The sequence below is a fragment of the Accipiter gentilis genome, chromosome 8, assembly GCF_929443795.1.
Source record: "Accipiter gentilis chromosome 8, bAccGen1.1, whole genome shotgun sequence".
Classification (NCBI taxonomy): domain Eukaryota; kingdom Metazoa; phylum Chordata; class Aves; order Accipitriformes; family Accipitridae; genus Astur; species Astur gentilis.
In genome coordinates, this window is record NC_064887.1 from 38046672 (window position 1) to 38164119 (window position 117448).

At 45.1% G+C, this 117448-nt stretch overlaps 6 protein-coding genes across 15 annotated transcripts; 4 read left to right on the forward strand and 2 right to left on the reverse strand.

Annotated features, from left to right (window-relative positions):
* The first annotated feature begins 17831 nt into the window (after nucleotides 1–17831).
* On the forward strand, nucleotides 17832–75360 carry RANBP3 (RAN binding protein 3). 2 transcript variants are annotated; one of them, XM_049807570.1, is made up of 18 exons: nucleotides 17832–17918; nucleotides 28276–28331; nucleotides 41183–41386; nucleotides 47032–47068; nucleotides 47156–47242; nucleotides 49956–50027; nucleotides 51254–51319; nucleotides 52886–52978; nucleotides 54106–54209; nucleotides 60488–60607; nucleotides 61257–61360; nucleotides 63689–63767; nucleotides 64686–64788; nucleotides 65686–65810; nucleotides 67744–67864; nucleotides 68526–68668; nucleotides 70556–70736; nucleotides 71677–75360. In XM_049807570.1, exons 1-18 carry the CDS (start codon nucleotides 17897–17899, stop codon nucleotides 71718–71720), a joined length of 1761 nt encoding a protein of 586 aa, XP_049663527.1. In that variant the 5' UTR covers nucleotides 17832–17896; the 3' UTR covers nucleotides 71721–75360. The 2 variants fall into 2 exon arrangements, with proteins under 2 accessions (XP_049663527.1, XP_049663528.1); XM_049807571.1 differs by lacking the exon at nucleotides 41183–41386.
* Nucleotides 75361–78262: 2902 nt separating this feature from the next.
* NDUFA11 (NADH:ubiquinone oxidoreductase subunit A11) lies at nucleotides 78263–82277 on the forward strand. The gene is made up of 4 exons (XM_049808858.1): nucleotides 78263–78398; nucleotides 78591–78683; nucleotides 81088–81210; nucleotides 82084–82277. The coding sequence occupies exons 1-4, from the start codon at nucleotides 78317–78319 to the stop codon at nucleotides 82194–82196; spliced, it is 411 nt and encodes a 136-aa protein (XP_049664815.1). The 5' UTR covers nucleotides 78263–78316; the 3' UTR covers nucleotides 82197–82277.
* Nucleotides 82278–84620: 2343 nt separating this feature from the next.
* Nucleotides 84621–88448, forward strand: KLHL33 (kelch like family member 33). The gene is given in 5 exon segments (XM_049808168.1): nucleotides 84621–84752; nucleotides 84754–85288; nucleotides 85554–86487; nucleotides 86901–87071; nucleotides 87655–88448. Coding segments are annotated over 5 exon segments (2295 nt in total). The 5' UTR covers nucleotides 84621–84674; the 3' UTR covers nucleotides 88232–88448.
* A 305-nt stretch (nucleotides 88449–88753) lies between these two features.
* GP1BA (glycoprotein Ib platelet subunit alpha) lies at nucleotides 88754–97169 on the reverse strand. Of its 6 annotated transcripts, none has more exons than XM_049809090.1 (4): nucleotides 97080–97169; nucleotides 95667–96212; nucleotides 94689–94977; nucleotides 88754–93600 (listed from the first exon to the last, which is right to left on the reverse strand). In XM_049809090.1, exon 4 carries the CDS (start codon nucleotides 93596–93598, stop codon nucleotides 91460–91462), a length of 2139 nt encoding a protein of 712 aa, XP_049665047.1. In that variant the 5' UTR covers nucleotides 93599–93600; nucleotides 94689–94977; nucleotides 95667–96212; nucleotides 97080–97169; the 3' UTR covers nucleotides 88754–91459. The 6 variants fall into 6 exon arrangements, with proteins under 6 accessions (XP_049665047.1, XP_049665045.1, XP_049665048.1 ...); XM_049809088.1 differs by lacking the exon at nucleotides 97080–97169 and having other exon boundaries at nucleotides 95667–95908; nucleotides 96025–96460; XM_049809091.1 differs by lacking the exon at nucleotides 97080–97169 and having other exon boundaries at nucleotides 95667–95911; nucleotides 96025–96460.
* A 141-nt stretch (nucleotides 97170–97310) lies between these two features.
* LOC126042249 (butyrophilin subfamily 1 member A1-like) lies at nucleotides 97311–106090 on the reverse strand. 3 transcript variants are annotated; one of them, XM_049809093.1, is made up of 11 exons: nucleotides 105832–106090; nucleotides 105022–105126; nucleotides 103618–103965; nucleotides 102787–103068; nucleotides 101612–101716; nucleotides 100991–101011; nucleotides 100315–100335; nucleotides 99646–99666; nucleotides 99156–99176; nucleotides 98642–98674; nucleotides 97311–98239 (listed from the first exon to the last, which is right to left on the reverse strand). In XM_049809093.1, exons 1-11 carry the CDS (start codon nucleotides 105848–105850, stop codon nucleotides 97722–97724), a joined length of 1494 nt encoding a protein of 497 aa, XP_049665050.1. In that variant the 5' UTR covers nucleotides 105851–106090; the 3' UTR covers nucleotides 97311–97721. The 3 variants fall into 3 exon arrangements, with proteins under 3 accessions (XP_049665050.1, XP_049665049.1, XP_049665051.1); XM_049809092.1 differs by having other exon boundaries at nucleotides 99087–99176; XM_049809094.1 differs by lacking the exon at nucleotides 105022–105126 and having other exon boundaries at nucleotides 99087–99176.
* Nucleotides 106091–106459: 369 nt separating this feature from the next.
* LOC126042254 (thaicobrin-like) lies at nucleotides 106460–110739 on the forward strand. 2 transcript variants are annotated; one of them, XM_049809101.1, is made up of 4 exons: nucleotides 106460–106591; nucleotides 107513–108337; nucleotides 108451–108560; nucleotides 109229–110737. In XM_049809101.1, the coding sequence occupies exons 3-4, from the start codon at nucleotides 108503–108505 to the stop codon at nucleotides 109747–109749; spliced, it is 579 nt and encodes a 192-aa protein (XP_049665058.1). In that variant the 5' UTR covers nucleotides 106460–106591; nucleotides 107513–108337; nucleotides 108451–108502; the 3' UTR covers nucleotides 109750–110737. The 2 variants fall into 2 exon arrangements, with proteins under 2 accessions (XP_049665058.1, XP_049665059.1); XM_049809102.1 differs by lacking the exon at nucleotides 106460–106591 and having other exon boundaries at nucleotides 106969–108337; nucleotides 108486–108560; nucleotides 109229–110739.
* Nucleotides 110740–117448: the final 6709 nt, after the last annotated feature.

Consider the following 117448-nt stretch of genomic DNA (forward strand, 5'->3'; position numbering starts at 1 on the left):
GTGCGTCTAAGTGGTGTAGCAGGTTGCTAACCATTTCCCCTTGGATTACGGTGGTTTTATTCTACTCCCTGTCCCTGTCTTCCAGCTCTGGGGGCTGCGTACCTGCAGAACAACTGGTCTTACTATTAAAGACCGAGGCAAAGAAGGCATTAAGTACCTCAGCCTTTTCCTCATCCTTTGTCACTATGATTGCCCCGCATCCAATAAAGTATGGAGATTCTCCTTAGCCCTCCTTTTGTTGCTAATGTATTTATAGAAATATTTTTTATTGCCTTTTACAGCAGTAGCCAGATTAAGTTCTAGTTGGGCTTTGGCACGTCTAATTTTCTCCCTGCATAACCTCGTGACATCCTTGTAGTCCTCCTGAGTTGTTTGCCCCTTCTTCCAAAGGTCATAAACTCCTTTTTTTCCTGAGTTCCAGCCAAAGCTCTCTGTTCAGCCAGGCTGGTCTTCCCCGCTAGCTCGTCTTTCAGCACATGGGGACGGCCTGCTGCTGTGCCTTTAAGATTTTCTTCTTGAAGAATGTCCAGCCTTCCTGGACTCCTTTGCTCTTCAGGACTGCCTCCCAAGGGACTCTGACAACCAGGCCCCTCAACAGGCCAAAGTCTGTCCTCCAGAAGTCCAGGGTGGCAGTTCTGCTGACCCCACTCCTTACTTCTCAGAGAATCAAAACCTCTACCATTTCCTGATCACTATGCCCAAGATGGGCTCCAACCATCCCATCATCCACAAGTCCTTCTCTGTTCACAAACAACAGGTCCAGTGGGGAACCTTCCCTAGTGGGCTCACTCACCAGCTGTGTCAGGAAGTCATCTTCCACACACTCCAGAAACCTCCTAGACTGTTTCTTCTGTGCTGTATTGTATTTCCAGCAGACATCCAGTAAGTTGAAGTCCCCCCGGAGAACAAGGGCTAGTGATTCTGAAACTTCTCCCAGCCGCTTAAAGAATGTTTTATCTGCCTCTTCATCCTGGTTGGGTGGTCTATAACAGATTCCCACTATGATACCTGCCTTCCCCTGATTCTTACCCATAAACGCTCAACCATATCATCACCATCATTAAACTCTAGACAATCAAAACACTCCCTAACATACAGGGCTACCCCACTGCCTCTCCTTCCTTGCCTATCCCTTCTGAAGAGTTTAAAACCATCCATTGCAGCACTCCAGTTGTGCAAGTCATCCCACCATGTTTCCATGATGGCAACTATATCATCGTTTTCCTGCTGCACAATGGCTTCCAGCTCCTCCTGTTTGTTGCCCACGCTGTGTGCATTGGTGTAGATGCACTTCAGTTGGTTTATTGGTCCCGCCACCTTTTTGCGGGGAGAAGCCCTAATTCCTATGTGACTGTTCTCAGGCGCTTCCATGGTTTCTAACACATCAATAACCCTTGCATCTTTGCTGCCACATGGATCTCCATCCCTTGCCTCCACTGAGAGAGCAGACTGAAGCATTTTGCTAGCACACTGTCCCTCAAACATTGCCATGCTGCCCCCAGGCTTACCTCTAGTGAGCCTGGGATATTCACCTTTACCGAGTTTTTCTCATTTTGCTCTTTCTCTGCTCTGTTCCCTCCACAGCAGCTCTTTCCTGCTGCTCTTCCCCAGCTCCCCGGTCTCCCTGCCACCACAGCTGAGTGATGATGGGGCAACCAAGAATGGTTGGGGAGAAGGGAGTCCCATCAAATTTCAGAATAAGAGTTGGGCTCTCAGGAAACACAGGTTATTAGGTTGGAGACAATCACTGTGGAACAGTCTCTGGCTTGAGTGATGTTAGCAGGTCCCTGGGAAGCCATGGAGGGGAAAATTTAATCTTCAGTGCAGGGTAATGGCATCCCACAGGACAGCCGTGGTAGCAGGAAGGCCAAAACTGAAAGAGCAGCTGTGTTGAGAGGAAGCTGCAGAGCTGCATGGAGGGTATACCATATTGTTTGACTGCCATTTTTATGTAGTTAAGCAATACAAAAATATTAAACAATACTTCTTGGCAGCAGCAGCAGTTCTGTAAACACTAGTGGACACAATTATTATTTGTTATGAGTGTGGTTTGTTTTGGCGAACGAGACACTGCGATACAGCGCCTTCATGTACACCCTGCTTCATATTAATAATCTGAAATGTCTGAACTGGCAATTAATTACTTCAGGGGAATGGCTTGCATGGCTTTCTAACACCAGCATGCGACTTTCTTTTGGGCATCCTGTATTAGCAAGTTGTACAAACTGGAGAAAGTTGAAAAGCCCTACTCTTGCTTCAATTAGCTTGCTCTGATACTACTGTGGGCTAAGTCTGCCTTCTCTGAGCTGGGAAAACAGGATGGAAATGCTTTACTTCTGCTGCTCTGATGATATATTTGTCCAAATTTAACTTGGCCCATTTTCTCTGGCATTCTCTGCCTGGTATTACCATTAGCGTTGTGCTCTTCTCCAACGCTCCCAACGCTGTATGTGTGTATATGTATTACAAGGACAAAAGGGACCAATTGTGATCATCTAGTCTGACCTCCTTTTTCAGGACAGGAATAGCCCTGTGTTAATTAATTTTCTTTTAAGTAGAATATACTATTTAGAAAAAATTCTGAACCTGCATTACTCTCTTCTGGTGGCGATGAATTCACCACAATTCCAGGCAAATTATATAAGCCTGGGTCTACCTGACCCTGGAAATTATGCATGATAATTAGGAAGAAGCAGTCAGCTGCTGCTGTAGAGGAGCTGAAATGAACTTACCATTAATGTTAATGGTAATACTGTCATTGACACACCAAGAGGCTGTAGCTTAATCAATGTGGATATGCAAACACTCATGCATACAGCACCTGCAGACACAGTCTTAGAGGCTAAAATGCAAATGAGATCTGGCATATGAAAAGCTTAGTCAAGGTGGATGACCCTGCAGCAGTCACTGGGACAGCAGCACCTCCAAGTTTCTTCCAGATGCCCCCTCAAATCATCGCTTCCCTCAGTGTAGGTTCATGTGGTTTCTCCTCCCAAGTGAGATCTTAAGACTACAGACCCAAGTGCTATGTTGACTTCTGGGGTCTGACTTTGCAATTTGCTTTCCATTGGGAGTCTATCCAGTTATTCAGTGGCTTTCTGGAAGGAGAAGCATTCAAAAATTACAGGACTTCAGAGAAAGCAGAGCTCTAGAGGAAATCTACACCCTTGGCTTTCCTTCACTGAATTGCAGAATCCTCTAAAACCAGCTGCTTTCAGCCACTCTTGATGGACTTTGTCTTTCATTCTCTCAAGTTCTCTCTAGGAAAAGCACACTCTACCTCTCTCTTCTGGAGCGACTTTATTTCACTCTTTTTATGACACCCTTCTGTCATGTTTCTTAGGCTCCTAATTTGACAAAACATCTGTTCACCTTGGGATAGAGCCTTGCCGTAAGACCCCCAGGTGGAGAACTCAAAGGTTCCCAGATCCAGCAGGAATATTCTCATCTTCCCCACCGTGGAGCATTGCCTGGAAGCTGTATCAGAAAGATACAGAATCTCCTCTTAAGGACTGCAGGTGATATTAAATGCATCTCTTTGCCTATCTGCCTTTGTAGTCAGAGAGTGGTATCTTATATCAAAGTTGTATTTAGCTATCTGCCTATCTTTGGATCTTGTCCAGTCAGCAAGATCTCTGCCAGATCACTCTTTGATAGGTGTAAATACATTAATGAAGTCTTAAGTCAATAAATCATCTTTCAGATTAACAGCTGAATAGGTTGAGCTTCATAAGCTTTTCCCCTCCTGTTACATCTTTGATCACTTTGAACCATTTCAGGGACGAGTATGGCCTTCCCTTCAAACAGTTCTCCAGAGCTGGTGTCTCAGTGATAGTTTTGCCCCATTTGGTGCTACAGTAGGATCTGCTGGGCATCCTTCACCCACTGAGACTGCACGGATTTGATGCCTGGGTCTCCCTGGCACACGCAGGCAGCGTGCACACACAGTACCGGGCTGTGATTCGGAAGGTCTACGTACGTGTGGAGGGTGCTCTGAGCTGGCTGTCCCCTGCCAGCACGCAGCATAGCCATGTAAGGGATCCCTTCTGCCTCTAACTCAGTGTCCTTGCCGAGTTCCCAGACAGGGACTTTTCTCCCCATCCCCTACCATGGATCATAAAGCAGACGGGTGAAGCGGCGGCCCCACATGCCTGTGGGTGTCAGGCTGAGCTCAGGCAGGCACGCAGGGCCCAAGTCCTTGCACAGAGAAGCTTGGAGTGGTGCTGGCTGCACGCTGTCAACAGAGGCAACGCAAACTGTCTCACAGCTCATTACAGAAACTGAGCCAAAGGGAAGGCACGTTCCCAGCTTATCAGGCCACCTCCTCTGTGAGCTCTCTGATCTACTTTTCCAGTGATTGTTCCTGACCTAGGAGAAGCCCCTGAGAAATCTCACAGTTCATAGCCTGCAGCTAAACGGGCATCCGCAAGCAGCCACGGTGGGGAGCCAGGAGCATGGCACATGCAGCCTGACTAATCAGTTGGAAAATTCCACTCCTCTTCGTCGCAGCAGACCATGCTGAAGTGCTTGGGAAGCAAACCTTGCCAGCGGTGTGTTTATCTCCTCACCAGGCTGCTGCTCTGCTTTGCTCCCATGAATTGTGTCACATTTGCCAGGATACCTGCGCTATCTGCTCAGCCCTCTTTTAGCAGTGCGATAAGAAGTAGCCCTGGAACGGCGTCCTGCCTACTTTTCTCTGCTTTATAACATATTTTTTTTAGCACTGACAGTCAATACAGAGTGACATGAAGAGTGAGGCTCCAGAATGGGGACGGCAGCAGACCTGACCTCTCCTCCAGCTCTGGCTAAGCTGAGCACCAGCAATGAGTTCCTCTGATGCTTTTACTCCTTGCACCCCTGCTGAGCGATCAGCTCTAGACAACCTCTCCTTGCCCCAGATAAACTAAAAACTTGCTAACTTGTGTAAAATTGGTCAAACAATTTACAATGGTCTCTTCTTGCTTGAAGACTGTGAAAGATAAGGTAATGCCGATAAAGGCTAGCCTTTCAACACTGAAGGAATCCCAACTGGCTGAGGATCTGAAAGCTTTCATGTGCTCCCAGCCCCCATCTCTCCCTCTGCCTTATTTGTGCACATTTTCCCTCTTCTTGGTGCATTCACACGCACGCACATGCTCTTACCTTCTGAATTTGCGGCTACGCTCTTACCTTCTGAATTTGTGGCTGTGCTCGCTGTAGGTTTGTTTAATCCCCTGTTAGGAGGTGAGAAAATCCTGCGAGTGTCTGGGCAGAAAGCCGCATGCTACAATGTCGCTCAGGTCACCAGCATACAGCCAGTGCTAACCAATGGGAATAAATCTCATGGGAATTACACAGCTGTAAATCCTGGAAACTATGCTTCACACTTTGAATGTACTGTTGCTGGTTTTCTTGCAGTACTATGCAATGAAATAATACAGAAACCTATGGATTTAAGCAGCAAATAAAGGAATAAACTTTATTCAGACTTTTCCCCCTAACATTCCTAAAACATGGTGTGTCTCACTTGCTAATGGTCACAAGGCACCCTGCTGCTTTTGATCACGGGAGGCACAAGGAAATGCAGAGCAAGCGGGTCCACAATTATCCAAGGGACCAAACGTCCACCTTGCAGCAGTAACATGCTCTTGACGCTGAAGGGGAGCGAGGCACAGGCAAGAAGCGCTCTCTGAAGGATTTTACTTAGGTACTCGGTAACAAGGTTATTTAATAAGGCTTCAATTCCATGATATGCTTCCCCTTAGACAGGTTTTTAGATGCATATATAAGTTTCATCCACATGTTCAAAACATTACCTCAAAAAAGAGTTGATGGGGGAGATCTGTTAGCACTTTCCAGGTCAGCTAATTTAAAATACGGTATCAGAAGAGAGACTGAAATTTAAAGAAGTGATGCTTGCTCAGTCTAACCAACATTTCCAGGCATCTAGCACAAAAATTAATTCTTGAGTTCTGGTTAAAATGCATATCTTGCATAGCTGTGGTAGAAAATGTGGAAGACTAGACTGACTGAAGCGACACAGTCAATATCCTGCCTTTATTTACATGATGCCCCAAAGCAAAGCTGCTTCTTGGTTAGAAGTGTGTGAGGTTCTGTTCACAAAACCTGGATTGGTGTAAACTTTGTAAGAACAAATTATATTAGAGATATCCCACACCCACATCACCTATTCCTGTGACAACAGGAAATCGCACAAAATCTCTGAAAACCAGAAATAAGAAGGAGTATTTCCTGGTCTTTGCAAGTCCCTTAGGACCTTTAATGCTTCCCTGGATCAGGAGTCCTGCCCACATTTGGGATCTCCTGTATGAATAACAAAGTCTTCATGCAAGATTGAGCAGCAATCTGAGTATTACCTTTTCAGGGTTCTCACCATACCTTCACGCTGTAGATGTAGAGTAAAGCCTGGGGAGGGTTCAGGAGGCAGGGGAGAGCCCAAATTGGCTCAGGAACCAACGTCTGCCTGCTCAGGTTGAATGACAGCATCTGCAAACTCCCAACTGCAGAGTAAAGCCAGGCACCAAGCTTTTGAAGATGGAAAGAAATCCTTTGGAGAGGAGCAGTTAGCCACAAGCGTCACATCCACAGCTTGCTCCTTATTCCTTCTGGTGCCTGTGACTTCTGCTGGCCCCCGTGTGCGAGGCCCTCTGCCACCCCTCCAGCACCCGGCCGCTGCCCAGGGCCAGGCTGGGAGCCAGGGCCAGGACAAGCTGTGGTGGTGAATGGATATCTCCCGGCTGAGCGATATGCACAGATAGCAGCACAGCGAGAGCAGATGGCTGGCAGGGCTCAGATCCCGCTCCCTTGCTGCTGGGAGATGTTGGGCAACGGTGGCTGACGGCAGCAGGACTGGCTGGAGGGGAGAAGCAGAAAGGAGCCAGGAGGCCTGAAGTCAGGTCTTGCAATGCTGAGAGCCGAGGGAGACGGAACTTGTCCTGAGGATAAAATTGACTACAGCTGATAATAATGCTCTCTGCTATTAATAATGAACCATTTGCAAAGTCAAAACACAGGACGATCTTCTCAGAGTGCACAGGGGTCCCTGGGAAAGGCCAAATGAACTCCGTCCAGGGCCCTGAACACTACAGTCGTGACTTGCAGCATGGGGATGGCACCGACGCCATTCTTGCTACCATGTCTGCTGGCCCAGGCTGATCCAGCTGCATTGCTGCTCACCATGTGCGTGCTCTTGCATGGTGCTGTGTGGCACCTTGCAGATGCACACTGCCTTACTGTGAATGCAATCCCGGACAGCTTAGGTGATGCTACATTGTGTGGTGCTTATATATCCCACATACCAATGTATGAGAGTGTTGCTTATTTTTCTTTCAAGAGATTGACCGCTTCCCTTAACGCAGGCTGCCTTGGCACCACAAGGTCCTCACTGAAGGCTATGGTGGGGTCCTTCTAGAAAGGTCTTGCTGTGCAGCAGGTCATCAGTGGAGACAGACAGTATATCTGACCTCCAGCAGAGTGACCTGTACAACTGTGTAAACATAGGCTCTGCAGCCAGCAGCCACAGCACAAACTCCCACACGCAGTATCACAGGGTGCTATATGTATAAATGTTTTTCAGCAAATGTTCCTTTTCTCCTTGGGTCAGAATGATCATTTCCATATCTACAGTGAATGATCATCTTAGAAAAATGCAAGAATAGTCTAAGACGCCAGCACTGTTTCAACAGAGAAATTACCTTTATTGTAATATGCCTTTGAGAAACAGCTTTATAGATAAATGGTTTTTCTTTTTTTTCCCTGCCAAAATAATAAATACCTTACTGAAGGACCCATTTGTGCCTCACCATCCTTATCAGCAGAATGGCAACAATGATCTGAATACCCTTTGTAAAAGATGCTCACTTCAAGTGGTTTAAAGCAAGAAAAGTTTAGCTAGTGGAGACTGATACTGGATTTGGACAGAGTATTGCTGTGAAACTTGGTGTAAGGTTGCTTTGCAAAACTGAGGAAGGAGGCTGATAGTATATTTTGGTCATATTTATACTGAACTTTAAAAGTTCTGAAAGCTTTTTGTTAAAAAAGATCAGCAAAAGTGTGTTCTTTTGGGCCTTGTTTACATCAAAATCCATGTTTTTGTCTTTCAGGAAACTCTTTTTGTTGTACAGACACAGTTGTCTCCTCCGCATAAAACTCGCAACTGAAAACTTGTGTCATCCACCCTGGCACTTCATCAGTGCGAGTCTCCATGCTAGTACTTAGCTTGGAAAAAGGGTGACTGACCTTCCTTTAATCCAAGATGGAACCCAGCAGACGTGATGCAGAAGAAAACAGACTCAGATAAACAGGTAAGATAGTTCAACTCCAGCCTGTGAAGTGACACCCATCTGCATATGTGGCTTTGGGATGAAGGAGTGCTGCAGCTATGGGCATTGTTATGTAAAGCGTGTCACTTTAATAATGTGGATAACTGTGATATTTACTGAACTGCTGAGATAAGGGCATCTTTGCTCCAGAGTTATTCTCTGTAGTTACAAACACTGTCCTCACTCTGGGTCCCAGACAGGAGTGCAAAACCCTGTGCTTGCTGCACAGCTTGCAAGCAGCTGCTGGGGTCTAACCCTGCTATCCTCTAGGGAAGCCTCTTCCATATTTTAAAGCCTTTTACAAAGCTCTGGTAGAGCTGTGGGGCTCTTTGGTGCTCAGGGGTCTCTCTGCAAAGACCCCTATACTTACAGCTGCAGAACCCTCCTCGCAGGGGCAGGTTGCAAAGGGTTGTCCAGTTCAGCTCCCTGAATGGTGCCGTTTTCTGGCAGAGGTGGCAAATGCAGTGTCACTGGTTTCTTAAGTTTCCACTGCCCAGTCCAGGAGTACAGGGTGTGTTTTGGCCAGGAATATTTGGTGTCATCTACCCTGGTCAATAGGAGATGCCTGCATTATCCCAGTTGGTATATTGCTGCTGCCCCTGATTGGCCCCAAAGTAAAATTTTAGGTGTGGGTGATAGAGATAGTCCCAACTTGTCAGTGAGGCAGGAGTTTGTTGCTCGTCTCGAGTCACTGCAGGAATCTATCATTATTGACTATATCCTTTTCCTGTACAGCTCTGGTAGGCTGATGTTTCCCCATAGCTTCTCCAGTGTGATGTTTCTTGGGCAGTGCCTCCTATAATCTTCCTGGAGATAAGATGTGCTGGTGTAAGCGGTGGCAGAAGCAGTGTCAGGAGAGACTTCTGACAAATTGCCTGGCCTCTCTGCTCCTGCCCTCTCCTGTGGCCATAAAGAACACTGATTTGAGAAATGAGGGCAGGCGTGCTGGCCATCCCGGCACCTTGGGATCTTCCCTCACGCCCTGACCTAAGCATCTCCAGTGCCCTGACACTTCATGCTAGCTGGTGTGAGACCATGTGCCCAGCTCATCCACTTCGGCCGAACAGAAAGTTGCTGTGTCCATACCTAATGCCTCCCAGGGGCTAAACTGCATAGGGCTGTTAACCAGGAAGGAATGTGCTTGGGTTAATGCTGGGAAGGCAGAAACACATCTGCAGCCTGTGCTGACTTGCGGCTGCCCAGGGTGGGTCCTGAGAGGGGTCAGTGTTGCTGCAGTTGGTGGTTAACATAGGTATAGTGTCCTGGCTGACAAAGGTATAGTGCCCTGCTCAGCATGGCTAGGGGACCAAATACTTACTTACCCTGAGCTGGAGTCAGAGCTGATCATGCAGGGCCCCTCTGAGAGGTCTTTAGCCGGATGCCTTTGTCTGTGCACCTCATGCTCTGCTTACTTCAGGTTTTTCTCTGACATTTCAAGTCTAGGACGGTGCCATTTAGAATAAAAATTGGAATCCACATAATCAGTGATTTCCCAAGAAAGCATTCTAACCACCTAATCACAAAATTGTTGTGGGAAAGGTCATGATAGCTGACAATCCCAACTACTGACATCCTTAGGGACAGACACTGATTATGAGACACATTGGCACCACATCCCAAAGCTTTTATTTTGTCCTTAATATACACCACAGTTTTGAATGTCTACAGTCTATATTTCTAATTTTCCCAATTGTTTTTTATGATATTTTTTTCAGTGCTAGATTTTGAAGCCAAGACAGGCCTCAACTGCTTTTATTACAGGCAAAAATGTTCCAGATGGATGGACGCTCTTTAAAAACATAATGGACGTAAAGAAGACAGAAGAGACCAAAGGTATGGACTGTTTGCAGGTGTATCCGCAAATTTGTTTGTTAAATAATTGCCCTGGAAGAGCCACCCTCCTGCTATACAGCCTTTGCAGACTTGCACTATATGCCTCCGGATATATGGCCTTTCTTTTGTCGTCTAGTACAGCACCTCTAAACTAAGATAGGCTGAAATCCTGTGATCCGGTGCTACAGCACTGGGTACTAGAGCAGGTAGCCATTTAGAGATGCTGAACAGAGAGGCAAGAACACAGTGAAGTGTATGAGCATAGCCAAGACCAAAGAAATGAAATTTTTCAGTAAGAAATTGTGAAAAATCAAGTGCTTGCTTCCCCATCTAGTGGTTATGTTCAGAAGGAAGAACGCTCCAGCAAAAATCGGCTGCTGGCCTCTGGAGGCTGGGGCTGTGTGCATGCACCTTTGGGAGAGAACTCTAGGATCAAACACCACAAATGTGGTCTTACATGTTTTTGCATGTTGATCCTATTCAGATGGACAGGCAGTTGCAGTTATAACTGTCCACGTCCTCTTCCCCTTCTATTTGCACATCTCATTTCAGACAGTCTTTTAAGAATGGAAAAGATCAAATATATCACAGAATCATAGAAAGGTATAGGTAGGGCAGGACATTTTGTACTTTAACTTGCTGCTTGAAACAAGGCTGGCTTCAAAGTTTGATCAGGTTACTCAGTTGAATTTGGTCCAGTTGAATTTGAAACTCTCCAAGGATGGTGATTCACCACCTCACTGGTCTGTATGCCAGTACTGCTCCACCACCTTGGGAAAGCACTTCAAGAAAACAAAGTCCTAGGAAAAAAATGCTCTCCAGTCCTGTCAGAGAATGGGTGTAAAACTTCCCTTTTTGCTTGCATGCTGTGCTGGCTGCAGAGGAAAATGCTGTTTGCACTTCAGCTCTTAGGTTTTGCCAAGCACAGGCTCAAACTGCCAGGGTCTCCCAGCAATGCAGGGAAGTGAGTGAGATTTCTCAGCCTTTTAGTTCAGCCCCCGAATAGCCCCAAGTACTGAAAGCCTTGCTCACACTTTCAGGCTCTATCGTCATGCAGAACCTACACAGAGCTATGAGGACCATGAGCACATTGATTCGAGTCCTGGACCAGTGTGCCTGCAGGGTCAAAGCTCAGGAGCAGCATTCATGTTGCAAGTGAATTAGACATGAACTACAGCCTGTGAACCCTTCTAAGGCATTTCTTTGTGAGTGGGCTTAGTTGCCCTTGCACACATGCACTTTGCTGGAAGCGAGCCACAACTTGGAGCAACCCAGCTTGCTTCCTCCGAGAGAAAACATCAGCTTTTCCCAGGAAGGCAGCTTCAGTGATCCCCCCATGGCATTTTAGGACGGTGCCCACAGGTCCGGTGTTTTGACATCCCTCGTGGCAAGCAACACCTGGCCCTCTGATCGCAGGGCCCAGGAAGCCTCCTTGTTATTATCCTAGACCACCATCTAGTGGGTGCTGGTGATCACAGCCACAGGAGAGGACTTCCACGATGGCCCGTGGAGACCAAGTTGCTCTTCTGAGCTGACCCATAAGCAATGCCTGGATGAGCAGGGCTGTGTGCCACCAGGAAGCCATTTAAATTGTAGAGTTTTGCTCAGCTGGGCTATTTGTTACATGCAAAGCAATTAATGCAAAAACATTCCCCTTCATGTCAGTGGTGCACTGCCCTATGCTGTTACAGGGTCTGCAGTTGAACCTGCATACAGTTCCTCAAAATTCTGTGTAAGCCCCTCAATATTCCCTTTTTTTTATAAGCCAGGTGCAGTTCTACAGTGCATTGAGCATGTGAGTAGCTTCACTCATGAATCAATCCACTGATAGGACCTATTGATCCTTTCACTGTAGCAAGTATTTTACCTTGTAGATTTTCACTCTGAAATCATTGTGAATCCTTGCAGACAAGGCTGTTAGAAGGAACTGAATTTAATAACAGCCTGAAAGCCTTCTGAAACTATACCAGATGCCAGAAAAAAGACAAGGTGTAGGCTGTATAGGTGGTTGGTTCTTCACATGGGCTTCCTCAAAACTGCCAGAAATTGACCTCTTTCCTTACAGCTGGAGAAAGATTGATGGCTTTCCTTCCTCGGCAAAAAAAACTTATGGCTCAATCCTCCCTAAGGGGGAAATAAATGTTTCATAAGAAATCAACCTGCTGAGTTAGAACCTCTGAAAATATTAATCGTGGTAACCAACATCTGTCACATTGTTAAAGACCCTCACAACAGCTTATGCACAACTATTAGTTTCCAATAACGAACCACTGCCTTCATAGTTGCAGGTGCCTTGAAATCAGGCCAACAGATGTGTTTTCTTTATTGTTGTAATTTCCAGCAAGCAAATGTTTGTAAATCTGTGGCTTGGCAGATGTTCAATAACCCAATGTCATTAACACAGCAGTTTCTGGCTGAGCGTCATGATACCACAGGACATCTCAGCCGTTACAAGAGGGATCAGGATTCTAACAAAACTTTCTGAAGTAGGTCTAGAAGACCCACAGAAATTGCCTGGGTGGTGGTAAAGACTGTGACACTGGTCAACTGAGTTTGACATAAAGCCATGCTGCTGTTGAAAAAGGAAGCCGTATCCTTCTTGAGGTTGCTTGTCCCTGCCAGATCTCTCGTGCCATAAGGAATAAGTCCTCTGAGAAATAACCCCATCAGTGCAGAGACAAGTTTAAAAAAACAGGTTTACAACTGGATCGGTTCCAGCAGAACCTGACTTACACAGAGTCCTGGATATGCTTCCCAATTAATAATGGTCACTGTATCACTGAAAATCATACAGAAGTGCTGGTAGAAGGGATCTCTGGAGGCCTCTAGTACAACTTTCTGCTTGAGCCAGGTCTACTACCAACAGCAGACAAGGTAGTATATCTACTGACCTACATGGTCTGAATATTTAGTGACTACCTTCTTGTCCAAGGCACTGGTAGAGCAATAGAGTTGGAAATGAGATCATGATTACCTGTGGTGCTGTCTTCACTCTAGAGTCTCTGTTTCTTTCCCTGGTGATGAATGCTTACAGCTATGGATTAAAATGCCAAGTGATGTTATTACTGTCATGCTATGGAATACAACACTGTGTAAATCTTTCAGGGTCTCAGCTCATCCAGATTACAAAGTCTCAGAAGTAGAAAGCCTTCAAACAGTGTGAGTTGAGCTTTTTTTTTTTTTTTTTTTTTTTTTTTTTTGAGAGAGAGAGCTCTACCATGGAAAAATATTTAATTTGTCAAAGTCATAGTGACTTTTAGGCCATGTCCCTTTAGAAATGCTGACCTAACAATAGTACTAATCAGAAAGTATGGCATTTATAGTATCTTAATGGCATGCACCCAAAATAGATTCTAGTTATATCAGCAAGTTGACAAGCTCACAGGGTACAGATAACTCTTGTAATTAATTTCTAAAAGTCACAGGAACTGTAAAGTTGGTGTGGGTGGAATTTACTTTTTATTGAAATAGTAAAGTGCCAGGATCACATTTACCCTGGTATTATTATAGACATACTTGAAGGCAAATTAAATCAGAATCTGGCCTCCAAACTCTGTTAGAATAAAACTGTTAATTTTCCTCTCTTATGTTAATGATGCTGGAGAAGTATGGGCTCTAATTAGAACATGAATAGAGAACACACTGTGACCTGCTGGCTCTTGAGGTCTAGTGAGTGTAACTTTCTGAGGTAGGTTCTTGCTAAATCACTTCCCTTAACTAGGTCACACCACCCACTATGCTAGTACCACGGTAGCACAGTACAGTAATTCCTATAATTAAAGTTGCCCGACATTTCCATGACAAAAGCATGTTCACAGTTTTTTATAGGTTTAACAGGCTTTAATGCTCTGAAGTGAAATTTTCTGTAATGAATATCTGTATCAGAATAAGGGCTTAAATTAAAAAAGTAATTATTGTTTTTTAGATAATCACATAATGGGTAATTACTCTCACACCTTTTCAATATTAGTGTTTGGCTCAGTTTGTAGGACATGTCTGCTTTGGGACAGGAACTTAATTCCGTAAAAACTGGAGCTAAGTCAGCCACATTGTGTATCCCTGAAAATTATGGTTCCCGCGTGATTAGAGACATGCTAATGTTTTTGACTAAATTCTCTGCACCAAATGTGATCCCGTTCTCCAGGGAAGAGGCACAGACAAGGTCTAGACCCACACATAGACTCAGGCTGCCATTTGGACACCACACAGCTGTCAGCACTGGTCTCTAGCCCTGCAAGCTGCCAGTGGACATGCACAAAAGGAAAAAATCTTACAAAGCTGTTCAAAGTCTAAGGCAATGATCAGAGGAGATGATAAAGTCAGCTTTAAGTCAGCTGGGATCAAATAAAAAATGCTGCAGCCTAATGACCAGAGTTTCAGTAGTATTGCCTGGGGCTAATTCTGATTTAGCAGCGTTGATGTTCTCCATTGGCTCACTATGACAACAGGTATTCAAAGACCTGACCTAAAGGCCTGTCTGCCAGCTACTTTCTCCTTGCTTTCTGCCCTGCCCACTCTCAGATTCCAGTACTTGCACTGTTGGGTAGGTGATCTGAGACCTCAGACCTCTTATTCTCTTAGGTGCTTGCTGGATATTTTCTTGGCTATTGTTAGTTGTCAAAAGTTGCATTTAGTCTCTGAAAAGTTATCTTTAGTCTCTCAGTGCAGCTGCAGCTTTACCCATCATGATGAAAATCCTGTTCATGCGTATAAGACTAACACTTAAAATCTTACACGAAGAGGGCATTAAGGTTGCTCAGCTTTTCATAGTTGCCTTGTGAATAGGATGTTTGATAGACAGTAACGATAGCCCAGTTCTTTCGAAGTTTTTTCCTCTTCAGGGAGCAGATGCAATGGTGTTCACTGAAGAGTTAACTGTCCAACCTCCCTTTTTAGCCTCCTTACAGAGATTATGCAGCTGGCTTTGCATTCAAATACTTTGTATTCAGACTCTGCTCCAAACACAGAATAATTAATTAATATTAATTATTAATTAATTTCCTTGAACGATTTTCTCTGCCATGTCCCTTTTCAGTCTTGGATCCTCTCCAGAATTTAGATGCTTAATCCCCACGGGAATCAATGTGTTCAGCAGCCTTGAAAATCCAGGACTTTTTCTAGACAAACAATAATTTTCCAAATCTCTTTCCCATTCTTAGCTCCAGAAAGGAAAATTTTCTGCTCAGGCCTAACCCAAATGTTTCTGAAGCTTTGCTATATGTCCTCCAGGTATCTGCGGATACCATGGCCAAATCCGTGCTTTCAGAAACCCTGAGGATGACTTGCTCAGGACCACGTAACACATCAAATAGTGGCAAGTTTATTTAAGCCAGGGAAGGATGGCAGGACCCATCTCTGGTGAAAAGCAACACTTTTAATAGTATTTTTTTCTGCCTTGGTAGTCTGCTGAATGCGAGATTAAAGAGAGTCTTCTGTTGCTTAAACTGCCCCCCTGAATGCAGATGTGGCCTTCTCTCATCTCCACAACCTTCTGAAGATGATAGAGCATGTCTGCTCAGAGACATCCACCAGCTTTCAGACCCCTCCGACACAGCCCACTGGTTCCATGGACTTGTGTGGGCTGAGAGTTCTCAAGAGATTCTTGACTTGATCCTGTCTCTGTTTGAACCCTGTCTCTAAGCACAGAGGCCTGGGAGACTTCCTTGGTGGATGGAGGGTGAGACAAAGCAAGCATTTGATGTCCCTTGCAAGTTTCAACTCTACTTGAGCTTTGGCTTTCCTAACACCATCCCTGCATGCTGAAGAAGTATTTCTATATTCCTCTTTAGTAGTTTGTCCTTGCTTCCGTCTCCTCTACACATATTCTTTTATTCATTCACAAGTTCTATGTTTAGCCATGTTTGTCTCCCCACACATCTACTTAATTCCCTGACTGCTGGGACAGACTGCTCTTGTGCTTGGAGGAAGAGGTCCTTAATGAGCTGACAGCTCTCTTGAGCTCCTTTGTCTTTCAAAGCTGCCTCCCACAGAATCTCACCTCACCTATTCTGAATCACCCAAAGTCAATTCTCTTGAAGGGTCTGTAGTCTGCCATTTGCCCTTCTCACTCCCCTCAGGATCCTGAATGCCGCAATTTCATGGTTGCTACAGCCAACGCTACCATTGATTATCACATCCCCAAACAGTCCTTCCTTGGTTATGAGTACCAGATCTAGGAGGGCGTCCAGCTGAACTAGATGGCCTGTCCAGCAAGCGTGCTAGTATTTGTCCCTAACACTGTTTAGAAACCACCTGGGTTTCTTATGCACACTGTGTTGCTGATTCAACAGATAATGCAGCTTGCACTAATAATCATACAACTCCAAATAGTATTGTTTGATCTACAGAAAAGTTCGACCAAATGCTGACAACAGATACTGATTTAAAGATAGGTATCCTGTATTTTTTTAAGTCAGTGCCATTCATTTTTAACTTTTGCCAGTTCTACTGTTGTATTCCTGATGGAAAATTCTCCTAGCAGCTAAACCAGATGGTTTAGATACATGGTACTTGCAAAAGGGATCAGGACCTGGGCCCTCAGATTCTGCTCTGCGCTAGCATTATAGCTTGAGGGATGCATTCAAATGATCAGGTACCATGCATGCTGTTCTTACACTGTGCCACCACCTTGAAGCAATCATGAGGGGTAAGACTAAAGTCTGCCTCTCAGCTAGCTGCTGTTGACTCCCTTACTAATGAGTAAAGACCTAGTCAATGCAGTCAGGGGAGCTTAGGTGCACTGACCAAAGAAGCCAGCAACACATGGGGCACCATCAAGAGAACAAGAGCACCAGAGTGTGGCTATATACTGCACTGTACTGTATACAACATACAGCATCATTTTGTGGCCATATAAAGCCTTGGTTCACCTACATTTCGAGCAGAGTGTGCAGTTCTGGAAACAGTAGAGTTGGAAGTGACAGAGAATAGCAAATATTAATCTTTGGGATGGAGCAGCAGCCTTCCATAAACTGAAAGTGTTCAAATTCTTCTGCCTGGAGAAAAGGCTAGGAAAGGTATGGTCAAGGCCTATCCAGTCACAGAATAGTTAGCTGAATGGAGAATTACTGTCCAGTAAACCCCACAGGACTGTAACTGCGAGGCACTAATGAAAGCAGTAAACAGGAATCGAGGATCCATTTAACTCATGGAGTGAAATTCTAGGTCCTGCAGCCATGGGAGGCTAGAGAGGCAGGTAAGAGGGCAGGGCCAAGCAGGGAACAGAAAGATCCGTGGGCAGCCGGTCTCAAAGGCCCCAGTCCGATGAGTCCGGCTGCTAGGGGCCTGCACGGGGAGCGGACCGCAGAGAGCGATCGATCAGGCTCACGAGGGTCCCCGTAACCTGCCGCCGCAGGCGGACCGGAGCCAGGCTACCCGCTCGAGCCCGGCCCAGCCGGCACCGCGGAGACCTCGGGCTCAGCCGGTCCACCCTGCCGAGCCGGAGACGACACCCGAGGGACGCCCGCACCGCCGCACCCCGGCCAGCCTGGGACAACCCGGCCCCACCACCTCAGCCGCCTGAGGAGCCCCAGCCCGCGCACTACGCTGCGCCCCGCCCCGCCCCACCCCACCCCCGCGCATGCACAGCGGCCCGCCCCGCCCGCCGCCCAGCCTTGCCACCCGCGCATGCGCGATGCCGCCACGGAGCGGCGTAATTGCCGCATGCGCTGCCCGGCGGGGCCCGCTGTAAGTGGAAGCCGTCCGGCCGCGCGATGCATTGTGGGCGCGATTGAGGAAGTAAAATGGCGGACCTAGCGAACGAAGGTAGGCGGGCGCTGGCGGTGCGCAGCGGTGCCGGCCGCGGGCCTGCCGCCGGTCCGGCCCGGCGCCGCCGCGGTCCCGGCTCCGGCTCCGACTCGGCCCCGCGATCGGCTCTCGGAGGCGCGCCCGGGCGCGGGCACCCCCTCGGAAGCGCCCCCTCCCCGCGGCCTCTCCGTGCCCCGGCCCCTCTGGGGCGAGCGGCCGGACAAAGGGAGCGCCCGGGCCGCCGCGCTCCCCGCCGGCCCCGCTCTGCCCTGCGGGGCCAGCTGCGGGGCGGGCGTCCGCGCTGCCGCGGGGGTCGGCGGCGGCGGGGGGCAGCGCCGGGCGGCGGTCTTGGCGCTGCGCTGGCAGGTGCCTCCCGCCGGGCGGTGGCACCGGGTTGGCGGCGCGGCGGCTCCCGGGGGCGGCGGCTCCGGCGGGTCCGTCCTTCCGCGCTCCCTGCGTGGGGAAAGCGTGCCCTGCCGCCCCCGGGCGCCGGGGAAGGGAGCCCCGCCGCTGCCGGAGCGTGGCGGTGAGCGCCGCGCTTCTCCCCTGGGGGAGTTCTGAGCCGCTTTGTGGCTCTTCTTGTCCGGGTGCTTTTTGGGGTCGTTCTCCGCAACTTTAGGGCTGTTGCAAATCTTTCCTTAACTTCCACTCGCGTTAATCCTTCCTCTAGCTAAGGGAATAGTCGAGGCTGTTATGTAAGCCTAGGTGAAGTATAGCACGTAAGTTACTTTTTAGCTGAAAACTTCTGAAGTAAAGAAATAGTGGTTTTGCTCTTCTCTGAAGAGGGTCAGGAAGACATGGGCTGCACTACTGCAGGATTTGGGTATTCTGCTTCAAGGTGTGTGGAATGTTGTTTAAGCAACAGTGGGCATCAGCAGTTTGCCTTTGAGAATTCCTAACTTTCCTCAAAGTCTCTGCAAAATGAAGTTAGCCCCAGCTGTCTCTGTTGTTTCTCATCGTTCTTCTTGGCTAACAAAAGAGGAGGGGAAATCCCCAGAAGGAGAGGAATGAAAGTGTGTGAGGCCCCTTCTTTCAAGAGTGTTTCTTACATATGAACTCTGTACCAGTGGCAATTACAGTTTTGATGTTAAACAGCAGGAAGCAAATGTCTATTGTAGGTGTAGCTTTTGAAGGTGAATTCTACAAGCACTAACCACATAATTACACTTAAGTTATTTGACAAATCCTGTGATGCAGCATGTCTTGGGCTGTTGGCTCCCAAACTCAAGATGAGCTGTCGGTGCCAAAGAGGCATGGTAAGTGGTCTCAAGAATGGCAGTAAGTAGTCGGATGTGTAATGACTATTCATGAGAAACTTAATGACAGTATTTACATACTGTCATTATAATGACCTTATAATAAATCTTGAGGATTTATTGTGGTTTTTTTAGAACCAGAATTTTGGGAATGGCTATCTTAAGTCGTGCAAGCCCCTGACTTTACCTCCCCATTCTAGTGGGAAATGTTAAGCTCAACCGTGAATTGCAAGTTATTTATGTTTATTACATCTTTTGGTGCTGACTTGTCACATGTTTCTACTACTACCTCTATATTTCTGCAGAATTGTGTAGACTGTCTTGGGGGGGGCTGGGGGCGTGTGTGGTGCCTTCCTTACTTTTTCATCTGATGGTCCTTTTTCTCTCTTCTCTTCAGACCCTTTCCTGACTCCAGTGACTTCCCTCACCTGCTGATCTCTTTAGTTTGTGCTCACATCTCCTTCCAGAGTTGTCATCTTCATCCTTTGCTGTTCTGTTTCTTCTTGCAATAAGAATGTGATATAATCTTTTGTAAGATTAAACAAGATCAGCTTGCTTCTGAACTGTTGTCTCTTCTGCTCATTCTATTATCATTGGCTGCATTGTCTGGTGTTAGTTTTCTTTCCTCTGGTTCCATTTTTGACGTGTCTGTTCTTTGTATATCAGTGCAAATACACATACTTTCTGGAATTAGCATTCTTCTGTTGAAAGTCAGTGGATTCCCTAGTCGTTGTTTGCCTTGTTTGCTGTCTGACATGGCAATGATGTTCTCAGGTGACTTTGATTGTTTTCTCCTCATTCTTAAACACATCAGTCTGTTAATTTTTCCAGTACTGTAGGTGAATGTTTTATTTTCTTGTACCCAGGTATTTTCATTTGAATATACAAAGTGACTATTTTGGTACTGATAATTCTTTGATCTTCTGTTTCATATCAGTTGTCTTTTGTTTGAAGTATTTGATAGCTAAATGTTCATGTTCACAAACTAAGCGTGGTTAAAACAAAGCTCTTAATATTCCTTAATCTTGGTTGATCTCTACAACAGTGCTGTCTCAATCACACTTCACTGTGAGGTGTGAAGCTAATTATTCTTTGACACTTAGTAGACACAAGTACCTAGAAAGAGGTTTCAGTCATTCTTGCAGATTGGTTTTGCTTAGGGTGTTTGAACAATAGCTTTTCTTGTCTGTTCATGCAAGTGAAACTTGCTTAAACTCTTTACCTGTTTGATTACTGCAACGAACCTTCTCCTGGCCTTGAAAAGTGCTTTTGTTCTGCCCGTGTCCTTTCATCTTACTAATGCAAAGCTCTTTGAACCTGTTGCTTTTACCATGTCACCCCTTTGTTTCAATTAATTAATTGTTTTTTCCCTTTCCAACAGTGTATTAGTTATCTTTACCTTCTAGATTCTAAATCACCACTGAGATGTCAATACTGCCTCCAAGTAACCATTCTACCAATGTCCTTTAAGCCTTCAAAATATTTTAATGGATGATCTGTCTGTGATGCGTTTCTTCAAAACTACAAGCATTCCCTCTAATGTTCTCATAACTACTTAATTTTCTTCATTCTAATTGTTCCATGATTTTTTTCCATTCACTTGTCTTTCCTTTTTCTCTAGTGAGTTGGTGAAACTGTATACCTACCTCTTTGTAGTGGTTTGATGGCAAGCTGTATCTTGGCAGAAGGTGGTTGGATTAAGGGGGTCCTCTGCTGCAGAGAAGGGGGGTGAAGGATGAGGTGGTCCAAGTGCCACTTTCGAAAGAAGTTTGTACTGTGAAGTTTCCTAGGAAAAGGTCCTGGTCTTGGCATTGCCCCTCATCTTGAGAGATTAGCTGGTAAGTGTGGAGCTAATGAAGAGGAGGAGAGAGTACTTTCTCCCGACTGTGTGAAGTTTGATTGATTTTTGTCACAAAGATTTAGTGACGTTGTGATAAAGGCTTTGGGGACTGGTATTTTGAGAAGTTTGATTATTGAAAACCTGGATTTTGGAATAGTAGGCACAATTGTTATTGTTACTGTTGTATAAAGTAGTTACTGAATGGTATTAGAAATTTTACCTGAAATCTTTGGTATTATGTTCTTCGTTGGTATGCTAGCTGGATCATGTCTTAAAACTGATACCTCACACATGTGGCAGTGAAGTATCATGGAGAACTGGACAACTTCCTGTCAGGCATATATTCACATAAATCTGCATGCTTTTCTCAATTTGCTGTTAATATACAACTAGTAATTTGTTTGTATATAACTTGCTGCTGAAGCTGCTCCTTAGATGACAGGATCTCCTTGTGTTGAGAATGAATTACTTTACCTTTTGACTGAAAAATGATACAACTTTTTCTCAGCTAAAATTTATGGCTTTCTTCACATTTCCCTTTCAGGAGGTGCGTGCACAGCCTGTGTTGGCAAACTCTCTCCGTAGACACCAAACACAGTCTATTTTACTTTTTGAAATTGCTAAGCATACAGTTTGTGATCGTAACAAGCTTACTGTGTGTAACTGCCTTAAATGTACAGAAGATGAGAGAATCGAAGCAGTTCCTCAAAAAGTATCATTCCTTTGCCAGACTTGTATGATGCTGACACTGCTTTTGTGCTGTTTCTCGTTTTTTGTTTGGTTGGTTGGTTTTTTGTTTTGTTTTTTTTCTCTCCCCCTGACTCTATAATTCAGTATAATTGCCTTATGGTAACTTTCGGAGAGAGGAAGGTTTGTTGTTACTTTGAGGGGAAAAGCTGGCATGGACCAATGTCCCTGACATTTGTAGACCCTATAAACAAGATTTTTTTTCCGATGGTGATTTACTTCAGATAAACTAGTGGACGCAAAGTTAGACTGAATGATTTGGTTTGTTTTTTGATTTTTTTTGAGATGTCCTAATAATTCACACCCAAATGCCATAAAGTACTACTTAATTTACAAGAGAGAGCTAAATACTTTAACAATTTTTTTCAACAATTTTTGGAGTTCTTTATAAATATTTTATCTACATTGCAAAGTAGTTGGGCTGCCTCTTCCTGTCATGTGAAAATAAGCTACTTTTTCCATTTCTGACTTGTAACATTTGCTTTATGTGAAGTACCTGAGCTGAAGTAGTAAAATTACCTAATACAGAGGGCAGTTTATTTCTATTAATGCCACAGGGGCTTGGGAAATGAAAACATGTGCTCTGCAAATGTAAAAGGTTTGTGCTTTAAATATGGTGTATGGAATTTTTATTTCATCTTAAATTTGTAAAAGGCATTCTACCTTCCCATGCCAGCTGTGGAAGTACTGTCTGGAAGTAACCTGCTTACTCATACTCTTAGAGGCAAAAAAATAAAGGGTTTGAAGGTGAATGAGTACATCAGATGTTTTGTCATAAAAAGCAACTTATCAAAGTTTTGAAATGGAAGTATCTTTTTTCCAATGTAATTTATAGTCACCATGACACCACTTGTGAAGTCTGGCTATAAATGAGCCAGTTATACTTCATGTCAGAAAGTACAAGAAACACGATTGGACTTTGCTTGTTGGATCTTTTTGGAGATTAGCTGTTGGTATGGTAGCTTGCTCATTGCTTTCGGTCTATTCATAGCTATTGGAAGAGAAGAGTCTTACTTTATTATCAACACCTTTAGAATTGTATAATGCCGCAAATTGCCCGTATCTCTTAATATGTTTTTTAAGCATGATTATTCTGCTTTTTATAACTTAAACAGTATAAAGGTGAAAAAAACATTTTTGCAGCTTGAGCTGTTCAAATAAGCATAATTAAACTTAACTTTGAACTTAAATTTTTCTTGACCCTCAGATAAACCTTTCACAGGCAATAAATTACCACTGAATATTTTTGGTGAGTTAACAGCCTAATTGCTGTTCTCCTTTTTAAGGCTCTTTCATTGTTCACAGTTATGATCTACTTTTTTCTCTCAGGTGATGTATTATAACAAGTTAAAGTCAGAGCAGTTGTTCTCAACTTGTATGCCTTTAGTGTTGAAGGTTGCTTCTTCAGATCTAAGCAAGGACTTGCTTGCCTGGAAGTTTGTCAGTCGTTTTTTTTCTGCCTCTCATAGGTTTCCATGTAGTCAGGCACTATTGCACTTTAAATGTAATTTGGAGTAAATTTTAAAAGAAAATATTTGAAATGGTGTAGTTCTTGGCTATAAAAATAGATTCACTGTGTAGTAAACTTGCTACAGTGGTCTGGTGAGGGCTTGAGAGTTGTTTTCATGACATGGGGCCTGGGTTTCTTCTAAAATCTAAAAATTACTTGAGTTGCCAGGATGGCTGGTGATCTGGGTTGCCTGACCTGTAAGGAAAGGCTGAAGGAACTGAGCTTGTTCAGCCTAGAGAAGAGGAAGCTCGAGAGGCACATTTGGAACTTTCCAGGGTCTATGAGGAGGTTATTAAAAAGGCAGAGCCAGGCTCATCACAGTGGTGTATGTTGGAAGGACAAAAGATAAAAGGTGAGAGGTGGAACAAGATGTTCAGACTGCATATAGGGAAAAAATTGGGGGTTGGTTATTTTTTTCACTATAAGAACAGTCAAGGAGTAGAGATTATCCTAGGAGGCTGCTCAGCCTCCATCCTTCGAAGTTAAGACCAGACTGGATAACCTGATTAACCTGGTCTGACTTCATAGCTGACCTTACTTGGAGCAGGAGGTTGGACTAGAGACCTCCTGTGGTCCCTTCTAACCTCAATTATCCTGTACTCTTAGGGTCGAGACACAATGGTCTTGGTGGCAGAGGAGAATGCTTTCTTGGCCTTTGTCACTGCTTTGCCATGGGATTTACTCTGAGCCTGGTAACTATACAGGGAAACACACCTCTACAGTATACCAGGGTTGGGGTTTTCCCCCATTTTGTGCAGTATTACCTTGTCTTCATTTATGTGGCCTTCAAATGTGGATTCAAAAGGGACATGTTTTTTGCATCTCTGCACTGAAAATACCGGTTGGATTTTTCAATAATGGGTCATTTCATGCTGTGGTGAAGGTTTAAAACTGTGTTGCAAAAATAACTATTGTGGCCGCCAGAGGTGCCACCAACTGCTATGGTTACATTGGTGTGAAGGGGTGGAGAGGTAAAACAAAGCCGTGTTTTGTCCAGTTGCAGAAGACATGGTTGACATCACAGAAGTTGGTACAGCTACAAATGGTCATGTATCTGAGTTAAAAATCTCACATTACAGTATGACTTGAAGACTATACCTCTCCCTGAGCCATTGAGGTAATATTTTCTGTTTCTGTGGTTTGGTTTCCAAGGCTTGTGAAGCAAGCTGAGTAGGTTTAATAGTACATACATTTTTCTGACAGCAGGTAGGGCATATATAGATAGTTAATGACTCAACAGTGAAATATGCTAAAGGAATTTAGCCTGTGAAAGCCAGCTCTTGAGGTTTTTGTAATTATTTACGCAGGTTGAAATGTCTGAGACTTATGAATAAACTGCAGGAAGATTAGGGACTTACTGTCTCAGTATGTATGACAGTAATTACTGAAGGTCTGCTTTCCTTACACGCGTGGGCTTTCCCAAACACCTTTACTGAGACTGACTTGGTTAGAAAATTGACACTGTTTCTGCATCTGCAGCTCCTTGTTTTGCCTTGTTTCTGTCTGTTTATCTGGAGAAAAAACAAGTCTGTTTCACAATTTTTAAGAACTATATACTGTGTCTATTCATCTCTCAGGTGAAGGAGAAGATGTATTCTTCTACATTTATTGTATCTGAAGTTTGAAGGTTGGAGTGTTTTTTTGTTGTTGTTGTTTTCTTTCCTTTATCCTGCTTTATTTTCCCTTTAATTTGATGACAGTTCTGTGGACCTAATGGATCTGTTTTTCTGTAGGTCATCCTTCAGACACCTAGGATGGTGGGATGGAAACATGCTTGCTAAGTGAGAACATGACTGTCTACCTCTGATCTTGGCTAGTACAAATGACAGTGTAATTCTCATTTTCATGTAGCACTTAATGGACTGCCATGTTCACCATGTGGGAAAAAACCCCAATAACTATGTAACTATGCATTTCTGTTCCACAAAAGAAAGAACCACCACAACAGGTTTTCAGTTAATAGGAAAACATGGTTTGTGTAAATGCTTTCATAGGAGAAACTTTAGATTTTAGAGAGCTTTTTATCTAGTACATCAATGCATTTGAAAAACAACTAGGAATCAGAACTGAAAGCTGAAGCCAGACATTTGAATGGGAAATTTGGCACTGGAGTTTTTTTTATGAGGTAATGGATGATCAAGGGCAATAATACTTGGCTTTTAATGTCTTCAATAATTGATGTCTTTGAAAATGTTTCCCCAAAACAATAAGGCTCAGAAAAATATGCAGTGTTTAGTGAAGGTGGTCAGATTCGGTGATCTAGTGATCCCTTCTTGCCTTGGGCTAGAATTAGGGGCACGTTTCCAGCATTGTGGTCTTGTTGCAGACTTTAGAGAAGACATGGTGAACAAATGTTTCCCTGTAAAGAACGTGCCTGACTAAGCACTGGTATAGTTGGTAGCCATGGGTGTCTGCTGTCTTGTTGTTGTTCCTGCCAGATGCCATCATGTTGGTTGGTCTCACAGCCAGCAAGAGTAGTAGGAGATTCCTAAATCTTGAGTACTGGAGGCCTGTGTTCCTTCAGTGGATAGAAACTCTCATATGTTGCACAGGAGTGTTTTCTTTTCCACCTTGACTAACAAGACTGGTCATAGTTTGTTTTACTAGCTTTTCCCAGTCTCATTTGCCACAGCTGGACGCAATCTCAAATATTTTATTTCTTTCACTCAGTTTTCTTCTTTGGTTCTTCCATAGAACAATTTATTTTTTTTTCTGTGAGTTTTCTGCTGTTCCTGGCATCCCTGTTCTTTTTTTTTTCTGCTGAATACTCAGTTTTCCATCACAAGATTCCATCTCCTATTTTGTCCTGTTCCTTTGCATCAACTTCTTTGGCTCCCCATTCTAGTCTTTTGCCAGCCATCCCATGTTTCCTCTGCACTTTGCATTGTTCTTGGATCTTTTTTTTAATTGTTTGCTTTCTACTCTCTCAGTACTTCAGTCCTTTCTTAAGCACTAAATAGACAAGTAGTTCTTTTCTGTTTGGTCCTCTTTGGTAACTTTAACTGTGGGATTTGGTGCAGGGGTCTCTTGTATGTTGTGCATTACACAATGAAGTCCCGCTTTTGAACAGATCTCCAAAAGGGAAGAAGACTAATGCAGCATTTTATTGAGGTTTGGCAGTCTTGGATAAAAGTAGTTTGGTAGAATGCATGCTACTTTTTGCTGTAATTACAGCATTAGTGAATACTAAAGTGTACCAAACATGGTATAAAGAAATTAACATCACTTTGAAGTAAAGGGTTAAAAGCCTGGACCTTACATGAGCGGAGCCTCTGACAAGCAGGTTATATCGAGGCCAAGGGAATCAAAAGGGATCCCTGGCTTGTTTCAATAAACTGGTTTTTGGGACATGTATAGCACTTAAGTCTTTGTTGATGACCTTTGTTAGTTAGTAGATTATTTTTCATTTTTGAAATAGATTGTCTCCATTGTTCTCATTAATGAGCATTTCTAAGATTCAGCAGTATTTGATGGATAGAAGAACTTAGAAAAAGGGAAAGAAGAGTAGGAAAAATGCTGAACTAAGGAGCTTTATTTCATGATTATTTTACCTTTTGTAGAATAAGTTACGCTAGTCTTGCAAAATCAGTCTTGCAGTGGTCTTGCAGGGTTATCCCTCTGAGTTAGACCCACAGAAGAGTGGAAAGAGGCTTTTCCACCCTCACAAATAAGTGCACAGAGCTCTTGGAATAATTTTAATAATTTTTACATATTTGTCAGGCAAAGTTTCACTTTTTCAGCTAAACTGATCTAATAGCTAGCAATTCCCAAATGGACAATCTCATCCCCTTTTCCTTACGTGCTGACCCAAGTGCTTTACTGATGCTGCAACTGACTTATGGAGGATTTTGTGATACTGTCTTTTTTTTGGTGCAATATAATTCTTGATGACTTTATATTTCTTTTTTGTGGTAGCCTTTCAAGTTCTAAAAGTTATAACATTTTCATTTTATTAAATGTCTAGTCTTGTTTGTAAGATTGAATAATTGCAAAGGTAGAACTTTTGCAAAGAAATTAGCCAAAATGCAGCTCTCCCTGAATCCCATTGTTTCACAGCAGTCTCGCTCTCAAGACAGACTTAAATGTTGTACTCGTCTTTAGCCCTATAAACATATAGGAGGGTTTCTGACTGCATAGTCTTTGTGTAGTTTCTCTTCAAATATAACTCGTGCGCAAGGTGTATCAGTTTAAACTCTCAGGAAAGCTCACTTCTGCTTTATTCCCCCTCCCCCTATTTTTTTTGGCCATTAAGGACATTGAGGTAGTTTTGAGGTCATTAAGGACAATGGAAAGCATACATTCATTCTAGAAATTCATTCTGTTCTTGATGACTAAATGTTGATGTGCTTATTTAGAAAATAGTGTCCTGCTAATACTTGAATCGGAACTTCAAGTAGAAAGCAGATCTGCTCTTAAATTATGCAGAAAGACTGGTCCCTCTGTAATAATATGCATGGAATATTTGGTTTAAATTGTAGACCTGCAAATGTTGAAGATTTAGGACTTCTCTAAAGGTTTCAATGATAATGATATAGAAGTATAATCAAGTATCAGAGTTAGGTGACCTTCAAGAAAGGGGTATGTGGGCATGTACAGCAAAACTCCCTTTACATTAATGCATTACTATGGGGAAGGAAAAGCCTTTGCCAGCAAAACTTATATTCATGTGTTATTATGAACTTATGAACATGTGTTCATAAAGTAAATTACTGCAGCAAAGGGCCTTTTTCTCCTGATATTTCTAAGTACAGTAAAAGTACTGGTTTGAAATAAAGAGATATGGAGGGAAAAGACAAATAGCTTTCAGATATCAGTTGTTTTGTTGTTCTTAAAACACTCCTTTTTACTTTTGAAGATCAAGTTCTTTATAATGTTGCCATGAACCAGTGGAAACAATTTGTGTAACTGAGATTTAACTGATTTAGAGATTCATTTTGGTAAAAGCATCATGGAACATAACATTTTCATATTAGTCAATAATGAATGCGGTTGGAAAAAAACCAATGATTTCTTCTTTTACAGAAAAGCCTGCCATTGCTCCACCTGTCTTTGTATTTCAGAAGGATAAAGCACAGAAGGTAAGGAGATGTTGACTTGTTTTTTGTTTGTTTTTGTTCTGTAGCCCTGAATCATTCCATGGTGAGCAACTGTTTATATTGTTTTGAAGTTGAAGATGGATAATAGAGCATTAACATAATTAATGGGCAGAGAGTGAAGAGGTACTGGAGGGCTAACAGTGGGAAGATGTATGATGGTGGCCTGCAATGGGTAGCTCTTCAGACAGAAGATGGACCAAGTCTGGCAGGAAAAGTATCTTCAGAACTGTATCTTGAAAGGGACAGGTGGCAAAGGAGTGCTGACAGTTGCAGTTGCATGAGAAAACTCTGTTATCAGAAAAAGAAATGTTACAGTTAAGACAAAGCAAAGAAAAGCATGGTCTAGATTATTGCTTTTCACCTTAGTATATTTAAATGTATCTCATTTCTTTAGTTAGTAAGCTGTGTAGTGTCTAATTACCTTGGAAAAAGGTAATCCTGTTCCCTCACCTGTCCCTCTACCCCTGCCATGTGTTCCTGTCCCCTGCCTTTGGGTCTGTGGTAGCGGTTATACAGTGTTGAGGTAAGTTGGAGCTGTGCTGTAATCTGCTGGAAGGTGTTCCATGGGTGAGCTTGTGTTGTACCAAGAGGTTGATAGAACTCATCCTGTGGCTGCAGAAGGAGTAGAGCTCAGGAGAGAAATGAGAGCTGAAGGAAGGAGCAGGACCTTCCCTTTAATAGAAATTGCTATTAAATTGAAAGAGATTTAATGGAAAACTATGGGCATGTAGACCAAGTGCAGTATAGTTTGCATTCCTTTTCACTCTGAAAATGATATACAAAATATTATGGTGTAATGCTAGGGTGTAGTTTTCCTTACTTTTTTTTTTCCAAACAGTAAGCCTTCCAGTTTCTTATATCGTAAAAAATTTTTGGTAAAAGAAATTTATAAGAATCCCAATATATTGTGGTATTTAATTCTGCCTGATTAATAGTAAAAGCTGTTAACATTTGGAAAACAAAAATCATGGTTACCCTTGTTTCAGCTGAAGCTGGTGGGAATCAAGAGAAGTGTACTCATGTACACATAATTAAGTTTTTGTTGAATCACTGGATTGTTATATTTGTGCAATCAGAAAATCTTTTCAAATGTTTGAATAGAAATACTGAACCATTTTGCAGTTGGTAGCTTGCTTTGGTTTGGAACAAGTATGACTTGAACTTTCTCATGGATTTTGTAGGCATATTCCTCAGCAGGAGCTTGAAATCTTTTGCAGCTTGGAAAGGATTTAAATCTGCCATTCTTCTAATATTAGCTAGTCAAATATATCTTGGAGTAAGTACTTTTGAGATGTTCCTTCCAACATATTTTATAGTGACCATTTACATGTACTTTGGAACAAAGGGAGGGCTAGTATTTGTGCTATCAGTTTGGATCACAGTTTCCTTCTAGGAAACAGCTCCCAATCACCTGCTGTTGCTTAGACTGTTCCTGAAGTCCCTTCTGAGTTGCACTATGGTGAGTTTTCTCCCTAGGTGTCCTTTAACCTGGCAGTGCTTCCACAGTTAGTCTGGAAGCAGTGATCATAGCGATGTGCAACCCAGGCAGAGCAACATGGTCCTGTGTCCTTTCTTTGCTGGCCTGGTCCTTCAGTGCTAAGCTGGCAGGTCTCAAGTTCCTTCGTGTTGTACCTTCTGCTTTTGCACAGAGTGCATACCTGCAGTGGCCTGCATACAGTGCATGCCTTCAGTGTTAGGCTGTGCAAGCTCCTTTGTTGGGCTGTGGGACAAATCTGTTGCACTCTGGTATGTCTCAAGAAAATATTTGTAAAAAATCTTAACTAAAGGCTTAATGGTTTTTTTTGGCTGGCAGAGAGGATCCAGAGTTCTAGGAAGAGGGATCTGTGATTTAGTCTTCCCAACTGCTTCTGATGCTGAGGACTATGGTGATGTTGAGTAGTTATCTGTGTGCAGGACAGCCTCTGCCAAGGCACAGCCAGAAAGCCTGATGGGGTGGAGGGGCTGTGTGTATCGAGGCCTGTGGGTGAGCCAAGCATCTTAAAGGCACAGGGGTTATAACTGAGTTAGAAATTGATCTAAATGCTAAGTGGTATTGGTGCTCAAGAGGGGGCTAGCCATGGTCAGTATGGGCATGGAATAGGTGTAGCTTGGCTGGGCAACAGGGCTTGTTCCTTGAAGCAGATCATGAGGAGTCTACCAGTGGCATCTGGCATTTGGTTGCAAGTTTCCAAAGTGTAATACATCTATTAACAAACAAATGCTTATGTTAAACTGTGTAATGTGTGGAGATGTACAACTTTCTTGTGGGGGGTGGTTAATAATCATTTTAGTAGCTTATATTGTGTGTATTTGAAACTAGAGAAAAAGAGTGAGAGAAGCATTAGTGCTGTGCTTCTTGCCATTTTATTAAAGGGCCAAAGCTTGCTTGTTGCTTGTGCCAGTAGCTGGTTTTGGTAGTGTTGACACAATAGTAATAGAGTCAGAATAGGGTGCTGTCAGCCGAAAGTAACAGCTATTTAATATACACTGTATATATCAGAACCTAGCATTCAGACCAGCTGAGTGTCCCTTTAATCAACTTAATCAAGAAAAGGTCACTGATCGAGTCCTTTCACTGTATTTTTGGAAAGACTAACAGCTAACTCTTACCTTTAATGGTTAACTCCATTACTGTTTCCGTACAAGGTGCCTGGTTAAGTGCATTGCCTGCCACAAAAGATTATCCTTATTAAAGTTAACAGGGAAAATCTATTAACAGAGGAGTTCTTCCTAGAGCAATGTTTTGAAGAAAATGCAAAAGTAACTTCAAAATAGCTGACAAACAACACACTTCTCAAATATGTATTTTTTCTATGTACATTACAATTTTTAACTTAGCAAAATGTCTGTCTAGTCAAGTTGGCTTTCTTCTGGAGCTGTAAGCCAAGTGTTCATGGAGGCTTTTCGGTGCCAACACAGCAATCTGACAGTAAGCTAAGAGTGAGGAGAAGGCATTGCATTGTGTATTCAATTAACTGTCTGTGATGATTGTTTAGATGTTTGCCTAGTGGTCTTCTGCATCAAACAGGACATCCCAAGCGGAATTATTTTGCTGCAGCGTCTACAGGCCCTCTCAGTATTAGGACCTGTTCAGTGGTCTTAACTGACTTTTCTGGAGCTAACATTGTCTACTATTAAGTTAAACAACATTATTTTTTCTAGAAATCTCTACTGAAGTTTGTGCTTGTAAGGTGTCAGACATCTATTTCTCCATTAGAAGTTGGAAAATACTCAGCATGTTGTAGGACAAAATGCATACTGGTCTGGAAACTAATTTTTTAGCTGGCTGTTCCAGCTAAGGTTGTACACAGTTTAGTAAACTTAGTGTAACTAAGAAAAGGTGATTGTCTTCTGAGAGGTATGGAGGGTGCTGCTTACCAGGGTCTTGTATCAGGGATGTAACTGAGAGACTACCAAGCTTCGTACAGTCCACTGACTGTTATCCACTGCTGTTTTTTCATGTGGGCACTGGTGATATAGCTGGGAGCAGTCTGAGGAATATCAAAAAGGATTACAGAGCCCTGGGAGTGACGGTGAGGGACTCTGGAGTGCAGGTAGTTTTTTTTCATCAATCCTCTTGGTCAAGGGAAGGGGTTTGAAAGGGGCAGTTGAATCTGGTGAACCAACAAATAGTTACGGGACTGGTGCCACAGCCATGGGTTCAGCTACTTAGACCACGGGACTTGCTTTGAGAAACCTGGTCTACTGGAGGCTGAAAGGGTCCATATGTCAGAGAAGGGGAAGAGCATCTGCAGTCATAGACTTGCCAAGCTGGTGAAGAGGGCTTTAAAGTTGCCAGGGGAGGGGAATGTCAATCCATCCCACTCCTACCAGTTTAATGCCAGTGCCATTAATAGATGCCCAGAGACTGAAGAGGGATCACAGGTCAGCAGGAGAGCACCTGAAGAGCAGCACAAAGGAACGTCAGCCAGTAAGTCAGCTTCTTCAGGGGCCCAACTTAAATGCGTCTAGCCAAATACATGTAGCATGGGGAATAAACAAGAGGAGTTAGAGACATGCACATGCTTGCAGGGCTATGATCTTATTTGCATCATGGACATGTGGCGAGATGGCTCCTATGACTGGAGTGTTGGAATGGAAGGATACAGGCTTTTTAGGAAGGACAGGCAGGTGAGATGAGAAGGGGGTGTTGCCCTCTATGACCAGCTGGAGTGCATGGACCTCTGCCTGGGAATGGCTGAGGAGCTGACTGAGAGCCTATGGGTCAGGATTAAAGGGAGGGCAGGGACAGGTGACATTATAGTGGGGGTCTGCTACAGCCCACCCGACCAGGAAGACTGAGAGGATAAGGCCTTCTATAGACAAATAGGAGCAGACTCACATTCACAAGCCCTGGTCCTTATGGGAGACTTCAACCACCTTGATATCTGTTGGAGGGGCAGCATGGCAGGGCATAAGTAATCCAGGAGGTTCCTGGAATGTGTTGATGACAGCTTCCTTCTCCAAGTGATAGAGGAGCCAATGAGGAGAGGTGCTATGGTGGACCTTGTTCTCACCAGCAAGGAGGGGCTGGTGGGGAGTGTGAAGCTCAAGGGCAGCCTTGGCTGCAGTGCCCATGAAATGGTGGATTTCAAGATCCTTAGGGAGGAGGGCGCACAGCAGGCTTGCTACCCTGGGCTTCAGGAGAGCAGACCTTGGACCCTTCAGGGATCTGCTTGGTAGGGTACCATGGGATACAGCCCTGGATGGAAGAGGGGCCCAAGAAAGCTGGTTAATATTCAAAGATCACCTCCTCCAAGCTTAGGAGCAGTGCATCCCAACAAAGAGGAAGTCAGGCAAAAACACCATGAGGCCTGCGTGAATGAACAAGGAGCTCCTGGACAAACTCAAAACACAAAAAGGAAGCCTCCAGAGGGTGGAAGCAAGGACAGGTAGCCTGGGAGGAGTACAGAGAAATTGTCTGAGCACCCAGGGATGAAGTTAGGAAAGCTAAAGCCCTGATAGAATTAAATCTGGCCAGGGAAGTTAAGGGCAACAAGAAAAGCTTCTATAGGTATGTTAGTGATAAAAGGAAGACTAGGGAAAATGTGGGCCCTCTCCAGGAGGAAACAGGAGACCTGGTTACCTGGGATATGGAGAAGGCTGAAGTACTCAACTTTTTTTGCCTCAGTCTTCACTGGCAAGCGCTCCAGCCACGCCACCCACGTCACAGAAGGCAAAGGCAGGAACTGGGAGAATGTAGAACCATCCACTGTAGGAGAAGACCAGGTTCAAGTCCATGTGAAGGTGCACAAATCCATGAGACCTGATGAGATGCATCTGTAGGTCCTGAGGGAACTGGCGGTGAAGTGGCTAAGCCACTGTCGACCATGTTTGAGAAGTCGTGGCAGTCTGGGGAAGTTCCCACTGACTGGAAAAAGGGAAACATAACCCCCATTTTTAAAAATGGGAAAAAAAGGAAGACCTGGGGAGCTACAGGCCAGTCTTACCTCTGTGCCCAGCAAGATCATGGAGCAGATCCTCCTGGAAACCATGCTAGGGCACATGGAAAATAAGGATGTGATTGGTGGCAGCCAACATGGCTTCACTAAGGGCAAATTGTGCCTGACAAATTTGGTGGCCTTCTACAAGGGCTTACAGCATTGCTGGATAAGGGAAGAGCAACGGGCTGCATCTGCCTGGATTTGTGCAGAGCATTTGACACTGTCCTGCATGACATCCTTGTCTCTAAATTGGAGAGACATGGATTTGACAGAGGGTCCACTGGGTGGGTAAGGAATTGGCTGGATGGTTGCACTCAGAGTTGCGGTCAATGGCTCAATGTCCAGGTGGAGAGCAGTGATGAGTGGTGTTCCTCAGGGGTCAGTATTGGGACAGGAGCTGTTTAACATCTTTGCTAGAGACATGGACAGTGGGATTGAGTGCACCCTCAGGAGGTTTGCCAACAACACCAAGCTGTGTGGTGTGGTCAACATGCTGGAGGGAAGCGATGCCATCCAGACAAATCCTGACAGGCTTGAGAGGTGGGCCCGTGGGAACCTCATGAAGGTCAACAAGGCCAAGTGCAAGATTCTGCAGATGGGTCGGGGCAATCCCAAGCACAAATACAAGCTGGGTGATGAGTGGATTCAGAGCAGCCCTGTGGAGAAGGACTTGGGGGTATTAGTGGCTGAAAAACTGAGTATCAGCCAGCAACGTGTGCTCACAACCCAGAATGCCAATCGCATTCTGGGCTGCACCAAAAGAAGTGTGGCTAGCAGGTCGAGGGAGGGGATTCTCCCCCTCTACTCCACTCTTGTGAGACCCCACCTGCAGTACTGTGTTCAGCTCTGGGACCCCCAGCATAAGAAAGACACAGATCTGCTCAAGGAGGTCCAGAGGAGGGACATGAAGGTGATCAGAGGGCTGGAGAACCTCTCCTGTGAGGACAGGCTGAGAGAGTTGGGGTTGTTGAGCCTGGAGAAGAGAAGGCTCTGGGGGCAACCTTATAGTGGCCTTCCAGTACTTAAAGGGGGCCTACAGGAAAGGTGGGGAGGGATTCTTTATCGGGGAGTATAGTGATAGGATGAGGGGTAACAGTTTTAAACTGAAAGAGGGTAGATTTAGATTGGACATAAGGAAGAAGTGTTTTACTGTGAGGGTGGTGAGGCACTGGAACAGGTTGCCTGGAGAACTTGTGGATGCCCCATCCCTGGAAGTGTGCAAGGCCAGGCTGGATGGGGCTTTGAGCAACCTGGTCTAGTGGAAGGTGTCCTCGCTCATGGCAAGGGGGTTGGAACTAGATGATCTTGAAGGTCGCTTCCAACCTAAAACATTATGATTCTATGATCAGAACCTGCAGTTTGTCATATTTATTTAGAGGGGACAAAAAGCACATTGTGTTTAGAATGATGCCTCTTAATTTTACTTTCAGTAAGGAGGTTCTGGCTGTCTTTCACAGGTAAAAAGATAGGATTACTCCATCTTTTCTGATTTTCATTATAGATATCAATTAATGGTGGTTGTAAAGTTGGCTGTTTCCACATTTGTCCAGTGAGTCTCCATTTTCATATTTTTATTCTCCTTAACTCTTTGAGAACTATTTTTATGATGTATGAAATAGAATTCTTGCAAATATCTGAATGATAGCATCCAAATATCGTCCTTGTTTATACACTGGTATTCATTTTTCTGACAAGCAGAGCTTCTAGTGCTGATACTGGTTGGAAAATTGCATCGGCTTAGGAAGACTCATAGCTGTTAAGATCTGAAAGCAACATAAAGTCCTAACCTTGCTATGTTAACCATAGAATGTTACTGTTACTCCATTACCTATCCTGATAACTTGTACAGGAACTATACTGTGCTTTTCATAGCACTTTTTGAATTAAAGTTTTCAATTGATAGATACAACTTTTTCTATGATTAATTTTTGTCTCTTGTTAGACTTGTGTTTCTCCTCTGAAACTAACTTTAACTTCTGCCATAAAACCATTTCATGACAGTTTCTGGCTGTAGGTTACTTGAAGTCATTTTATGAAGTTAACTTTTAACTTGATTTCTGAGGTCAAAGTATGCTGAAGTCTTTCTTGCATTTACATATTAAGTAGGTATAATAGCTCAAACAAATTTAACCAGTAGTGTTGTAAAGAAACAATTTGTCAAAAAATGTTTTTAAAGTAGTGTCCTTTGTTCTGTAAGTGTGAGGTGTGGTATTCTTCCAGTTGTTGATTGCTGCAATACGAGGATCATCATGACTCCCTAGTCATGAGTACTACAAAAGGTACTCAACTCAGCTTTAAAAAATGTTTTTGCATTTTAAAACAAGACATTGTCTAATATGTAGCTTGCACTGTGTCCTCTTCCCTCCACCAGCTTGGGTTGGAGGTAATGGTAGAATATAGAAAAGAAGACTTTATTTCTAGCTTGTTATGTAACTAGTTTTGGTCAGTGTACTGCTTTCTATAGGTGAGTTAGTAGTGATGAGCTTTTAAGGATGGCTCTGAAGGAAGATAAGTTACGCGAAATTTTGGTCATGTCCCATGCCTAAGTGGTGCTGCAAAATTAAGGTATAACTGGCAGCTGGGTGGTAAAGGGGTAGTTCTTGGAGCGAACAAGGATTTATATCCTTAAGTTGTTAGATCTGTCATCATGGTTTTAACTGTGGAGCTTTAAAAAATAGATGTGGAGTTGTAAAAGTGATTTAAGTGATTAGAAAGATGGCATTCCCATGTAGTCTGGAGAGCAAGATCATGAATTTAGAAAAGAGGAAGTTGTATTGGACAATACATAAAGTAGGGATTGGTTGAAGTCCTGGTTTGATGTAGTATGATTTGGAAATGCCTGCGTTTTGGTGGTTTGAGGAGATGGATGATTAGAAAATGTTGTTTGTGCTATGGGCATGACTTGTAGGTTTAGGATGGTGGCAGAGCGAGAGCTGTGGAGGAAGTCACTTGATTAGGGAGAGGCAACAATATTTCGTTTTCCAGGCTCTTACCATTGTTAGCACAGCTGCCAAGAGGTTTTGTTAGGAAGACCTAGTTGAACTGTGTTGTAAGTCAATAGTATACTTAAGGAATTAAAATTAATGCTTAAGACTTCATGATTGTGAATATATTGCTACACTGCTGCACTTAGAAGAGCAGTCATAAACATATTTGGAGAGGACAGTTGTACAAGGCAAAGCTTAGAGGCATATAGAGAGGCTGATAATGTCAAAGGCTACTGAGAATACCAGCAAGAGTTGTCCTCAGCTCTAAGCAGGTGAAGATTGTGAAAAGATATACCAAGGGTAGTCTTTTGGGGCCATTGGATATGGGTGCTAGTTTGGGGAAAATGAGGAAAGGAGGCATAAATAGCTCAGCTTAGAATTGGGAGGAAAAACTGACCCAAGGGTTTGTGCCAGTCCTTGTAAAAAAGGAATATTATTTCCTTGCCTATATTTGGTGGTTTTAGCATCACGTTAATCTTGGCTCTTATGTATTTCTTCATGTCTCTCCTTATTTCCTGCAATGCAGAGGAAGCCGAATCTCCAAGTAGACTCTTACGTATTTAGTCTAGGTGTGTTATTTTTGTGTTTTAATAAAATAGATGTTGTTCGATCTGGCTGAGCAAGGTGAGTTTGTGTAGCTGGCTTTCTAACATTTTTAATCTCTCCATTGATCTTTGCCTTAGTATTTAAGAGACAGGAACAGATTTCTGCCAAGTTCTTCCTAGAGCTGTACTTACAAGGAATGATTCCTCTAGAGAAGAGGAGGCTCAAAAAGACACACAAATCATCATAGACATAAAACATGACAGCAAAAAGGAAGAGAATGAACTGTTTTTCACCAGCTCCAAAGAACTTCAAACAAGAACTTAGATCAGAATTTATGAAGTTAAGAGATTAGAAAACACTTCCAATAGTAAACATGACTGAAGACTAAAATGAATTTGAAGAGCTTGCAGTTTGCCTTGGACGTGCTTTTTTGAGAACAGCTGTACAAACTTCTGTCTGGAGCAGTTTTGGTTTGACAAATCCGTGAGGTCTTTGTTGGTTTTGTCTTCCATGTCTTAAATCACATACTATTCACAAAATTCTGAAACTTGCAGTAGTTTTTGATCCACCTACTATATACATTTTTCTTAAACATAATTTTATGTATTGACCTGGCCAAGAAATTCTCATCTTGGCATCAGATTTTTCTGCATAAAAGTGGTGATTGGCAATAATTGTTATTTTTGGTTTGTTTCTTTTCTGAGTCTTGAAGCACATATTCCAGTTTTGCTTAAGGTAGAATTCAGATTTATGCTGGAAGCTTACCTTGTTTATTTCACTTCTTAAAATACTCACCATGTATTAAAAAAATTACTAAAATCTGATGCAAGTTTACTTAGTGTACTTTGAGATGTTCTAGACTGTATTGATATGAATTACTTGCAAAATAATTTGTCATTTTCACTTCTAAGTATATAGCACAAGTGTGCATTGAATGTTCTTGCCTCTTCTTGCATTATTAGCAATTTTATGATCTGTAGCTAGAAGTCAGCATAAACTGCTGGTAAGGCTTTTTTTTCCTTTGAATTTTTCCTATTGCTTGCTGAACCCAAGCATGTGAGCTACTTACCATCCACATGATCCTCTGACAAGGGGTTCAGCAGGATGGGTTTTTGTCTCCTTTAGTTTTGTTGGGGTTTTTTTGAACCTGTTATAGCCTGGTTTAATTTGATGCCTTCCAGCTCTTGCTCTGTGGGAGTCACTGCATTGCCATCCTATATGCCACTCCTGTTTTCATAGCTATATTCCTGCTCCTTTTCCCTCCAAATTATGTGTGTTATGGCTGAAGAACAAGGTCTTTAGCTATTTTTATGTGGAAACACTTCCATACCCTCTTCCTATGCATCATTTTGCTTCTTATGGGCACTGAATCTTAGTCATCTTCAACCCCAGAGTCTGTCAGTTTCCTAATCGTTCCCTGTTGCCTCCAGATCCCTGGTGATGGTTAGCTCATCCTGAGGTTCATTCTGGCTGTTGACAAGGATGGTCTCCCCCATCCCCATTTCCTAGTACCCTTCTGGTTATAGCTTTCAGATTTTCCACATTGTGGTTTTCAGGGTGTCCGTTGTCATCCTGCCTGCCCCCCTTCCCCCCCCCCCCCCCCCCCCCCCCCAGGTTCTTCAAAGGCTGTGTGAATACTGGCAGGGTTGTCTTCATCACCTGTACGGTTGGACTACGGCTGTGGTCTGTTTAGTCCTACTGCGGTCTTCTCTTCTGTAGTGGTCTGGCACTCTCGACCACGGGAGAAGTGAGGAGTCTTTCAGCTCGGAAGCCAAGTGAAGTTGGTTATGCTGCCAGCTCTCTTCTGATCCTCAGGCTGAAAGCTTGCAGATTCCAGTAACTATAGACAAGGCGATACAGGTTTAGATGTTTAAACTGTTCTACATGTACCTGAAAACTAGAAACCTGACTGGATAAGCGAGACCCCAATTACCTCCCTTGCAGAGGGAGAGCTGCTGTTGTATGCGTGGCCCTGCTATCTCTGCTTAGTGCGGATGAACTGCCTCTGGCCCTGTGGATGGCCAGAGAATCTGTTTTGGTGAAATTGAAGAGATATGGGCGAGAGGTTTGTGTTGTGAGGTTCATGGGGAGGATTTGGTGTAGCAGAGTGAGAGGACCAGAGGACACATGCAATGTAAGCTGAGAGAAAAATCCCATCTTGAGTGCTGCTGCTTGCAAAATTGCTGTTGTGGTTAGTGTGATGCAGGTAACTTGTGACTTAGTTCTTGTACTTTTTTTATGGCTGTCTCCCCTTGAAGGGGAAGAAAACAGTTCGAGTGACATTTGGAATAGTGTTAAGTTTGAAAGTGAGAGTTAGCATAAAAAAGGGACTAGGAGTAATGGGTCTACCCCTTGTCTTTATGTATGAATAACATACATATGTTGTAAGTGCTGTGGCCAGTTCCAGAGAGCCTTTTCATGCTCTTCTGAGCCAAAGAGGTAAGAATAGCAGAATGCTAGACTTGTCACCAAAAATGAAACCAAAACATTTCTTTAACTCCCTTATTCTGTGGGATTTTGAGTTAGTGTTTGGGTCTGTTAGTAACAGCTTTATATTAAAACCAGAAAATTTTGAAAATACAAAAATCCAGCATCCTCAGCTTTACTTGACATAATGTTATTCCCATTAAATATATTTTGAGTATTTTGAGCCTAAATGATAGTAATTTCTTGCAATATTTAAAACTTGAGTAACTTCACTGAACTGAAATGAACCTGCATGTTTTGCTGTCTTTTAATAATTGCTTCTGTTTGAGGACAGGCCAAGGCATAGCTGAAGAACTTTGGGCCCTTAAAATTTAAAAGCTGCTGTTTATTTTTAAGGTTGCTGTTTACTCTGGTTTGCATGGACCTGGGCAATGATGAGCATTTTTAGTCTCTCTTCATTCTACTGAATGCTTTCTGAGAGCAAGCAAAGGTTACGTGCTTCTGAGTGACTTCTTTGCCTAACCGCTTGAATCTCCAGATACTTCACCATAAGACACCGGAGGCTTGGCCCACACATTGCAGCTGGGAGAATGTCTTTGGCCTGCTTGTTATCCATGGACTATAACTTAGTCCTTTATCACAATACAGTTGTTCAGGCTCAAAACCTTTAACTTTTTCATTCTTCAAATGTGTGCAGAATATGGTAATGCTTAACTTCTGTTCTACAAGTGGAGACCTGCAGTATTAAACGATCTGAGGAAATGTAAAGAGTCTGTGGCAGAAGTTCAGCAAATATAAAATCCCATTAGAGTGCACTAGTTATCCTATCACCACCCTCCTTGAAATAGATACGCAAACTTTTTAATTTACAAAAGAAAACATTGGTGTTGCTTTTCAGATAATTTACTGTCACATGAATATGAAAGGATTGTGTGTCTTGTGAATGTTATAATAATGAATTTCTGTGGAGAATTTTATAATCAACCCCACCTCCCTCAAACATGGTCTGAAGAAGCAGTGAAGGACAGTTACTTACAGTAATTGTCTGTTTAATTCTTATGTCTGAATCTGAGGGTAAAAACAATTAGCTGTCCTTTAGGCCTTGAGAGAAGGAGGAGTTAAACCCCAACAACCCCATGGCTGGCTAAATGCTCTTTTGCCAGGGACACTGACATTTTTAGCTAACTTTCAAAAAAGTGCATTTGCTCCAACTGGTGCTTTTTGTGGGGAGGGGAAGCTAATTCAGTCAGCAGGTTCTGTTACCTGGTTTGTGTGTATTTTAATTGGTGTCTCAGCAGCAAGCAATTCCTTCCGCCATACTGTGAACACAGTGGAATTTAAAAAGGGATTAGCAGATCCTCTCACTAGGACGACTGCTCTCTCATGTTGCAGCCTTGCATTGAAGGGACGTTGTCTTTTCTGCTCCCAGTCCCCTGCAGAGCAAAAAGGTTTGTCGGATTCAGGCGAGGACCCCCAGGGAGAGGTTGAGCCCCCCCACCATGGTCTGGGTCACAAAGAATCAGCTGGTGAGTGCGACTCTGAGCACCCTGCTCCCGCTGTTGCCTCAGTCAGTGCTACCCCGAGTCCCACTTCTGAAGCCCAGCTTGCTCCTATTCAACAAGAACTGGCAGGGGTAAGTGTGAACCTACCAAGTACTTCTGCTGCTGAGGGGATTAAAGAAAAAAAGTCCCTTTAACTAGGAGGAAACTGTTACTGTTAACTTCAGGTAGTGCAGCTCTCTGTCTAGTTCTTTGATCTCAAGTGTTAGTCTGCTCTAAGCTGTTGTTTCAATTAGTAGAAATGAAATTTGTTTGGGACTCCCTAGTGGGTATAATTATAGAAGATGCATCAAGTATTAATTTTAAAATTTAGGGTGTAAACTGTGTGTTTGTTAAGGAAAAGAGCTCTTCTAAATGAGTGAGAAAATGGGTATATGTGAGGGATTTGCTTCAAGCAGTTAGAGAAGGATTGTTCATTCCCTCTGAGCTGTAATGCTGCAGCTTGATAAAATGAGCAGCTAATGCTGTGTTTCCATTAGATATAAACAGGAGCTTGTTATGCCAGTCTGTAATGTATTTAACGGATTAAAAGCAGCAAGAAAGATGCTAAAGCAAAATTTTTCAGTTTAGGTACTTGGGGTGGCGGGGGGGCGGGGGGAACCAATCAGTACCTTGAGGTAGGAAAAGCTGTCAGTGTTGTTAATTTAAGATTTTTCTACTGATGGTACAGCAAAATATTTTTTTGAAAGATTAGATGACTAAATGACTGCTACCATACAGTTTTTTGGAGTGATTTTACAAGTGTTCCTATCTTTCTGGTTGGTGGAGCGTGTTGTCTTGGTGCAGTTGAATGTCGCTGCTCATTGTGACCACACACTAGGCATGTACTCTTTCATAGATCTTTCCCTGTTAAGGCTGCTCCACACAATACCTGCACCCTTTTCTTGCATTAGGGTTTTGGGATTTTGGGGCGGGGGGTGTGTGTTTGTTTTTTTTTCCTAAGAATGGGCCATTTCAAGTAAACCCAGTGCCGAATGGATTGTCACAACAAGGTACAAACAGCTGTAGGTTAAGCACCTTTCAGTGTCCGGACTGCTGCTTGATGACCTGCTGCAGAAATTTTTTTATTTCAATTTTCTTTTGAAGGTTAAAGTTTTCAGGGTTGATATTTTACAATATAGCTGGTAAATGTAGTCACAGACTTTTACTTCAGTTTTCTATCATTTGAAATTGCCAGTGTTACTAGAATTGGCCGAGAGAACTGTATTAACCAGACTTTCAGGAAAACTGCAGCAAGTGGTCATTATCTTAGACTTGTTCTTAAAGAGCAGAAAATCTTACCCCAGTTAACCCAGGTCTGAAAGAAATTTAAGAACCAAAAATGCTGTTGGGGAATGTATGCAGTAATTCTTGGCTGCATCCTTGAACTTTACTCCATTCACTTAAATTTATGGAATAGTACAGTGCTCAGTATAGGCACGTAGCTGGCCTTCATATGCACTGGCAAATGTTCTTCAAATTACCCTTCTTAGGGTAAAACTGTCTCTTGCATCAACCTTCTGTATAATTCAAGGTATCTTCAGAGTGCTCATACTGGTTTGCTGGAGCACAAAGCTTCATGTAATCTTCCCAGGATCTCAGGAAGATAGATGAATTAAAACTGAGTTCTGAAGAAGAGACACTGCATATTTCTTGTTTACTTGGTATTTTCTGTACACAGGCAGATATTTTTGCTAAGACATTAATACAGTGTGGCTAGAGATGTGGCCTTTTGCAGAGCCAATTATGATGTCTTGACTTCCAGCTGACCCAAGTGAGCCTAAAGCAACATGTAGCTGGGCCAGCAGGACTCCATTGTTTAAGAGATTCTGGAACAGCTTTTAAGAAACAGCCATGCCAGTTCAATAATGTTTATATACGTGCAGAGTATCTGGATTGCAGACTTGCTGTACCATGCTCTGAAATCCTTGTATATATGACTTTTTGCATCTTAAGTGTATTTTTCAAAGATAAATGCTGTAAGTGTACTCCTACACATTTCACCTAATTCTGTTGACTTTTTTTGCTTTACCTGAATTCTCCCTTGCCTGTTTCTGCTCATTATTGTGAGTAAACAAAAAGTGACAGATTTGTTGATGTTTGTGTAAGTTCTTCTCTGTTACTTTGTTGTAAAGGCTGTGTGAGGAAGTAATGGGTATAAAGACACAGTGTTTATACTTCAGTATGGGATGGTTAATTACCTTAATCTGCACTTTTAAAAAGCAGTTGGTAGCCTTTAAAAAGGTAATTTGGTTAATCAGAAATGTGTCAGAATTCTAGGAGCCTCTATTTAGAAATAATTGTAACTTTTCTGTGGCTGGATTTCGAAAAGTAGGGGGAGAAGGGAATAAGTGAAAGGTGGCTTCTGTTAAATGAGGAGTAAATTGTAGGTTGGATTTTGATGTTACTGGTTTAAGTGTCTCTTCAGTTTCTAATTCCAAAGAACTGAATGCAGAGAAGTTGAGTCACCGTAATGGTTCCTTATAGGATGAGATGGTCCTGGCTTTCATTTCTGGTGTATGGTATACTTGTGTAAAACATGTATTGCTGTAAAGTACAGATTGAGTAACCTGGAAAGAGAGGCCTGAAATGGAAGGCTGGACTGCTCTTTATAATCACTGGTTGTAATCTGATGGTTTTGCAGTCTGTCAGGTAAACTGTTTGTCATGCCTATATTCTCCCTATTTTTGTTTTGCCTCCCCAGCTTCTCCCGAATAAGCAATGCTGGTAAGCAACTTCTGGCTGTAGCAGTAACTTACTTTATAGTATGGCTTCATAAGAAAATGAAGCTTGTGCCAATACAGTATATCTATGTACCCCCCCACCCCAATGCCATTTACCTTTAACTCTCTGTCAGGGCTGTCCAAAGGTGCTGAGAGGTATGGAGAGCTTGGCTCTAGATTCCTCTACAGTCTGTGGGTAGAGGCAGATGAGAGAGGAGAGAAAACATCTCACTGCCTCAAGCATTTGACTTGTCATTGCAGGTTATCCCACATTGTTTGCCATCTAGGTAGGATATGTGGGAAATAAGGCTTCATTAGGTCATGTGCATACAGCTTTATATTCTTGAAAGCCTTTCTTCAAGGATGAAGGATTTAGGAATATTTTTCAAGATCTGTAAGAGCAAATTGGTCATTGGTGAAAGCATTATTATAGTGAAAAAACATGAGATTTATCCAAGGCTGAGACAACCTGATAGGTGAATGACCAAGTAACAGGGAGTGAATGTTGACAGCAAGTTTTTTAATAAAAGCAAGGAAACAGTGGTGTGTGTCTCTTACTGGATGCTGAGTATAACAAAATTAAAAAATAGTTCCCAGTAGTGTTGGTGACTGCAGTGGGGTAACTTGTGTGTATTCTCATTCATTTGAAAACAGAAAATTGAACCTGGATATCTTAAATGCTCAGGTAGGAGTTTCAGTACTGAGGTAGACATAAATGAGGTTCTTTGGCCTGTCTGTGCTTGGGGACCAACCTAAGGGATTATGACTTTTTCTTCCCTGGGCTTTAAATTCCTGAATCCATAAAAAAATTAAATCTGTTGTTGCATTTTTCTGGTGGGAGTTATTTGCAAGGTCTGTCCCAACTTCCCCAAGCAATAATTGACAGTGTGAGCTGTGTGTGAATGGGTAAGGATGGGAGGTAGCATACCGAATGATCTAGATACTTAGATGCCCATGTAAGAAAAAATACATTTGGGAGAACGGGAAGTCCTTTTTTAATTCTGTGCAGCATCTACTTTGACTAGGGTTGGCAATGTCAGTAACAGCTGTAACACTTGTAATGTGGACTCTTGCACAGCTTTAATCTCCTAAAACTCTTGAACTAGGAAGCATGGAAATAATTCAGAGAGAGTAGATACTTAGCTCTGCTTTGTCTTCAGTAGGATACAGAGTTCCTTTTGGATATTGATGCTCCTTGCCCACTAAATGTAGTGATGGTATATTTAGTTGTACTTGATCAGTTAATGAAATTATAATGATGTGATAATTTGAAGCTTGTGCTATACAGGCTTGACTTTTGTCTGTGTTACTTGAGTATTGAGAATACAATATGTATTAGTAACAGCTTAAGAAGTTTTTTTAAGTTCAAGGGGAAATCATCTGTTGATTTTTTTAAGGATTTTTGCACATAGAGATCTGCAGTTCCATTCATGCAAATTTTTTACCAAATGGTTTCCTTTTGCTTTCAGGATTTTTGCTAAAAATTGAAACAAATTGCTGGTGTATGTGACAACCCTTTCTGTGCAAAATAGAATTTTTTTCCAACTTCAGATGCTGATTGCTGAAACAGATGACATCATGGTTTTCCACTTTAGCCTTATCTTTTGAGAAAGTAGTGTATGTTGGCAAGGGAGATGCCTATTAAGATCATCTTCCAATAGTGTGGAGTACTTCAATTATCTAGGAAGAACATGGATCATCAAATACAGTATTAATGTGATTCGCCTGATAGATATGTGTGGAGGCTGTGTTCCAAAACTGTCAGTAGCTTTTCATTCCCCATGCTGGAGGTTTCAAAAGTACTTGACTAGGATGCTAGTGAGGTAGCTATTACTTTTTCTGTTAATGTAAAACAGAACAGAAAACCCCTTAAACTTAATTGCATAGGCAAAATGCAGTGTAAATGGGTTTTTATTAGCATTGAGTGAAATACTGATAGTATGGTAATATCTAGGTTCTAAATATATGCAGTGCTAAATAGAAAGTTTTGTACTTTCTGGTGTTCTTACATCCAAGGTATGTCTTTCAGATTATAGTCCTGTGCAGCCTTAACCAGTCCTGTTGTGTGTTGCCTGATCCTTCTGTGTCTGCCTGTTCTCCATGCCGAAGTACGACTAGTTGCAGTGGGGAAGGACGAGCTCTGGGGCTGCAGCAGGCTCTGTCTGTGTGGCCTGGATGTGGGATGAAAGGGTAGCGTTGGACTGGGGAGTAGGTCCAGTATGTTAAGAGGCTTTGTAATGACATGACGATGGCAGTGCTGCCCTAGTCACCTTCCATAGGAATCCATCATGGGATTATGTTTTGCAGGAACAAGGGAAATTATATCAGCTGAGGAGCTGGCAGAGCAAGTAGGAGGAGAGAGGAGACCTAGAAATCCTCAGGAAAGATGTGAAACCTTTGTTCAAAGACTTCTTGAATATTGTGATAGATGGTAGCCTGTGATGTTTCCTGTTCTGTTCCTGGTACCGTGGAAGATGTTAGGAGCCTATCCATTGCTAATTTCTATCAACATATCATAGTACTGGCTTAGAGAGCCCTTTGAAAGACATTCCTCCAGTCCTGTCCTTTTGTTGAAGGAACTGATGTCAGTTACGTTAGTTAAGAAGAGTGCTTTGGAATGAACTCTCAAATAATAGATATGTTCATGACAAGCTTGGAACTTCTATGATATTTTTCAAAATCAAACCAAATTTGAAAATTGTCATTTTCAGATTTTCAATATATAGAAAATGTGACTGTAATAATCATTGCATACTCTCTAAGGATATTAGTGCTTGGATATGAATTTTCAGGTATCTTATTTGTAAATGAAATATTTTGAATTTATATTATTTAATAGTGTCTTGTTAAAACTCAATATGCCTACATGTAAGTCATTAAAAAATGCTTTGCCTTGAGTGTGTATCACTGACAGTAAAGAAAATCTCTAAACTGGTGATTAAAACACTTAGATGTGTCTAAAGAGATGGAAATGTTCAGTATGTGATTTTTGTTTTATCACTGTCATCTGATTTCAGAGATCAGCAGATGGATCAAGTCCAGAAGATGGAGATGGTAAGAGATTTGATTGTCAGATTAAAACCCACAAGTATATGTGTCTCCAGGATTTTGTGCATTTTCTCTAATTGCTTTTTTCTACAGAATCTGATCGAGAGGATGGGAGCTACTGTCCACCTGTAAAGCGTGAGAGGACTTCATCCTTAACTCAGTTCCCTCCTTCTCAGTCAGGTAAATGTTGCTACACTATTATATATGAGGTGGGTTTCCTTCTTACACTTTTTTTCCCCCCAGTCATGTCAGCAGTCTTACTACTGTATGCTGTGCTTTGGCTGAAGACCACAGCAGCTGTGTACTCTGACTTTTTCTATGGCCTCTGTTAGCAAATTCAGTGAAGCCCAAAGGAGTTGATAGAAAATATTTTAAGACATATCTATCTGTAAGTTTATATCTATTTGTAGTTTCAGCTTTAAATCTTACACTGTTAAATTGAAGAATTTACCAGAAATCTTTTTGATTTGTTGTGATCAGGTTGCTTCTTAACAAATTTATATAAATGCTACCTTTTTCTTAGTTACTTTGCTGCCAGGCAAATCTTCAAGTCTCAGGTCATGCCTAAGTTGTTTTAGTCCTTTTTTTTTTTTTTCCTCCCATTCCTTTAAAGTGGAGAGAAGTGTTGCATTTCAGCAACATTCTCACCTGGCAAATGCAAGAGAGAATGACTGCTGCCTGTTTATGTATACAGTCAAGGCAGCAAAATCACTGGGAAGGCCAGGGGTAAATTTCTGCAATTCACATACACAGAAATGATCATGTTTGATATTTGTGTTCACCCACAGGAACAGTCCTTAAAATTTATGCCTTCTCTCTTCACAGACAATATGAAATTTTTAGCTTTGATCAAGAATTATTTTAGCTGAGATATGTCAGTGCTAGGAGCAGGTTTGGAGTCTTAAGTTACTTTGTTTCTGCCATCTTAGTTGAAATAATGGAGATGAGAAAAATAGTAAAGGAGAGAACAGTAAAAAATATTCCTCTAACATACAACACATTTGGGAATTGTGACTAAAAGATGAAAACCTAGTTATTTTGCTTTTAATTTTAAAGAAATAAGTGATTATGGAATTTAAAATGTAGTTGCTGATATTTTATGGGCACAATATTCTCATTTCATGCTGCCAGTGCTAGTCAAGGGAAGAATCCTGTCTTAAGATCTAGTTTTTCTGGTGTGCAGCCTAGTGGGTTTCAAGGTCTAGTCCTGTTAATTGAGTACTGTTCAGGGGAACCAATGTTGCTGCTCTCTGCGTGCCAATCACTCTTAGTAAAAGAACACTGTCTGCACAAAAATAATGAATAGGGTTTTTTGTCTGTAGACTTTGTTAGGATAACAGAATGTGTATAGCTTGTTAGGAGCTTGCTTACTTATTAATTGGACCTTAGATTCCTAGGTTCCCTGCAGTCACTAACTCTTCTAATCCGTAATGCCTTTGCCTTTGAAATTACAATCTGTAAAATCTCAGATTTTGCTTAATGCTAACATTTGTTGAAGTGGAGGAAAACAATTTATTTGGCACTCTTACGGTTAAATACTAGATGTTTCAGGATTCCGTGTACTTTCTCAAGCATTTGCTTGGCTAATGCATTTTGACTACATACAGTCGCTTATTCCCTATTTGACTCCCTTGTTCTCTTCTGATGTGTGGTGTTGTCAAGCAGTGTCAACTTTGATTGGAATTGCGACTTCCATAAAGGTTTCTTTGAATATCGCTGACAGTATTTGATGGCCTTGGTTTACAGAAAATCTTTCATTTTCCAAACCGCTTAAATTTTTTGTGGGGTTATGTTTCTCTTAAGGGTAGGGAAATTTTGCTTAGATGAAACCTGCATCATGTTTAAGATTAAGGCAGACCATAATAAAAAGAGAGAAGATGGAATTAAAGGAAAGAGGCAAACATTAAAAAACCAAACCCAAAACTCTAAAACTTAAATACAAAAGGCAAGTACTGCGTCTTATGGTATAAGGGTGTTCAGAGATGAGTTTTCTTTTTCTTTTCAACATACTTAAGCTTCTTCCATGGCCTCATAAAAGCTAAAAGAGCTGATAAATATTGTCATACTTTACCTCATGCAAGATGATCTATTGGAGACAAAAAAACCCAGCCTACTGTTGTTGCTTTGTGACTCTTGATGCATCTACCTCCTGCTCTAGTCATCATATTTCGTAAACTGCATTGTCTGTGATCCTTTGTACAACACCAAAAGTACTTCAGCTGCTGAACAGGGCCTTGACCAAACTCCTTATTACTCGCTTCTCTAGATCCCAGCAAAGTGTGGAAAAGAAACACTGTCCTTTGTTCTTTTCAAACATTTCTTGCTCTTTTATTGACTGTTATGCTTAAGTGTGACATCTACAAATACTCTGATGTACTCTCCTTTGTTTCTGTAGAAATTTTGTCCTTGCAGGCCAGTTCAAACAAGGTGCTTAGCTCTTAAGGCAAACTATGCTATCCCTCTTAAGCCTTTGGAGAAGCACAGGTGTTAGCTTCCACTATTTAAAAGGCATTACACTCCTTTCTGCCCTCTCTGCAGAGGCCTTTTGAAATGTTGTAGGTATTTTGTAATGATACTATACATTCTAACATCACTTTTAATTCCTACTTCGGATGCAGTTCAGACTGGGAATCCTGTGTTTATCTTCCCTCCAGAATAAATGAAATTTGCTATTTCTCTGTTTCAGGAGAAACTAAGGGGATTTTATGGACAACAACCTGTTTACTTCTATGGTTGTAATGCTGTTTTAGTTTAGAAGAAAGAAAAGTCTAAAATAAACAAAAAAAATTACTAGAAAAATAATTTTCAATTTGCAGCCTTAATATGTCTGGGAACAGAGTTTGTAATTAAGAACAACACACACAACTTTATTTTTCTTTTTCCTTGACTGCAGTAACAAAGAACAATGTCTTTATGCCATCAAGCTTCTGCGAACCCTCGACAGGCAATTCTGACTCGGAACCAGGTGAGATTCCTCATTTTTCTGATTTTTCTCAGCAAACTGCTGTTAGTCTGTCACAATCCAAAGTATTCTGATACTTCAGAAGTAAGACCCTATCTGGGAGAATGGAAGTGGTAATGATTCTGATCTTAGAGTTGTTCTCTTGCTCACTTCATTGCTAGATTTCATGCTTGCTGGAGGTAATTAAAATAACAAGTATCAAAATTCTTAAATGCTTTGGGAGTGGTAGTGGAAGACTGCAATATGACTCTATGCCTGCCTGTTAACCTCAAGATAAAACTTAAGGGAAATTTTCATTTATCTACTTTGGATGCTGGGGGTTTTTTTTGATACTGAAAATCAAATCAACCATAATCTATGGTCAAGATGATGTTCAGCCATGACCTGTGAACTCTGTGTTGACAGTACCACTTACTTTGTTAATTGTTGTCATTCTGCAGTTTGGTTGTGTTGGTATTGCTGTATAGCAGCACATTGTTATCTTATGCCTAAATGGCATGAGAATAATTAAGTACAGTAAGATGGTAAGGTACTGAGTTGTCTTATTCTGAGCACAGCCATTATGCCCCTAAAATGAAACATTTTATAATTATACCTTGTAAGTTCTTAGGAACTCATTTTGTAATAGCTGTGGATTTATGAATATTATTTTTTTGAGATTTTGGTATTTTATCTGAAAGCCTTAACTGTAGTGAGTGCAAGCAAAGGAATTTTTTACCTTCATACTATAAAAGCATAAGGTAAAAGCTAATAGAATTACAAGAAACTAATATTAAGCAATTAATTTTAATTTAATTTATGATAATTAGCAGTTGTGTGCTTGTTAGCAGCTTTCATGTTCAGTGATGCTTTTGATTGTCCTTTCTTTAGTTTGATTCTCACTTAAAACCTCTGCTACCTCTGTTAAACCTCTAAGTCCTTCATGGAAGGAACTCCATTTCTCTTATGAAAATAGTCTGTTTCGTGTTTCTCCTGAAAAACAATTTTTATTTTTTTTTCTTGCAACAACTTGTGTTTCTGTCTTTGTGATGTATATTTGCTGTGATGATCACTGGAAATTCAGACTTCTGGAAGAAGGGAATTTTTTCTTTGGGAATCTCCTTATGACTTTAGATATTTATAAAACTTGTGGGTTGCTACAGTGGGGAAAGCATGAGGAATTCTATGACTGACTGAGTGTATGTAGTATGTTACAGCTATGTCCTTGCAATTCTGTATTTTGCTTCTAGAGGAAAAGAGCAGTGGATTCCGGCTAAAGCCACCAATACTTATCCATGGTCAGGCACCTAGTGCAGGTGAGTTCAGTGTTTTCTGCAACAGTACAAAGAAACCAGTTAAAGCATCTTATTTATTTGAGTTTCCTCAAACTGCTGTTGTAACTGGAAGGTAGCAATACCTGTGTTTATGCAGAAAAAAATCTTGTATTCTTCAGAGTGGTTATGCCCATATCCACTGTGTAATGTGTATGGATGCATTGAAATTTTGGCTTGTATCAGTTGTGCATTTCTGAAATGTATCTCCAAGTTGTCTCTGCTTAGCATGCTTTGATTCAATTCTTAAGAGTAGTCCTAGGCTTTGTGAACTCAATTTCTTTGGGATAGCAAACTGGAACAAAAGGAGTGTTCCAGGAATGCACTGAACAAGTTCCAGCCATTAATGGGCACTCAGTCTAGGACAGGCCTAGAGCAAAGTCTGAAGTGTTGTTCACTCCCCACTTTCCCCTCTCTCTGACTGTTGACGATAGCGTGGAAGTTGGGTCCTTGACCCTACCTGTTCTGCTGTACAGTTTGGCTCTTAACGAGTTTCCTGTTTGCTGATGTAGACCTAGCCAGTATGGGAAAGACATTAATATTACAGCTCCTTAGGAGTTTGAGGAAACAAACCAAAACTATTTTGGAAATGGAAGCTATTATTTGTTATATATGGAAACTGTTTATTTTGTTTGTAGGAAGAATAGTAAATTTGAAAAAAAACGCAACAAACAAACAACAAAAACCTAAGTGTTTTTGAGCTGACATGTGAATGTTTGAACTTACAATACTTGTTATATTTTGGTTGTTGTCATGTCCTTTGAATATGGGTGGCCTGAAATGGAACTAGTTGTAGAATATTCAGCTGAGTTTCTATGAGTGATTTCTGTTGCAGTATTTTATTGGATCAAGAGTTCATCTTCATTTTGTTCAATGAAGAAAACTGAACCTTCTGGGATTGCCATAACCTTACAGAGTTGATGTTAAGGTGGTTTTGGTTCTGTGTTTTTTGTGTGTTTTTTTTATTAGGGTGTTTAAGGTCAGTTGGCTTTTTGAATCAGTGCAGAATTAGAGTTGTAGTGCTGTGTATCTTACTATAGCAAACCAAAGAGGCCAGGTTAATTAAAAAAGCCAAAAGGTTGTTAAATGAAACAACGTGTAAGACTATTACACTACCAATGCATTTGATTGTATGAAGAACAAAAAAAAATAGTTTACCAGTATCTAGAAATGACTTCATTGGAAGGAGAAAAGACTTGGAATGTGTAGTTGAGTAATATGTCAGTCAAATGGGATTGCTTGTGTACTGTTCATTTCTCTTACATTTTTGACTTTTATTTCTGAGTCAGTCATAGACTCTCTATGCTTTCCTGGGTAAGGTAGAAAATATATTTTTAAAGTGTCTTTTAAGGCTATGAAGTTGTCTTCCCTATTTGGGACTAATTCTATCTCAAGGCTGAGTGAGGGATGGGAAAGAAGTGGGTGGAAGCTTCTTAAATGTCTGGTTTTCCATTGTATGTTCTGTTGGAAACGGTTACAGAGCAGATTAGATGAAGCTGATTTTTTCAACTTTAAAGGTTTATAGCTCTTGAAAAAGCTTTGTACTTGCAGGTCTCCCTAGCCAGAAACCGAAGGAACAGCAGCGAAGTGTGCTGCGTCCAGCAGTATTACAGGCACCACAGCCAAAAACTTTCTCTCAGATGGGTGAGTAATGCTTTTACTTTCTAGAAGACTGCAGAGGGAGAACAAAAATACAAAATCTGTTTAGTGTAGCACTCTGTTTTCGTTCAGCATCTGCCCTTGTTTTTCTTGGTTTTTCTTTTCAGAAAAGAAACATCTTAAATGTTAAGTATATCTGTGTTATATAAGGGATAACACAGTAAAACCTTCAGTTTTTGTGTAGGATGACTGCCTGATATTGCCAGGCCTCTAACTTTGGTGTAGTCAGTGCTTGGTTTTTGAAATAAAAGGACTTTTAAGGGTGTGGAGTGGCAGTCTCAAATGACAGCATTGACGATGGTGTAATAAGCTACTGCTGATCGATTGAACAGTAGTGATAGAGTTCAGCTAGCTGCACAGTGATGTAAAATGCCTAAATGACTAGGAGATGCCTTTAGGCTTGAGGACCATTTTGGAATTGAGACTTCAAGATACGATTTTAATTCTTAAGTTTGGTCATTTATATTATGCTCATTGTATTGTTGTGGAATTTGATACAGCTAATAGAAATAGGCAAGATTAAAAACTGGAAGTTAAAGCAAAAAAACTGTCCAAGGTGTCCATGTCTCCTAAACTCCTATGTTTCCCTAGTACCCCACCTCTTGTTATTTGGAAGTTCAGTTGAACTGAAACAGAAGTAACTTCAGTTAATGCTGAATCTGGCATAGAACCAAACATTTCTAGCTTGATTTCTTGGCGTGCCTGTTGGCACAGATTGGCTTCTACATAGGACTTAATATTGGGGTACAAATTTTCAGTAGGAGTTCAGTATGTAAGTAGCTAGATCAGTCCAAAGAGGAGCCTTGCTGGCTGTGAACAGTATTAGATAGGAGCAGGGTGGTGGTTTGAAGTTGTATATGTTGAAATCACTGCAGCATTTGTATAGATTAAGTGACTTTTTGCTGACTTAGTTTTCTGCATTTGGAATTTCGATTCTGCTAAGAATTGCTGAATTGTGGTCCTTGTCTCTTGCAAAATACTATGGGAACTCTGTAGTTTACATTGCAATGTTTCATGGGCTTAGACAACAAAAGAGCATGCAATTTGCTATAGAAAACTTCTAGGTCAATCTAATTAGAGAATTTATGTCATTTTCTCATTCCTTATTGCAGTTCTCAGCAGTGGCACTAACGGTGTAAATATCCCGCCAGATTCTGCAGCCACATCAGAATCACTAAGTAATGCGACACTGAAAAGTTCTGACTCTGAAGACAAGGTGAGTTGAAGAATTGGAAGCACACTCAAGGTGACAGACCTTAAAATAGTATTCTCTGAACAGTGCAGTTTCATCAGTGATAGCCCCCTTATCTATCCATATTATGGTAGTTCACTTTAGGTGTAGTAGTAGATTTTATACTGTCCAAATAGTATGCTATATTTCTCTTTACTAACTGAAGAACTGTCTTCACTGACTGAAGAACTGTAACAAAGATTTACTGAATCCACAGTTCAGGATGGTTTTTCACACCTACCTTCCTTCACAAAATATTAAAAAAAATTGCTCAGTTCTGCTTCTACTCTTATTGATTCCTTTTAATCCTTCTAACTTTTTCTAGTCTTGCTGTAAAATCTTACTGCTGCTTGAGTGATGCCATTCCTACCACATATTGTCGAATTCCTGTAATTCGGGCATCTTGGTTCAGTGGACTGATGGTCAGAATACTGCTTTTTCATCTTATCAGATTGCATGAAGAAATACAGCTTCATCCTGCAGATTCATCTCTTACTCTGTGCAGGGAGTCAGGAGACTAGGGATTTGTCTTCAATGAGGCGGGGGAAAAGCTATCTCCTCCTCCAGTGGCTGTCACCAGGTCTGACTGGTGGTCCTGTCAGGCCAGAGAGTAGGAAGCATTTACTGAATTCCTGTTCCCATCTGAAAAGGCTTTGGTTTTGAGCTGGACAAACTGAGCAGTTTATGCTGCATGTGTTCAGTCTTCCTTCTCAGACTGCCTAGCGAGAAGTGATCCCCTGCCCACGGATGATGGCTTTACTGGTGATGTCTTGATTTCTAACAGTTGAATGTGGAATGGTGTTGGGAAATGTGAGAGTGGAAAGCATAGAGGCAACTGAAGTGAACGAGTAACACATAAAGAAGCTTAGAGACAGGAGCTGATAGTAGGTAAAAAAGCAGAGGCAGCAAATAAATTCCCTAAGGAAATGGTGGAGGGACAGTGCAGGTATGGAGAAGCTGAAAAGCTTCAGCTAGAGGGAAAGGCATCTAAGTGCATTAAAAATTGTTGGTTTGGTATCTTGAAAGGAAAGTAATGAAATAATTTCTTGCCTGTTCTGTGTAAAGTGTGTCCAGTCCTTTCCTTCCTGCAGGTATTGAGCTAACTGTTGGCATCTTAAGATATGTTGACTGGGAACACGAAGAGGATGTTTGGGGATTTTGAAGGGTGTGTGGGTTTTGGGTGGTGATTTAGGGTTTGGGGGTTTTTTGGTAGCTTCATTAGACAGTGGGTTGCTTTTTGATGCCACACTGAGCATAGAATTAGTGTTGTTAACAGTGCAAGACTGTGCAACAGTTTACTTGAAGTCTCAATTTTGAAATCTGAATATCTCGACAAAGACTTCCAAGTGTGAATGGGTTTTTAAGATTTAGTGAAAGACTACTGCCAGAATTAAGTAGCAATAAGTAAGTTCATTGCATGGATCAATATGAAGTCTTTGTGGGACATGCTTTTTAACCTCTGTGTATGTCATTAGGGAGACCCTCTATACGTTTTTAACATCCAAAAGTCCTCTTGACTTTTTTTTAATCAAGGTTCAGGAACACTGACTTGGGAGGAAGTTTTCTGATAGAAGAAAGCTCTTAAATCTAGATGTTAAGGATTGCTGAAAGCTTATTATTAAAGAGTATAAATCTTCATAACTGATCATTTGCAATTTTACCAAGGAGTGTGATGGGATATTCTTCATTGCCTTGGCATTTGTAGTCAGCTTCATCTGCCCAAAGCTTTCCATAAGTAATTGGAGTTCGTACAGTAGTTGTGTTAAATTCTGGAGTCTCTGCAGAATATTGGATTGCTTGATAAGAGTGAATGGTTACTTCTGGAATTAAAAGTTTCATATTAGTAATTGTTTCTGCAGATCTGTGGCATAGGTTTGATGTACCTGTGAGAAAGCTTCCTTCTGATGGCAAGTATGTGACATTTTGTAGTTATATATGAGCCTGGTCTGCCCTTATTAGAGCAGATATGAGTCATGGTCTTAATTTACTGGCAGAAAAGAATTTTCTGAGGTCTCTGTCTTGTGCTTTTACAAGGTAGCAGAGTGGGAACGTTCTCTATCTGGTTGTTGTCCTACTCTGAGCATCTCTGTGGTGACCTGGACCTATTTTGGCTAGGCCTTGTCTCTGTCTTGAAAATCACCAGGAAACTGCAGGAGCCCTAAGCAACATAGTCCTTAGATGGGTACAAGCTACAGCCTTCTATTCAACCTCCCTTGACTGGTGGGAGAGTCTTGTGACAGAAAGTAATCGGATGTGCAGGGAAGCTTGATAGGCAGCGATTCAAGCCTACCATGCAGCCCTTGGCCTTTTTGGCAGCAGGGAGATATTGATCCTTATCCAGAAGGAGGAGGACCTGTTAAGGAGATCCTAGGATAATGATTTTTCCTTTTTTTGTTCAACAGAATGCTCCTTTACCCTGTCTGCACCATTCAGTGGTGGAGGACTACTCCCAGCAGGCAACACTGGCCCATTTCTGACTACCAGTAGAAAAAGGATGTCTTTGAAATGCCAGAATTAGAATCTGAAGGCAGATGATACAGCTAGGTTATGCAGAGATTATGTCCCTTAAACATAAAATGTGATTTGCAAAACTCCTTTGGACGCAATTCAGTGTTGTTCTCCCGCTGCCTCTTTCCCCTGCGCAATATGTGCAGAGGGTGCCATGGCTGACAGCCTGTCTGAAGCACCTGTAGGCAACACCCTGTGTGAGAAACTAACATGAGGAATTGGAGATCTGTGTGCAGCGGCAGTTCTATAACCTTACTGGGATCACAGATAAAGGAGGTTCACTTGGATAATTGGAGTACTGCATTGGATACATATGGGCTTTTTAGGAAGTAGAGCAGGAAAGTCAAGAAGGGGATGTGTTCTGCTATGCTCAAAGAAGCTGCCTGAACGCAGAGGCTTTGGTTTGGGAGAGGTGCTGAGTTGTTCAAGGCTTTATAGGTTAAGATCAGAGGGGTAGCCAACAACGTGGAGATTAAGGTGGACCTTCACTAGAGTTGGACCAATCAAGAAGAGAAAGTCCTCTCCAAAGCCCTTAGAGAACTAGAAGCTTCACAATTGCAGACCTTGGTTTTAACAGGGAACTTAAAGTACTTTGACACCTGATAAAATGGCAACATGTCCTCGTGTAAATACTCCTGGAGATTTTAGGAATAAGGTGAGGACAGTGTTTGGGTTTTTGTTGTTTTTTTTTAAATGCACGTGCCAGATAAGTTGACCAGGGAGGTACTCAGCTGGACCTGGTATTCAGAGCAAAGAACTGGTTAGAAATACAAAGGTTGAGAGTAGCTGTGTTTGCAGCAGCTATGAGATGGAGTTTGAGATCCTGAGGGAAGCGGGGAAGCTAAGTAGTCAAAGACCTAGACTTCAGGAGAAAAGACTCCAGCTTGTTCACTGAGCTTCTTGGTAGGATCCTGAAGGACAGAAGGGCTCAGGAGAGCTTGTTATCTTTATGGACAACCACCTTAGAGAATGAGTAGTTTATCCCAACGTGCAGAAAATTGTACAAGTGTGGCAGGAGGCCAGCATGGATGAACTGGGAGCAACTTAAATCCAGAAAGGGAGTGTGCATAAGTTAGGAAAAAAGTCAAGGTGCCTGAGAAGTATACAAAAAGATTGCCTGGACATGAGGAGAGAGAACTGGGAAGGCCAAAGTTTAGCTGGAGTTGGATATGTCCAGGGATGAAAGGGCTGCAAGAAAGGCTTCTACTAGTGCATTAGCAGCAAAGGTAAGATGAAGGAAAAATGTAGGTCTGCTGCCAAATGTTGCTGGGAACCTACTGATTAAGGACATGAAAAAACCTGAAGGAGTCAATACCTTTGTCTTGGTTTTTACTGGAGAGATCTGCTGTCAGGTCTGCCAGGTCCCTTGTCCTAGGGGAAGTTTGGGGGAGTGAATTATTATAGTAAATTCACTTAAGGACCATCTAAGACAGTTTGACATATACAAGTCCATGGGACCAGACAGGATGCATCCATGGGTGCCAAGGGAGCTGTCTGGTGTTTGTATGAGACCACTGCCTATCATCAAAATGTTGTGGTACTGCAGGAGGTCCCCATTACTGGGGAAGAAGAGAACATGGCACACGTTTTCAAGAAAGGCAAGAAAGAGGTTCCAGGAAAGTAGAAACTGCTCAGCACCTTGCTTTCCCTTCCTGGTGAAGGAGTCCTAGGATATGAAGCACCTTACAGTGACTGAGAACAGCCAGCAGGCGTAAAACATGGTGACCAATCTGATTTCCATCACCCCCCCTGCACTTTGAGATGATTGGCTGTGCAGAGAGCAGTACTTGTTGGTTTTTACTTTAGCAGGGTCTTTGACATGGATGGTCTCCAGTATAATTGTCATAACCAAACTGGAGGGATGTACTGGTTAGGTAGAATTCAAAGTGGGTGGAAAATTGGCTAAACCAGTGAGCTTCAAGGGTAGCAGTCAGCAGTTGAAAGTCTGATGGGCAGTCAGTTACTAGAGGCATTCCTCTAGGACTGACATTGAGGTCAATACTATTTAATGTTTACGTGAACAACCTGGTAAGGTGGAGTGGAGCTTGTTAAGTTTGTGGATGCCAGTAAACTGTGAGAAGGGGAAAATGGTCAATATGTTGGAAGGCAGGGCCATTCAGGGGGATTGCAGCAGGCTGGAAAAATGAGCCAAGAGAAACTAAGTGACAGTCAACAAATGCAAAGTCCTGTATTAGGGGTGAGATAACCTATGTGTCACAAGGACTGGAGAGCGACTAGAAAGCAGCTATGCAGACAAGTGCTTGAAGATCCTGGTGTTGCATGAAGGATGTTGAGACAAGTTCTCATGTACAGAACTTAGTGGTGGGGTCTATAGCTGGTAGTATTCTTTCTAAGGGTGACAGTAATTTTATTTTGGAGGAGGGGAGAGCAAAAGGGGGAAGAAAAGGGAAGACTTTCCATGGGTCAGCCAGGAAGACAAGTGATAGAGGTTTCCCAGACAGGCATCTTCCCACTGGGCATCCTCTCCAGTGGAGCAGGTGGTAGCCCATAGTACTTTTCCTATAGTAACTATGTAGTTTTCATCAGGATATGCTCGAACTTCCTACTGGTTTTTTTTTTGCTTATGATGCTGTTAATGTTTATTGGAGCATGCTTTGAGGGGCAGCTGCTGTGTGCTGATTAGTTGTTAGGCTTTGTGCATGCATATTGTTGGGTCTTCTAATGTAAATCAAAAGCTACAGGGTAGGAAATCAGGAGAGAAGAGGGAGGGGGTGATTCCCATGCTGGTTGCAATTGCTTCCCAACATCACTATAAGGGTTTCAAGGTGCAAGGCCCTGAGTATAATGGGATGAGAATTGTAGTATGAGAATAATAGGGGAAAATACTGCCATGGCAGCTGCAGCGAAATATTACAGAGCTACTAATGGAAAGTGGGCTTCAGAGGTGCAGGATAGAAGGTCGTCCTTAGCAGGACAAAAGGTTCAGGAACCTTGAGGTCCTGTGCAACAGTGATGAACAAGCTGAATATGAATGAGTAGTGCATCCTTTTCTTGATTAAGAGAATATACTGGGCTGCTTTACTAAGGCTGCAGCCATTAGATTCAGGAAAGTTGTTGTTCCCCTTTACTTGCTACTGGTGGGTGGCATCAGGAGTATTGTTTATAGTTTGGGGCTTGCCAATACATGAAAGACACTCAAATCACCAAGGTGACTAGTGGCTGGAGCACCTGATGTCTGATGAAAGAGTGAAAAAGCTGAGTATGTTTTGCTTGGACTAGGGGAGGGAAATTGAATTGTTCAACTATCTAGTGGTGGGCTGTAGCAATATAGAATGAAACTTGGAAGTGCCTACCAAACAGATGAGAGGCTGCAAGTGTGGGGAAGAGCAATTCTAGTTGGGTATTAGGACAGAACTATCATATTTAGTGCAGTCAAATGTTGAACCAGGCTAGCAAACTGTAAAACTGCCATTCTTGAATTTTTTGAGACTTGACTGTACGAGGTCCCATGTAGCCTAGCATAATTTTGAAGTTGATGCTGCTTTGAGCATGGTTTGGACCAAATGATTGTTAGAGATCCCCTTGAACCTTAACTGTTCTGTGATTTTTTTTTTTTTTGAGATGTTTTAAACAACTGTGGAATCTTTTTTAAATGCAAAATTTGCCTTGTAGCTCTAGAGATGTTATTGGCTTGTCATTGTAAATGACTGTGTGACTCACCATGTCATAACATATGTGTTTTGTTTAAAGAAACTCAATTACTTAGGCTAAAGTTTTCAATTTCTTTTCTTTAGGCAGGAGAATGTCAGAAAAAAGAGTCCAACAGTACTTCAGATGACGACAGCTGTGAGAAGGCAGAACTAAATGCACAGCAAGCATTTGTATTTGGGCAAAACTTAAGAGATAGAGTTAAGGTAAACACGTGTTTGTTATCTTGACTAAGAGTTGATGTATTTAAATGAGGATAAGCAGTGGAACAGATCATTCGTTGGCACGAGCATTACACACTGTTTATGAAGTACTTTGAAACCACTATATAACAGGGTTAAAACCTCTATGTATATAAGCAAAAATAGAAGCTGTGAACACAGGTCAATTGGCTGTTTAGTAAAAAGGTCTTCCAGACATTTAATAAATTAATACTGTTTAGTAGCATAAGAAGCTTTTTAAAAAATAAACACATCTGCTGCAGTCGTAGGTAGCATCTAAACCTTGGTGTGACATGTTTTCTCTTACATTTTGGGTCAGAATTAAGTTGAAATGTGTTCCTAAGATGCTCCCATGCAACCAAGACTTCACAGAAAAGGTGAGAAAAGAAAAATAGGGTAGCCTAGGTTCAAACCTGTGCATGGAGTAATTGACTGGATTGTTAGTACCTCCTGTTGAAGACAGGTTTGTGCAGGTTTCCTAGCATAACAAAAGAAAGTATAATACTGGGATATAGGCTTATATTGTTTTATTGTAGAAAGTGTTTGTGGATGGAACTTTGTCTTGAGAAAGAATGAGCTGAAAATTTTGTGGTCAGTAGTTAAAACTGTCAATACATACTTGTTCTTTTTATAGCTAGGAGATGAAAGTGATGAAACTGCCGATGTACAGAATGTTGGCCTTCCTACATCAGATGTACCTTCTGCAACAAATTATTTTCTACAGTACATCAGTTCCAGGTGAGACTACAGGGAAACCTATAGGACAGTTTTCCTTATTCTGTGTTCAAAATTATTTGTGATTCTGCTCTTTATTGGATGCAGGGCTTATACTGGGTCAGTGGGAACCCAGGCTTCTGAAGAATGAGGTGGCAATCTTCAGATCTGGGGGAATCCTCAATCATCTGGTCAAGGGAGATGCATTTGACACCATTTACTTGACCACGTCCTCACCAAAGCCTCTTCAGAAAACTAACAAGCATAAGATGAGAGAAGTCTTCTCATGAATGATTAGAAAGAAACAGTGATGGGATAAATTGGAGCTACCAGTAGAGTCCTGTAGAGATCTATGCTGTATTTGTCGTGTTCAATGTTTCATATATGATAAGGATAAAGGGAAGAATAGTTGTTTGTTCATGATAATAAGCTTTTCAGAGCAATATAGAGAGCCTGTATAAATAAGCAGGAACCTAACTTTGAGGGGTCTTTGAGAGAATTTCTGATTAGGCGATAGCATCAGAAGAAATTTGATGTAGGTATATGTAAAGTGAGGCAGCCAGGAGAAAACTGCTAACAGTGATGAACTTTGACAGTCTTTACTTAAGGCTAAGATGTTGAAATGGCTCTGAAAATATTAGCTCAGTAGTGCTCAAAAAAAATCAAGTAGTGTTACAGAAAGATTAGAAAACAGAAGAGAATTTCTTAATATACAGAGCTGTGAATTCAAGTAATAACTGGAAAAACATGGGCGGGTAAAATACCACTGAGAGCGAGAGTGGAGCGACATCTCTGCTCCTGGAAGAATCTGAACTGCAGATTTTTTGAGGCCATGAAATAATTGTAGGAAAAGCACCAATGTGTGCTTGCCTTGCCCTTATATTCTGCATTTTTAAGACCTTGTTCACCATGAAGTAGGCACTCAGTAGTTTTGCAGTCTTAATCCCTTTTGACATTGAGCTTTTCAGATGATGCATTGGAGAGGTAGAGAACACCACAGAGTGACTCTGTGAATGCCAGGTCAATGCCTTTCCAGAGACACTGTCAGATTTTTTTAATCCTATTTGACAGACAATAACTTCTAATATGTGGGCTTCAAATACTGGAATATTAGTTTGTATATTTCAACTTGTATGACATCTACTGCCATATTTTGATTGAGTCTTCACTTTGGGAGGATTTATTCATGGTAGGTCAATTGCCAGAAACTTAGTTTTGGGCTTGCCTTTAAAAAAAAAAAGGCATCTAAGTGGAGTTGGCTCTGTTTTTTAGCTGAGATGGCAAGACATTATGGCCATCAACTTGTAAAAGGAAAATTCCTCCCTTTGTGTAACATGCTGCTAGTCCTTTAAAAACTGTAAATGTGCTAGGTCACATGGCAGATATTGGTAGATCATATTGAGTTCCCAGTTGGCATTTGGAGCTCAGAACTGTGGTCTTTAATTCCTGTAGCAGCCAAAATTCCTCCCCCTGAGGACTTCCTCTCTTCTTTGAATCTCCTTATTCAGAAGTAGCAACTCTATGTGCATGATTTAAAGGTTTGTTTAGTTCTGCTTGAATCATGTAGTGACATGTGCCCCTATTTTCCAAACTTAGTGAAATGCACATAGGCTTGATGTCAAGTGGTCTACATTCTGCGTGTTCACTTAGTAAGCATCTTGACATCTTAGAGGCATGCCTGAAGGGAGAGCAGATGAACAATGACTTCTTAAGTGTTTGAGTCTGTAAAATAGTAAAACTATTGTCCTTCCTAAATGGGATTTTAAAATCTGTTAATAAAAATGCCATATGGGAGGAGGATGCTTATTCTATAAGGGAGGATTGAGATTTGATTGTGAAACTTCTTGGGGAGGCTGTAGCATTGCAGTTAGTCTAATAAAAGGCATTCAATACTTATCCCTGCTACCTTTGCTTCAGTTATAATATTGCAAGTGGTTTTGTTTCAGTTCTTTCCCTTTCTGAGAAAATTGTCCTAAAAACATGTAATAGTTCAAGTTTGTGCATATAGAATACTGTTTAAAAAAAAAGTATGTTATATGATTAAACAGGAAGCCCTCACTTAGCATTCAGCATTGCTTAATATGTAATTAGATATCTAAAGGGAAGATACAGTGACAAAATAATTTGCCATGATTCTGAGAGAATTCTCATTCTGTAAAACCAGTATGTACTCTTATACTACTAAGTTGAATTAATTTTTGCTTATGTTTGTGTCAACCAGTGCTTAATTTTTAAAGCCAGTGACAATTGCTCACTTTTTGAGGAATTTTATCAGTAGAAGACAGATATTTTCCTGACTTATAAAACCTGTTTTGTTTGGGTTTTGTGTTTTTGTTTGGGTTTTTTTTCCAGTGTAGAGAACTCTACAAACAGTGCAGATGCATCTAGCAACAAGTTTGTTTTTGGACAGAACATGAGTGAGCGAGTCCTAGTGAGTATCCACTGTATATGAAATGTTGTAATTTTGTGAGTAGTTTGCATTATGGATTCTTACTCAGGAATTTTGAGAAGCTTTAATTATACTTGTCACTGGAGCACAGTTTTCTTTCAGTGGTTTCCCTTGTAGGTAACTTATTTTGAGTGCAGTGTGGGGGTTTCATTATGAGCTATTGTCTGCAACAGTGGTGTTGTCCAGGATTTCCCTGCCAAGCTCTACCAGTGTAAGGAGATTTGAGTGCCTTCTCTGTAGTGCATGTGGTTCCTAAGTCCAAGCACTTTATGGCACAGCTGGCTTCTTTAAATGGCTTCTTCGATACAAGTATTTCAGGGTATTTTATGTTTGCTGTCCTCCAAATTGAGAAAAGTTCAGTTGCATGACTCCCCCAGTGATGGGATTTCAAGTCCAGCAGTAAGGCAGCTGCCTCAGTACTGAGGTATGATTCAGGAAATTCTCTTTATTGTCTACTGACCTAAAGTATAAATTCTAGTGCCCCACTGTTTCCTACTGTTGTTTTTATTGCTATGCTGGTACAAAAGGGAAACATTTAATGTTGTGCATTCATACCTGTCTTAACTGCTGAGCAGGGAGTTCAGTCAAGTATGCCTTGAGTTGAACTGTAGCTGAAACTGGTTTGCTTTTTTGAGCATAACTTCAGAATAAGAGTTGAAATTTGGTTTCAGTTCAGGGGAAAATAATTTGAAATAGTTTTCAGGTCACACTCCACTCAATTCCTTGGCTTGGGGTAGTAGGATGGCTTTTACTGTGAAAGCATGTCATCCCTGGGATTCTTCTTTTGCTGTATGGTTTATAAACACTGGGCCTTCCCTCAGTAACTGATTGCTAGTCTTGTTCTGCAAAACTAGTGTGTACTTTCTCTCTTCTCTTTACCTCTTCTTCTTTTTGCAATAGAGTCCACCAAAATCAAATGAAGGTAGTACAGAGAGTAATAAGGAGAATGCTGCTACAGAGTCTGGGTCTGAATCGTCTTCTCAGGAAGCCACGCCAGAGAAAGGTGAAAAACAAAATATTATTTTAGGAATGGTAGTTAATCCTTGTTTAAATGATTGCATTTTTCAATATCCTGTTACTTTATAAAAACAGCATTTTTATGTTGCCTTTACTGTTTCCTGTAACCAAAGATGCAGTTTAGGGGTGGGAGGTGACATGGTGGATGCTATAGATTCTCTTGTCCTTTTCTCTGTAATGTTAAACACTTACAGGCTACACTGTCTTTTTCATGGTTGTTCCTGTGGTATTGGGAGTATCTTCAGCAGAATGAAAGTAGAGGGAATTAACAGAGCAGGTACTTGGATGTACAGAGTGTAGAAGAAATGTGGCAGACTGTTTTTTAAGAATTCTATTATACTTCCAGTGACTGAATATCCGAGTAAAATGTTTATTGTATTGAGTGGGTGCACCAAATGCGTTGCTTGAACCAAGAACTGTTTGCTGGGTTCTAGACTTCTATGACTCTTCAGATTGGCAAGATTTTCTGGAAATTTTGGGAGCTATGGGCTTTCTCCAGCAAACTGCTTGCAAGCCAAAATAAAAGCAGAAAATGAAAAACATTATACATCTGTAAGCACAACCGTGTAGCTGGTAGCAGTATCGATACTGCTGGAGCACCTACAGATACGTGTTAGCAAAGGTTTTGAAATACTGTATGTGGGGAGAAAATCTTTCAATAGCTTACCTCTTCTGTCTCTTGTGTCATCTTTTGCTTTTAAAACAAGTCTTAAAAGACAAGCTTTAACTTCTGCTTTAAATTTCAGACCTATTTCTAATGTTCTATTAACATCTGTGTTCTGTACTTTTTATTTCTTCAAATTCTGGTATACTTGTGTGAGACCTTTATAAATCTTACAAAATTATATGCTAATCATTCTCAAACTTTCAAAATGTTGTTTAGCTAATAATATTTCAGAATCACTGGCGGAGTCTGCAGCAGCCTATACTAAAGCAACAGCAAGGAAATGTCTATTAGCGAAGGTAGAAGTGATTACTGGGGAGGAAGCTGAAAGTAATGTGTTACAGGTAAGAAATGGGTAAAGTAGAGGAGCTTTGAGTTTAAGGGGATTCATACGGATGTCCAGTGAATGCACACCACCTGATGCCCTACAGCTCAGCCATCCTTTGTATCTCTAATATATTTTCTTGTGTTAAAATGCAATCCTTACTTTGTTGTTTCTTAATTTCCTCTTTCTGAATAAATTTTAGTGTTTGGGCCATCCAGATGATCCTTAAGCATACTTTCCTGAATCCATCACACAAAAGCTCCTATCTCCAAAACAATTATTTGAAGGAAATTTAAATGAACTAAGTATTTTTAAGTTCTTTAATTATTGTACTACTGAAGATTTTTTTTTAAACTCCAAATAGATTATTATGCCAGCAGTCTGGTTTCTTGTGTAGCAGAAGCCATAAAACAGTACTCAGGAATTTGTCTTGAGGTACTTAACTGCATTAGTGACATTTTAGAAGGACATTTGGTCATGACTTAGACTCCTGATTCTAATCGTGATTTATTTAACGTTGTAGTTATTCATTAACTTAAATATACTTACTACAGTATGTTCTTAATTAAAAACATGCAGGATTTTCATGTAAAACTAAGTGGTATATATATTTTTTTTCTCCTCTCTATCCTCCAATTATAGTTTTTTCTTGATCTTTTAAGTTACTCAGCACTTGAACAGCATTATTTTTTAAGGATAGCTCTTTGTTCTTACAGACATGCTGGTCTATTCTGACACCAAACAGATGCATGGTGTCAGTAACTAATGCGTATCAGTTACACTTGTATTACCCTACAAAATAATAATCTGTAATGTTTGTCATCTTGGACTTCTTTTCGTCAGACATGAATGGCCTTTAAGTAATTGTTGTGGTACTTCTCTGTTTCTGTATAATTCAGAAACTCCTGGATGCTTCATGTAATTGAACAAGACACTGAAGAAATGAGAGTTGTGTTTCACTTCGGAAAACCACAACTTTTAGCAGTCGTATACTTAACAGAGGACTGATTTGCATGAATATGTTGTAACTTAAGACCTCTCGCCTAATTTATGTTCTTTTTTCCCAGTGAAATTTAATGCACTGGAATCCCGAATGGGACTTGTATGACAGAACTATGTTAATGTTGCAGAAATGAAGTCTACAGAGCTAGGTGTTCTATGGTGGAGGAAATGAGAGAAACGGAGGGAACAAAAATGGAAATATATTCTCCACCTAGTGCATGCATATATGTGGGGAACTTGAGGGGTGACAATTTGAAGTATGAAACCTCAGCAGTGACAGTGAAGATGGATTAGAGAGGGGGATACAAAGTAGAGATGTTTGGCAGAGCAAGAAAAAGGGAGCTTTTATGGGAAGCAGGAACAGTGCTACCATTAGAAAGTACAAAAGGTGTACTTTTTCAAACTGATGAACCAGGAATGCAGGAAAAATACCTTTTGTTTATTCATGACTTTGTGTGGCTTTGTGAATTGATAATGAGCTAACATGTTTGTTCATCCTTTCTTCCTTAATACAGGAAGAATTTTGCTTTGCTTTCATTGTGCTGGGTCTTCCCAGCAGCAAATACCACATTCCATGGTGCAAAGTGCACCTAAGACTTTTAAAAGAATTGACTGATTTAAGATGATAGATATCTCTTACCCAGTCTTTTATCACAATAAGTTTCCTCTGTGGAAGTTTGTACCTTATCTGAAAATAGTTATTTGTTGTTTGATCTCGAACACAGGTATTCTTTAAGAATATATAGCTTCTGTTAATAAACCTTATGACAGCATATTTGGAGGAATTCAGTGCAAAAGAGAGGATGACTACTTTGGTTTCCACAGCTATGAACAGTTTAAAATTCCAATACGAGATCTGAATATTTTTTTAACCAGCTGTAGGTAACTGAATATGAAAAATGTTATTACTTCAATCAACCACTATGCTATAGAGATATTTTCTGTTACAGATTCAGTGCAAGCTGTTTGTGTTTGATAAAAACTCTCAGTCTTGGGTGGAAAGAGGTCGAGGACTTCTGAGACTCAATGATATGGCCTCAACAGATGATGGAACATTACAGTCTCGGCTGGGTAAGAGGAACCAGGGGAAATGAGGTACTGGATGACAGTCAGTGCTATTTTCATAGGATGCTTCCATGACACACAGCAGCATCTGCTTTAGGTTATGTCTTAGCTAAAGCAACTCAGAAGCAGTTTAGACCTTTTCTCTTGCTTCAATTTATAACCATTTCCTCCAAAGAGAGTATTTTTTCATATCCTCCTATTGTAGCAAATGTTCCAGTTACTTTTTTCCCCCCCCGTAAAAGCAAACTGTATTTATTAGCAACTAGAATATTTGACTAGAAATTTATGGTGATGTTCTTCAGATCTGGGATCTTTGCTCTTTGGGACAGGGTGCTTGTGGCAGGGGAAGTCTGTTTGAATAGTGCACAGTTGTTCAGACTGGCAGGAATGTGCGTTAGCCTGAGATTATCAGCTTGGATCCAGCCACTGAACTTTGATGTATTAACACATAAGACTTTGCACTAAGTATCTTTAGATATGACTGATAATCTTTAATAGCCTACATTCTTCTGATAAAACTGGAATCTTGTCACAACTGTTAAAGGGCTTTCCCTTGATACTCTTCGTAAAGAGGCTTAAACATTCACATAATAAAAAGCCATCTTTGCTGTTTTGAGCTTCCTGTTGTGTCTTTTTCCACCTAACTAATCTTGTATGTTGGCTTTAGTGATGAGGACTCAGGGGAGTCTCAGGTTAATCTTAAATACCAAGCTCTGGGCCCAGATGCAGATCGATAAAGCCAGTGAGAAGAGTATCCGGATCACCGCCATGGATACAGAGGACCAGGGTGTTAAAGTTTTTCTTATATCAGTGAGTACTGGTTTTTGTTTGCATCTTAACCTTCCTACTAAAATTGCTTGCTTAAATTGTAGTTGAGGTAACATTCCCATTCTTCTTTGCACACTAACTCCTTACCACTACCCCCACACCAAAGACTAGGGGCTTGGCAGTCCTTGCTTGTCTGAAAAGCCTTACTAGTTGTGAAAAAATGCCATGGGCCACCGTAGGAAGCCAGATTGTCCAAAGCATTGACCATGGAGTCATGGGATCTGTTCCATGCCTACTGAGACTATAACTGTAGTGTAAGATTAATGCAAATCGTTTTTTGCTATCAAGGGAAATAAGCATTTCGTAGATTGCTGTGTAATAGCTTAACCAAAATGAGGTCTACCAGAACTTGTAGCACAGGAAAGCTGTCATTGTCTATCTACAGTGTGGGTGGACGCATAGGTGCTCACTGGAAGTGAAACACTAGATATCTGTCAAGAACATTGTGTTAGTAGTTAAGGATAACACATTTTAACTTTGATTTTCTTTTAATACAGAGTATTCCAAGCAGTAGCAGGACAGTGAAAGTGATTTCTGTGCTTGCTAAACAGGGAAACAGCAATCCCAGTTAGAATTACTAAAACACTTGGGAGATCACGATACAGTTAGCAAGAAAGAAAGGTCATTCCCTAATGTCTGCTAAGAGCACTTAGAGATTTTGAGAGGTCTGAACACATTCTTTTGACTTACACTGATTCTACACAAGGATTTGCTAAAGAATTAAGTATTCTTATGAATCAGAAATTAAGATAACAGCAACAAATAGTCAGCTTCCCCTGTGACATTAGATTTGTAGGACTGGGATCTGGAGTCCCAGAGTGGAACTTGATGATACCAAATAACCATTGATAAAGAAAGAGCAGTGAAATTAATGGATAACTTCTTCTCAGCATTCTTCTAGATTTGAAAAGTTTGAGTTAATCTGTCATCATGTTATTCACTACTGATTTTAGTATTGATGAAAAGTACCTTGTATGGAACAATTTATTCACTGCAGCTCATTGCAGGGGAATTTTGCAGATACAGAGGTTACAGATGGGGAGGATGGAAACAATTTTTAATGAAAATTGGGATCGTTACCTTAAAGTTAACTTGGTAACAGTAATAGTAGTTAATATGAGGACTTAATTGACATGGTGAAGACAGAGTTTCATAGTATTTGAAAGGAGTTACCTTTTAAATAATATCCATTAAATACTTCATTTGATAAGCCTAAAAATTGTTTCTTTTGAAGGCATGAAGTGGCCATTAACCTTTGAGTAAAAAACCATATATTCCTGGACAGCCACAAATGCTTCCCTCTGAAACAGCTGATCAGTATAAAAGAGTGTAAAAAAAAAACAAACAAAAAAACCCCTGGAATAATCACCTGCCTGACTGCATGTCCATTCAGTTTTCTCATTATATCTTATGCTGAAACTTTCAGTGCATCATGTAAACAATTAAGGGACTTGATTACGATTAACTAATGTGTGAAGTTGAGTGATTGACAAACCTGGAAAAATCTGTGCAAGACAAACTTTTTAATTAAGGATTTTTTTAGCATAAGCTTTTGGGAGGTGTCAGGAAAGCTGTGTGACTGCTGGTTGAAGAAAATTATACAAAATCAGCTAGTACTCATTATGTTAGCCAGAGGAAGTTGGTGCTGAGTGGAGAGGAATATACCCTCATCATCAGAGTTTAGTATATCTAGCATCTTGCTATGTATACCACAACCCGTTCTGACCTAGTTTGAAAAACCCTGTATGAGAAGACTGAAAAGTAGATTGTGAAATTTGGCATGACTGGTATGTATTATGTAAGCAGTGTTTTTATTCTGTTGTAATTCCTTGCATCTTTTTCTTGTTTCTGAATATTAAAAATATGTAGGCAAGCTCTAAAGATACAGGGCAGTTGTATGCTGCATTACACCATCGGATTTTGGCCTTGCGGAGTAGAGTGGAACAAGAGCAAGAAGTCAAGAATGTAGCACCTGAGCCAGAGGTAACGCAATCAAATGAGGAAGATAGTGATGATGATGTCATTGCACCTTCAGGATCAGTTGGAAGTGGTAAGCAAGAAAGACAACAGTTTTCTGTTTTCCATGTGTTTTTCTTTAAGGCAGACTGTCTTCTCTGTAATTGTATATTATACATGTACTTCTGGCCTGTTACTTCTCACACGTGTTTGTGGAATAAGACTCATTGCACAAATTGCCTTTTTGAATGCAACTGTTTCTTGTTGCTTCTCCAAACTGGTAAAAAGGCCCCTGTGCTGCTTCCATCTGAGTTACGTGTCACAGTTTAGCAGAGGTTATCTGTGCTTCAATTAGTTCTAGTTTTGTTTACAGGATTTTTAAGGGGGTGGTTGTGAGTTTCATTTTTGCCTTCAATGTGGCTAAGGCTTGCACATAAAACCTGAGATGACTGTCTTGGGCTACTTTCAGCCCACAGGATCCAGACTGACCCTTGAGTAGAATGCTATTTGGAAAGCAGAAAGTTTACAAAGGGGCATGGGAAGAGTGTGATTAATTTCATTGTACATGAGGAGACCATAATTTAAGAAAAGCACTAGTCTTCAGTTTGAGGAAGGCTTCCTTCTGTACTCCTGATTTGGGAGTCATCTGTGCTTTGCATTCCTATGGCTTAGAACATCCAACCTTTAACAGAGACCAGTCCTCTATCCTGATTCACTGCAGGGGAAAAAAAGAAGGGAATGAATATGAACATAAGCAGTAGGTAGATTGAAGAGGCTGGAAACTGAGCTTTTAGGCTCTGGGATGCTACTGGGATCCCTAAACCAGCTCAGTCAAGAACATAAAATTCTGCAGTGGACAGAACTTACTCTGGAGAAGGAAGATGTAAGGGAGGGGAAGGGGGAGCTCTACAGTGCTCATCTGTCATTGAAATCTTAAATCTGAGACTTCTGTAGGCTTCTCAAGTAGGGCTTCTTATTGTAAGGCAAAAACAAAAGATACTACTTATGACAAAGAACTACTTTGTTTGTTTCAGGTCCTAATGATGAAGGTGACGGGCAGAATGTTGGCAGCACATAGCAGATGTGAGCCGATCTGCTTGCAAGGCTGCTATGAACACCATCTTGCAGGCATCTCTGGATACCCCAGGCCAGCTATTATTTCAGGCAGTGTTGAAGGCTCCAGGACTTCAGAACTGTGCATCCCTGTTCTGTTTGTTTGGTTTTTTGGTCTGGATCAGTAGATTCCACACAAAAAAAGCAGACTTTGAAACTACCTGAATGTGGTTTGGGACGTGAAAGCTCATCATATTGATGAGCCAAAAAAAAAAAAAAAACCAAACATTTCCCCTCTTCCTTGTAATTGAAATGGCACATTACAGCTTGTCACAGCTTTTCATTGGGACCTTTTGACTGTTTCTTCAGTAGTTCATGTCTTGCAGGCCTCCGAGATAAAACTTTCCGACACAGTTCCAACTCGAATTCTGCTTTCATAACCCCTACTCCCCCTTATGAGTTTCGGCCACCTGCAGGGAAACCGTGTCCTCACCAGTTCCTACGCTCACTGACTGCCCTTTTGGGTTCATTCTATTTTTGGACTGCAGATGGGGCAGACCATGTTTTTACCTTCTAATCCCAGAGTAGGTTGTGGACACCATTGTTCCCTGTCTAGTGGATTTGTAAACAGAGAGAAGGAAAACGTGGTTCACGAGAAAAGCTTTTTTTAATGCGGTAATAAGAGACTTTAAAGTCCACAGGATGTTTTGCTAACTCCTTTTCTTTCTTCCCATTTCATTATTATTATTTGGGGATTTATATTGTGGTGATACTTTTTTATTTTAGTTTTTCAATAAGATGCTCTTGTGTGTTGAAAAAGTGAAACTATTGTTTTGTACTGTTCTTTTCTGTTACTATTTAAGGGAGAGCTAAGCCACTATATATAATAGATGTTGCATACAATTTTTCTTAGAAAATTATATGTTTCTGTGGCTACAGTAAAGTGTAGGAGGCATACAGGTTACACCTTCAGAAAAGTTGATGAGGAAACAGCTGTTAGCCCTTGGAAGAATAAAATAGGCTCATTTAATGAGCTCTGTCAGCCATTAAAGTAAATCTGTATAATAAAGCAGCTCTCATTTAATGGCTTGATTCAACAAGCCATTTAAGCACTTGCCTGACTTAACTACATGTGAATAATCTTACTGAAGTCAATGCAACTATTCATGCTTAAAGTTGAGTACATTTTTAAATATCGTGCTGAATTAACGGCCTTAAATAGAAAATTAACTTCTAACCCTTCCTGTCCCTGTTCTGTTTCCTGAAGTCTTGCAGCATGAAGAAAAAGGTAATATTGCCAGCTTTGAATAGTTTGGGCTGAAGGATATTGTATTCTGTTCCACCAAAATAAAAGCAAGAATGTGTTTTCCTGTGTGTAATTCTGAAGTACTCCTACTGTAACCATAACTCACTTTTTGCTTTGGATGTTTTCTAATCACTTGGGCCTTTTGTGACAGTTGAGTTTTATTTTGTTATTAAAACATACGGTATATTCTTGTCCAGCAAAGTTGGAATTTAGTAGTCACCAAGAACAGTGACCAGGTCACTTTCGCTATAAATTCCCCGAACTTTTCTATTTCATTTATAAATAGTTTACTGATAGATAATTTCTCATTTCCTTGCTCTTTCTCATGTAGGTTAAGGGAGATCTAAAATGCACCATTTAAAATTAAAGGGGAAGAAGCATTTAATGTAGCATGAATTGAAAATTAAAACCCAGGTTGTAGCACAAAAGCAACTTTGAAATCATTCACATAGCAAAACAGTCCTTATTGCCTCTATTTTCATGAAAGATGCTTTTCTTCACTGGGAGTCAAGAACATGTTTTTACCTGTTATCTGTTGTTAACCACTGTTGGAGACTTAAGTTTTTTGGGGCAGGGGGTGCTTTGCTTTTCCTGGTAGCCTGTTGAAGGAACATCTTGGATTACTTTTCTGGGGAGTGAAAAGGGCTAATGATTAGCTGTGCCACTGCATTTGTGATTTCTCTGGATGGTCTGCTCATGCCTTTTTGCATTTTGTTTTTTTTCTCCTTAACATTACGGGGTTTTTTAACCATGCACAAACCTATTGATGGACCCCTTCTCATGCAGCTCATTAACAGAAGCACAGCATGTTTCTTAATACCCACCCACACAATTGTTTCTGCAATCACAAGGTCTGGGGAACTATTGTATTTTCAAATGTGATCTGCATTTTGGATCTTGGATCTTTTTACATGAGAGAGATACTCAGATTTAAACTACTCTTTTCAAACAATGTTGCAGCGTAAAGCTGCTTGTTGTTGTCAGCATAAAGAAAATTAATAAGGTGTCTTGGTCAGCAGGGCCTACTTGTGGAGAAACAGGTTTTACTTCATGGTCCCAAACTCCATGGGGTCTATGCAGAGTCTCACTTTGAGGTGCGTTACCTAAAATGAAATTGATGGTGCATGAAGATTTGGAAAAATGGAATAAGCTTGCTTGCTTTGAGGTTTAGTGGTGGTATACAATCACCTACAGCATTCTAAAAAAAAAAAATAAAATTGGCAACTATTTACTGATACAAATTTTATTTCAGCTGGAATCTTTGCATATATCTTTATAGTGAAGAGGGAAATATTACTGTGAACCACTAACAGAATTGGCTATAGATTGAGTTCAGGCCCTGCCCAGCAAGATGTAGTTATGCCAAAGCAAAACTCTTATTTCACTCTCTGCTTTAAGCCTTAGTAACCTAGTGACAGGTAAAACCATATGATGCCCATGTGTTTTGAAAGATTTATGCAAGACCCATATAAAAATATATGTGGGAACTACATTAAAACTTTCATTAGAAAACAAGCAAACAAAACACCCCAAGCCCTGTGTTGTATTTCCTGTGCTGGGCAATGGCTGTTAGAAGGGAGGTTGACGACAACCAAGTTTGCTTTCCTACAACAATCTTCCCCTTTCACCACCCTCCTGCTGCATCTTTGCTCTTAGGTCTGTTGTTAACATATGTTACTGTATTTCTTGTTCTGGCTGCTGACTGATGTGGGCACAGCCTTTCAAATTTTCCTAGGGGGAAAAAAGATACTGAAGAGTGTAATAAAATTGAGCACATCTGATGGGGAAAATGTTGCAAGAATGGTGGTGTTACTAAAACCAGAAGTAAACCTCTTATCCATAAAATTAAAAATAAGATTACACCCACAGGAAATACAAACATTAAGGTAAGAAAATGTGTAGTTAAAATATCTTTCTGTAATCCAGTTCCCAGTGCATGATGCACTACTTCACAGAAGACAGGGCAGGGAAAGTTCTAAATAAACTAGTCCTCAGCAGTCCTCCACTGAAACCAGGCTGGGCAGATGTACAAACTGTTAGAAGCCTGCAGGAATAAGAAACCTCCAACTTTGTAGTGACTCTCTCCCTTGTTCCCAGTCACTGAGGTATCAATCAATTCCATTGCTTAGGTATTGCTGCCATTAAATGACTGTTCCTAATGCGTCCCATTCTGCAGTTTTACTGGCTTCTTGTTCTCCCAGTGAGTGTAGAAAATGGTTTATTTCTAGAAACGTTACATATTTTAAAGTTTACCATGTTTCCCCGTAATCTTCTCTAGTTTTAGGAATTCCAATTATGATAATTGCCATAATTTGTCATGCAAGATTTCATTAAACTGACTTTTCACTGTGTGCTTTTCTCCCCTTGTTCTTTGGTCTTTCTGTGCACTGACTTGCTTAAGCTGAACTCTCAAGTCCATTATGTGGGTAGCAGATAAATTCAGACAGAATGTATAAAGGTATTTTAACTTTCCAGGGTAATTCTTTTCCTCCTGTGAAGATTAGCACAGAGCAACAGAGGTGCTGAGAGAATTGCTAAGCTAAACTCCTAAAGTCAGTCTTAATTGCTATCTGCTAGGTTATGGTACAGGTATCTTGCAAAGAAATGCTCAAAGATAATTTCTGTAAATGAAAGTCTCTCATTTAAAGATAGTATTCAGAGTTCCCTTTTGACTACGTCTTTTCAAGGGCTTAAAGATATGAAAGCTGAATTTGTTATCAAGAACACTGGTAATTCTGTTGCTGGCGGTAGGCAGTGAATGCCTTTTCTAAGGATACTTGTGAATTAAATGAACCATTCCTGATTGCATTCTGGTGGCTTACCTTTGGCTTCTAATGAATCCTAGGAAAAGCCAAGTATTAAATGTTGTATTTTATGTCCTCCTGTGCAAGAGACCAGAAGGAATCAGTCAAGCCCCAGCTGCTGCTGGTAACAGTGATCTGAGCAGTTCATGCCAAGCCTCAGTCTCTACTAATTGTACACATGGGAAATGCTTTTTATATTGACCACTGGAAAGTAGCTCACTAATTGTAGTCCATTTTGCAGACAAGATAAGATTCCTGTTCTGGAGAGTTCAGAGCGTAAGTTCAGATGCAGATAGGAGGTCTATTGAATAAGGCCATACAAAAAGCTGCCGAAAGAGAGGAGGATGGGGAAATGTTTTGCATGTGACTTGCCGGTGGGTGGTTCTGTCCTCAAGTTTCAGAGGCAGAAGGAAACTAAATCATCTGCAGCTTGTAGTATGATGGCAACTCACTCCCCACATTTAACAGTTAAGGGAACTAATACTCTCTGTACAAGCTAACTGGTTTGTAGCCATAGTCTACAGTTAATTGTAAAATACTTGGAGTCAAGTTAGATGCTTTAAGAGTAATGTAACTTACCTAGATTGATTTACATGTGGCTTTCCCTGGAACTTGCCTGTTGGTAGTAAGGTAACTGTTACGTTTTACTGTAACAGTTCTCTAATGAGTACTAATTGCCTAGGCTGTGTTTTACACCATTCAGAAGCCTGAGGACAGGCTTCTGAAAATAAACCATAGCAGCAGTGTGCCAGTCCCTAAGGTTAACTGTGGTTTATAGGTGAGGCATGTTAAGAGCTGCACAAAAACAGGTGCTGTGTCTTGCAGCTATGTACAGGCACATGAGAAGTCAGGAGGAATCTTGGTTCCACCTCACTTGTCTGTGGAAGGAGTGGTATGAATCCCCTGCATGTAATACACACTCAGCAGAGCTTTTAACAGCTGCTTAAAGGTTAGAATGCTATTCATTACTTAACGGTGTAGAGTCTTATCCTATGCAAGACTACTGGCTTCCATATGTTTATATTGGGGAATGAGCATTTGCACCATATGCTACCATCCAGCCATGGCTTTTCTTGTCCTGCTGTCCAAACAGCCTGTTGTCAGATGTGCTTAGAAGGGACTTGGCAGGAGGAGTAAAACGGCCCTATAAACTGCTTTCTTTAATAAACTGCCAGTGCGTACTTGATCGGTGCATTTGTTTTTGTGTTTGTAAGAACAGCCACTTTAGGGGGCATCGAGGAATTAGAGTGGCCTTGCTGCAAAGGACACTCTGTTGCCAATATACCCCATACGAACTCATTCTAAAACCAGCACTTGAGACAGATTGGGAATGAAGATGTGTCTGCCCTGCCCAAGGTCTGTGCCACCACAGCAGCTCTCTGATATGCCAAAGCCAGGGGCCGAGTCACAGATTGCTTCAGTGCTGTGATCCCTGGCTGTCCCCCATTCTCTCCCTGCTGACAAGGCTGGGGAAGTTCAGACTTCGCTCCCACCTGGCATCCCTCAGTGCTGTCCTAGAAGTAGAGTTATAAGTGCTGGTAACAAACAGCTATTTAGTGGCATAATTTGGGGGTAGTAGCTAGCTGCTTTGAGCTCCTATCCCAGAAAAGAGGTGCTGTAGAGGACTCCATCATAACTGGGAAATGCACAAAGTATTTAAGGAGACTTTCACCTAAAGGTGAAAGTAGGGTGAGAGAAAGCTTCAGCTAAGCATCAATCCAGTTATGGCCTTCTTCCATTCAGCTGCTGGAGTTATTTCAATGGTGGGGAAAACAGAACTGGAAGAGCTTGGCTTGAAGGGATGTCATTGAGGCAGCATGGTAGTGAGTTGTTGAATGTTTTTATTAGCAAACTGAGAACACCTGGAAAAATAAATGTGTACAGCCTACACTACAGTGTGGCCTAGGCAGGTGTGTCAAAACATCCTTATTATTTCAGAAGGAAAAAACAGAGATACAAGTATACAGAGACAGCCAGCGCATTAGAGTCTTGAAAATTCATTTTAAAATATCGAACTACTATTTCATTATAATTGTAGCTACTACATCCACAAAACCAAACCAAAACGGCAAAACCCCACAAACCACCCCAACACAGCCAGCACTGAAAAAAGGCTAGGGGAAACGTATGTCGTTTAGGTTTAGACACAGAGCTGCAAGCTCTGAAGGCCCCTTAAGAGCCACGGCCTGCGAGCTGAAAACGTGAAACGCCATTACTTTTCTGACGGATTTCCGAGGGCCCGCCAGCCGGCGGCGGGACAGCTGACCTGCCCGTGCGAGCCACGGCGAGCGCCGGGACGAGGTCCGTGGCCGGGGGACAGCGCCGTGCTGCGGGAACACCGGTGTCGGGGCGGCAGCACCCCAAGCTCCCTCAGCCTTCCCCGCCGTGAGAGACGCCGCCTCCCGCCCGCCCCTCAGGGCGGCGCGGCGCCGACATGGCGGCCGGGGCGGGGCCGCGCCGTTCTCTCGCGAGAGCTCGCCGTTGCTCCCGTGCCCGTGCCCTTGCGGCGCCATGGCGGGCTACTGGGATGGCCCCGAGGGTGAGGAGTGCGCGCGCCGCACCTGGCTCACCACACGCGTCGGCGTCGCCGCGGGTGAGAGGATCGGGGCGACCGCGGCTGAGGGGACCGGGGGGCGGCGGCGGCGGCGGCGGCGGCGAAGCGGGGCCCGGTCGGTTACGAGGCGGTACCGGCGGGAGCCCCGTCACCGCCGGCCGCTCCGTCACCGCCGGCCGCTCCGTCACCGCCGGCCGCGGCTCTGCTGACTGACGCCGTCGTGTGTTGCAGGCTTGGTCGGGACGGCCTACCGTATTATACTACAGCAGCCCAACTCGGCCCTGGCCGCCTTGCAGATGGCAGTCGCGGACAGCGTCACCATGGGTAAGGGCCCGGGGCCGCCGTCCCCTCCCGGCCGGCGGTGGCCGCCCCCCGGGGCGGGCGCTTCCCCATCGGTCGGTCGGTCGGTGTACCGGGCCGCCCTGCCCGCCGAGGCCACCTCTGCCTTTGACTTTGTGCTCGGTTTTGGGTGGTGTTCCTCCTCCGCACGCCTCGGAGGCAGATGGTTGTTTTAAGGCTGGAAGCCGAGAGCCGCAGTGGTACAATGGCTTGAAAGACGTGCGGAGCTTCACAGTTGGCGTTTCCTTTTGCTGTGTTTCCTCTAACACGCTACCTACATGTCAAATCGTAATAGAATAGGACAGAAGTTACTCACACGTGGGTAGTATTTTCTGCTGGGTAAGGTAACACCAGTAATATGGGCGATGGGGGACGAAAGAACTTCTGGGTTAATGCTAGAGATGGAAGAACAACCATGTCAGCTCAGGCTGAAGATGCGTCTGCAGCAGTCTCTGCCTCCCATGTTCTTTATGTAAAGACGTGTTCTTTATTTGAAGTTTAGGTGATGCATTTTTTGCAATCTAGAGTAAAAGGTACTTAGTATTTGCAAACCAGCTTGTTTAGGGCCAAAAGTACAGTGGAAGCAAACTCATTTTTTACTTCATATGTTTAGGCATTGCACTTAATAAATCACACTTGAAGAGCAAACACAATGGTTTTGATGGCAAGAGGAAAATAAATGGGGGGGGGGGGGGGGTCCATCATGCTGTGTAGCCAGGAAGAAACCATGTAGTTGTCTTGAATTTGCAAGAGAAAATGGACACTGAAGAAATAAGCAGGCAACGGAGGGGGCTATTCCAGATGCAGGTGCAGATCCACAAGGCTGAAGCTCCCCCAGCCCCTTGGCAAGTGCACAGTTTTCTTCTCACCAAACTCATCTTGTTTTTCAGTCTAATTTCATGGCTTATGTCACCTCTCTCTCTCCCTGTGCACTAGTGCTCTGAACTGGAAGCTGGTTCGTTTCACGAGCAGTTCAGATCTGCATTTTTGAGTTGTTCAACTCTAAAACAGGACCTGGAATCTCCTGTAATGAGTTGAGCCATAGAAGGTCATTGTGATGGACTGGCTAATCTAACCAGTTATGACTTCAATAAATCCCATAATCCTAAACCAGCATATTGAATCCTCTTACCAATTCTTGAACCTGAGGAAGAGCTTATCCTGTCCACTGTTAAGGGGCCAGACCTCATGGTCTGAAGCAATGTGTTTTGCCTCCAGACTCCTGTAGTCCAAAGCAGAGGAAGCAGGGAAGCTGAAATACAGTCCTTGGTCTGTGGGTTTTGTTTCCTCGGTGCTCTTTTCAGTTGATTTTAGGATCAGCATAATTGCATTTTCTGCTGAAAAACTGCAGAGGTTTGTAACATGAGCTTGTGGTTTACTAGTTTACCATAGAGATTGAAAATTTTTATCCTGGACATTTTTGTTGTTCCCAAGAAAGATGAATTGAAATCTGCAGATGCTGCCTGGTAGCCAGTTTCACGTTTCGTGATCAAGAACCTGTATTACAAACAAAAAAAGCTTCTTTGTGTATTTGCTTGACACAGTTATTTGCCAAAGTTTGCCGTTATATCGATGTAGGGTCTGATGGGATGAGGTATGTAATTCAGTGGACAAGGCAATGCTAGTTTGCAGTTTCTTAGTTCAAAATTCTTAATTAAATTTCAAAATCAGTTTACAAAAAGAATAATTCAAAAACTCAATCCATTTTTCTACTATCCAAAAATCATTGCAAGCCCCAGGCAGGCAGAGGAGTAAAGTCCCAGGACAAACCAACCTTAAGGAGAGTAGACCCGTCTGAGTTTCTCTACCAGATTCCCTGTGAGGCTGGATTCACGGGGATTTGTGAGCTGAGTTTCAGCACAGAGCTGAAAGAGAGCTCTGCTCTCTCCTACACCCTGGGGGAACGTGCTACAGAGAAACCTGCTTCTCTCTTCTCTTACAATCTGGCTGTTCAGGGGCTGCCCCGTTGTGTCATCTGGAAGGGCTCTTATTAAGTCTAAGCTAATAACCAAGCTGGATGTGGTGGTGTTTGTCCGTAGCCATTTGAATGCACCTGCTTTGTATGCTGGCAGACAGCAGGGTTCCTGGGGATCCAGCTAACGGCTGAGCTGGACCTGCTTGCTCAAGACCTGCGTGGCACACAGGTGGCTGCATGGCTGGACCGGAGGAGGTAGCAGAAGGAACACGCTGGGATTTGTATAATGCTGAGTCTCACCATAGTGGCTAGGATATGATGCCCCTGGGTAATCGAAATCAGATCTTGCTTCATTTTCCTCTTTTTTTCCCAGAGGAGCTGTTGTACAGTACTGTGTGTCTCAAAAATGTGCTTTGTATGTAATTCTCAGTTCCTTGAAGAGTTTTGGTTTGGTTTTTCACCTCTTGTTTACAGCTACACTAGGAGCTGTGTTTGGCGTAACTACCTGCCTCAGTGCCCAAATCCGAGAGGAACCAGAGGATCCCTTGAACTATTTCATAGGAGGCTGTGCAACAGGAGCTGTCTTAGGTGCAAGAGGTAAATGTAGATAATGCCTGTAACAAAGTGAGCCCTCTCTCTTTCTGTTAGGGAAAAATGTAAAATAATCTTGATGTCAGGCTTATTTAGTAAATATTCATCTCAGCATCTGAATTCCATTTCATGCCAGTTTTGTTGATGCTCCATTGTATAGGTCTGCTAAAATAAATACTGCTACAGAAGGACACCAGAGATAACATCAAGCTGATTTACAGAATGAAAAGAAAGTTGACCCGGTACTGCCAATTATAAATACCAGTCATAACTTGAAATTGCAAGATATGAAAAACTAATTGTGGAAATCCATATTTTCTTGGCAACAAATGTGATTTATTTTACACACAAAATATAGTCTTAACATCTGCCTTGTGAATTCTTCATGCACTTTAAGGGACAAGCTGTATCTTGCTGCTGTTCCTCCTATGGCATCTTGTCAGGGTAGATTAACTCCTGCAGGTATTTATGCAGCTCTGTTTTCTGTAGGCTTTCAGACTCAGTGTTAAAGATATGAAGGATTTATTGAAGTTGTAATTGTGGTGAAATAGAATTTATCTTCAGTTTTCCTAGTTGCTGAGCTGATGAGAATTTGAAGCAGTGGTTGTTACTTTTGTCACTGAAATAAGCAATTTAAGATTGCCTATGTAAGGAGATGGGGTAGTGGATTATAGAAATTGGTATTTCAAATTGCAAGCTAAAAGGATGAGAACACTTAATTTAAAAATTAGTCACTTTTCTGATTTCTCTTGGCAAACAATGTCACTGATGGTCAAGGGACTGTGAGTAGCTCATGGAAAAATTGCAGAGTTTGTTGAGATCTACTGTATAGTACTTGTGCCCTAATAGATCATTTACGGTTTGATGTGTTTTTTCCAGTTCACAGTTACATGACCGGTACCACGGCATGTTTGGGGTTTGGAATTACCGCTGCTCTAATGAAGATAGGTAACAAGGAGGGCTGGAGGCTGACGGGACCTCCCAAGCTGTAAATGTAGCCTTTCCCCCCTGCGAACTGTCTTTTGAATGCTGTATGTAATAAGAAGCTGTGTAATAAAGATACTGTCAAATCAGCAGTTGTCACAAAATTTTGATGTCGTCCAGCTGTTGACAGTGTTTGGGCTGAGATGCAAAAAAGGTGGAGCTGTTGGAGAGGAAGCTTCATCTGCTGCTCCTGCTGAGATTTCTAGGCACTATGCTTCTATGTCTGTATTGTGCATGCAAGCTTGAGAGGTACAATTACCATTTTCAGTTTGGTCTTTTGGGAGTTGTTATTGTAGTTTTGAGTGGGTCCTGCAGGATTTTTTGGCAAGGGTTGGGATTGCACCGCACTGAGACAAGTAAGATCGGTAAGGGTTTGGAGTCAAAACATCTGAAGAGGCACTTGGCTCTAGGTTGATGATGAGGAAGTTGGGGTGGGGAAGGTAGGTATAGATTGCCCATTACAAGGTGTTCAGGAGCCAGGGGACTTTATCCAATAAGCATTTAAGGAAGCCTAGAGCCCACAACTTCAGGATTAGAATGGGGGAATAGCTGAGGTTGAAGGGACCCCTGGAGATCTTCCTGCTCAAAATTGGAGCAGGTTGCTCAGGGCTGTGTCTGGTTGAATTTTCTGTGTGCAAACAGGCACATCCAGCAAAGCCACCAAAAAGGTGTAGAGGGTTGAGGCACAGGATGCACAAAGAGTGGTGAGAACTGCATCATTCAGTCTGGAGAAAAGAAGGTTGAGGGCTGATCTAATACCATTTTTTCACAACTTAATAGTTACAGAAAAGGCAGGCTCAGGTGCACAGTAAAGGATGTGAAATAACAAGCACAAGTTGCAGAAAGGGAATTTCTAAGTAGATGGAAGGAAAAAAATTCTCACAGTTGGGATAGATAAGTGCTGAAAAATGGACTTGGAGAGGCTGTAAAATCATCTTCGGGAGGACACAATTCAACCAGGCACATGGGAATATGAGGGTACAGGGACAGGATATTTGGGGATGGGGATGGGAGTTAATAGAGACAGGGAAAATTGGCACTAGGGGAAGCAGGGATGTGGGGTAGGGGAACACAGGGAGTTGTGAGGGGAGGGAACAGGAAAGAGGGGAATAGCAGACAAGGAGATTGGGGGACTCAAGGACAGCAGAGGGGACAGAGTGACACAGGGGGGACACGTGGTCACAGCCATGGCAGGCTGTGCTGCTCCGTCGTATGCGCTCTCTGTGGGCATGTGGGGGTCCTGGGGGGTACAGCATGGTCCTGGGGGTGCTTAGGGCTGGGCCAAGGTGGGCCAAGGTGGACCAAGGGGCTGGTGTCCCCATGTGCTCCCTGGCACCAGGGCTGGGGGAGCCCCAGCTCTTCAGTGTGGGGGTCAGTGGGGCTGGGCTCCAGTTCAGGAGCACAGCGGGTGGTGGTGGAGGTGTCACCACCCGTGGTGCTGGGGGAGCAGGGGGGGTGTTTCTCCCCCACCCAAGGACTTTTGAGGGGGCGCTGCTTCACCCTGGGCTCTGGTGGTAAGCAAGGTTTAGGAGGGCGCTGATGGGCCAGAGCCCCCTAACAGGGCCTGCCCAGGGTAAAACCTGGGTTTACAGCCCTGCCTGCACCTTCCTGCTGCCTGAGAGGGGGAAAAAACTCCCGGCAGCTTCCACCCACCCCGCTGCCTGTCCTCAGGGGACTCGAGTGTCCCTGCTGCCCTGTCCTGGGACTCTGGCACCTGGGACCTCCCTCTGCCTGCGCCTCTCCCAGCTCTGGGCCGAGGCCACGTGCCCCGTCTGGGCTATAATTACCCGGGCACATTCCTCTGGGGTCACAGGAGCTTCCCGGAGCGGCGGCAGGCGGTAAGGGGGGACGAGTGCATGGCACGGCACAGCACACGGCAATGCAGGACACGGCATACAGCAAGCACAACGCTGGGCTGCAAAGCGCGCGGCTTGAGCGAGGACACGCAACACCGTGCAAACACACCAAGCGACACGTGAGGTGCCACTCGTGACGGGGTGGGGGGGGGCAACAGCGTGCAGCGCGCTGCGGTGTGACGCAGCATGCCACACGAGGATCAGCACACCCTGGCAGTAAGCGGTGCAAGAGGGAGCACGACGTGCAACGTCAGGACACAACTCGCAGTGCAATGCATTGCGACATGCAATAGGCAGCGCGACATGGGGCAGGCAGCGCGCAGCAGACACTGCCACGCACCAAAAGGGTGGCACAGGTGGCTTTGCTGGGGAGCTGTGCCAGGTGCCAAGTGGCTCTGCCGCTGTCGGAGCACCAGTAGTTTCGACTATGGGGCAATGGTTAGGGAAGGGCTTGGTGGCTTCTGCTATAGGACAGAGGGTTTGATCATTGATAGTGGGCTCAGCCGTGGGACAGCAGCGTTGGCTGTGGGTCAGTGGCTTCACCCTGAGGGTTCAGCAGTGAGGCAGATGGGGGACTTTGGTGATGGATCCAGTGGCTTTCACTATGGGCAGTGCCAGCAGCAGGGCCCCATGTCCCCAGCCAGGACTCCTGCCATGGGCCAGAGGCTCTGGCTGTGGGGACGGCACCCTGACCCCCCCCACTCTGTGTTCTACAGGCAAGATGTGGGTTGCAGAGGGGCCAGCCCCAGCCCAGTGGAGCCTGCGGGACGGGGCCCACGCCAGACACTTCCTGGCCACGGCCGACCACCTCCGCACCGCGGGACTGCTGGTGGATGTGGCCGTGGGCCCGGAGGGCGACATGGCCCACGCCGTGGTCCTGGCCTCCATCAGCTCCTTCTTCCTTCGCTTCCTGGAGAGCAGGACCAGAGAGCTGCGCCAGGGCCCCCCGCCCAGCCTCCCCCTGCCACCTGGGGCCACGCTGTGGGGTTGGCGGGCCGTGCTTGCCTTCGCCTATGGGGGAACTGTGCCCCACGGCCGGGAGAAGGAGGTGGAGGAGGCTGCCCGGGTCCTCGGGGCCCCCCGGGTGGTGGCTGCCTGTGCCCCGCGGCTGGAGAGTGACCCCCAGGAAGGGGGTCCTGAGCCCCTGGAGGAGCAGTGGGAGACACTAAGAGCCATGGAGCAGCTCCATGCCAGCGGCCTGGGCTGTGACCTCCAGCTCTGGGCAGGGGACGAGGTCATCCCAGGTGAGCCGGGGGGGGGGGGGAGTAGGGGGGTGGGGTGTCCCCCAGGAGGGGCTGAGGAGGGGGACAGGGGACAGCCGGGTCCCCTGCCAGGCATGCTGGGGGCTGAGGCTCCAGGTGCGGATGAGGAGCTAGAGGTGCCCACAGGGCTGGTCTCGGGAGAGCTGGGGCTTTGGTGGGAGGGGGCCAGGACACCCAAGTTCCCAGGGGGCTGCCCGGTACAAAGGGTCCCCTGCTGCCTCCCACCATTCTTCCTCCTTCCCTCCAGTTCAGCGCCTGGCCCTGAGCTGCTCCTGTGACTTCTTCCGGGCCCTCTTCACTTCCCCCATGAGGGAGGCCACCCACGACCCCGCTACCCCGCTGGCCACAGGGCTGTCCCCAGCCGAGCTTCGCCTCCTCCTCTCCTTCGCCTACACGGGGGCGGTGGCAGGGCCATGGCCTGCGGTCCTGGAGGCAGCCGAGACCTCCCTGCGCTACCAGGCCTGGGGGCTCCTCACCCTCTGCCTGGATGTTTTCACTCGTGGCCTGACCCCAGAAACTGGCCTGGATGTGCTGGCCTTTGCTGTGGCTTACGGGCTGGCCCAGGTGGGCCGCGTAGCAGAGGACTACATCTTGGCCACCTTCCCCAGTGTGGTGGCCACACCGGCCTTCCTGGATCTTCCTGCACACCTCCTAATCCGCCTCCTCCGCTCGGACGGTCTCAATGTCCTCCATGAACTGGAGGCCTTGGAAGCAGCATCACGGTGGCTTATGGCCAATGGAAATGGCCAAGAGGATCTAGCCAAGGAAGTCCTGTCATCTGTTCGCTTTGCCCTCATGTCCGGCCGGGAGCTGAAGAAGGTCCCATCGGTGGCTGCAGGGGTAGCTGACCCAAAGGTCCTCCGTGAGCTCATGGTAGCAAGTTTGGCCCCCATGGCCCAGCTGCCATGCCGGGTGCGTTCCTTGCAAGAGGTACTCGTGGTTTGTGGTGGAGACAAACTGACGGCCAACCTGGCTGCCCGGAAGCCCAGCCGACACCTCTGGTTTGCTCACCGCTACCTCAGCGGAGTGGGTCTGGTGAAGCGGGTGGAGTGGCGGGCACTGGGACACTTTCCTGATGGCCCACGCTTCCGCCATGCTGTAGCTGTTGTGGGCAACATCCTCTACGTCTTGGGCGGAAAATGCTACTACGGGGTCCGTGACACCCTGGCCAGTGTCTACAGGTGAGAGCTACAGAGGACCTAGAGGTTGCGTGTAGCACCAGGACATTGTGGGATCAGAGGAGGTGTTGGTGGAGCTAGAGCTGCCCTGTGGACCCAAGGCATTGCAGCATTGCAGTTGGTCAAGTGGCACCAAGGCATTCTGGGACTGATTGAGTGTAGGACTAGGAGGTACCTTCCCACTCTGGCTTTTTGGGGGTAGGGCAGGGAGGCTCCTACCTGGAGATGCCTTAGGGCATTATGGGTTTGGTATTTCCCAGAAGGAGGGGATATTCCCATGCAAGGAGACCGTGTGGCTCCAAGGCTTTATGGGATTGGCTGGCTGTAGGTGGGTTGTTGCCCTTAGCAGTGCCCACATCACTTCATGGCATTGTAGGTAACAGGTAGCCTCTTGCCTCTTTACCTCTCAAACCCAGGTATCAGCCTATGGACGATTCCTGGGAGCGCCTGGCCAGCATGACCTGTGGGCGAAGCTACTTTGCTGCTGTGGCACTAGGGGATTTCATCTATGCCCTGGGGGGCAGCTCGGGGGAGATCTACTGCACAGACACTGTGGAGTGCTATGACCTGGCCAATGACACCTGGAGGTGAGACTGCTCCACATAGACTCCTGCTTTCCCCTGCCCTAGGAGGCCCTTGTGTTGGCCAGTGGTGCCCATTGAGTGGTCCTTGGGTCACTGATCCTCCAATGGAGAATGGGCCTACAGTGGCCTTTGGGAGAGGTCTACTAGGTGTTGAGCAACCATGTCCCTTGGGGGTCACTGGGTGTTGGCCAGTGTTGCCTACTGGGTGGTGAATGAGTTTTTGGCTAAATAGTATTCACTGAGGGTCTGTTGGCCACCTGCCAATGAGACAAATCATTTAAACATTTTCCAGCTGTGTTCATTGGGTGCGCTGTTGGGTGTTGGCCAATACTGTCCATTGAGGGACTCCACTGTGGGTTGACCAATGATGTCTTTTGGGGTCTACAAAGTGTTGAACAGTGATGCCCCTTGGGCATCCATTATGTGTTAGCTGATGCTGCCCACTGAGGCTCATTGGGTGTTGGCCAGCGTTGCCTGCTGAGCAGTCGATGGAGCCATGGCTCGCTGGGGAACTCCTGGGCAGGCAGTCACCATAAGGTAGCCCTGCTTAACCTGCCCTTCACCCCCTCCCTCTCTCCTTGCCCAGGAAGTGCCAGCCCCTGCCAATGGCTCTGTGTGGGCACGCAGCATGTGCCCTGGACGGTACCCTCTACGTGTCAGGGGGGTGTGACGAGGCGTGCCAGTGTCAGGCGTCCTTGCTGCGCTACAGCCCAGGTGAACCTGCCAAGCTCCTAGCCCCCATGAATGGCCAGCGAGCTGGCCACATCATGGAGGAGGCGGGTGGGCAGCTCTATGTGGCCGGGGGACTGTGCCAGCGGGACGGGCAGACTGGCTACAGGGACCAGCTGGCCTTTGAGGTCTACAGCCCCAAGCTGGACATCTGGGTCCTCCTCAGCCCCCTGCCCCATGCCCATGTAGCTGGGGGCGCAGCTGTGCTCGGGGGGGAACTGCTCATACTGGGAGGGTACAGTCATGAGACCTACAAGGACACCCACTTGATCCATGCCTACCAGCCAGGCACCCGGCGCTGGATCACCCGGGGCACCTTGCCCCATGCCTATACTGACCTCCAAGCCTGTGTCCTCACTGTACCGCCTGCCTTGCGTGGCCCCAGCTGCGTTGAGGACCCCTCGAGATCACCTGAAACCCCCAATAATACCTAGGGGGGCTTAAAAGCTCTGCACCCCATACTGGGATCCCCAGGTAGCATCCATGGGCACCTCTATGGGACAAAATTGCTCCCAGATCCCTCTCCCAGAATGGGTTCCTCCTGTGGTTTCTGGTAACCCCTCACCCCCAGGGTACGTGCCGTAGACTGTAGGGACCCCACGAGACACAAAGACTCGCCACACAGCAATCCCGTGCCTCCAGGAATACTCACTCCCCTGCCCTGAGCCCTCCACTGGGAGCTGGGCATCCCCCCAATTTCCTCCCACACTTGGGTTGAATAAAAGTGGCTCCTGAACTGCCCATTTGGGTCTTGTTGTTTCTGCTGGGGAACCCAGACATCCAGATGCTTCTTGCAAAGGAGCAGGACACCAATGGCCTGAGTGTCCTGGATGGGTGGTGGGGACCAGGAGGTGGGTGGAGGGCACTGGGGTGTAGCGTTCGCTACATATCAAGGTGCCGCGATTAGATAACTGGTCGACCCGGACCAGGGAAAGAGACAGATAACACACACGGTGTGAGTGCCAACTTCCGCCTTTTATTGCGCAGTTAATTCCTTTTATACTAACCAGGGCAGGCGGGGTTACAGGTGTGTCATAGGGCTGCGACTAACCCTCCATCTTTCCGTAACATTGCGAGATCTTCCGGACGCCGAACTCTACACTGGGGCTCTGGGTGCCTGTGTTCATTGGGCATGGGGGAGGGTGTGCCTGTGTCTCAGGATTGAGAGGCATCTTGGGGTGCATGGAGGATCCTGAGGAAATAAGAGAGTTCTGGGGGTGCGAGGGTTGGGGGAGGTAGGTGACAGGGTAGATAGGGGGCATTGGGGGGTCCTGGGGGCTTTGGGGTTCCTAGGTCGTTCTGGGAGGTCTTGTCTTCGTGGAGTGACCTGGAGTGCTTGTTGTGTGGAGAGGTGGGAGAATCCTAGGGAGGAATTGCTAGGAGAGGTGTAGGTAATCGGGATCCTGGGAGATACTGGGTACCAGTGGTACCTTTGGGGAGGGAATTGGGGATCCTGGAATGTGCAGGGGAGGGTCGCATGTTCTCATGGCTCCCCAAAATAGTATTTTAGATGTGGTCTAATGAGTGCTGAGCCAAGTAAGATAATCACTTCCCTTGGTCTACTGGCTATGCCCCAGCTCAGGCTTCTGTTGCACTCTCTTTGCCGCCAAGGTGCACTGCTGGGTCTTGGTCACCTTTCTGTCGACCAAGACACACAGGCCTTTTTCCATAGCTCTACTCTCCAGCCAGGCTGCCCCCTCACCAGCACTGTTGTGGTCTTCCTTCCAGGGTACAGGATTTCACATTTTTCCTTGTTGACTTTCATCAGGTTTCTGTCAACCAATTTTCCAGGGTAAATGGTGCTCCCTGAATGGTAGTCCTGTTGGAAGCATACTAACTGATCTCTCCCAACCTGGTGTCATCTTCCAATATGATAAAAGCACACTCAGTCATTGATAAAGACATGAAACAGAAGAGTTTCCAGCACAGCCCCATGTCGTACTCTACATGTTACCATCAGCCAAGTAGAGTATGATCCATTAACCACTACCCACTGGTCCTGACTTTCACACCACTTTTTACCTGTCCAATTCTCCAGCCATTCAGAACTTGATGGCCTAAGTTGGATGCCATGACATTGTGGGAGAAGTGTTGAAAGGAATGCAAATATTCTGAGGAGGTAAGAGCTGATGTATGCTGCCCCACAAGAATGTGAGAAACAGCACGCTTACAAAACAAGAAAAGGCATCCTTAAATGTGCTATACAAGACCAGAAGGGGATGAAAAAATGTCTGAAGATGTAGTAACAGTATCTGACAAAGGAAAAAAAAGATCAATGTAAAGAAAAAGTTCAAACTGAAGTAATAGGGCTCTCTGGGGTCTCCCTAAGGCCATCCATGCATCCCTAGGATGCTCTCAGGGTATCTGAGTTCTCTTAGGCTGTTGCAGTCATCTCTAGAGTTGGTCAGAGGGATTCTGGGTCAAATCTGGGGTCTCTGGGGCTGTTCCTGTTAGAATCATAGAATCATAACATTGTTTAGGTTAGGAAAGACCTTTAAGATCAAGTCCAACTGTTAACTTAGCACTGCCTAGTCCACCACTAAGCCATGTCCCTAAGCACCACATCTACATATCTTTTAAATACCTCCAGACGCACTAGCACACATGAGCTTGACTAGCAGACACATTTGCATAGAAGGATGCTTATCTCAGCTGGCCAAGCAGAGGCACACATATCCTTCTGTGGATTGATTAATTAATCTGGCAGAAGGCCTGCTAACCCACAGTAGCTGGATGATACGTTTGGGACAGTGAGAATTGGAACAGCGTTTGAGACTGCAGATGTGATTCATATGATCTAGCTGCTGCATTTGTGCACCAGTGCTGGGGCCTGCCATTTGACCCCCCGCCAATGACAAGCTCTGTCTCCTTCTCACACGTCCCAAAATGTCTGGGTGACTTCTGCACAGGTGGTCACAAAGTTTGGCCAGCCCCTGGATACTTTGTCCTAGTGTGATCCCTTACAAGCCACATCCATCGCCCTCTGAAGCCTCCTGCTCTCCTCCCCCATTTCCAGCCATCCCATGATGAGTCATGCAGAGGCATCGACACCTACCATTTCTTAAACTTATTACATGACAGTGGGACATGCAGTGGGATGTTCCCATGTGATTCAACCCCACATGGAAAGATCACACATTTGGGGCAAAAGTCAGGAAGCTGGGTATAAGTGGACTTTTCCTCTTTACCTTCACTGTTCCAAGTACTGAAGACAATTTAGCCATTCACTGTACCCTGCCAGGACTATGGGAGGTCCAATGAAAGGAAACTAGCACCCATTTGAAATTCAGGCAAAGAGAATATTTATTCTGTGATTAACGACCTGGTACTGAATTGAAAGAATAGCGTAACTTTATGTACATCATTCAAACAGAAGCGGGTGGGACATAGAGTACAAAGTAAGCTCTGATTTCCCACATTCACCCCAAAACCAAACAGTGGCAGCCCCAAACTGTCACTTGTCCAGTTTAGGACATCTTCTCCCCCTTGCCAAGTATGCAAATAATTATTGCAGATCTAGAAACCTTAGGGTGTGTGAGAGAATACTAGAGGAAGGAGCTGGATGGCTTCCCCCTGGGCAAGCAGATCTTTTCCTTGTAAAACAAGGGTACATGAAGCAGACCCACGACCCTCCATCTCTTTCTCTGAAAATACAGACACATTTACAAGGTGTTGCCAGCATATTTCACTCTGACATCACCGATGGCCTTGACACCCCTGTCCAGGCTGTAAGCAGAAGGGGACCTCAGGGATCTGAGGTTTGTGACCTTCAGTTTCCTGGAGAAAGACCTGAATGAAGCATTCGGAGGACTATGGTGGACCCACAGCTCCTTTGTGGTGCAGAAGGAGGAACTTGCAGGAGGACTGCCTTGCAATCCCAGGTCTTTAATCGTGCAGTAAGTGACCTCAGGGCACAACTCTACTTCCTTGATGGTACAGAACGTGGGGCGCCGGAGAGGGCTTTCGAGATACATCACAGGGCTTTCTGTTGACTCCCTCCACCTCCTCAGTGGATACTGCACCTCTTGGGTCTGCAGGGACTTGTGCCAGAAGGGCCGTCGCACCAGACACATCCACACCAGCCAGCCTGCCAGAGCCAGCACAGTCAGGACCAGCAGAGCCAAGGAGGCCAGGTAGAGCATCCAGTGCAATAGGCAGCAGTTCCTCAGCACCCACTGCCCCCACTGCGGACCGTCCCCACCTACCCGCGAGCGCAGCACAGGTACGGCCAGTCCTGGGATGGAGCACGGGCAGAGGGGGAGAGGTGCAGGCTGGGTGAAGCGTGTGGTGTCCAGGGGAGCTGGCGGCGTTGGGGCATGAGTGGAAAGCACAGTGGTGGAGACCACCGGCATAGTTGACATCAGAGGAGGAGACGAAGATCTGGCAGTGGAAGAGGCCTCTAGTGTGGCAGTAGAAGGTACTGCCATGGAGGTGGTGAAAACCATGCCAGTGGACACTATGGGAGTAGCATGGGTGTTGGTAGTGCTGGCGGTGAGGGTGGTTTGGGGATGGCTGCTGGTGCTGAGAGTTCTGCTGCTCACAGTGGTTGGCAGTGAGGTAGCAGAGACAAGGGTGGTGGGTGTGTGCAGGGTGCTGGGGGGGGCTTCAGTGACAACGGCAGCAGTGCTGGGGGTCTGCGTGGGTGTGACGGTGGGACTGGCTGGCGCAGGAATGGTGGTACTGGGAGCTCTGGTGCTTGCAGGCGTCGGAAGTGAAGTGCTTGGGGCAAGGGTGGAGCTACAAGGGGTGCTGAGGGGAGGCCTTCTGGTAGAGAGGGGAGGCCTGGTAACAGCACGGGGCATGGTAGTGTGTTCTTTGGTGATAGACGGATGTGGGGGGGAGAAGGTGACCACGGTAGCTTTCTCCATTGTTTCTTCCTCATCACCATAGTCATCCTCTTCCTCCTCATCCACATCCCCCATGTTGGGGCAGTTGTGCTTGAAGTCGATGACAGGCTTCAACTGATGCTCGTCGGGACTTTGGCACACCACCTTCTTGGGGGCAACCTCAACCTTTGTCTTCTCCAGGCCCCGCTCCGGCTGATAGACACTGCCACTGTTCTGCCGGATCCAGGCTTGCAGGTAGCGCAGATTGCAGTCGCAGTGCCAGGGGTTCTCAGTGAGGAAGACATACATGAAGAAGTGCCCCTTGGGGAAGAAGCCAGTGGGCAGAGTCTGCAGGCGGTTGCCTGAGAGCCAGAGGGTCTGTAGCGATTGGAGATCCTGCAGCAGCTCCTTGGGGAGCTCTTCCAGTTGGTTGTCTGAGATGTCCAAGTCCTCGAGAGCCGTCAGCCCTGCAAAGACCTCCTGGGGCAGCGTCCGCAGCTGGTTCCCTCGCAGGTCCAGGTCCTTTAGGTGTGGCACGGCACTGAAAGACCTCGGGGCCAGTGTCACCAGGCTGTTGTAGGCCACAGCCAGGTGGGTGAGCTTGGGCAGGCCCTTTAGGGCAGGCAGGGCCCCCAGCTCATTGTGGGAGAGGATCAGCTCCTTCAGGCTCTGCAGCGGGTGCTTGATGTGCAGAGACACCAGACGGTTGTTGGACAGGTCGAGGTCCTGCAGGTTGGTGAGGTTCTTGAAGGCCTCGGTGGAGAGGGACACCAGATGGTTGGCATTGAGCAGCAGGATGCCTGTGTCCTCAGGTAGGCCTGTAGGCACCGTGCTGAGACCCTGCCCTGTGCAGTTCACCTCCAGGAGGTCCTTGACGCTGTTCATCTCCGATGGGCAGGGCTGGCGTGGGTCGGTAGTGCCAGCTGGGGGCAGCAGGGCCGGGAGGATGAGCAGGAGTAGGGCAGGGACCTGCATGGCTTGGAGGGGAGAGCCAAGAGGTGTGGGCGCAGGCAGGCACATACCTGCATGTCACCTTTCTTCCCACACAAGCACCATTCGCAACAGCTGGCATCCCCCGTCAGACCCTCTGGGAGCCCTCTGAGCCCCCCAGCTCCTCCCTGGGAGGATGGAAGGGAGACGTGAGTCCCACAACTACTGCCAGCACCCACCCTGTCATCTCGTCCTTGGAGAGCAGCAGGCTCAGCAAGGAGATACCATCTCTGCCCTTTTGCTCACCTCATCCTCCTCCATGGGAGGGAGAACCTGATTCAAGCGCCTCCTCATGGTGGTGCCTCCTCTGCCGGGGTGGCATTGCTGCCCTCACCACTGCAAAAGCAGTGGCTCTGTGGCGTTCACGTTCCTGCATACCCACATCCATCCCAGCCCAGACAAGCCGTGTGCTGGAAAAGGCTCCCTGAATAAGCTCTTACCCAACACCAGCTGAACCCTCTGCTAGATTTGGGTTCACAAAGTAGGAGCACGAGTCATGTGAAAAGAGCTTCCCATGCACAGAGGTGGCTACCCCAAGTTCCGAGCCCCTGATGGACACTGCTTCCCTTGGACTCACCCGTGGACCGTCCAGCGTTTGCTCTCCTGCCGCTTTGCCTCCCTCCTGCCCGAGGACCAGGGGCTGCTCTGGAGGCAGCACTAGCAGGGGGGCTGCCCAGACCCTCTATCAGCACGCACAGCTGTGGGAAGGGAGCTGCGGCTTCCTGAGCAGCCAAACCCATCTCCTGTCCTTCAGCACAGTCCTCGCTTTAACTGTGCTGCCACACCACAGTCTCCTTAGACAAGTCTCAACCAGAGACCAGAGACCAGCCCCATAATTTCTTGTTTCTGCACACTAAAGCAAGGGAGGGTTGCACCCAGGAGGAGCCCTTGCATGCCCCCTTGCCCCCCAAGCTGCACATCCTGGGAAAAGGGTCCCTTACACAAATGTCTGCCCTTTCCTCTGCTTCAAGGCAGCTCTTTCTCAACATGCTCTGGGCTTCAATCCTTGAGGCACCTCAACCTGGGGACCGCAGCCTAGTTGGCATACCAGCGAGAAACAGTTTCTGCACATTACCTCAGCTAGTTGTTTGTGGTGTAGATGAGGGATCCTTTCTTTCTGGCTTGCCAGGAAAAACGGGGATGGCTCTTCTGGAGAGCTGAGAGGCAGCTTTAACATTTGTGGGAGAAGCCTCAGCAGAGACCAGGCAAGGAGATTAGAGGCAGAGGAAGTAGCTCGGTTTTGCAATTCCTCCTGCTGTCTGTTCCTGCAGCCAAGCTGTCTCCACTTCCCTGGCCCATAGGTCACTGCAGAGTATCTTGGACTGCAGGGCTGCAGGGTGACCCAAAAGCTGCAAGGGGAGATGCTACAGAAGAGAGGACATACTGGTTTTCTACTGTTTTCCATTCTGTGGATTGTGGTGGGTCTACCCCAGCCAGCAGCTAAGCACCCACCGGCCACTCACCCACTGCCTCTATAGCAGTATGGGAGAGAGAACTGGAAAACTAAAAGGCAGAAAAAAACCTCTGTGGGTCAAGATAAAGACAGTTTAATGAGTGAAGGAAAGAGGGAGAAAAATAGTGATGAAAAGCGTTCACTCATCACCTTCCACCAGCAGCTCGATGCCCAGCCAGCCCCCTTAGAAAAACTTCCTCCCTCCAGTCTACTTGCTGTAGGGGCATTTTAGTTCAGCTTGTAGTAAGAGGGCTGGAGGCAGCAGCAGAAGCAGAACTTAGGGGACAATTTTTTGGCTCTGCATAAGTAATTTCCAACAGAAAGCAGGGGCTAGGAAGGGAGAGAACAAATGTAACCTTGAGGGCCTTATAGGATCGCAAGGATTAAGCCTGTATGTGGTTGCCTCTCCTCCACAGCACTACTCTTACCCTCACCCTGGACATACAGCATTCCCCATGACACCACCAGTTGGTCTTCCATGTCATGGACCCATATTCCCAACCCACAGCCCTTACCATGGCTTCTGCCTCTCTGTCTCCCTTTTCCAGGTGAATGAATGCACTAGGACACTTTGAACCTTCACAAGGTCCTTCAGCCCACCTGCTTCAATCCCTCAAGGAGAAGGAGCAGAAGACCCAAGCAGTCCACTGTGACATGTCTTGCTGAAGGGGAAGAGGCACGCTCTTGCCGGCAGAAAGGGGTGCACAGGTCAGGAGTCATCTGCAGGCACACTCTTCTCATGGCTGGTTACGAGTAGTGAGGAGGAGGCCAGGAGAGATCCTGGGGTTCTGACATCCAGATGGAGAGAGCAAAAGAGCAGGGATGATGTCTCCTTGCTGAACCTGCTTCCCTCAGGTGAAGGCAAGAGGGAGATGAGGGTTACATCAGCCATCCTACTAGCGACAATGCTTTTGCCTCACATTTGCGGTCCACTTTTTAATTTCTGCCCTAGGTTCACCTTTTTGTCCAGCCCATCAACTTCTTCTCCTGTACCAGAGCCTGTTCACATGCATCAGGGGTCTATCTGCCATGAGGTTGTTGTCCCAAACTTGATTTCACCCGCAGACAGTTTCGAGTTTGGAGGGAACAAAGTGATCCAGGCTGTTCCCCACTGCCTTTAGCACCTCACCAATACCATATGTAACTCTGGGAAATAGGAAGGAGATCATGAGGTGATGGTGCCCGAGGGTCATAGAAACATGCAACTTCATCACCCCCAGCTTGAGGAGCACGATGCTCCTCCAGTGCAGAAAGCAGGGTCTGTATCTTCACCTTCCCACAGCCTTCTTTAGGGACATGAACCACTCTTCAGAGCCCTGGCAGCAAGGGCCACCCTCATGCTGCCTGTCCCTGTAGACTTATGACACTGTTCACAGGAGGCTTTGGAACTCCCTGTCACTGGGTCCTTCGACAAGCCCCTCAGCTACTGTAGGTCTCACAGCTGGTTTGGCTTCTGCTGCATCGTGCGGGCTTGTGCATGGCAAGGAAAAAAGCTAAGGCGTGACCGCCAGCCTCTGGGAGCATTACTCCTGGGGGCTGTGCAGGCCTGGAGAGAAAGGTGAAAGCCCTCTTTGGGCTCCTCCATGGTGGGAGGGTGGAGCTGCCCTGGGCTGAGCATGAACAGACCTACCCTGGCACACATGCAAGTGCATCCTCTCATTTCTGAGAAGCCCATGAATTCAGCAGTAATGGTGAAGCCTTCCCTTGGGAAGGTCCGTGCTTGCTGGACATCACTTGAATGGAGGATCTGGTATGAAAGCCTGTCTGGCCTCAGCAGAAGCACATACTTCTATCCTCCCCTTGCAGGTGGCATTTTCCACTGCAGCAAAATCTGGAATTGCCTGGAAACATGCCGCAATATGAGATGCCCTTCATCATATGAATTCTTGGTTTCTCCAGCTTCATTTCAGCCCTTATGGGGCATTCTGGGCCTGCTCCAGGCTCCTCAGCACTGTAGGCAAAAGCAGCTTTTCCTCCCCCAGAATGACCAACTAAAGATGGGCTCCATCTTACAATGTTAGATGCCTCCAGGTCACAGGTGAGCTCGTCACCTGGGCTTGTGCTGCAGGCAGGCACAGGGACAAGCACAGCCATGGACCGATTCCACTGATGTGCCTTCATCGTCTCCTGCAGGATGCAGTGAACCATTTTCTCAAAAGTGCCTGCAACTCCCCACAGGCTAAAAGGAGGTGGAGACAACGTCTCAGACACAGACATTTGGTGCTGACACACAATGCAGACAAATCCTGCTGAAGTAACTTTATTCTGTAGGTTTAAAAAGTGATCCCTGTTGCAGGAGTGTCTTTTCAAGTGGAAGTGTTGTTCAACAGGTAAGAGAGCGAGGATGAAAGGCGACAGTCACGAGCTGCAATTGGGGAAATTCTGACCAAACATAAAGGGTTAATCCTTCCCCTTGAGGGAGGTGCAGCACCAGGACAGAGGTCCAGACAGGTAACAAGATCTCCACCCTTGGAGATCCTACACAACTCAGCTGAACAAGGCCCAAAGACACCTAAGGCAGCTTTGAGGTTAGCCCTGCTCTGAGCAGCTGATTGCAACAAAAAACTCCACAAGTTCCTTCCAAACTAAATCCTTCTGTGAGTCTGAACTCCTGAGGTCCCCTCAAAAAAGCCTCCTCTTACTCTCTCCCCTTCATCAGGGCCACATTTTGAGCCACGTCCCAGGACCCAGCCAGACCCAAGGGTGGACGCTTATCCCCTCGAATGATGCCAGTGGAAATGTGAAGATGGGAATCTCCTCGTCAACACTGAAAAATGTAACCCGTCCCTCTTCGTAATCCAGAGAGACCCGGATCCTCTTGGGAGTCTGGATTTCAGGAAGGAGAGTGCGATTAGGGGATGTGAGAGCTTGGAAGTGCCCTGCCCACTGCCCCAGTGCCCAGATGCCCTGCTCAGGTTTAAACTCAATATCGCCCTTCCTTTTCACATCTTGTCGAGAGACGCCCACAGTCCATCCTCCTCCATCCACTACCTCCACCTCCCAGTAGTATCTCCCCGAGGTGAAGCCTTCGCGGCCCAGAACACAGCGCCACGGGTTAAATCTCTCAGGGATGTCGGGGAGGTCCTGCAGCGTGTCTTCTCGTTTCACACTTTTGCAATCGTCAGACAGGACAAGGTCACAGTGGGCTGTGTCTGGATCCAGAACCACCTTCACTGCAGGACAGATGGAGTCAACACATCAGGGCAGAGCTCACCCTAGGAGAGATTTTTGCTGGGGCTGCATAAGGAAGAAAAAGGGTGCAAGCAATAACTGGCAGGCTGCGGCATGCGAAGCTGCACAAGATAACAATATTAGTGCGAGGAACAAAAAATGAAGCAGACAGATGACATCAAGTGGAGAGGGAAGAGGATCGTCAGCAGACCTCCAGGCTGAAGAAGTCCCCATGCTTCTAAAATGTGGCCAGCACTGCTCACCGAGGACCAGGACTCTCCAGATTTGCCTAAAACTGGGGCATGCACTAAACGAACAAGGGGTGTGAGGGAGGGAAACTAGCAGGAAGGGAGATTAAGGTAGGGAAGATGATTCAGCACCTTGAAAGACCAAACTTTAATTACCTTCTTCTATAGGCACTGCGTATTTTCTCCATGCTTTAAGAAAAAAAAAAAAAAGAAAACCACAGATGAGAGGTAATCTGAACACACTTGTACTGGATTAGCTCAGGATAATGATATGCCAGTGTAGCTGCACTTTTTCTGAATTGTTGCTATATTTGTGAAAGTCATCTCACACCATGTAGCTTCAAAACTTCAATGTCTAGCTACATGAAAGGACTCCATCCATTTTCTACAAATATAATCACGCTGCCTGTCCTGATTCAGACACCTTTATGGTCTGTTTGTACTTTCTTTGAAAACTGAAAGCATTTTCTTCTTAGTATAAAAGGATTACAGGGAATAGCTTAAAAACACATAGAAAGCAAAGAAAAATAACGTCTCTGAAATGAGTTCAGTATTTTCTACCTCTTCCTTTCCCAAAAGGAAAACCAAAACCAGGACATACATGCAAAACCCAGATGGCAAAATGGCCCAACTGAAAGGTCTCCCGTGTAGGAAGGAGAACAACACTCACCAAGTTCTTCAGCTTGTTTCTCTGAAAAAGAAGATAAATCAGTACATATGGGTTGCGGGGTACTGATTTGGATATAACCTCTCCCATAACAACCTGCACGTGCAGGAGGGCAGGCTTCTGCCAACACTTGAAAAGGCAAAGCCGTCTCCCACCCCCAGCCTCGAGCTCCACTCTGCAGGTGATGGTGCAGGTTGTCCTGCTCAAATCTGGGGCAGGAAAAGGTCTCTGGGATGTCCCTCACCTACGAGGGGCCGTGTCCCAGGGCACTCTCACCCTGCCTGTGCCACCACTGCAGTCACCCATCCCCAACCCCAGCCATGATCTTCAAAGATCTTTAATTTTTTGATTCTCTATTTCACCCTCTCCTTCCCCCCATCCCCCAACCACTTTTTGGTTCACTTCACACTTTAAAAGTGTAAATGAAAAAAAGACCACCACTCTATACACAGACTCTGTAAAAAATCCTTTGTAAGGAAGAAGAAAGACTCACCGATTTCTGCATCACGGTCCTCTGAACAACAAACAGAAACACACGTGAGTTACTATTTGACAGCGTCCCTTCCCTGAGACCCCAGCTAAATGACCACACAGGTGAGGAGTGGCTGTGGTGAAGGGGGCAGATCTGCTGATTTACTCTCTGACAGCAAGGATGCTCATGACTCCTGAGTGAGCTGACCTGTATTTATTTTCCCCATCATTTATTTCCCTCTGCATTGGCACCAATTTAGAAAAAGCTCATTTTTAATAGCCAAAGGACTATTACTTGGCAATTCTATGAGCTACAAGCAAGTGAACAAATAATTAAAAATATATGCCCTCTTCAAGTGTTTTGTTTTTTTTTTTTTTAATTTCTTGGTAATCAAACTACATTTTTATAAGAAAATTCTCAACAGCTTAGGTTTCTGTAATCTTCCCCTAAAACCCAATAACTTTTCAGTACTATTTCACTACTTAAATTAAAATGAGAGTGTTAAAAAGCATTGACAGCCACTCAGGGGAAAAACCCTAATGACTTTTCAGAGCAAATTTTCACATTATTAGGGGAGGGGGAAGTAAAGTATCTGGCTGAAAAGAACATTTGGACAGAATGAGAGGATGAATAAAAAAATCTGAAAGTTTTACAGAAGATTTCACTGGGAAGACAGGGAGTGAGACTTACGCAGTGCTGCCGCTTGCATCGCTGAAAAGCAAAACCAGAACAGAGCATCACCACCAGAGCTGATTCCTTTTCCCCTGAGACACTTGCTGGGGTGGGGAGGAGGCTGAAATTGCTCATGATGGAAAAGCTTCAGCCCAGGAGCTCCTCAAGACCTTTCTTCTCAAGACTTTTTGGAGATCTTGCCCCCCCGCCCCAAACCCACCTTGGGCAGAGGCCAGCGCTGCCTTGCTGGAGACCTGAGCAAGGGCAGGTGAAGATGAAGGGGCAGGTTTGCATCAACAAAGGAGCACCATGGGGTTAAATCTCACCTTCAGTGCTACCTAACCTTTCCTGTCCCTGTGGTTTTTTTAGTGCTGAGACAAAGCTGAGGCCTGTGCAAAATGAAATGTGCTACCTCAAAGCTTCCTCCAGCTTTGGGAAGAACCTTGACAACCCTTTGAAAAGCGAAGTTCACTGTTGGTAGAACATCTGTTCACGCTTTCTTTGGTTATTCAATGGTTTTCCTTAAAATTACAACATCATTTCATAATTTCATCATTTCATGAATTAATTTCACAATTTCCTATAGCTGCTACCCAAACCATTTCCCTTCCCCACATCCCCAAGAAACACGCCCCATGAATTCTTCCATTTGAGGGAATTCTCCAATTTCTGAAAAATGGAAAGAAAAGCTTACCTATTTTTTGCTCATGCTTTCCTATGAAGGAAAGAAAGAAATGTAAATAATTTTTAAAATCATCCCTTCCAAAGAGCACTGATTAAACCACACCAGGAGTTACAGCCCCTTGCAGAAAGGCCATAAGGTCTGGAAGTGCTGCAGTGCCTGTACAACCCACTGGCTCCATCTCCTTTTGGTAAGGAATAGAGGATTTCAGTTTCCCTTATTCCTCTGTATTATTTACTCCCAGAAGGGTCTTGCAGAAGGAAAGGAAGCCCTGCCAGGCCCCCAGAGGTGCCAAGGGTTTTTTTTGCTGGGCCAGGCAAATTATTGCTTCATTTCTGCAGGCAGAATCCATCCATCCTCGGCTGGGGCAGAGGAATGGCTGGCTCACGCTGCTTTTATGCCCACTTCCTTCTTGGCAACCCTTTTTGTTGGAGAAACAACCTTTCTTTTCTTGCCAGAAATTAAATCCCTGGGTCTTTAAGTTCCCTGGCACTGTACGTGTGTCCAAGACACTGAGACAAGACTCTGGGACCATCCAGGCATTTCTCAAACCCACTTGTCTGTCAAAACCAGAGGGAGATGAATAGGACAGCTGCCCAGCCCCCTTCCCCAAACACCACACCAGGATAATACCTTTAATTTTAAATAGATAAGCAGCAATAATAAGGAGAATGACCACAGCAACCAGGACCACACACAAGGCAGTCATCCAAGGATGGGCGTTCTGGAAAAAGGGATCTGAAATACAAAATCCCCAAAGGGGTTAGGTTACTTTGCAAGTAGCGATGGGAAGTAGATTATTTCTATTTCATACAAGCTCATCCCAAGCAGGTCTGAATCCCAGCTAGGGCAAAAATCAGCTCCTGACTGTACTCCACAAACCGACAAAAAATAATATATATAATATATATAAATATATATATAATATATATAAAAAAAAATTTTGGCAATTTAGTGCTTGTCTGAGGATGATGTTTTGTCTGCCTACATTGTGGAGGATTTTTAAAGGGAAAATGGATTTCTAACTAAATTATTTCTAGTTAAATCATGCTTTCTTCTCCTTTGGAAAAAAAAGATTCTATTTCATTAGGCAACATAGGATTAGAAACAGGGTAACACATGCATCAACAACAACGCTCCAGTGCAGAGCGGTATCACCAGAAGAAAGGTATGGGCCCCCCAGGGAAATAAAGTCTCCAAAAATTCTTCATTCCCAAAGTAAAAAAGGAGCAGGATGCAGATGAAAAGCACGTGATACCGGGGTGCCGTTTGGTGTATGGTTAGTCCAGTTCACCATTGCATCTCTGTTCTGATGTATTCCCTGCCCTAAATCAATCCTCCAGTAAGAAAGGAGCTTTCCTGTGTGATAAGGAAAAAAATACAAATATATTCAATATATGCAGATGCTAATATGAGACACAACAATTTATTTCTCATACCGAACTGGTAGAACAGGATTTCACAGCAGGTGAGACTAAGGGCACGGGTCGGTTTCTCCTTTTTTGTTTGGTTCCAGTGTTACGAATGTTTGTATTTAACCCAGGTGCCTACAGAAACTCTGCTACGATGAGGGTTGTCTTTTTTCCCCCCTAAACCCACACTTCAAGACAAAACTGGTAAATTTTGACAGCACACCTGCACAAACGCTGCCAAAAGCCGCAGCTGTCTGTACACGCAGCGTGCAAAACACAGGTGATGCACTGAAGACACAGCCTGCAAAAAGCACCTGAGATTTTCCGCCAGCAGCGCTTTCCAAGTGCAGCTCCGCTGGGAACATTAACAGGGTGATGCCCTCGTCCTCTGCTCACCTGATATGTAAAAAGCTGATCCCTGTTCTTGACTGTGCAGGACATGTCGAACCGAGCAGGAGAGTTTCTGGTTTGTGCCCCTGGTGAGGATTATGCTGCTTTCCGCTGCAAAGAGTCCGCTCTTATCCTGGGTAACTTTTTCTGAGAGGGATGGGAGATGCTGCCCATGGGGATCTTGCCACAGCACCTGGGGCTGCGGGTACCAGCCGGCTGAGCGACAGGTCACCCGGATTCCCCCGTCCTGGTAGCGCTCCAGCGCGATGAGCGGGGCAGAGCCGCTGGCTGTGGGAAAAGAGAGACCCCTGGGTGATCCCACGGGATACTGGGGGAATAAGGTGGGCTGGCTGTTCCTTTCGCCGACAAGAAGGGCTAAACTTCAACATAGACAAATCCCAGGGGTTTTTTTAAGACGAGTGTCACCTGGAGTCAGGACATTTCTTGCAGTCTTTTTCACATAACTCAAAGATCTGCTCTGGAGGCTACTACTGCGGCAAAATAATCTGCAGGCCTGGATATTAAAATATGGAAGCACAAACCAAGACATTCTTACTTTATTACCCAATGACAAATTTTTTTCTTACACCCAGTTATATGAAGAAAACAATATCAAGAACACTTCTGAAGTAGGTAGCATGTCTCATGAGCTCCTCACAGCTGCTCTGTAGGGATTTTTACCTCTCTGAGGCATTCTTAGTATTTTCAACCACGGCACTTAATAAAACCCTATTTCCAAAGCAACCATCTGAAATTGCTTCTGGGAAGAAGGACAGGGAAGAAAAGCACTGGCTACAAGCAAGTAAAATAGAGGTACCAGGGACACGGACTACAGACCTGTCACCTTCAGCTCCACCACAGCGTCATCGTAATCCAAGTCACGGCGAATAAAGCAGGTGTAATTCCCTCTGTCAGACAGTTGGACATGGAAAATTTTTAAGTCCACGCTGCCCTTGGCGAGGCCGTCCTTCAGCAGCTCGGTGCGCCCTTGGTATTGAAGCATCTGCTCCCCATACTGGTCCTGGCCCTCCTTGTAGCGATGCACAAAGGGTGAGAAGTGTTCCCGAAACCAGATCACCTCCGTGTCCTGCGCCCTTTGCTCTGGGGAGAAGCGGCAGGGCAACACCACATCCTCGCCCATGGCCACGGCGATGGGGCCAGGGGGTCCTGTCACATTGAGCAGAGCTGGGAGAAACCCCCAGGGGAAAAGAAATAACCATGAGTTTGCTGCAGCGACTGAGCTCGGAAAGCCAGCGGATGCTGCTCCGTGCGGTTCGCGTGCTGCCGTGCCACGCCACCACACTGGCAGCGTCACCGTGCCGGGGGAGACGAGGCACCGAGGGGGGGGCTGCGAGAGGGACCCCTGCCACGCAGCACGGTGAGTAGGCTGGGGTCAGGCTACCACCCCGTTCCTCTGCTTCCCTGTCCTGCGCTACCGTGAAAGTTCTTCAAATTCCTAAAAGATTATTTGTTCTCAAGGGGACAAGTGCTGCCCATGCTGCTCAAGGTGGGAGAAAGCAGGATAAGGAACGAAGGAAGTGGCCGGAAGGTTTCTGGGTGGTTGGCTGGAGAAAGCAGACAACTTGGGTACAAATAAAACTCGAATATCCTCAGCTATTCACACGTATTACAAGAGAAAATAAAAACATTTCAGGTGCTCTGGGCACCTTTGGAAATTAAAAAAAAAAAAAGGCTTATTAATAAGCTGGCCACGCAACTCACAGAGAAAGTGGTTTCTGGTTGAGGGGAAAAAAAAGCAAGTCAGCTTTTTTTTTTTTTGGCCAGGGCTGCCCTGAAGAAGCTGCTTCAGGTCAGCAATCTAACAGAAAAAGAGGGCAGAATATTTTTTAAGATATTTTTCCCCTTTTTTGAATTGGTTCTGCAAAGGGTCCAGTGCACCCTGGACACAGCCCAGTAAAGAGATGACATGCTGGGAACATGCTGCAAACAGGGAAAGCAGGGAGGGAAATAGCAGCAAACCATAATCAACTCATCAGCATCATCTAATCTCCATCTGAGTTCAGCGAGGTTGCGTGAATGCCTGTCTTGACATGGCCGGAGGAATAAACCAGGATCCAGAGGGATGTTGGCGCTCTCAGAAGTGGACAAGGTTTATGGCAAAGGGCCTGACCCTGCTCTGTGCTCTGCCCTTCACGGGGAGTTGCTGCACTGGCAGCCGGGAAGATACTCAGGCTGGAAGCAATGCCACAGGGATCAGCAAGAACCAGGGGGATTCCCTACCTGACTGCAGCTCGTGAACTTGGAAAACTAAACCATAAATGATAAAAGCCAGCAGAGAGCAGCGGAGGTGGAAACTGGAGAGCATCCTCTTCACTGGAGTACAACCTGGAGATGGGGAAGGAGAGGGAAAGGGCAAAAGGGAGGAGAAACAAGGGAATAAAAAAAAAAAAGGCAGAATTCACTTTTAAAGGGGTTTATTGCAGATTGTAGCTCCTTTTTATAATGTCTAGGGAACAGCGACAGATGCTGAAGGTTGAAATCAATTTTCCATCATCAGCCTTTGATGATGCTTGGAAGACTTTGCTTGCTGCTTTACATACGAAGTACCCAACAGGTATAAAAAGTTGTAGAAATTTCCCACGGGGAAACAAAGGACAAGCTGCAACATCTCCTCTAATTCTATGAAAAAGTGGCAGTTGTTTTAATATGGAGCCCTTGCTTTTCTTATCCAGCCATAAGAAAGAGATGGTAAGGCACAGGATGAGAAGGAGAAACCCAGACCAAATACATGTGGAGCTGGGGCTGTGCGCTTCTCCTCTGGGACAAATTCAGGACTCAGTTAATAGCTCATCCCCTGCCACCACACTGGGGATGGGAAGAGGTCTCAGACCAGGGAAAGCAAAATAATCAAAACAGTAATTCAACACCCAGCCAAGATGGGACCTGGTCCTTCTCTGAACCCCACCCCAAATCCTCTTATCACTTGCTGACTTGGTCCCGGCTTTGTTAACAAGAAGTGAAAACTAGACCAATTTTGGCAGATGGCAGAAAGCGATTTCAATCCACAGCATTCCGAGAGATGCCACATACCTGGAGGCTCCGAACTCATGGGCTCAGGGCTGGGGCAGCGGTTGCTCGGCCATCACGTAGTGCATCCAGAGGGGCCACCCCAATGCGAGCTATCCATTTCCGTGTTCAAAAATGAAACAAAAAAGTCACTCTGCGTCCCAGCCTGCCAACTGTTTCCTCCTCCGCTGCCTCCACTCAAAAATGAAAGTCACCGAGTCGTGTGGGGTTTTTTTCAGCAATGCTTTTGCTCCAGAAATGCTTTTCTGACAACATCGACAGACACGGCCCTGCCACAGACCCCCTCCATGGCTGCGGATCGCAGCCTCCTCCCACAGCTCTCCCTGGACTTGGGAGGGATTGGAAACTGGCAGCAGTTTGCACGTTCCCTTCCCGGAGGGAGTGGGAAGGAGGAGGGTGACTGAGCTGGGATTCGCACCCAGAGGCAGTGCCGGGGTGGGAGCAAAGCCCAGCAGTAGCTTAACAATTGCTTAAAAGCAATTCCTGCCCCGGCCAGAAGGTGAGGCCATCGAGGATGATTTGTTCGGGGAAAGCTGCTGCCCTGAGTTGTGTTTCGAAGGCAGCCCCACGTGGTGCTCAGCCCAGCCAGGTCCAGCAACCTCCCGTCCCCAGCCAGGAGCGCGGGCGCACGCGGGAGGTGAGAGCATCTGCTCAGGTAAAGGGACCCGATCAGGGACCTTGCCAAAAGGGATGACAAGGAAAAGAGGGAGATGATGAATGAAGCGTACAGAGACACAGACCTGGCCAACAAATGATAGCGGAGGTAAGTGTAATAAACCAGCCTCATCACTCATAATATCTCTGGGCTATGACAAATCTGCAGGCATCACTTCAGAAGGGGGCCAGCCCGGCTTTTGCGACCGTAAGGATGCAAAGCCGGGGATCCCAGATACTGGGGGGGTGTCGGTGGAAGTACGTGAACAGCTAAAGGCACGTGCGGCGGAAGGGAATCAGGGAGGACAAGGTGGGGGACAGACAGAAAGGGGGTGTAAATGGGACAAGTTGCGGGTAAAACGGAGCCAGTCAGCGCTCTTGGCTGGCTGGTGAGTCGGAGTCCCCAGGTCCAGGCAGGGGTATCAGGCAGGCAGAAGGTCCACGCTGGTGTCTGGGAGGCCCCTGAATGTGGGGTGCCCGTGGGCTGAGTGTTTGCAGCAAGCATCAAGCTGGACCAGCCGGCGAGCTGAGGACCCGTGGGGAAGGTGAGAGGGCCCAGGGTGCTGGGCAGACAGAGGGGCCGTGCTTCTGCTTTGAGGGATCTGCAAATGTGCACGTAAACGCAGAGAGTGTCGCGTGTGTGCCTGCACTAGTGACCTCCTGCCTCTGCCAGCCCCAGGGACGTGGCTGCCTGTGCTGGTGGGTGATGTGAGTCCCGCAGGTGGGTGCTGTGCGACCGGCTCTGTGTGTGTGTGTGTGTGTGTGTCTGGGATAACTTCGTCACCGGTTGACCCTGAGATAGGAGGTTCAGCAGCAGCTGCTTGCATATACTGGCTGCGAGCAGCAGCCCCCACCGTGCCATGCCCGTCCCACCGTGCGACGGTGGTCCCTGACTGAGTAGTCCCTGCTGAGCCAGTCTGTCCCCAGCCGTCCCTTCCCAGGCCCCTGTCCCAGCGCCAGGCGGCAGAGCCACCTGGTCGCAGGTGCCCTCACACTCTGCTTTGCTTTGTGCTCGACCGGTGGTTTTCAGAGTGATCTGACAAAGCAGAGTGGGTGCCACCTCCCAAGTTCCCTAAGAGCAGGGGTGAGGCCATCAACCCTGGGCACATGAAAAGCTGCCTAGAGAACAAAGAGGTGGGATGCAAAGCCCAGCACCTGCCGTCCGCCATTTACCAGCTGAGCCATCGAGGCAACACGTGCCCTGCAAACATCTCCACCCTGAAACCCACTGGCAGCGTGACAAGTCTGGGCGAGCAGTGCCTGTAAGGAGCCAGACCTCTTCCCTCATCACAACACGCAGCCTGGACACCCAAAGCGCGGCCACCGGTCTGTAGCTGGTGTCCCCAGATGACATCCCACTGGGCTGGAGGTGCGCATGGTGCCGCTGACCTAGGAGGGCTTTAAGCTACAGGAAAATAGAGCCTTTTCCAGCGGTGCAGCAGGCTCTTATCACCCACCTGCAGCTGGCCGAAGGGAGGGGAGACGCGGCAGATCCCGTGATACAAACAGGACGGAGGAACTGCAGGAACGTTGAGAGGGAACTCCCAAATTCAAGTGTTAGATGAGGTCACGCGCCCGCCAGCAGCTTCGGGGCATGGGAGACTGTTGCCAAGAGGAGGGAAGGTGGCAGCTCCAGTGGTGTGATCCCCCCCAGTGAGGCGAAGGTGCTGGACTCCCAGCTGTGCTCTCCAGACCACTCCAGCCCCTCTGGACTTTGAGCTGTGCACTGGAACAAGCTGGAGATGCTTTGCAAGCCTAGTCCAGCCATGAGCTGCTGAGGAGAGCAGGGGAGTGCAGAGCAGTCTGAAGACCTTCAGACCCATCCAAAACCTCCTTTCCTGGAGCCAGCCTGCAGGTGAGTGCTGGCTGTCTAAAAAGTGCCTGAATACTGTGACTTTTCCATCATTCCTTCTGCTGCTTTGTCATCTTTAGGCAGTCTCTGAATCTTGTAATTTCCACTTTCAACAGGGAATCCTGCCTCCCCACCTCTTGATTTTCTGCAGATGTGCTGGTATCCAGGATGGAGAGAGAAGAGAGTGAGACCCTGGCCAACGAGGTGGAAGAGATGAGTGGAAGAGGTGGGTTTTCAGAAGGGAAAAGGAGGGGGAACTGTCCTCTGTTGAGGAGAAAAATGCATCCTGCTTCTGCTGTGGAAGAGCTATTTAGGGTCAAAGCACCTGGGGCTTGTCCCAGCCTGGGCTTGTCATGGGGTTGAGACTTGGTGGCTGCAACACCCCCAGCTGAATTCCTCGTGCTTATCTGTAGACCACACCACCAACACCAGAGACACCTGAGCTGCCATCGTCGGCTCCCTCCATTGCCCACAGAAAGAAACAGGAATCTGGGGCCATGGGTCGTTGGTCATGGGGTATCGTCTACGGTGGTCTGCACTGGTTTGTGCCCAGACGTGCCTGTTTTGCTCTGGCAGCACTAGAGACACCCAAGCTCAGGTGCAGGTGTCTGCACAGCAGATGTGCACCCATCCACTCAGGTGCATCCTCCTCCAGGAAACTGAAGTCTCCTTGGCCAGGGATCGCATGGAAGCTCCTGGATGAGGAGCAGGGGCAGCATCAGGGCGGCTCTGAGTCTAGGGCATTCCACCAAGAGGGGGTTTCCCACCCCACGCTGGACATCTCTGGGCAGGGGAAAGGAAATCGCCCTGTCCCTTCTCTTGCTGGGGTGGATGCAGCCCCGATGCACCCCTGGGGCTGCCTGTCCTGAGCAGCTTCTCCTCCTCTGTCCCCAGCCGACGTAACCCTGGACCCGGACACCGCCAACCCCTTCCTCATCCTGGCTGGCGACCAGCGAGGCGTGGGACGGGGGGATGAGTGGACTTCACTGCCCGACAACCCCGAGCGCTTCGACACGGAGCCGTGTGTGCTGGGCAGCCAGGGCTTCACCGCAGGGAGGCACTGCTGGGAGGTGGAGGTGGCCAAGGCGGGGGACTGGTGGGCTGTGGGGGTGGCCCAGGAGTCTGTCAGGAGGAAAGGCGTCCTCAGTTTTACCCCCCAGGAGGGGATCTGGGCCGTGGGGCAGTGGTTTGGACAATACCATGCTTTCACTGATCCTGACTGGACCCCCCTGCACCTTGCCTGCCTCCCCAGGGCCATCCAGGTCTGCCTGGACTTCGCAGACAGGCAGGTGGCGTTTGCTGATGCTGAAAACAAAGTCCCAATCTTTGCTTTCTGCCTGGCTTCATGTCCTGGGGAGAGGCTATGCCCATGGCTCTGGGTGGGGATGGACTCGTGGCTCAAGCTGTGTCCCTGACGTGGCGGGAGCGTGGGTGGCAGGAGGGGAGACTGGAAAGGCGAACACCATCATCTTGGGGCTTGGTGCTGGGAACTGGGAGGGTCCTGCGTCCTGCCAGCTTCTCCTCACATGGTTCCTCTGGCCACCAAGTGGGAGGACTGTCAGGTCTTGGAGATGGACACCGCCAAAGAGGCTCCTTCATCCCCACCACCTCACAATAGTGTGTGGGGGTCCCCACTCCCAGGGACCTTGCTTTGTCCTCTCCTGCTAACTCCTGCTCTTAGCAGAAGAAAAGGTGAACGTAGGCAAAGGGGAACATTGCCTGGGTCCAGCCTAGATTTCTTCTCCAGCCACATTGCTGGCTAGACCCTACTCAGTTGTCACCTTTGTGGTGACAGCTGGGCACAGGCAACAGCACTGGTCTCCTCCAGTAGCTGGAAAGAGTCGCAGCACTGGGTCAGGCACAGATATCCTGCCCTGGAACTAGGGGATGGGCTCACCAACCTCTCTGGCACAGTATGGGGACAGGTGACATCCCATCGCACCTGGGGTCTGCACATCCGTGAGACAAGCAATCCAGCAAAGCAACCCAGGGGACCATCCAAGGAGCTAATCCCAAAAGCAGGGGCAACTCATGCTCTTAGCAGAGCACAGAAGAGGGGCAAATCCTGGTAGGAATGGACGAGGTCTTCAAATGGCTGCCTACATCTTGGTACCAGCACGTCCTCAGCTCCTGGGGCCAAAGCTGACATTGTGCCCACGCAGGAGGAGGGAGAGCTTACCCCTGCTGGGGCCGTGGCTCTGCATTTTCACGAGCACACTGGGAGAAAGGCAAGATCCCACAGCCGAAGCACAAAGGCAGCTGGGTACGGGTCTGTGAAGAACTGGAATCAAACCCAGCGGGTCACCATGGGCTTCTGGGCACAGAGCAAAGAGAAGGGGTGGGCTTCACCCTTAAGCAAGTTGTGGCTTTCACAGATGCTTTTTCACAACCCTCCTTTTCCAGCGGTTGTATTAAACATCCTAAGCAGAATTTGTGTTTGTAGCATTGTTTTTCTTCACGATTCTTTGAATGCTTCCCCTTCCACTCCAGCCCCCAATCTCTCTTTCACAGGTCAGGTTTTTCAACAGGAGATAGAACCAACGTGTTTAAAGCCCTTCTTATCTGTCAGCAAGGTCTTGTGGGATGGGATTTAGTTTCACATTTGTTTGACCAGCATTTGAACTTTGGTTATTTATATAACTTTGGTTATTCATATTTTTCACTTCTACCACGCAATACCACAAATCCTGGCAGTTCTACAAATCAGCGAGACTCAAACCAGCAATTCCTACAGACTCTTCCTAAACTTCAGCAAATTCCTAGTATTAATTCTTTGGCTGGAGAAGATGTAAACCTCTAAATTTTTCCACTCCTTTTGCTGGAGTTTTGCCCTCTCACACCTGGAGTCTTACAAGCCACAGCATTTCTATTCCTCCTTTAACTCAGCCTCCTGTTAGTGCTAGTTGCTAGAGGCCACTTTCCAGCTGAATCGATACTCTCCAGAAAGTTCATTCTAATTTTATTTTATTTTAGTTATTGTTTTTTACACAACAGCATCAACAAGAAGAGACAGCAGGTCTCATTGGCTAGGTAACTACTCAGTCCCGATGCTCTAACTGCAATTAAATTTCTATTATAAGTGATGGCCCTGGTGCCCCCAGTCACCCTGTCCTTTCAGAGCAAACTTGCATCACAACAAAGTGCAGAAGCCGTGAGCTAAAGGCACCATGCCCTAGTCTCTGTGCCTTAGTGTCACTACACATCAGTCAGTGGAGAAGCCAACCAGGCTTGCAATCAGAGACCTTAGAAGTGACATGTCCTTGACTGTTTCCCCAGGGATAGACCTTCTTGGTAGAGTCATACTGGTTCATCAGCCTCTGGAAAAATGAAACATGAACATCAGTGGGGCATCCCTGGTATTTGAGGTATCCAGCTTTGTTCTGGGGCGGGAATCTTTGCATTCCCACAGCAGCAGTGATATAAGGGAGAAAGCAACACATACCTGCTCAAAACGTGACCAGCGTCCTAGACGGGAGAGACAAGCAGCTCAGTGCCACTTACCCTGCACACACATTCCTCACGTTCCCCTTACACAGTGAATGGACACAGCAGCAAGGTAGAGATTAATAAGTAAGATAATCAAGGTAAGATTAGCCTGTCGCATGTTTCTGATTTGCTGGTGCCTCGTGCTGTTTGCCAAGACACCTGCAGGGACTTGTGTCCTGACTGCTGGCACTCCTTCTCCTTGATCAGGCCATCCAGATAAATAACCTCCTTGGAGGATTTAGCAGCATTTTCTTTCAATCTTGTTTCAGTCTGCTTCTCCAGCTCTCCCGACCCAGCCAGCAGCAGGCACTCTTGTTCCTCCATGTACTGTCGCAGCTGCTTAAATTCAGAGGCAATCTTCTGCCTTTCCACCTTCACTTCTTTCCTTTACAAGCTGAAACAATTCTCTCAAGGGAGGGCGGGACCACAGAAAGGGACAGGCAGCAATTAAAAGCATCCACGGCTTTTACTTTCGGGGGGGGGCATGACTGTGATTCCCGGGGTGCTTATCATGCACCAACAGCTGGACACAACAATTCACTCGCCCAACAACAAAGGCCAAGAATCGACTTTTCTTCACCCTCCCCAAATGAAGTCCTTCCCAGTAGCACTGTGCACCTACCAGATAGTCCTGACAGATCCATCGCTCCTTCCTTTCCCGTTTCTCCAGTTCTCCTTGCTCTCTCCTGAGGCTCTCCAGCTGTGACTATAGTTCCTCCGGGAAGGAGGGACACCCTTTTGGACCTCCCCACCACCCACATGTACGCTTTGTGTCCATCAAATAGTCCGTTCCCTGGGTCGGACATAAGCAGCCTCTGGCACAGGGTCAGCCTCTGGAGCTGCGAGCCTGGGATGCTCGCAGGGGTTGGTAGGACCATGAAAAGTGGTGAGGGAACATTCAGGGGAAGGGGACCGGGGAGGAACCAAGGAGGAATAGGCAGCAAGGGGTATAAAAGGGACTGGTCCTGGGTAAAACGGAGCTGGTCAGTGCGGTTGTCTGACCCAGCCCTGCACCTGATCACTGCAGTCTGTCCTACCTTCTCATTAAATCCTTTCTCAACTGTCTGCGTGATCTCACCCTGTATCCTGTGGGCGTGAGTGCTGCAAGGACTAAGTGCCAGCTACTGGAGGGACCAGTGCCAATGGATTTGGTGGCAGCTACTGCAATCAGATGGGGTGTGCAGGCAGCCAGGGGCTGTGGTCTCAGGTCCTGGAGTCAGTGGGGTCTCAGAGCAGCTCCTACAGCAGGCGGGGGTCCTGAACTCCAGCCACTGTGTCTGGAAGGGTGTGTGTCCCCAAAAGCAGCTACTGGGTTGGACCGGTGTGAGTGACGTGAGTGAGGAGCTCAGCACTGGCAGCTGGAGTGGAACCACAACCCATGTACCTGGAGAGAATCCCTGTGAAGTCAGATGCCAAAAATCAAAATAATATTAAAGCCTGATTACAACCGCTATCAGCATCCTGGTCTGGCAGACGGCAACATGCCAAGGGACACTGGAGAGGCCACGAGGGCAGGAAATCATCATACGTCATGTATGTAAACTGCACAACACAATACAGAGGACAGACTCCCGTTACCCTTAGGAAAACTTGATAAATGTTATGTCAAGCCACAAGGCATGGGCAGCAGCAGGAAGACAGCGGTTAAAAAACAAACAAACAAAAAGCATAGAGGGTGTAGTTACAGCTTTGACTCCTTGCAGAGAGTGTGGGCTTTTGCAAACCACAGACTAGAAAGCTTTCAGAGAGGTATATAAAAACATTGCATTAGCAAAGAATGCCTTAGAAAGCTGTGAGCAGATAAAAAGCTACGCAGCACAGGGACTGCACCCAGAGTAACCCCCAGCCCTCGCACGTCCTGACAAAGTGCCTCGGTAAGAGGTAATTAGAGTGGAGAAGGCAGCCTTCCCTCACCAGCATGAAGCAACGGTCAAGAAAAGTGCATGGACGTGTCCCAGCAGCCTCCCCTCGTCCCCCCCTGGGCTGGCCCAGCCACTCCAGGTTCTCCGTGGTGTTGCCCAGTGGCCAGCTGGGCCAGAGCGTGTGGCCAGGGAAGGTCTCCTGGCACTGGCCCGGGCCCAGCTCAGGGCGATGCAGCCCTGGCACAAGTTCTGCCTGCAATCCAGCGTCACCAGAGCGCAGGAAAAATCCAGGCAAATGCAGCAAGTCGCCTCCTCCCGGAGCTCCTCGGCTGCCACCGTGGCCGGGCACAGCAGGGATGCTGGGCAGAGGTGCTCGGGGTGTTTCGCTTTTGGGAACAGAGCAAGCATGGCTGCTGGGATGAGACCCTGGTGGCTGTGGGACCCCCAGGCAGCTGCAGGCCCCCCCGGTGGCTCTGGGACACCTCCAGCTGCAGGACCTCGGGTGGCACAGCCAGAGGAAGACAGACCCCCAACTCTCCTTCCATCCTGCCCTTATTTAAATTAAAGGGGGATCTGGTGTTTAGATCTGGATGACTTTAACCCAGAACGAGCCCTGCTGTCCTTAGCAGGATTTTCCTCCAACGGTCACCCAGGTAACACTCTCCAAACCCCCCTTCCACAGACCAGCTTCCCTTTTTCCTGTTCCTCCTACCTCTGCGTTGCCCACAGTAGTTTGTTTTTTCCCCTCCTTGCCTTTTCCTCCTTTGTAGGTCGTACAGTTGCAAAGACAAAGTGTCTTTCATTTTTCTGTTGCTTCATTATGTACTTCATGATGTGGCACGTTTGCAAGCCAGAGGCAGCTAGGACTCTCCACCACGATACTTGCAGCTCATTTCAGATCAGCTGCATCTTTCAGCAACATTTCCCCTTGTGCTCCCACTCCAGACTAACCCCAGGACTATTGCTTTTGGGTGTGCTGTTCCACTCCCCCATCCCCCCATTTATTTTGAGCTCAGGCAGCTGGTTGAATGCCTTTAAGTATCACCAGTGCTGAGACTATTTGCATGAATTAGCATGCATGTCATTGATAGCCATTTTGTAGGGATTTAAAGATATTTAAACAGATTTCTGTGCCTCTTTCATCTGCTCCTTCCCCTGCCACGCGGATGCATGGGCCACTTGTCTACAGGCGCTGGTCTCCCAGCAGATCAGGTGGGTGAGTGAATTACTGAGCCCAAAGCCCTTCACTAAAAGTGTTTATCACCTCTCCATTAAAGGCAGGGCAGGCGCACGAGCAAAACTCTCCCAGCGTCACCCCCAGCCAATATTTTCTGCGTCAGACATTGAGCTCTTTGTATTAATCCATAATGGTGTGGAGGCCAGAGCCCCGTTGTCTCCCTGGACAACCACAAAGGAGCAAAACTCTGCCGAGATGCTGCAGGAGGTGGCACAGGCTCCCTCAGTGAGGGACTTCGCTGCCGGGCCCTCTTGAACCCACCGTGGCCAGTGCCTCCTTGCTAGAGTCTGGGTCCAGCCCTGCACACTCTGACATCTCCTCCTGCTCCTCCTCACAGCTCATGGGTTGCATCTGTGAAAAGACATCGCACGCACCCCACTTTGGAGGTTTGCTTCTAATTAAACATTGCGCTCTTCTCCGAGTCCCCTCTGGTCCCGTTCCCCAGCTGGGTTGGCAGTGCTGGGATCCGATCCCCCCAGTCCTCTCTGCTGGGGGGAGTGCTGCCCTGCTGCCTTTCCTTGGGGACGAGTGCTTGGCCCTTGGAGGTGACCTGGCTCCAGATGCTACACTCGCCACTCAAGCGTAGCTACCGTGAGGGGATGGGGAGCCCACGCCAGGGTGCCATGGCAGGATGGAGCTGCTGAGGCACCGCATCCAGCAGGGCCGTGCGGGTTCCAGTTGTTCTGCCATCCGACCCTCTGATGAGGGATTTCACCTGCTTGGTTTGAACCGGCATCAGAAACGAAGATGCTCCGCTGGAACTGAAGGTGACAGGTTCCGAGCCTGTGTCTGCCTAGTTTAGGAGAGAAAGCTCTTAAAAATGAAGTAGCGACACATCAGATGGCAGGGGCCGCTCCTGACAGTGAAGCTGCTTGCGACTTTTAAGAAGGGGAGTCTGTTTGCTGCCAGCCACGACACCTCTGCTTGTTTGGTTTGGGTTTTTTATCCAAGAGGGTCCAGGGCAGAAGCACCCCAGAAATAAGCAGAGTTGGGCATTTCTATTCTCTTTCCGTAGGATTATATGGAGGTAGTAGGTAACACTGCAGCTGGAGATTGCACCCTATTTCAAGGGGGTTTTTTTCCCTCTCACCTATTGTCCTTCTCTCTTTAAGAAACTGAGAAGCACATGTGATCCTGAAATACAAAGACTATCTCTTAGTTTGATACTGGCTTGGAATAAGATGGAAGAGCTTGTTCTTCTCATTTAGCCTGTGCAAAATAACTGCAATTCCTCATTGCTGTGGTTTCTGGAATCTGAGAGTAAATCTCAGATGTTGAAAACATGCATAGCTTAGCCCAGTTTTTCTTTTAATGCCATTCTAGCCATGGGGTCTCGTCCTCACATCTCTGTGGAGAAGAACCAAGGAGGCCTCCAAGTTGTGTGCCGACCAGCTGGCCGGTACCCAGAGTCCCAGGTCCTGTGGAGAGATCCCAGCCATGAACACATACCTGCAGAGCCCCCAAACCAATCCTGAAATGTGAGGGGCCTCTCTGAAGCACAGAGCACCCTCCTTGTCATGGGAAACACCCCAGAGGACTTGTCCTGTGTGGTGAGGAACACCTACCTCAACCAAGAAGAGGAAACTGCTTTCTGAAAGCCAGCTTAGTCACTCTGACACAGGCAGGGTGAGACAGGAGGAAAGCTGGGTTTCTCAACAGATTGGTGCCCTGGATCCCCTTCACTGGAATTTTGTGTTTTGGAGGGTGAGAAAAGGTTTAATGGGTTCCTTTTTGCTGTGCCCCCCCCCCCCCCCCCCCAAAAAAAAAAAAAAATCAACTCTTTGGCAGCTGAGTTGCACAATTACAGCATTTTGGTGAAAAACACAACAATTTCATGTAGTATTGCACCATGAAGACTTGTGGGAGTTTAAATTCAGCTCTCTCCTTGTGCAAGAGGTATCTCTGCACTCTGGTGCCGCTGTGGGTAAGAAGCCTTCAGGAACGCAGAGGTCCTTGAAAAGCAAGGCTAGACTAACGTGCATCCTCTAAGGAGCGTGTTTCAAGGAAACAAGTTTTTGTCCCATAGCCAGGGCCTGGGTGGACAGCACATCACGGCTGTGACCAAGCGAAGGCATGGGGACAGCAGTTGATGTGCTGCCTCATCAGCTGGTGGCTGGATACGGAGGGCAGCAGGTAACTCACGAAGCCCACGGTCCCATCAGCACCAAGGTGGGGTCTGTCCTGGCAGCAAAGGTAGAGCAGGGTGTTGATCAGACCTACGTGAGCCTCCCTGTTGCCGGCAGAAAAGGCTGCGGTGACAAGCAGCGGAGGCACCTCAATAAACAGGTTTTTCTCAACACTGGTCTGTGTCAGAGATGCTTCAAACAAATCCTGCTCAGATCCAGTATGTTCTTCTGAGCAGCCGTGAATGAAAGCGGTCCCTGTTAAAATGTGTCTCCTTTTCTAATGGTGAGCCCTCTTTCTCTGGGTTTTCTGTTTCTTTTACACTGTTCTGGCTGCTGCTGCTGCTTTTTCTTCTTGTCCTGGGCAGATTGCTGTGTTGCAGCACAGTTTTATTTTAAAGGACTG

Coding starts and splice junctions, on each gene's coding strand:
- RANBP3 (XM_049807570.1), top strand. CDS start 17,897: ATGGCGGACCTAGCGAACGAAG. Junction 47,243..49,955: donor GTTCCCTCCTTCTCAGTCAG/GTAAATGTTGCT, acceptor CCTTGACTGCAG/TAACAAAGAACAATGTCTTT. Junction 68,669..70,555: donor TTAAAGTTTTTCTTATATCA/GTGAGTACTGGT, acceptor AAAAATATGTAG/GCAAGCTCTAAAGATACAGG.
- NDUFA11 (XM_049808858.1), top strand. CDS start 78,317: ATGGCGGGCTACTGGGATGGCCCCGAGGGTGAGGAGTGCGCGCGCCGC. Junction 78,684..81,087: donor CGCGGACAGCGTCACCATGG/GTAAGGGCCCGG, acceptor TCTTGTTTACAG/CTACACTAGGAGCTGTGTTT. Junction 81,211..82,083: donor AGCTGTCTTAGGTGCAAGAG/GTAAATGTAGAT, acceptor TGTTTTTTCCAG/TTCACAGTTACATGACCGGT.
- GP1BA (XM_049809085.1), bottom strand. CDS start 94,353: ATGGGTTTGGCTGCTCAGGAAGCCGCAGCTCCCTTCCCACAGCTGTGC. Junction 93,601..94,190: donor AAACGCTGGACGGTCCACGG/GTGAGTCCAAGG, acceptor CTCCCCTCCAAG/CCATGCAGGTCCCTGCCCTA.
- LOC126042249 (XM_049809092.1), bottom strand. Junction 101,012..101,611: donor TTATCTATTTAAAATTAAAG/GTATTATCCTGG, acceptor TTTCCTTCATAG/GAAAGCATGAGCAAAAAATA. Junction 99,177..99,645: donor GGACCGTGATGCAGAAATCG/GTGAGTCTTTCT, acceptor CTTCTTTTTCAG/AGAAACAAGCTGAAGAACTT.
- LOC126042254 (XM_049809101.1), top strand. CDS start 108,503: ATGGAGAGAGAAGAGAGTGAGACCCTGGCCAACGAGGTGGAAGAGATG. Junction 108,561..109,228: donor GGAAGAGATGAGTGGAAGAG/GTGGGTTTTCAG, acceptor CTCTGTCCCCAG/CCGACGTAACCCTGGACCCG.